General features: G+C 48.7%; 2 protein-coding genes and 3 pseudogenes across 2 annotated transcripts; 4 read left to right on the top strand and 1 right to left on the bottom strand.

Moving 5' to 3' along the window:
• The first annotated feature begins 30,334 nt into the window (after positions 1-30,334).
• Positions 30,335-32,112, top strand: LOC149356564 (uncharacterized; annotated as a pseudogene).
• A 4,553-nt stretch (positions 32,113-36,665) lies between these two features.
• On the top strand, positions 36,666-38,442 carry LOC149356563 (uncharacterized; annotated as a pseudogene).
• Positions 38,443-42,857: 4,415 nt separating this feature from the next.
• On the top strand, positions 42,858-44,761 carry LOC149356562 (uncharacterized; annotated as a pseudogene).
• Positions 44,762-45,485: 724 nt separating this feature from the next.
• On the top strand, positions 45,486-51,568 carry LOC149356561 (uncharacterized). Its single transcript, XM_089576375.1, has 3 exons — positions 45,486-45,668; positions 45,750-46,211; positions 51,512-51,568. Exons 1-3 carry the CDS (start codon positions 45,501-45,503, stop codon positions 51,566-51,568), a joined length of 687 nt encoding a protein of 228 aa, XP_089432501.1. The 5' UTR covers positions 45,486-45,500.
• Positions 51,569-51,780: 212 nt separating this feature from the next.
• LOC149356560 (DNA (cytosine-5)-methyltransferase 1-like) lies at positions 51,781-111,396 on the bottom strand. The gene is made up of 5 exons (XM_089576373.1): positions 111,199-111,396; positions 108,754-108,779; positions 57,685-58,316; positions 52,767-53,274; positions 51,781-51,880 (listed from the first exon to the last, which is right to left on the bottom strand). Exons 1-5 carry the CDS (start codon positions 111,394-111,396, stop codon positions 51,781-51,783), a joined length of 1,464 nt encoding a protein of 487 aa, XP_089432499.1.
• Positions 111,397-123,366: the final 11,970 nt, after the last annotated feature.

Here is a 123,366-nt window from a genome sequence, read left to right as displayed (position 1 = left end):
GACTGCTCTGTGCATCGGATTCCAGCCACAACAACAACTTCTGTGCCCACATTTCCCATTGTGCCAACCTGTCCACTGTGAAGTGCTCAGTGCAGTGCGGTGCTCCAGTGCCTGACATTAAACTTCTCAACTTGCGCGCTGCCCGTCGCAGAGCGCAACGCAGAGCTCGACGCACAGGCAAGCCTGAACACTGGACTCTCTACAATCGCTTAGACGCAGTGTGTCGCCGCCACTCCAAGCGCCTACGACGCCAAAGCTGGGCCAGACTCTGCCGCTCTCTTGACCAGCCTGGCTCTCCTGCTCGTGGCTGGCGTATTCTTTCTGCCATGCTCAACCCTAAAACTCCACATCTCCCAGTACTGGCTATTGCTGTTTCCCTTGGCATTTCGAATTTCGCGTTAGCCAACCTCCTGGCAGACAACTTCGCTCCATCTGTGCGACATACGACTCCTCCTGTCGTTTCTGTTCGCTTCACCACCATCTCAGCTCGTATAGCCGATGATGTTCTAGCCTTGTGCATGCAAGACTTCACCATACATGAGCTAGAGACGTCCCTTTCCTCTCGGAAACGTAGGAGTGCCCCAGGCCCAGACGGAATAACTTATCAGATGATAAGGAATTTAGATACTAAAGAACGCGGTCGTCTCCTTGCAGACTTCAACTTCTTTTTCGCTAACGGAAATTTGCCCAACGCCTGGCGCACTGCTACAGTTGTTCCCGTGCTCAAAAAGGGCAAACCAGCTAACAACTTTCATTCCTACCGCCCTGTCTCTCTAACCTCTGTGCCTGGCAAACTTATGGAATCCCTTGCACTCAACCGCCTCGAGTGGATTGCCGAAGCGACCCAAGCTCTCGCACCGGAACAGAGCGGCTTTCGTGCCTCTCGCTCTACTGCTGATTGCATCTCTGAAGTAGTTGCATTCCTCGAACAAGCTCGACACAATATGGAGGGCGCGTATCTTTTGCTTTTGGATGTCAAAAGCGCTTTTGACTCCCTCTCTCATGCCTCCATACTTGACGCTGTACGCGCTCTAGGCGTGACGGGAAGGCTCTTCCGCTGCATCCAATCCTTCCTGACTGACCGCTCCTTCCAAGTCAAGGCAGGTGACGCCCTCAGCACTCCTCGCTCCCTCACTTCTGGTGTCCCACAAGGCAGCGTTCTCAGTCCATTTCTTTTCAATCTTGTGTTGGCTAGGCTTCCGCGATGCATTCCATCTCTCCCTCACCTCCGTTTCCGCGTCCGCGTCTGCATATACGCTGATGACATTGCCCTTTACTGCCGCGGCCCCACAGTACAGGGACGAGCCGTTCGTGCTCACCTTCAACTTGCTCTTTATGCCGTTCGAGATTTCCTCTCATCTGTCGGCCTAACCCTATCGCCCACCAAAACTGAAGCTCTCGTCTTCCACCCTCGACCTTATGCGCGGAGGCTAATTCCTCCCCTAACACTCGACGGCATCAACATACCTTGGAAGATTACTGCTCGCTACCTGGGCTTAACAATCGACACAAAACTCTCTTGGCTTCCAGCTGTGACTCGCCTAAGGAAGCAAGCGAAGCAAGTGGCTGCTGCAGCTAACAAACTATTAGCTAAAGGCGACGGTTGTTCACCCACCCTCGCACTCCGCTTCTACAACGGCATTTCAGTCGCCCGGTTTCTATACGCCCTCCCTTACTTGAATTTGAGACCTCGCCTCAGGCACTCCATCGATGCTGACCAGCGCAATGCAATCCGCAGCTTCTTGCGCCTACCGCACTTCTCACACGTGGCTGCCACATATGCAGAATCTGGTACCTACCCTGTCTCCCTCCGCGCCCAGCGCGTTGCTTTGCATGCGATTGCGCGCATGAGAAACACATCCAGCACGGATTTGCTTATCTCCCGCATCCACGCAGCGCCTCATTCAAAAATGGGACGCACACTTCGATTCTTCGACACCCACATCGCGGATCCACCTCCCCGGGCAGCTCTACCATGCCCCCCCCCCCCCCCCCCACCGCTTTGTGCCTCTAAATGTCCGCATCGACATTCCCGGCATTAGAGCTAAGCGGAACACGCCCCACTGCGCTCTCCGGCAAGAAGCCGCTGCCCTAATTGAAGAAGAGCTTCGTGAGAGCACGCATGTATATACAGATGGATCGGTTCTCGAAAACGGCTCCTCTGTCACCGCAGCTAGTGTCATTCCCAGTCTCCGCCTAACGAAGCAGCGCCGAATTCCGTTTCGCGCATTTTCCACAACAGCTGAACTCGCTGCACTCAACTTGGCTGCGGATTCTATCCTGGAAACCCCAAGCCTCCGACGCGTCGCTATTTTATGCGATTCGAAAGCAGCTCTCATGCTCCTAAAGCAACGTGTGCACCACCTACCTATCGTCCGGGCACTAGACCGCAAGCTACGCGCTGCTCAAGACCGCGGCGTCTCTATTTCCCTACACTGGCTCCCTTCACATGTTGGCATTAGCGGCAACGAGCGGGCTGACCAGCTAGCGAAGTCTGCACACGACGCAGACGTTCCTTTCTCGTCCGACGTCATCGCATTCGACGTCGCACGCTTGGCAATACACGAGTGTATCCTTAAAAAGCATCCCGACAGTCGCGTCGCCTCAGGAAGCCCCCCCCCCCCCCCCCCCCCCCCCCCAGCTGATTCACTTCAGTGACTTCGACATTCGTGAGCGCGCGACTCTCCTTAGAATGCGCATAGGTTGTGTTTGGACAGCTGAGCGCCTTTTCCGCCTCCGCGACACTGGCACTCCTTTCTGCCAGAATTGCGGATCCATTGAGACCCTTGTGCATATCCTCTGTGACTGCCAGTCTTTCGATGCCCCGCGACAGACTCTCCGCGATGGCTTTCGCGATCTCGGTTTTCCATGTACATGTCTGAATGACATTCTCTTTCCCAAAGGACCACGCGACGAAATTCGCCGTGCATTCAAGCTGGTCCTTGCATTTTTCGACCAGACGTGCTTACGAGCACGACTCTAAAACTATTTTCACAGCGCGCATTTCTGCCCGCTCTCGCTCGCCAGGCCACCGCCTCGGCGCGCCGCTTCCACGGCTCCTGCGCGCCGCTTCCACGGCTCCTGAGCGCGTCTCCGTTCGCATGGGATTCGTCCAATCTCTCCTCCAATGAGAGGCCGCGCCTCCCCGGATGCCCCGCGCCCTCTTCTGGCATTTCTCTCTCGGTGCGCGATGCGGCCGGTTCGGCCGCTCGCTCGCCTCGTCGACCACGCACCCCGCTTTCACCGCGGCGCCTACAGGCCCTGGCCGTACTCGTTCCGGGCAGCGTCTGATTCGCTCTCCCTACTTGAGACCCGCGTTCCCCTGGTCTCGCGTCTTGTTCTGCCCTTGGCCATGCATCACCTGCCTTTCACCCGGACCCTTTACATCACTATCCTGTATATCCCTTCTCCCCAACGAGGCGCAACGGCGGTGATTTCCTCACTTAGAGGAGACAGTTGAACGCGCCTCGACCCCTCTTCCTACATCATCATCAAGAACCTCGCCTCGCCTCGGATACAGCTCAAGTCTGCAGTGAAGCTCCGCCCACATTCAGCCTCCGCGCACAGAATTCCTCTACGACGAAAAAGCAGTCCGCTGCTTAAACGTTTCTTGTTACCTAGACAAGAAGCTTATCACAAGAAAAAAAATTATGAACTCTAGAATTTTGATACGTGGATTGTTTCTTTCATATGGCCAAACATTAAAAAGCTGATTTCGGTTACTGTTGCGATTGGACAGCGGAGTAATGTAAGACGCCGCGGACAGCGGTCCAACGTTAGCAACTGCTGTTTTTTTTTAAGTTAATTGTATCCTACTATAGCACAGCCTGACTTGTTTTTCGACTAGGTAAAGTTAAAAAAAAACGCGGTGTTGTATAAAACAATTCTGACAACCAAATGCAATATCTGTACGAAACTTGAACTCGAACAATCCACCGGTGAAACTGAGCGAAGCATACTACTGCACGCGTTTATTTCCTCAACTGTCTTTATATGATACTTGCACAAGTAGACGCCGCTTCAAACGCTGCTGCGCATTCTGGTTTCGTTTGTCTACCCTGCTCTGACACTAAAGCGTTCCGTTTCCTTCCATTTGTAAGGCACGCAAAAGGCGCAATGCAAGTATTTTTTCACATCGAGCACCGCATTGCACCTCAGCGGATATATTTGTGTTTTAACAATTACTGGATTTTTTAGCGGATTAAGAAAACAGCTCCAGCGGAACGCTTGGCGCCGAGGCGGGAGTGCCGCCTCGCAGCTCTGTAAAATTGGATGTTATGCCGACGCCAGGATTCTCAAACACACTACACCTTCAGACGCCACTGGACGGGGGGGGGGGGGGGGGGGGGGGGGCGATTGACAGGAAAACACGAAAACCCTTCTGCAATCCGTAAGCAAATGCACATCATCGCTTCGTAAAGAAGGCGGCCCCGCCGGGGTGGCGAGGAATTCCTGTTTTTGCAGCTGGTCAAGCTCCCCCCAACTGATTAGGCTAAACGAAGTAATATTGGGGGGGACCCGACTCCTCGTTCTAGTTTTCTCGCTTCATACGTGCCGCTCGAAGTTCCATTGCCCGGGGTTCCATATACTAAGCAGATTAGAATGAATGGGCCCCCGCTGTCGTAGGTGAGGCCCTGGGCTGCAGCCGCCTTAGACCCCCCCTTAATCCACCGCTGGCCTACGCCGCAAAAGTTGGGCCCGCGACCGGCGTGGCTCCCCTGCTCGCGGCGGGCGCATTCTTGCTGCCCTCCTCGAACGCCACACCAGCCAGTTCTGGCTATCGCTGTATCCCGTGGGATTTCCAACTTTGTGTTCCCCAATCTCCTGGCAGACAACTTCGCCGCAGCCCTGAGTCACTCCACATCTGCTGTTGCTTCCATTCGGTTTGGTTTATAGGGGTTTAACGTCCCGAAGCAACTCAGGCTATGAGGGACGCCGTAGTGAAGGGACCCGGAAATTTCGACCACCCGGGGTTCTTGAACGTGCACTGTCATCGCACAGAACACGGGCCTCTAGAATTTCGCCTCCATCAAAATTCGACCGCCACGGCCGGAATCGAACCCCCGTCTTTCGGGCCAGCAGCCGAGCGCCGTAACCACTGAACCACCGCGGCGCGGCTGTCGCTTCCATTCGTTTTGCCATTGTCTCAGCAGATATAGCTGATGACATCTTGGCTTTGGGTATGCAGGACTTCACCATCCATGAGTTAGAAAGGTTCCTTGCCTCTCGTAAGCGTAGGAGCGCCCCACGCCCGGACGCAATCACTTATCAAATGATAAGGAATTTAGATTCCGAAGAACGTGGTCGTCTCCTCTCAGCTTTCAATCTCGTTTTCGCCAGCGGAGATATACCCGTCGCCTGGCGCACTGCCACAGTCGTTCCTGTACAAAAAAAGGGCAAACCACTTGACAACATTAACTCTTACCGGCCAGTCTCCCTAACTTCTGTGCCTGGAAAGCTTGGAATCCCTCGCACTCTATCGCCTCGAGTGGATTGCTGAGGCGACCCAATCTCTCGCACCAGAGCAGGACGGCTTCCGTGCCTCTCGCTCTACTGCTGATTCAATCTCCGAAGTTATTTCACTCCTGGAACAAGCTGGACACAAAAAGGAGGGCGCTTATCTTCTACTTTTGGATGTCAAGAATTCCTTCGACTCCCTCTCTCATGCCTCTATATACTCGATGCTGTCCGCTCTCTTGGTGTGGCGGGAAAACTTTTCCGCTGCATACAAGCCTTCCCAACCGACAGCTCCTTCCAAGTCAAGGCAGGTCACGCCCTCAGCACCCCTCGCTCCCTCACTTCTGGTGCTCCACAAGGAAGCGTTCTCAGCCCATTTCTCTTTAACCTTGTCCTCGCTAAACTTCAGGAACACACCGAGCATAGACGTCTTGATCATCTCCCGCCTCTTCGCAGCACCGCATTCAAAAATGGGACGCACCCTTAGACTCTTCGCATATCGCGGATCCGCCTCCCAGGGCGGCTCTGCAATGCCCCCCGCACCACTCTGAAAATACGTGTTGACATTCCGGGCATCAGAGCTAAGCGAAACACACCCCTCCGTGCTCTCCGACAAGAGGCCGCTGCTCTAATTGATGAACTCCGTGAGAGCGTCTACACAGACGGGCCAGTCCTTAACAGCGGCTTATCTGTCACCGCAGCTATAGTGCGTTATCCCTGGTCTCCGCCTAACGAAGCAGTGCCGAATCCCGCTTCGTGCCTCTTCCACCACAGCTGAACTTGCCGCACTTAACTTGGCCGCAGATTCTATTCTGAAATCCCCAAGCCTTGGTTGCGTCGCTATTTTATGCGATCCTAAGGCAGCTCTTATGCTCCTACAACAACGGGTACATCATCTACCTGTTGTCCGGGCACTTCTGCGCTCTGCCCAAGACCGGGGGGTCTCTATTTCGCGCCACTGGCTTCCATCACGCGTTGGCATTAGCGGCAGTGAGTGGGCACACCAGCTGGTTGAGTCTGCACACGATTAAGACGTTCCTATCTCGTCCGACGTCATTGAATTCGACGTCGCACGTTTAGCTATACATGTGCGTATTCTCTCTGAGCATCCCGACAGCCGCGTCTCTTCAGGCAGCCCCCCTCAGCTTTGGGGAATTTGGCACTTACGAACGCGCAACCCTCCTTAGGATGCGCATAGGCTGCGTTTGGACAGCCGAGCGCCTCTCACGCCTCCGTAGCATTGGCACTCCTTTCTGCCAGGATTGCGGTTCCGTAGAAACACTTTCACATCTTTGTGATTGTCAGTCCCTTGACGCTCCTTCAGACTCTCCGCGATGGCTTTCGCTGACTCGCTCTCCCTTGTGCTTGTCTCAATGATACGCTCTTTCCTGGAGACCCACGCGACCAAATACGTCGCGCATTTAACCTTGTTCTCTCATTTCTTGAGCAGTCGTGCTTACGAACGCGCTTCAGAACAAATTGTCCCCAGCGCGCATTCGAGCCCGCTCTCACTCGCCAGGCTTCCGGCTCGGCGCCGCCGTTTTCCCGCGGATGCGTACGACTCTGCTGGCTCGGGATTCGCCCAACTTCTTGTCCAATGAGGGGCCGCGCCTTCCCGGAGGCATCCCCCTCTCCCCGCAGTTGTCATCCGGCGCGCGCTGAGGCTAGAGTGTACTAGAACTTTTGAGTGGCGCGACCGAAGCCGGCGCGCCTTGCATACCAGCGTCCCCTTTCTTGAAGAAAGTAGCGGTGGCGCTGGCGTCGTACACTCTTGAAGCAAGTTGGCGTTTTCCGACCTGTATGCGTGTGTGTGCGTGCGCGCATGCGAGCTCTATCGCAGATTTGTGACTCAAATGGAAAGAAAACAGCGTTTAAATCACTGTTATGCGCCCGGGTGCAAGACTGGGCACGCTCGCACGGTCCAAGGCCGCAAGGTATCGCTTTTTATAGCCCCAAGAGATGAAGAACGACGACTTGTCTGGGAGAGAAATCTGTGTAGGCTGGATAAGCCCCTCGACGCCGATTGCGCTGTGTGCGAGCTTCACTTTGAGCCTCATTTAATCGTGAGATTATGTGCACATAATTAACGGAACAGAAGTTCGAGTACCAAGAGGCAAACCAACTCTTCGGCCTGACGCTGTGCCGACGATTTTGCCGCATGTGCCTTCATACCTAACGAAGAAAACACCGGCACCGCGGCCACTGACAAAACGGCGTCAGTTCGCGTCTGATAACGACGGCGAAAGAAAACGACGTCGCATTGACCGAGGTAAAGTGGCCTCATCAGACGAACGTGCAACAGCCGCTACTGAGAATAACGAAGCCGAAGAAGCGGATCACGCAGTCGTCGACTTTGCTTCTGAGCCAGCTGCCTCCCTTGACGACCTTGGCAAGCTTGCCGTGCCATCGAGATCGTGGGCACTACATGAATTCCCCGACTTCAATGGTGTGTCATACGTTGAGTGCAAGTTGAACTGTCGTACACGCGTACTCGCCATCGAGAGATCAGTGTTTTTCAAGTACACAGGGGAAGGCAGCGTGGATTGTGAAGTATTTTGCGGACATGATGACATGAAGCACATAAGTGCTCCATTGAGGCAAATGCTGGACTAATTAGAATGAAATTTGTTTCATTAAAGAGAGTATGTTAAATTAAAGCAAATGTGTGCTGCAGAATTTCGATTTCAGGCCCTGCCCTCTCTACAGATACCCACGAAATTGAGCCCGTTAAAGAAAAAATGGAACAAAGCTTATAAACCTGTAAATCTGCTTGTAAACTGCGTCTGCTGGAGCCTCTCAAGTGGACAAATGAGAAATATAAGTATACAGCTTGGAAGAAATATTTACAATGTTTACAAAGATTTTGCAAAATTCTCTCTCTGAAATTACGGGTATATTTGAGAGTAGTGTATCATACATCAATTTGGTGCACTGTGGATGTCCAGTCGATTATTGCAGTATAAGAATTTATGTCATTTTTGTCTATAGTACTGAGTTAAATTTGATGCTTGCCTTTTTATAGTTTCTCGATATTTGTACGAAGAAGACTGACGATGTTAATATAAACTCTGCTTCCTACAGTTTGATAATTTGAACGTTTTCTTCCAAAATGCAACAAACCCCATCAAGAACGGTGCACTGGATGCTGAGCAAATTGGTCTTTTTTTTTCGCCTGCATTTAGGTATGCATCTTACAGTTCGAATAAAGATTGTGATAAAATACCCTATTTACATGTAGTGCATTAAATATCGCGAGAACGCAGCGCCACATGCATGAGTCGACTCGCTCCCGTAACTCAACCCTCATCTGGCGCATTAATGCGATGCGCCTTCCTAGCGCATTAACGCTGTTTACATGAATGCGATGCGCTAGAAATTCTATGCGCCCCTGTAGGATCCATATAAACGCAGCAACTAACAATATCCACCAATTGCCTTCGGCAGAATTGCAGCTGCAAAAATTATTATGCAGTCACAGCCATACTGCTCACACGCTCCACTAAGAATGCGTTTTGTACAGAAAACTTGATCATAAACAGGCAATAAAATGAATGAAGGGCACTGATCGCTCAAATAGTGACGTTTGATCCTGCTTACAAGCAGCAGGTTAATAATATGGTTTTCTAGAATAACCTTTTGTCGTGCTTCACCACAGCCAGTCATGTTACAATCATTTTGCGCATCATAACAAAATCTCTACAAGCCTACCAGGTGCTAGCCCAGCGCAGGTTAGTTCTAGCCGAGACGGCAATGTAGTTCAGTTGTGATGAAACATCCATTTTTTACGTTCCTTTTGTGAAAACTCGCTGTTTCTGCAAGCGCACCGGCGAGCAGCCGCCCGCGAGGCCGGAGTGGCCGGGCGACGCTTTCAAGAGTAGGCGACTACAGCGCCGCCGCTACTTTTCTGCACGAAAAGGCCCACTCCACGGCAGCCGGTCGCGCCACTCAAAAATTCTAGTACACTCTACTGAGGCCAGTTGCATCGCACGCTCTGCTCGTCGTCCATGCAGCCCCCTTCCCATCGCGGCGTCTACCGGGTCTGGCCGACTTCGTACACGGACGGCGAAGACTCGCTTTCCTTACTTCAGGCCCGGTTTCACCTGGTCTTGCTCTTGCCCATGGCCCTGCCTCATTTGAGTACCTTCACCAGGACCCTTTCCATCACTGTGCTTTTCATTCCCATTCTCCCCCACAGCGTGGCGCAACAGCGGTGATTCCCTCAACAAGGGCAGGCAGTTGAATGCGCCTCGTCCCCCCCCCCCCCCCCCTTCCTTCGTCATCACCAATAACCTTTCCTCCTCCATCCTGATTAGACGAGAGAGCTCCACCTTTCGTAGTGCTGCAAACATCTTGAGACGGAGTCCACATAATGTGGAGATCAGCGCGCGCCAGTGTCGCGTAGTGAGGCGATGGTTCGCGTGTGTTGTGGAACCCTGTGATGATGTACTCGATAAAGGCGGCGTAAACGACGCGGAGGGGAGTGCCTGTAGGACCGTTAGTGGCTGCTCTCTGGCTGTCTGCGATGGTGACCAGCACCGGACAGTATGTTCATGGACGAGGACGCGTCGCCTTCTCAGGCGATGCCGCGACGGCGGGGTCGCAGCGAATAGTGGATCGCAGCGACATTTCATGTGAGTAGGTGTACGGTCTGCCGGCCGTTTTCTTGTACCGCGTCGTTCTGTGCATGCCACAGGATGTTGTTGGCGCTCAGGCGCTTTTTTCTCATTTTCTGTCGCAGAAAAGAAACGAAGCTACACGTTTATTTTCCGGCCTCGTTACATGAAAGCGCTGCTTGAAACTGCGTTTGCACGGAGGGCGCAGAAAATGTGGCCTTTCGTTGATTTCTGACGACACTGTCCCGCTCCGAGCGGCTGTAGAGGAATGGGCCCGGGCTCATCGCACAACGACTTTTAGATGAGCCTGGTCGTTCCCCGAACCCACTGGCTGCTCTTGGGAGCCGGAGTTTTAGGCGCGCACAGTTTTGTGCCTCGGGGCTCGAAGGCCAGCTCAGCTTGCGCAGTTGCTCGAGAGGTGCGAACCGCTTCTCTCGACAACAGTCGGCCATGCCTTTTTTTTCTTCATCCGCGCTTGGCGCATGGTCGGACTGCTGTAAGGTCGTCGGGCGCACCCACTTGTACGCGTTTCTTTTGCTTGTGTTTTTTATACAGTTGCACCCCCAGTCGCTTCGCCGGGCGTCCCGGGCGGGAGACTTTTGTTTGTCTTTTGTATGCTGTTTGCAGTTGTGTTTCGTACAGCGGCACCCCCGAGCCGCGCACCTTCGGGGGCGGAATTTTTAAGGCGAAGGCCTTTAATGCCTCATACTGTCGTTAGCAGCCGTGTCGGCAGATGTTTCCGCGTCACTACTTAAAAAAAGTGTCGACGCCGGGAATCGAACCAGGGCCTTTGGCATTTGAAGTGGAGACGCTACCACTTCACCACGAAGGCTCAGGGTTTGAACATTGAATAAAGCCGCATCTAGTGAATGCGTGGGTTTCATAAATACAATAAAAGAAAAAAAACAATAAGAAAGAAACAAATAAAAAAGAAAAAGAAAAAAACAAATAAGAAAGGACCCATAAAATAAAATAAAATATGAGAATTCAACAAATAAAAACAAACAGGCAGTGCGCCAGGAAACGCTTTCGCCGTGCTGTACTTTAGAGAGCCAAAGTGCCCCTGAATTTTTTGTTTGTCTTTTGTTTGTCGTAAGGAGCGGGGCCCAGACTCTTTAGGTGAGACGGCCCGCGCGTTCATCACCCGCATTTGGATGTGTTTGTTTCCGCCCGTGAACTCGCACTTCGCGTGGAGTGAGCATGAGTGTACTACTTCTTTTGTGGGGCCTTGTTCTGGCATTGTCATGTGAAGTGCCGTGTGTCTCCGTAGACGGCTCCGCTTCGCGCTTCATTTACGTACGGGGCTCCGGACGCCTTCGACAAACCACACCCCCCGCATCTGTTTGGTGCCTGGGTTTTGCGTTGCTTTTCTTTACCGGTCGTCGGAGCCACTTGTCGTAAATTTGCGCTTCTCCGCGGGAAGTTGTTTCCTAACATTGCGGACCGGGGCCCAGGCGCGCCGGCGTCCCAGCCCCGTCTGCTGTACATGCATTCCCCGAAACCGGAGGAAAGTGTCCTTGGGAACGTGGGAGCACTGAACGAATAATTGTTTCTGTGGAAGAAACCCAGCGACGGCCGCGAGCTCTGTGCGGGCGGCAGTTGTGGTCGGAGCTGGGTAGGAGACGGACTTCCTCCCATATGCTCGCTTAGGACGACGGATTGCCCTAAGTCCAGGGGTGGCCCAGCTCAGTTGTTCTGTTCTATGCTGCAGTTATCATTTTAAGTGTACTGTACCTTTTGTTGTAATCAAGTGTTAATTAAATGAGTGTTCTCAGTTAATCCGGCCAATTCGAAAGGTTCATTGCTCGAAGCAGGGAAATGGGACCTACTAAGAAGAAACAATTAGCAACAACAAGTGAAGAAGAGAGAAGGAAAGAACGAAGAACAACAGAGTAACAAATTTTTACACCATAGCCAAACGGGCGAGTTGGTGGTAAATATTGAAGGCAAACGTCGCAACAACGCAGAAAAGAATAAGGTTATGCGTCAGTAAGCCATCTATTTCATTATATGACAGTGAGGTTGCATACCTCGATGCAACGTAGAAACAGGGGTTTTGTCTGTGTGCTAGCTGGTAAGTAGGCCACTTTTCTATAAAATATCCTGCTGTCCTTGAATAAATTTCAGTTGTGATTCAGCGCTTGTCCTGTGTTTTCTTCGACGCTGTCTGCGCCGTTGCGCTGTTTGGCTTCAATAAATTTTTACTACTGCGTTCTGTCTTTGTGTCAGTTTTTTTCTCGTTGCCTCGTCCGCGTGGCTGGTGGTGTCCGGCGATGGATCCGTGCTGGTCGTGGTTCCTACGGGCAAGTTCTTGATCCTGTGCGCGGGCAGCATGTATTCGTGGAATCGCGCGAATCCGTGGTCTTTGGGAAGGCTGGCACTTTGTGTCTTTGGTTGGGAAGCTTTTGCACGGTGGTCTTTGGGCCTTCGTATGCTTCGCGTAACTGGCGTAGCTAACTTTGCAGCCGGCTTCCCCTCGAGCGACACCATGTCGCCTGCTCATGACTTGACGCTGTTCTTCGTGGTTTGTTGAATTTTTCTTTTTTTTTGTTTTTTTAGTGCGCCAGCGATTGCCTTCGGTCATTTTTTGTTTGGTCTAGGCGCAGCTCGGAGGGTGTGATGCGCGCGAATATTGTAGCCCGTGCCGAGAACACTGATTTCTCCGTCGCAGATTTCGTCGGTGTAAGAACGGTGCATATTTCGTGCTTCGCTTTGTCGTACCGTTATGCACTGCCTTCACTTGTCGACGTAATACTTTAATATTTTCTCCGTCCAGGCTGTCGTTCATGACATGCTTCTGACTCGGTTTACATGCTACCTACTGTCATGTTTTGTTTTGTTAGCACTGCAGCTTCCGTTGCGTGTGTTTCCTGAACCTCTCTTCAAAAAGCAACCTTTTGGCTCGTAGCCCACTTTACCGCAGTTCTTGCGTCGGTGCTTACGCTGGTGCTTTGGGCATGCTGCCGAAAACTGCCCGTGTGAAGAGCATTTAAAACAAATTCAGTAGGCTCGCCTCTCACCTTGTACTTTTCTCCTTGGTGCCCTCGTCGATCCTTCGTCTCTGGTGAGGCGCACACGGTGAGTAACCGGTGGCTGATGGTCGTCGTGATAGGGGATCTTGGCTTCCGATTTTGTTTAAGGCATCCATTCGTTCATAGAGTTGCTTCATGTATCGAAGCAGCTCGTCTGGGCTACCATAGTTTGACTCTCAGGGGCCGCACCGGATCTGAGAGTCCAGTGGTCAGGTATCGGATGCATGCCTTGTCGCCGATGTTGCAGCTTCTTGCTTTGGTGAGTTTGTCGTAAAAGTACGCATCTATACTTTCGTGGCGCTCCTAGCGTGGTTCTGTGTCCCGGAAGATGTTCTGCAAGCTTGGTGCTGACGGAAACGCCTTTCCATTCAGCTTTCCACTCGGCCGTATTCTCTGGACATTTGAGAACGTCGTACCACGTCTTCGCGACGCTGTGGAGTTTCTTGAGGCCGCAGCAGATCGTCTCCTGGTCGCTGCACCCGTTGTCTGCAGCCAAGTTGTCTACTTTTGATGTGCTAGCCCTCTATGTCCCTCTACGAGAAATCCTATTGTTCTCGGCGTCGTACAAAAAACAAATGGCTGAGGCTTCACTTGGTTAAGCCTGGAGAATGCGAAGCATCATCGTGTCGCGTAATTTGGAGGCGCACAACCACAACGACGGCGCGAGGTGGGCCCCCGTTTCTCCACTGTCGTGACGTCATCGTGTCACGTGGTGTGACGTCATGTATCACGTTATTTGGAGGCGCACAACCACAGCGACGGCGCGAGGTGGGCTCCCGTTTCCCCACTGCCGTGACGTCATCGTGTCACGTGGTGTGACATCGTGTCACGTGATTTGGAGGCGCACAGCGACGGCGCGAGGTGAGCCCCCGTTTCTCCACTGTCGTGACGTCATCGTGTCACGTGGTGTGACGTCATGTATCACGTGATTTGGAGGCGCATAACCACGGTGAAGGGCTGAAGTGGTAGCTAAAGTAGTATGCTTCGCATAAAATGGGGCAAGCGTGGAGATATGGCGAGAAGTGGACAAGTAAGCTACCGCAGCAGCTTCAGAGAGAGGAAACAGCCGGAGAAGGCGACGTAGTAGAGAGGGCGTGAGAGCAGTAGGGAGAAATAGGAGAGCTGATGGCGCCGGAAGAGAAAGACAGCGGACAGCGTACGCCTGGTGGAAAGAAAATGTAGTGTTTTAACGCAGTATCACCGAGGAGGCTTGCGAAAGCATATGTTTAGCATATTTTGTTTATAGTTTTTCTGTGATGGGACGTCGGTACGTCTGGCGAGATATCACTGAGGTTAAGCTGATTTGATCTGTTCGCGCCGCAGATAGAAGAAGATGACGAGATGAGTGCACAGCGCGAGAGTGTGTTGCGGTTTAACATGAGGCAGCAACCTTTGCCTCTGGATTCTTGGCCGATCCCCCAGTGTGGGTATGTGCCATCTTTTTCAAAGGCTAATAAGAATAACATGAGGCGTTTTCGGCTGCGGAGATTGCCTACTAACCTTATCAATGCTAGTAGGCTACTTGTTTAACAGAAGACTTCTGTTCAGTGTTAGGCGCTCGGATCGGTCGTTCCAAGAGCTACAGTCTATGGTTTGTTATGTGGGGAGCGACGCCTGCCGCCTTGTGCTTGTGTACAATGAGCACGTACGCCACCAAAGTACCTAGGCGTTCCTTTGAGTGCCTATAAGCACACTGCAAATTACTTTAAGACCGCAAACAAACTCTTGCGCTATGCTAAGACTTTTGTGCCCCGTGGTCTCCCGATTTTTGCCAGGGCGACGGCATGCAATCTGCTTCTCGTCGGTAAAATTTATTATCTACTGAAAATTATTCTTTGCGCAAGACTTTATATCCTGTTGTACCCGGAGAGCGATCTCAACCTGACTTATGGCCCTAAGTGCTTCGTCCAAGGCTGCAATAAACAGCTCTCGCGCTGCGGATCCCCTCCAGCCTGCGTTTCGTGGCTTAACGGCTTCTGCGCGATCCCGACCGTGACGAGAGACTGAGCAGTGAGCGACGGTCGCACAAGAACTGTTTACAACGTGCATTCCGGCTGATCTGGTCCATTTTCGCGCCACGACTAAGGCGTGACTCCGGGGCCATCTTCCCAGTGGTCCAATGAACGCGACCGACTCCGCGGTCTGCTCCCAGAAGCTCGGATTTAACCTCGGACGAGCCGCGGAGCTAGCGCGGCTCATAAGCAAACCCGCGTCAAGCTGCCCTTCGACCCCATGGGCGGTCCTTCAATCCCTCACCCACGACTACGTAACGTGACGGGAAAACATAGGGACAATGTGTGGGGACCTGGGGAACGTTTACTCTACTTATAGAGAGCACCACCGAAGCGTAAGTCGCGACGGAACGGTGGCTTCGCCGCCTCGAAGAAGTTGACCAGCAGGTGTAGATGGGTAGCATGAATGAAGTCGATCTATTTAAAATAGGTCTAAAACATCATTTAAACTGAACACACTGATACACAAGAGTAAATTATAACGTGGGCAGTCATACCAAGGGGGCGCGCAACATCTTCCGAGCAGTGGTCCCGAGCAGCAGGACCGCAGCCGTTCATCTCTCTTCTTCGCGCCAGAACTCGCTCTTAAATACGTTTGCCCAGGATTCTGGGGACACTTAGTAGCCAATCGGAAATGCTGTTGTCGGAGCCAATGAGAAGGAGTTCTTTAAAACAGAAGCAGCCAATAGCACGCCGGTTGTTTACTCGAGAGCACCGCGTAAATTCAACGAAGACGTGCGCATTTCCACTCGGCACACAGATACAAACACACAAAACGACACCCGAAACACAGGGAACGCAAACCTCGCAGTCGGTGCACCACGCGACCCGCCGTCCGCGCCTTCAGCCCTCGCGGCGCGTCTCCGGCGTATCTGGTCCGCCGGGCAGTGTGTCGCATGAATCAATCACTTCGCGCGACTCTCCTGCAAACCACAGGGGGTCCGCGCGCCCGCTCTGGTGGCCCGGACGCGGCCTTGGGAGACCTCGTTCCCTCGCAGTTTACTGCGTTTTACTCTAACTAAACATTCAAACAAGGGCGGGGGGGGGGGGGGGGGGGCGGGCGCACAATGCCTGCTCACAAAGAGCCCCAGAGAAAACGGCTCTGCCAAATGTCGGAGTGTGAGCCCCTCTAATGGCTTCCTGCACAGCAGCGAGTACACGGACAGCAACAGTCGCACCGCGGGGAGAACACATTCAGCTTGTTAGAGAAATTTACGCGCGAAACCTGCGCAGCTCGCTACGCGACAATATATCAGCTCTCGCGTCGATAACGCGCAATATATAACCTTTTGTATAAAGCTCTTCGTCTTCCCGCATCTTCGCATCTCTATTGACTCGGGCTCGACACCACGCCGGAAGCGTCGATGTAGCTGACCAAGTCCCAACAACAGTGGATGGCAGCTCGGTGGGATCAGCCGGCGTCAGCTATCCTGGTGTGGTGAGTGCCGCGTGTTTGCTTCTCGATTCGTCAGATATCTCTAGCGCAGATATCTCTAGCGTTAATGTGGTTTGGTGCATTTAGATCATTGCTGAAAATTTTCCACAGACCAAGAATTGGGTTGTCTGTGTACAAAATTGAGCTGAGGGCAAACGGCACAGAGTGTGAAGTCAGAATAGACAAGCTTAAAGTCCAAGACCTTCTTCAAATCTGCCAGGAGCTGGGTATATCAGTTGGCTCAGCAAAACGCAAAAAGCTAATTTTGGAGCTAATGCAGGCAGAGAAGGTGACCGAGGAAGAAGCCGATGAGGCTTGGAAGACAGTTCTAGACAGGAAAGAACGCGAAGAGAAAAAGGAGCGGCTTGTAGAGCTTGAGCGGAAAGCTCAGCGAGAGGAGCTCGACAGAAAAAAGGAAGCCGAACAAAGAGAGCATGAACTGCAGATAAAGAAACTCGAGATAGAAGCTCTTCGAATTCCTACGCGGCGCACTGTTTCTTCAGGTAGACAGTCCAAAATGAAGGACCTTCTGCAGCCGTTTAAAGTGGGCGAGGACATAGCACTTTTTCTCGTGAACTTTGAACGCACATGCGAAAAGGCCGGCTTAGAAAAGGACGAAAGGCCACAGAAATTGCTGACCGTACTTTCATGCGAGGCTTCCGAGGTAGTCGCACGCCTTAGCAATAACCATGCACAAGACTACGACAAGGTGAAAGCGGCGCTGTTGCGGAAATACGGTCTGTCGACTGAAGCATTTCGCCAGCGGTGTAGACATGCGAGGAAGGGTGCAGAGTCCCACCAAGAATTTGCTTATCAGACTAAAGCTAACGTGAAAGAATGGCTGAAGAGCGCAGGTGCATATGAAGATCACGACAAAGTGGTCGAGTGCATTTGCCTGGAGCAATTCTATCGAGGAATTTCGGAGGACACTAGACTCTGGATGCAGGACAGAATAACTGAACTAAATCTGGACAAAGCATCCGAACTGGCTGAAGATTACTACATTCGCAGGAATTTACGCTCGAAATCGGCAAAACAGGATAAAAGCGACAGAGCAGACTGGTTCCCGCAAGCCCGAAGGAAAAAGATTTCCTCCTCCTAAAAACTTCGAAAGGGAGCCCCCGCAGGTACACGTGAGAGGTTAATGGACGTCCAAGATGAGTCGTCCAAGTCAGCAGAATTGTCTGGGTCACGTGGTGAGAGCGCACGCGCGTGTGAGGCGCGAAAGGCAGTGATTTGTTTTAACTGCAAGGAACGAGGCCATTTGGCTAGAAACTGCAAAAAGAAAGTCGTTTTCGCGAGTATTCAGGACTCTGACGAACCTGCGGCTTTTGCAGCCGGACATGCAGCAGCTGTTATTAAACTGCAAGAAATGCAGAGTTCTCAGAGATTCTGCGGCCACCAGATGTGGCTCATCCGCTTTGCGTTTCTCCTGAGCACTTTACTGGGGAATGCGCGTGGATCCGTCAGGTGGCAGAACAGCAAAGTGTCTGCCTTTCACTTGCGAAGGTAGTCATCGAAGGCCCCTTCAGAAAATTATGCACTGAGGCGGCAGTTTCCGCTAGCCTACCTGACCATTTTCCTTATTTCTTTTCTAACAAATCCGAGCAGGTGCTGAAGGAAGGGGGCAGTCGTTCTCCACTAACATAGCGTGCATGGCGTTAACCCGTTCGAGGGCATGAGAACTCTCCGGAAAACTGGACTGCGCAAAGGCAGTAGCATCAACAGTAGATGCAACAGATGCGGAACTAAGGAGCATTTCGACAGGCGTTCAGCCTCACGCTTCAGATGCCGAGGGTCAGGCGAGAGAGAGAACTGAGAGCACAGAAGCTGCTATACTAGCTGAAGAAAACCCGGACGTAGCCTCCGTGTTAACTCCTGCGTCCGACAGTTGGAAGCAGCTCGCTAAGCGAGACAAGGCGACGCTTCTTGTCGAGCAGAGAAGTGACGTTTCACTGAGCACCCTGCTAGAAAGTGTCCAACAAGGCTGCTCCAGAAAGAACATTTCGTTCTATGAAAAAGAGGGTCTAATTTACCGCCGATACTGTGACACTAAAGGACGAGTGTACGACCAATTGTTGGTACCGCAGAATTATCGTAAACAGCTTCTCGACATTGCACACAGCAACGCTTGGGCAGGCCACTTAGGCATGCGAAAAACGAAAACGAGGCTAGTACAGGAGTACTATGGCCCGGTTGCTGGAAGGAAATGGAGGAATTCGTTCGCTCGTGCGACACGTGCCAAATGATTGGAAAGTCCACTGACAAGTGAAGGCGCCCATGAAATTGGTCCCCATAATTACTGACCCATTCCGTCGGCTCGTTATTGACATCGTAGGGCCGCTGCCAGTATCGGAGTCGGGTTGCCGCTACGTTTTGACCGCGCTATGCGTCGCCACAAAATTCCCGGAAGCAATCCCCCTGAAAGAGCTAAGTTCAACCTGCGTTGTTGATGCCTTATTGGCGATATTCTCGCGCGTCGGATTCCTGTCAGAAATCCAAAGTGACAACGGAAGCGTGTTCACTAGCTGTCTTACGACGACATTCCTAGAACGATGCGGAATTAAGGTCGACCACAGCTCTGTTCACCACCCGCAGTCGAACCCGGTTGAGCGAATGAACTCCGCCTTGAAGCGCATTTTAAGGGCTGTTTGTTTCGAAAATAAGCATGACTGGGAAGGTTGCATTCCCGCGAAATTGTTTGCCCTGAGGTCGGCTCCTCACGAGAGCACAGGAGTCCGGCCGAGCTCGTCTACGGACGTAACTTGAGGGGTCCGATCCGATTGTTGCGAGAATCGTGGGAGCGCCAAGGAGAGGATGCTAACGTCGTTTCCTACGTGTTACAACTGCTGGAGCGCATGGGGAAAACTCGTGAAATGTTTGAAAGCAATATGAAAGCGGCGCAGACGTTTGCTAAGGCACGCTATGACAGAACAGCTCGAAAGCGAACTTTCAAAGAGGGTGACGAAGTCATGCTGCTGTGCCCTTCGAAAACGACGAAGCTAGATGTCCAATGGGAAGGGCCAGCCAAAAGTAGTGTCGAAGCTTTCAGACACAAATTATGAGGTGAAACTTGGAAGAAAGCATTCTAAAGTGTACCATAGTAACCTCATGAAGCCTTATGTTCAGCGAGAGGCGGTGGTAAATTTAGCACTTAACCTGCCAGAAGAGGAAATCGCTGAGATTCCTTGTATGACAACTGGAGATACTGCGAGCAGCGTCCTGCTGGCCAAGATTGAGGCAGAACCAAATTTAAATGAAACCGAAAAGCGCTACTTAGGACACGTAGTCCGAGATTTTTCTTTCGTCTTTTCAGACAAACCAGGCAAAACAAACCTGATAGAGCATGACATCAAACTGACGGAGGATAAATCAATCGGTTCGAAGCCATACCGTGTATCTCCGAGGCAAAGGGAAATCATGGAGGCTGAAATTTACCGGATGTGCGACCTGGGTGTGATAATCCCAGCTGAGAGTGACTTCACTTCGCCACTGATTTTAGTTGAAGTGCCAGGCAAAGATCCGAGGCCCTGCATAGATTACCGGCGTTTAAACTCGGTAACAGTCGATCAGACGTACCCTATACCCAATATTGAAGACAGGGTGGAGACAGTATCCAAGGCCACGTACATTTCAACCTTGGACCTTGTTCGCGGATACTGGCAAGTTCCGCTTACTGAGCGTGCGAGTCGCTATGCAGCTTTTATTTCACCGCTAGGGACTTTCCGGCCAGTGATGCTCAGCTTTGGGCTGAAGAATGCTCCTTACGGATTTTGCCGTCTTATGGACCGCGTTCTACACGGACTAGAGAAGTTCGCTTTTCCGTATCTCGATGATGTAGCGATCTTTTCCAATACCTGGTAAGATCATCTGGATCACCTGCGGATCGTGTTGGAAAGGTTGATGGAAGCAGGACTCACTGTGAGAGCAGAGAAATGTCACTTGGGCTGCGCGGAAGTCACTTACCTGGGGCATATTGTTGGGCGGGGAAACGCCGACCGTCTGAACTCAAAATAGCTGCGGTGGTCGACTATCACCGCCCGACAACTAAGACTGAAATGAGGGCATTTCTTGGCCTGACTGGTTATTACCAGCATTACACCCAGCAGTATTCCGAGACTGCAAGTCCCTTGACAGACTCTCTTCGAAAAACTGAGCCCATAACAATTAAATGGGACACTAAGAAAGAGGCCGCATTCCAGAGTTTAAAGCGAGCGTTGAGTCAAAGGCCGGTTCTCATGGCTCCAGATTTTTCATAGCCTTTCATAATTCAATGCGACGCTAGCGACCGAGGTTTGGGAGCTGTTCTTTGTAAGACAGACTCGAATGGGCAAGAGCGACCCATTCTGTACATAAGTCGCAAGTTGAGCGTCAGAGAAGAGGCATACACCACATCGGAAAAGGAAAGCGCATGCCTCGTTTGGGCCGTGCAAAAGCTTGCATGCTACGTTGCCGGGTCAAAGTTCACGGTGGGGACGGACCACTGCCCCTTAACGTGTCTACAGGGCATTTCATCTAAGAATCGCCGCTTACTGAGGTGGAGCATAGCATAGGTGGAGCACAACTTTGAAGTGCGCTATAAGATAGGGAAGCTAAACACCAATGCTGACGGCCTCAGTCGAGCCTTCTAAAATGAATTGAGCCGTTTAGTTACTATGTGTGTAACTGTATAACCGAAACCATTGTATCGGATTAACTTTTCAGATTTCATAACACTGCATATTCCATGTAGTCGAAGAAGCGTCCTAATGCATGCCGCCAGTTTTACTGTGCTCCAAAGAATGTATACACAAATGTCCGAAGGCTTGCGAAACTTCAAAGGGATCGTAACGAAGCTAGCTTTAAATATGAAACAGCTAGACTCAGAATGGGAATCACGCAGCGCTCCTAGTAAAATGAGCTGACCCCTTCGCTTGCCTGATGTGTATCCTGATTTATTTTGTACTTTTATTTAGCCGCATTGCATAAATCTGTCTCATTGGGACGACACTCTAGTGAAAGTAGTTATTTGCGCTTGTTAAACTTGATTAGCACTCCGGTTTGTTTTGTAGCTAGCGCATTAATTGGAAACATATCGTTTCCTTGAAGATCTGGCGAATCGAGTGGTTTTCGCGGGGTGCTCTCTGCTTTGGGTGTGCTTGGTAATGGCGGTCTTGCTGGGTGCGCCAAGTTTACATAAATCCCTGACAGGAAGTGTCGCTGAGTCCGGCGAAGAAGACATCAACAGAAAGCACGAGAGCTTCGACTGAAAGCTGAACCGACCACTCGCTGGATGCTTCGAGTCAACGCATCGAGTCAGCCGAGCAGCGCAGAACAGCTCGACCTCCTGATGCAGCGTCTGGCGGTGGGGGCGCTGTTGTACCCGGAGAGCGATCTCGACCTGACTTATGGCCCTAAGTGCTTCGTCCAAGGCTGCAATAAACAGCTCTCGCGCAGCGGAGCCCCTCCAGCCTGCATTTCGTGGCTTAACGGCTTCTGCGCGATCCCGACCGAGACGAGAGACTATTAGGATCGGGTGAGCGTGGTCGGGGGGAGAAGGGACGAGGACGGCGGGAGACGGGGCTTGGAAGATAAAACAAGAAAAAGAATTTTATACAGGAATGTTTACATTATTTACAACAAAGGGCAACTGAGAATGAATCTCAGTGGATGAGGATTCTTCGCCAACGGGAGTGCCCTGGAGTCCTCAAAACAACACCCGTTAAATAGCGCACGGATTCCCCAGATCCCTGTCTGGGGAATATAGTTCGAAGAATGACGTCCAATCAGACGGACAGTTGTGGACACTGATGCCACCCACGGCAGGGGCGATGCTGGCTAGCCCGCTTCTCGCAGCTTGGTCGATGGGAAAGGGTAGAGCAGTCTATCAGCAGGTGAACGACCTTCCTCCTGCACATGTTTGACGCTTCCCTGCCGGATGTACAAAACACGAGATGCCGAGGACACAGCCGTCTTTCAATTAGCACATCCTTCGACCCGAGGGTCGACTCGGCCACCTGACGCCGCCACGTCGCCGCTTTTCCTACCGCTGCTGCCGCCTTTGCCAGCCCCCGCCGCATCTTCGGCCTTCGCCGGTCAGGGTCCGCTGCCTTAATCCACTTAGGCAGGAGGGGAGCGCGAGCTGCCTTAATCCACCCAGGCAGGAGGGGGGAAGGCATTCCAAACACAACAGCACCCCCGCCACAAGACAAATCGTCCGGAAGATGAGCCGCTCCTACGCAGCTCGGCTCACAGGACGTGCGAGAAGGGGCTCTCGTTCCGCACTTCTCCAGGCCTCTCTTCATCGGCTGTCGATGTCCAGCTCTCGGAATTTCTCTGGAACGCGAGCCAAACGGAACCACAAACGCCAAGCCACACACCGCAAAAGCAAGTGCCGTCTGTAGCCCACTCGCCCCGCCAGGCCAAAACCAAAGAAAACTGATTACTCAGACTTCCCTCTATGTAAAATCTTAATGAAACAAAATTTTCCTGAACGAACACGAAGTGCGTAGCGGATGCACGGTTCAGGTTTTGGGACCTCTTCAAAGTTTTTTCATAATGCATGACACATCAAGATACAGAAGGAAGATCACAATTGGTCTGCGAATCGGTCGGACAAATTGAAACGATTCTCGATGTCATCCGGGCAGGGAAGGATCAGCGAAGAGATCAGACAGAGGCTTTCAATTTTGCCCCAAGCTATTGTCAATTAGCAGTTAGCACAACTGACACCATAGTCTTCCTTTCCGTCATGCATGTTTGCAGACTCTACATAAATGTGCGAAACTTGCACAGCAAACTTGCAGAAGTGGCATACTGCACCACTTCATACGGCCACACAAAGTAGCGCCTCTAGGAGCTCACACGAGCTACGTATGCTCGGGAACGGAGCTCCGAGACCGCCGCACTCAGCGCGTGAACCTCATTGCCGACTGCGCGTACTTGTTCTCGAGCAGGCACTGCACCTTCGGTGGATTCGGCAACTCGCTGCTCTTCAGCCGGCTCTGCTGCAGCCGTTGGCAGTTGACCACCGCGATCGGCGTAACGACGTTCACCAGCCTCCGAAGGGACAAGAGCGAGACCCGCCGCTGGCCTGACGTCTCAGCCGGTGCCGTCGGAAGTACACAGACGCGCGTCGGAGGAAGTGCGCGACGCGAAGAGGCTGATAAAGCACGATTGGCGGGTAGTACGTTTTGTAGTACCACTGGGGTTTCGGCGCGACCAAGGGCGCAGTCCCGCTAGCGCGATCTACGCGCGGACGCGGTGCCGGTCCATTGCCAGCCTCTGTTGACCCTGACGCTCGCGGTTGCAACGGCCGAGCCGAAACAGCCCTGCGGCCGACGGCCGTTGGCTCCTCCGAGTCTGTAGAGCTGCTGTCGTCTTCCGAAGGACTGTAGTTGCTGTAATTCCCATAATCTAGGAAGCGATTCATCTTCCAAGAGACGGGCACTTTTTCTGATGCGGTGAAGCCGGATCCGCAACCGTGTTCAGTTTCAGTTGGCCCACAGGTGGAGCTGCTGGACCTGGTGTCGACATCAAGGCTCCAGCCCCGTCCACAGGCCTCAAGATTTCTAGGGAAGATCATGTGATCTTCGCCGGAGGCCTTTCTTTGCCGCCATCGGCAATCGCCTCCTCGCTGATGGGCGGCCAGAACACCAACACCCAGCTAGATCTGCCCTCCCAACCTTACAAATGAGCCAAAGACTGCTCCAATAGAGTCTGCTTCTAGAGCGGAGCCTGATGCAGCTGCTGCAGCAGAAAAGTATCGCGCGAAGGCCACGAGCCATCGCAACGCCGAATTAATGGCCAGCTCCTCTGTGGAAGATATGGAGGTCTCGGCAACCGTACCAGCATCTTTGCCGCCGAAGGACCGCCGCTCTTCTGGCGGACATTGTTGTGGCGGCAAAGGAAAACCCCGTATCACAACTCCTGGTAAGAACGTTGCATAGTCCGTAAGGCATTGTTTATACGTACGAATTGTGTTCCTCTTCATATTTATCCTGGAACCACACTCTGTCATGCATAAATATGGCCGTTTCATTGATGCAGTGGACCTGTCGTGGCAGGAGACATCACTGTGATGATATGTCCACATTATAAGAGGAGCACCGATGGCGTTTAGTTTGTGTTCAATAAACACTGTTAAACAACACAGTGAAATATCTTTAGATCATGTTGGCACTGGCGGGGGGTGGTGTTGGCATTGTTGCGAACTCCTGTGTAATTGTCAAGGAGTTAAGCCTGAACACTCTTTAGCAGCTGTCGCAGTAAGGGTTCTGTTCAAATGTCTGAATACTGTGGTTTATCCTTATCTTCTACCAAATAGTTGTTCTTCGGTAAAGGACCTCCTAGGCTTAGTCAGACCAACACCTTTTCTGATCCATGGAGACATGGAGGAAGGAACACTAAGGAGAGGCCCTTCGTATTCCCAATGCATTGGCGACAATATGGTGGAAGTGAGGTCAAAATTTAGGCTTAAAAAGTCGGTCCACTAGCAACGTTGTCGTTGTTGCTAAGAAAACTCGGGCCACTAGCAACGGCGCGCGGTGTCGTTCCTAGGGGCCCGAGTGTTTCTCGGTGGCGGTGGATGTGATGGGCTTTTGGCACGGTGTGTTCGGCCTTGCGTGTTATAAAGTCTACATGCCTCGCGTCGTGACGTTACGCACGCATCTGGGATTGTTTTTAAATGCGGCGAATAACCGCTAATTTGATATTTTGTTCGTCAAACTTGGTGTCGTTACCAGGAGCGATCGTTGCATTCAAATGAATCTCGCGAAAAAGTGGCACTCCGGAACCGCGCTTCGACACACGAAGAAGCGTTGATTGTTTTGATCAGCGAACCTTTGCACCTCACCAAACAGCACCGAAACGTGAAGCCGCTCTCGGCGTTGCTGAGCTGCGTTTCGAAGGCCACACGGCCTGTGTACGGTAGCCGGAGGCGGACGATGCGCTGCGCTATAAACGGCCCGCAATGTCGTCTTTCTCGGCCTGTCGTCGGAAAAGGTTCACCGCATCTGTGCGCCGGTCTGTGTTTAGGTGCATGTTTGCGGGGAGGGAGGTGTAGGAGTGTTGCGGTGAGCGGCGCGGTTTTTTAGATACCTTTCTTTTACGAAGCGCTTGAACAACGTAGCGTCGGCGGGGTCTCTGTTCGTCTTACGCTCCTGGTGCTGGCATCGGATCACAACGGCGCATTTCATCCTAGCTGATCTTTTGCGACCGATCTGTGCGTCGACATTTTACACTACTCACGTGTGTCACATCTGATTGAGTAAAAAGTAATTAATTGCGTCTTTTGCTATGCCGGTATGGTATTGGTGCGGAAGTTTTGGTTGACAAGGATAAATTTGCTCCCGAGTGCAGGTACGAAAACAATTAGTAAGCAACTCATGCACGTGCTAAACATATACACCTTTAAAGTGTGCACTAGTAGTACAGCTACAGTGAGCATAATTTATTTTTATATGTGTGTCTTCTGCAGCACATCTAGAACACCGTAATAAAAATCTCACTCAAGGACTTTCCAGCTCATGAAGTGAATTTCTTTGCATAAAATCTCTTGTAAACATTGTAAGCAGTTGGTGCCATAAAACTGCATGCTTATACATTACATCTGTGCTTGTCAGCGTCCAGGCATTTTCAAAACTAATTTGCCATCATGTTTTTCTAAGCTTTACAAATTTCTTTTACTCTTTTTCGCTTGCAGCTCTTCAGCCGAAGTGTGTCGATTGGCCTGAAGGTCTACAGACAAATGATGGTACCTGGCTTCGCCGACAGTTTTGGAACGGAACAGTTCACGATGCTACTAAATGACCTCTTTGACATTCTGAACTCCAAGGTTCCTGCAGCTGGAATACGAAAGGGATCTCCCCCGTGCTGGTCTGAACACCCCGTGCTGGTCTCCGGTGTGTTCAACCGCCTCGATGCATCTTTATGGCACCCCGACGGCTTCTGCCGTGACTTTGGCCACATGCAGACTGACCTGATTGACTGCCGCACAGGCCGGATTCTTCGAGACCAGCCGATGCGGGTATTTTGGGAAGGCTTTGAAAGCTTGCACAAATACATGAAGGACAGAGATGGAGAGTACATGATACTCAAGTTGAAGGACTGGCCACCCAGCGATGACTTCAGTGATGTGCTCCCAAGCAGGTTTGCTGATCTCATGAAAGCTCTGCATGTTCAGCAGTGGATGCAGGTGCACATAATGCTCAGAGATTTTATGCAAACAAATGCACTTCATGAGCTGAAAAGTCCTTGAGTGAGATTTTTATCACGGTGTTCTAGATGTGCTGCAGAAGACACACATATAAAGAGAAATTCTGTTCACTGTAGCTGTACTACTAGTGCACACTTTAAAGGTGTATATATTTAGCACGTGCATGAGTTGCTTACTAATTGTTTTCGTACCTGCACTCGGGAGCAAATTTATCCTTGTCAACCAAAACTTCTGCACCAATACCATACCGGCATAGCAAAAGACGCAATTAATTACTTTTTACTCAATCAGATGTGACACACGTCGGTAGTGTAAAATGTCGACGCACAGATCAGTCGCAAAAGATCAGCTAGGATGAAATGCGCCGTTGTGATCCGATGCCAGCAGCAGGAGCGTACGACGAACAGAGACCCCGCCGACGCTACGTTGTTCAAGCGCTTAGTAAAAGAAAGGTATCTAAAAAAACCGCGCAGCTCACCGCTACACTCCTACACCTCCCTCCCCGCGAACACGCACCTAGACACAGAGCGGCGCACAGGTGCGGTGAACCTTTTCCGACGCCAGAACGAGAAAGACGACATTGCGCGCCGTTTATAACGCAGCGCACCGTCCGCCTCCGGCTACCGTACACAGGCCGTGTGGCCTTCGAAACGCAGCTCAGCAACGCCGAGAGCGGCTTCACGTTTCGGTGCTGTTTGGTGAGGTGCAAAAGTTCGCTGATCAAAACATTGAACGCTTCTTCGCGTGTCGAAGCGCGGTTCCGGAGTGCCACCTTTTCGCGAGATTCATTTCAATGCATTGATCGCTCCGCGTAGCGACACCAAGTTTGACGAACAAAATATCAAATGAGCGGTTATTCGCCGCATTTAAAAACAATCCTAGATGCGTGCGTAACGTCACGACGCGAGGCATGTAGACTTTAACACGCAAGGCCGAACACACCGTGCCGAAAGCCCGTCCACCGCCACCGAGAAACACTCGGGGCCCTAGCAACAACGACGCCATTCGCCGTTGCTAGTGGCCCGAGTTTTTTTAGCAACAACGACAACGTTGCTAGGGGCCTGACTTTTTAAGCCTAAATTTTGACGTCACTTCCGCCACATTCTCGCCAATGCATTGGGAATACGAAGGGCCTCTCCTGAGTTTTCCTTCCTCCATGTCTCCATGGATCAGAAAAGGTGTTGATCACTAACTGACTACGTCTAGGAGGTCCTTTACCGAATACCACAGTATTCAGACATTTGAACTGAACCCTTACTGCGACAGCTGCTAAAGAGTGTTCAGGCTTAACTCCTTGACAATTACACAGGAGTTCGCAACAATGCCAACACCACCCCCCGCCGGTGCCAATATTATCTAAAGATTTTTCAGTGTGTTGTTTAACAGTGTTCTTTGAACACAAACTAAGTGTCATCGGTGCTCCTCTTATAATATGGACATATCATCATAGTGATGTCTCATGCCACGACAGGTCCACTGCATCAATGAAACGGCCACATTTATGCATGACAGTGTGGTTGCAGGATAAATATGAAGAGGAACACAATTCGTACTTATAAACAAACTATGCCTTACGGACTATGCAACGTTCTTACCAGGAGTTGTGATACGGGGTTTTCCTTTGCCGCCACCACAACGGCCTCCAGAAAGGCGGCGGTCCTTCGGCGGCAAAAATGCTGGTACGGTTACCGAGACCTCTATATCCTCGACAGAGGAGCTGGCCGTTAATTCGGCGTTGCGATGGCTCGTGGCCTTCGCGCGATACTTTTCTGGTGCAGCAGCTGCATCAGGCTCCGCTCTAGAAGCAGAATCTATTGGAGCAGTCTTTGGCTCCTTTGTAAGGTTGGGAGGGCAGGTCTAGCTGGGTGTTGGTGTTCTGGTCGCCCATCAGCGATGAGGCGATTGCCGATGGTGGCAAAGAAAGGCCTCCGGCGAAGATCACATGATCTTTCCTAGCAAGGACTGTCGACGGGGTTGGGGCATTGATGTCGCACCAGGTCCGGCAGCTCCACCTGTGGGCCAACTGAAAGTGAATACGGTTGCTGTTCCGGCTTCACCGCTTCAGAAAAAGTGCCCGTCTCTTCGAAGATGAATCGCTTCCTAGATTATGGAATTAATCATTTATTTTACTGTCTTCCAAATACGGCACGACCTGGAGTGCGCGCCATGTGCGCCAGTGCAGGTGGTGTCTTTTCAGAGCCATCTACCGAGGAGCAGAAGATTGGCGCCCGCCTCGTTTCCGAAGTGGAGAAACCGCACAGAACCCTCAACAGTGTCGACGTATACGGTGGCTGCGGGGGTCCGTCCTTCGGTCTAGCCAAAGCTTGCTTAGCAAGCCCCGTGCTCGCAGTAAGCGACAACGAGCACCATTTGACCACTTTAAGCAAGAACTTCCCCGATGTGCCGACGTCTCACGCCTGGTCGTCAAAAGTGCTCAAGCAGCTCCACGCTGGCGGGATGACCGACATTCTCGGAGACATCGAGAAAGAAGATGGGAGCCCGTCCTTCGAATCTCACAAGAGCTGCCGATTTTTGCAGGGTTGTGACAAACAGGGGCTCAGGAATTCTCAACTAGCGACTTTTCTCGGATTCTGTGCCTTCTTTGACCCTTCGTACGTCGTCCTCGTTGCCGAGAGGTGCTCCGTCCGGCACCATAACGGCGAGGGCCTTGCCTTGGCTCTCAAGTGCCTTCTGGACCTCGGTTATCAAACTTCTTGCAGCATGCTGCAGGATGGCTGCTACGGTATGCCGCAGAGACACCGGCGCCTCGTCATCTTTGGGGCCAAGCGCGGCCGAGCAAAACTGCCAGCTTTTCCTTTGCCGACTCACACTTTCGAAGTGCCCGAATGTCACCTATCATTTGCCGTGGACGGTCGCGCCTACACCAGTCCTCTGAACTTGACCTCTGCGGCGCCGTACCAGAGGACCACCTTAAGGGATGCGATTGCCGACCTCAGTGATCCTGAGGAAAAGTTTGACAGAGGTCCGTCAGACTTCATTCGTTGTCACCAGCGGATATGCCCGATCGACTACGACTGCTACAAAAAGATGACGCCGTTGTCCCAGGCTAGTATCGCCGCCATCCCCAAGGTCGCTGGGTCGGATTGGCGCGACCTTCCCAACCGGGAGGTTGAGCTGAGCGACGGCACCCCCGCGTATCGCCTCATCTACACGCACCGCTGCTCACCGTTTATAGAGCTTTTTTAGTTTCGAAACTTCTCCTCCCGAAGCGGCCGCGTTTTGCGCCCGGCCACTGAGATGGCGCTGCAGTCGAAGTTTGCGCCACGCTCGACGCTAGCTAGCCACGCCGCGGTGCAGCAACGTTTCTGAGGCTCCGTTTGTCGTGCTCATTTGCGTCGCGTTCTTTTGTTATGAAGTGATCATTTCGTTATGAGCTGAGTGTTTTTTCACTACGCTTCAGCAGCTTTCGGTGTGTGGTCGGGTGAGGACGCTCATGGTGTGGACCCAACCTGCAAGTAGCGTGGGCTGCCGAATGTTCTCGAGCGCCAAGTTTTCGATTTTTTCGCTGTCAGAGGGTAGGTGGTGGGCGTCATTTATGGTCTTTAGAGTGTGCTAGGACTGTCAACCAAATGCCAACGTGTTTCGTGCCGGGATGTACCTGCGGGTACCGGCGCAACACGGAGAAAAGGCACTTCTTTTCTCCGCCAACCAATCCAAATCTCCTTGCAAAATGGTCGAGAGCGATACCCCGTGCAGACAAGGTGTTGGGGAAAACATGCAAAGTGTGCGACGCCCACTTCCAAGAAGGGGATATTCTGAAGTCATATACGCATGTAATCAACGCAGAAGTGATTGAAATCGAGCGCGGTGTATGGTCTCTAAGGAGTGATGCAATTCCTACCAAATTTCCTAATCTCCCGCTGTACGTCTCGAATCGTAAACGGCGAAAATCTCCGAAAAAGAGAGCAACCGTCACAAGAGACGCAGTGGCAACGCAGAGCGACGCTGCAGAAGATATCGATATCGAGCGAGAGCAACCAGAGCCCGTGCAAGACAGCTGCTTGCATGTTAATGAGCTGGTGGAGAAGAGTGCTTCTTTGAGGTTACCTCGTCAATGGAGATCGGCAGCTCTTGAAGTTGAAAATGGGCGCCGATTACAGATTGTTTTTTACACGGCAGGATTGGAGGCAGATGTATATACAGTACTCAAGAGTGTCGTAGTTCGCGAAGACATGAGTTATGTTGTATCTGCCCGCGGAAAACTGGTGCCGACGCTGCCCATGGATTTGGCAATCACTTCGTTAGCAGACGTAGAGGCAATTGTGCAGGTTGTCCAAACTATGCAAGCCTGTCATGGTTGCTCCTCTAGCAGGGGAGGAACTGTATACCACAAGCAGTGCAGAGTTCTTACTGAGGCAGAAAAAGGAGTCTGTATAAAGTGTGCGAAAATGACGAAGGACCTCAAAAGAAGAAGTGGGCTGTAACCCAATAAAATGGTGTGCCTTGCAGCACCTGTTTTGAGGAAGAGGCTCATTCGTGCCGCTGCAGCTCGGGAGAAAATGAAGAAAGAAATTAGCGAACTCAGTGAAAAACTGAAGAAAGCGTTTTCAACAAGTCTAGGTGAAGTGACACAGGTCCTGCCAGAAGCACAAAAGTTGGTCATACAGACAGCCGTCATGCAACAAGCGGCCAAGTCGCCACGTGGGCACCGGTACAGTACAGACTGGCTTATGTTCTGTCTGCTTCTGAGGCTGACAAGCCCAAAGTGTTACAGAACTCTATCTGACATGAAGATTTTGCCCCTGCAAAGTGCCAACCGCCTTGTACAGCTATGAAAGGTCTTCCTTGTGGCTACGGCTTAAACAAATTTGCCCTTGGTAGCATAAAACTGCATATGGCTGGCAAGCCAGAACATTACACATATGGTTGTCTAATCATCGATGAAGTGAAACTCAGGGAAGGAACCGAGTTTAACAGGTCGTCCTACAAATTTGATGGCTTTGTAGATTACGGGGATATTACTAAAGTTGGCACAGACCAGCTGGCAGACCATGCACTGGTTGTTATGTTCAACCCAATGTTTGCGTCATGGGTCCAACCCATAGCAACTTTTGCAGCTAAGGGTGCAGCGCCAGGATGGGTCTTGGCAAAGGTGGTAATGAGCTCAGTGCTACAATTGCATGAACATGGTGCTCGCGTACTGGCAGTGATAAGCGATGGTGCCGGAAATAACAAATCGATGTGGACACACCTCGGCATCAGTGGAAAGGTGGAGCACCCACAGTGCAAGATTGAACATCCCTGCCTTCCAGAGGGAACATTCCTCCACTTCATTTGTGACGTGCCACATATCGTGAAATGCATCCGGAATCATATGATGAAGCACAAATATGGTCAGGGAAGTTAAATAATTCCTTGGATATGCATGTCTCTTGAGTGATGACGCTGTGTAACAGAGACTTGTTCACCTATGTTTAATTACTGCACATAACGAAATGGTGTACAATAATTTGTTGCAGGTAGGTGAATACCAAGCAAATTTCCAGCACTATGAACGTCTTTTTGAGGCGGAAAAAAGGCCGCTATAAAAGTGGTTCCTAAGTTGACTGAGCACCATGTCAAGCCACAGAAGCTCCAGACCATGAACGTTCGTCTGGCGACTCAGGTAAAGTTGGCCATTCAGTCATTGTAAACATTGTAAGCAGTTGGTGCCATAAAACTGCATGCTTATACATTACATCTGTGCTTGTCAGCGTCCAGGCATTTTCAAAACTAATTTGCCATCATGTTTTTCCAAGCTTTACAAATTTCTTTTACTCTTTTTCGCTTGCAGCTCTTCAGCCGAAGTGTGTCGATTGGCCTGAAGGTCTACAGACAAATGATGTTACCTGGCTTCGCCGACAGTTTTGGAACGGAACAGTTCACGATGCTACTAAATGACCTCTTTGACATTCTGAACTCCAAGGTTCCTGCAGCTGGAATACGAAAGGGATCTCCCCCGTGCTGGTCTGAACACCCCGTGCTGGTCTCCGGTGTGTTCAACCGCCTCGATGCATCTTTATGGCACCCCGACGGCTTCTGCCGTGACTTTGGCCACATGCAGACTGACCTGATTGACTGCCGCACGGCCGGATTCTTCGAGACCAGCCGATGCGGGTAGTTTGGGAAGGCTTTGAAAGCTTGCACAAACGCATGAAGGACAGAGATGGAGAGTACATGATACTCAAGTTGAAGGACTGGCCACCCAGCGATGACTTCAGTGATGTGCTCCCAAGCAGGTTTGCTGATCTCATGAAAGCTCTGCATGTTCAGCAGTGGTTGCAGGTGCACATAATGCTCAGAGATTTTATGCAAAGAAATGCACTTCATGAGCTGAAAAGTCCTTGAGTGAGATTTTTATCACGGTGTTCTAGATGTGCTGCAGAAGACACACATATAAAGAGAAATTCTGTTCACTGTAGCTGTACTACTAGTGCACACTTTAAAGGTGTATATATTTAGCACGTGCATGAGTTGCTTACTAATTGTTTTCGTACCTGCACTCGGGAGCAAATTTATCCTTGTCAACCAAAACTTCCGCACCAATACCATACCGGCATAGCAAAAGACGCAATTAATTACTTTTTACTCAATCAGATGTGACACACGTCAGTAGTGTAAAATGTCGACGCACAGATCAGTCGCAAAAGATCAGCTAGGATGAAATGCGCCGTTGTGATCCGATGCCAGCACCAGGAGCGTACGACGAACAGAGACCCCGCCGACGCTACGTTGTTCAAGCGCTTAGTAAAAGAAAGGTATCTAAAAAAACCGCGCAGCTCACCGCTACACTCCTACACCTCCCTCCCCGCAAACACGCACCTAGACACAGAGCGGCGCACAGGTGCGGTGAACCTTTTCCGACGCCAGGCCGAGAAAGACGACATTGCGCGCCGTTTATAATGCAGCGCACCGTCCGCCTCCGGCTACCGTACACAGGCCGTGTGGCCTTCGAAACGCAGCTCAGCAACGCCGAGAGCGGCTTCACGTTTCGGTGCTGTTTGGTGAGGTGCAAAAGTTCGCTGATCAAAACATTCAACGCTTCTTCGCGTGTCGAAGCGCGGTTCCGGAGTGCCACCTTTTCGCGAGATTCATTTCAATGCATCGATCGCTCCGCGTAACGACACCAAGTTTGACGAACAAAATATCAAATGAGCGGTTATTCGCCGCATTTAAAAACAATCCTAGATGCGTGCGTAACGTCACGACGCGAGGCATGTAGACTTTAACACGCAAGGCCGAACACACCGTGCCGAAAACCCGTCCACCGCCACCGAGAAACACTCGGGCCCCTAGCAACAACGACGCCATACGCCGTTGCTAGTGGCCCGAGTTTTTTTAGCAACAACGACAACGTTGCTAGGGGCCCGACTTTTTAAGCCTAAATTTTGACGTCACTTCCGCCACATTCTCGCCAATGCATTGGGAATACGAAGGGCCTCTCCTGAGTTTTCCTTCCTCCATGTCTCCATGAATCAGAAAAGGTGTTGGTCACTAACTGACTAGGTCTAGGAGGTCCTTTACCGAATACCACAGTATTCAGACATTTGAACTGAACCCTTACTGCGACAGCTGCTAAAGAGTGTTCAGGCTTAACTCCTTGACAATTACACACGAGTTCGCAACAATGCCAACACCACCCCCGCCGGTGCCAACATTATCTAAAGATTTTTCACTGTCTTGTTTAACAGTGTTCCTTGAACACAAACTAAGTGTCATCGGTGCTCCTCTTATAATATGGACATATCATCATAGTGATGTCTCATGCCACGACAGGTCCACTGCATCAATGAAACGGCCACATTTATGCATGACAGTGTGGTTGCAGGATAAATATGAAGAGGAACACAATTCGTACTTATAAACAAACTATGCCTTACGGACTATGCAACGTTCTTACCAGGAGTTGTGATACGGGGTTTTCCTTTGCCGCCACCACAACGGCCGCCAGAAAGGCGGCGGTCCTTCGGCGGCAAAGATGCTGGTACGGTTACCGAGACCTCTATATCCTCCACAGAGGAGCTGGCCGTTAATTCGGCGTTGCGATGGCTCGTGGCCTTCGCGCGATACTTTTCTGGTGCAGCAGCTGCATCAGGCTCCGCTCTAGAAGCAGAATCTATTGGAGCAGTCTTTGGCTCCTTTGTAAGGTTGGAAGGGCAGGTCTAGCTGGGTGTTGGTGTTCTGGTCGCCCATCAGCGACGAGGCGATTGCCGATGGTGGCAAAGAAAGGCCTCCGGCGAAAATCACATGATCTTCCCTAGAAAGGACTGTCGACGGGGTTGGGGCATTGATGTCGCACCAGATCCAGCAGCTCCACCTGTGGGCCAACTGAAAGTGAATACAGTTGCGGTTCCGGCTTCACCGCTTCAGAAAAAGTGCCCGTCTCTTCGAAGATGAATCGCTTCCTAGATTATGGGTAGGATATGTTCTCTTTTGTCTTCAAGCTAATAATTTATTTTACTGTCTTCCAAATACGGCACGACCTGGAGTGCGCGCCATGTGCGCCAGTGCAGGTGGTGTCTTTTCAGAGGCATCTACCGAGGAGCAGAAGATTGGCGCCCGCCTCGTTTCCGAAGTGGAGAAACCGCACAGAACCCTCAACAGTGTCGACGTAGATGGTGGCTGCGGTGGTCCGTCCTTCGGTCTAGCCAAAGCTTGCTTAGGAAGCCCCGTGCTCGCAGTCAGCGACAACGAGCACCATTTGACCACTTTAAGCAAGAACTTCCCCGATGTGCCGACGTCTCACGCCTGTCCGTCAAAAGTGCTCAAGCAGCTCCACGCTGGCGGGATGACCGACATTCTCGGAGACATCGAGAAAGAAGATGGGAGCCCGTCCTTCGAATCTCACAAGAGCTGCCGATTTTTGCAGGGTTGTGACAAACAGGGGCTCAGGAATTCTCAACTAGTGACTTTTCTCGGATTCTGTGCCTTCTTTGACCCTTCGTACGTCGTCCTCGTTGCCGAGAGGTGCTCCGTCCGGCACCATAAAGGCGACGGCCTTGCCTTGGCTCTCAAGTGCCTTCTGGACCTTGGTTATCAAACTTCTTGCAGCATGCTGCAGGATGGCTGCTACGGTATGCCGCAGAGACACGGGCGCCTCGTTATCTTTGGGGCCAAGCGCGGCCGAGCAAAACTGCCAGCTTTTCCTTTGCCGACTCACACTATCGAAGTGCCCGAGTGCCACCTATCATTTGCCGTGGACGGTCGCGCCTACAGCAGTTCTCTGAACTTGACCTCTGCGGCGCCGTACCAGAGGACCACCTTAAGGTATGCGATTGCCGACCTCAGTGATCCTGAGGCAAAGTTTGACAGATGTCCGTCAGTCTTCATTCGTTGTCACCAGCGGATATGCCCGATCGACTACGACTGCTACAAAAAGATGACGCCGTTGTCCCAGGCTAGTATCGCCGCCATCCCCAAGGTCGCTGGGTCGGAATGGCGCGACCTTCCCAACCGGGAGGTTGAGCTGAGCGACGGCACCCCCGCGTATCGCCTCGTCTACACGCACCGCTGCTCACCGTTTATAAAGCTTTTTTAGTTTCGAAACTTCTCCTCCGGAAGCGGCCGCGTTTTGCGCCCGGCCACTGAGATGGCGCTGCAGTCGAAGTTTGCGCCACGCTCGACGCTAGCTAGCCACGCCGCGGTGCAGCAACGTTTCTGAGGCTCCGTTTGTCGTGCTCATTTGCGTCGCGTTCTTTTGTTATCAAGTGATCCTTTCGTTATGAGTTGAGTGTTTGTGCACTACGCTTCAGCAGCTTTCGGTGTGTGGTCGGGTGAGGACGCTCATGGTGTGGACCCAACCTGCAAGTAGCGTGGTCTGCCGAATGTTCTCGAGCGCCAAGTTTTGGATTTTTTCGCTGTCAGAGGGTAGGTGGTGCGCGTCATTTATGGTCTTTAGAGTGTGCTAGGGCTGTCAACCAAATGCCAACGTGTTTCGTGCCGGGATAACAGCGGGTACCGGCTCAACACGGAGAAAAGGCACTTCTTTTCTCCGCCAACCAATCCAAATCTCCTTGCAAAATGGTCGAGAGCGATACCCCGTGCAGACAAGGTGTTGGGGAAAACATGCAAAGTGTGCGACGCCCACTTCCAAGAAGGGGATATTCTGAAGTCATATAAGCATGTAATCAACGCAGAAGTGATTGAAATCGAGCGCGGTGTATGGTCTCTAAGGAGTGATGCAATTCCTACCAAATTTCCTAATCTCCCGCTGTACTTCTCGAATCGTAAACGGCGAAAATCTCCGAAAAAGAGAGCAACCGTCTCAAGAGACGCAGTGGCAACGCAGAGCGACGCTGCAGAAGATATTGATATCGAGCGAGAGCAACCAGAGCCCGTGCAAGACAGCTGCTTGCATGTTAATGAGCTGGTGGAGAAGAGTGCTTCTTTGAGGTTACCTCGTCAGTGGAGATCGGCAGCTCTTGAAGATGAAAATGGGCGCCGATCACAGATTGTTTTTTACACGGCAGGATTGGAGGCAGATGTATATACAGTACTCAAGAGTGTCGTAGTTCGCGAAGACATGAGTTATGTTGTATCTGCCCGCGGAAAACTGGTGCCGACGCTGCCCATGGATTTGGCAATCACTTCGTTAGCAGACGTAGAGGCAATTGTGCAGGTTGTCCAAACTATGCAAGCCTGCCATGGTTGCACCTCTGGGAGGGGAGGAACTGTATACCACAAGCAGTGCAGAGTTCTTACTGAGGCAGAAAAAGGAGTCTGTATAAAGTGTGCGAAAATGACGAAGGACCTCAAAAGAAGAAGTGGGCTGAAACCCAAGAAAAAGGTGTGCCTTGCAGCACCTGTTTTGAGGAAGAGGCTCATTCGTGCCGCTGCAGCTCGGGAGAAAATGAAGAAAGAAATTAGCGAACTCAGTGAAAAACTGAAGAAAGCGTTTTCAACAAGTCTAGGTGAAGTGACACAGGACCTGCCAGAAGCACAAAAGATGGTCATACAGACAGCCGTCATGCAACAAGCGGCCAAGTCGCCACGTGGGCACCAGTACAGTACAGACTGGCTTATGATCTGTCTGCTTCTGAGGCTGACAAGCCCAAAGTGTTACAGAACTCTATCTGACATGAAGATTTTGCCCCTGCCAAGTGCCAACCGCCTTGTACAGCTACTGAAAGGTCTTCCATGTGGCTACGGCTTATATAAATTTGCCCTTGGTAGCATAAAACTGCATATGGCTGGCAAGCCAGAACATTACACATATGGTTGTCTAATCATCGATGAAGTGAAACTCAGGGAAGGAACCGAGTTTAACAGGTCGTCCTACAAATTTGATGGCTTTGTAGATTACGGGGATATTACTAATGTTGGCACAGACCAGCTGGCAGACCATGCACTGGTTGTTATGTTCAACCCAATGTTTGCGTCATGGGTCCAACCCATAGCAACTTTTGCAGCTAAGGGTGCAGCGCCAGGATGGGTCTTGGCAAAGGTGGTAATGAGCTCAGTGCTACAATTGCATGAACATGGTGCTCGCGTACTGGCAGTGATAAGCGATGATGCCGGAAATAACAAATCGATGTGGACACACCTCGGCATCAGTGGAAAGGTGGAGCACCCACAGTGCAAGATTGAACATCCCTGCCTTCCAGAGGGAACATTCCTCCACTTCATTTGTGACGTGCCACATATCGTGAAATGCATCCGGAATCATATGATGAAGCACAAATATGGTCAGGGAAGTTAAATAATTCCTTGGATATGCATGTCTCTTGAGTGATGACGCTGTGTAACAGAGACTTGTTCACCTATGTTTAATTACTGCACATAACGAAATGTTGTACAATAATTTGTTGCAGGTAGGTGAATACCAAGCAAATTTCCAGCACTATGAACGTCTTTTTGAGGCGGAAAAAAAGGCCGCTATAAAAGTGGTTCCTAAGTTGACTGAGCACCATGTCAAGCCACAGAAGCTCCAGACCATGAACGTTCGTCTGGCGACTCAGGTAAATTAGGCCATTCAGTCATTGTAAACATTGTAAGCAGTTGGTGCCATAAAACTGCATGCTTATACATTACATCTGTGCTTGTCAGCGTCCAGGCATTTTCAAAACTAATTTGCCATCATGTTTTTCCAAGCTTTACAAATTTCTTTTACTCTTTCTCGCTTGCAGCTCTTCAGCCGAAGTGTGTCGATTGGCCTGAAGGTCTACAGACAAATGATGGTACCTGGCTTCGCCGACAGTTTTGGAACGGAACAGTTCACGATGCTACTAAATGACCGCATTGACGTTTCTGAACTCCAAGGTTCCTGCAGCTGTAATACGAAAGGGATCTCCCCCGTGCTGGTCTGAACACCCCGTGCTGGTCTCCGGTGTGTTCAACCGCCTCGATGCATCTTTATGGCACCCCGACGGCTTCTGCCGTGACTTTGGCCACATGCAGACTGACCTGATTGACTGTCGCACAGGCCGGATTCTTCGAGACCAGCCGATGCGGGTAGTTTGGGAAGGCTTTGAAAGCTTGCACAAACGCATGAAGGACAGAGATGGAGAGTACATGATACTCAAGTTGAAGGACTGGCCACCCAGCGATGACTTCAGTGATGTGCTCCCAAGCAGGTTTGCTGATCTCATGAAAGCTCTGCATGTTCAGCAGTGGTTGCAGGTGCACATAATGCTCATAGATTTTATGCAAAGAAATGCACTTCATGAGCTGAAAAGTACTTGAGTGAGATTTTTATCACGGTGTTCTAGATGTGCTGCAGAAGACACACATATAAAGAGAAATTCTGTTCACTGTAGCTGTACTACTAGTGCACACTTTAAAGGTGTATATATTTAGCACGTGCATGAGTTGCTTACTAATTGTTTTCGTACCTGCACTCGGGAGCAAATTTATCCTTGTCAACCAAAACTTCCGCACCAATACCATACCGGCATAGCAAAAGACGCAATTAATTACTTTTTACTCAATCAGATGTGACACGTCAGTAGTGTAAAATGTCGACGCACAGATCAGTCGCAAAAGATCAGCTAGGATGAAATGCGCCGTTGTGATCCGATGCCAGCACCAGGAGCGTACGACGAACAGAGACCCCGCCGACGCTACGTTGTTCAAGCGCTTAGTAAAAGAAAGGTATCTAAAAAAACCGCGCAGCTCACCGCTACACTCCTACACCTCCCTCCCCGCAAACACGCACCTAGACACAGAGCGGCGCACAGGTGCGGTGAACCTTTTCCGACGCCAGGCCGAGAAAGACATTGCTGGCCGTTAATAACGCAGCGCACCGTCCGCCTCCGGCTACCGTACACATGCCGTGTGGCCTTCGAAACGCAGCTCAGCAACGCCGAGAGCGGCTTCACGTTTCGGTGGTGTTTGGTGTGGTGCAAAAGTTCGCTGATCAAAACATTCAACGCTTCTTCGCGTGTCGAAGCGTGGTTCCGGAGTGCCACCTTTTCGCGAGATTCATTTCAATGCATCGATCGCTCCTGGTAACGACACCAAGTTTGACGAACAAAATATCAAATGAGCGGTTATTCGCCGCATTTAAAAACAATCCTAGATGCGTGCGTAACGTCACGACGCGAGGCATGTAGACTTTAACACGCAAGGCCGAACACACCGTGCCGAAAGCCCGTCCACCGCCACCGAGAAACATTCGGGCCCCTAGCAACAACGACGCCATACGCCGTTGCTAGTGGCCCGAGTTTTTTTTAGCAACAACGACAACGTTGCTAGGGGCCTGACTTTTTAAGCCTAAATTTTGACGTCACTTCCGCCACATTCTCGCCAATGCATTGGGAATACGAAGGGCCTCTCCTGAGTTTTCCTTCCTCCATGTCTCCATGAATCAGAAAAGGTGTTGGTCACTAACTGACTAGGTCTAGGAGGTCCTTTACCGAATACCACAGTATTCAGACATTTGAACTGAACCCTTACTGCGACAGCTGCTAAAGAGTGTTCAGGCTTAACTCCTTGACAATTACACAGGAGTTAGCAACAATGCCAACACCACCCCCGCCGGTGCCAACATTATCTAAAGATTTTTCACTGTCTTGTTTAACAGTGTTCCTTGAACACAAACTAAGTGTCATCGGTGCTCCTCTTATAATATGGACATATCATCATAGTGATGTCTCATGCCGACAGGTCCACTGCATCAATGAAACGGCCACATTTATGCATGACAGTGTGGTTGCAGGATAAATATGAAGAGGAACACAATTCGTACTTATAAACTATGCCTTACGGACTATGCAACGTTCTTACCAGGAGTTGTGATACGGGGTTTTCCTTTGCCGCCACCACAACGGCCGCCAGAAAGGCGGCGGTCCTTCGGCGGCAAAAATGCTGGTACGGTTACCGAGACCTCTATATCCTCCACAGAGGAGCTGGCCGTTAATTCGGCGTTGCGATGGCTCGTGGCCTTCGCGCGATACTTTTCTGGTGCAGCAGCTGCATCAGGCTCCGCTCTAGAAGCAGAATCTATTGAGCAGTCTTTGGCTCCTTTGTAAGGTTGGAAGGGCAGGTCTAGCTGGGTGTTGGTGTTCTGGCCGCCCATCAGCGATGAGGCGATTGCCGATGGTGGCAAAGAAAGGCCTCCGGCGAAAATCACATGATCTTCCCTAGAAAGGACTGTCGACGGGGTTGGGGCATTGATGTCGCACCAGGTCCAGCAGCTCCACCTGTGGGCCAACTGAAAGTGAATACGGTTGCGGTTCCGGCTTCACCGCTTCAGAAAAAGTGCCCGTCTCTTCGAAGATGAATCGCTTCCTAGATTATGGTTAGGATATGTTCTCTTTTGTCTTCAAGCTAATAATTTATTTTACTGTCTTCCAAATACGGCACGACCTGGAGTGCGCGCCATGTGCGCCAGTGCAGGTGGTGTCTTTTCAGAGGCATCTACCGAGGAGCAGAAGATTGGCGCCCGCCTCGTTTCCGAAGTGGAGAAGCCGCACAGAACCCTCAACAGTGTCGACGTATACGGTGGCTGCGGGGGTCTGTCCTTCGGTCTAGCCAAAGCTTGCTTAGCAAGCCGCGTGCTCGCAGTCAGCGACAACGAGCACCATTTGACCACTTTAAGCAAGAACTTGCCCGATGTGCCGACGTCTCACGCCTGTCCGTCAAAAGTGCTCAAGCAGCTCCACGCTGGCGGGATGACCGACATTCTCGGAGACATCGAGAAAGAAGATGGGAGCCCGTCCTTCGAATCTCACAAGAGCTGCCGATTTTTGCAGGGTTGTGACAAACAGGGGCTGAGGAATTCTCAACTAGTGACTTTTCTCGGATTCTGTGCCTTCTTTGACCCTTCGTACTTTCGTCCTCGTTGCCGAGAGGTGCTCCGTCCGGCACCATAACGGCGACGGCCTTGCCTTGGCTCTCAAGTGCCTTCTGGACCTTGGTTATCAAACTTCTTGCAGCATGCTGCAGGATGGCTGCTACGGTATGCCGCAGAGACACCGGCGCCTCGTCATCTTTGGGGCCAAGCGCGGCCGAGCAAAACTGCCAGCTTTTCCTTTGCCGACTCACACTTTCGAAGTGCCCGAGTGTCACCTATCATTTGCCGTGGACGGTCGCGCCTACAGCAGTCCTCTGAACTTGACCTCTGCGGCGCCGTACCAGAGGACCACCTTAAGGGATGCGATTGCCGACCTCAGTGATCCTGAGGCAAAGTTTGACAGAGGTCCGTCAGACTTCATTCGTTGTCACCAGCGGATATGCCCGACCGACTACGACTGCTACAAAAAGATGACGCTCTTGTCCCAGGCTAGTATCGCCGCCATCCCCAAGGTCGCTGGGTCCAACTGGCGCGACCTTCCCAACCGGGAGGTTGAGCTGAGCGACGGCACCCCCGCGTATCGCCTCATCTACACGCACCGCTGCTCACCGTTTATAAAGCTTTTTTAGTTTCGAAACTTCTCCTCCCGAAGCGGCCGCGTTTTGCGCCCGGCCACTGAGATGGCGCTGCAGTCGAAGTTTGCGCCACGCTCGACGTTAGCTAGCCACGCCGCGGTGCAGCAACGTTTCTGAGGCTCCGTTTGTCGTGCTCATTTGCGTCGCGTTCTTTTGTTATCAAGTGATCCTTTCGTTATGAGTTGAGTGTTTGTGCACTATGCTTCAGCAGCTTTCGGTGTGTGGTCGGGTGAGGACGCTCATGGTGTGGACCCAACCTGCAAGTAGCGTGGGCTGCCGAATGTTCTCGAGCGCCAAGTTTTGGATTTTTTCGCTGTCAGAGGGTAGGTGGTGCGCGTCATTTATGGTCTTTAGAGTGTGCTAGGACTGTCAACCAAATGCCAACGTGTTTCGTGCCGGGATGTACCAGCGGGTACCGGCGCAACACGGAGAAAAGGCACTTCTTTTCTCCGCCAACCAATCCAAATCTCCTTGCAAAATGGTCGAGAGCGATACCCCGTGCAGACAAGGTGTTGGGGAAAACATGCAAAGTGTGCGACGCCCACTTCCAAGAAGGGGATATTCTGAAGTCATATAAGCATGTAATCAACGCAGAAGTGATTGAAATCGAGCGCGGTGTATGGTCTCTAAGGAGTGATGCAATTCCTACCATATTTCCTAATCTCCCGCTGTACTTCTCGAATCGTAAACGGCGAAAATCTCCGAAAAAGAGAGCAACCGTCTCAAGAGACGCAGTGGCAACGCAGAGCGACGCTGCAGAAGATATCGAGCGAGAGCAACCAGAGCCCGTGCAAGACAGCTGCTTGCATGTTAATGAGCTGGTGGAGAAGAGTGCTTCTTTGAGGTTACCTCGTCAGTGGAGATCGGCAGCTCTTGAAGATGAAAATGGGCGCCGATCACAGATTGTTTTTTACACGGCAGGATTGGAGGCAGATGTATATACAGTACTCAAGAGTGTCGTAGTTCGCGAAGACATGAGTTATGTTGTATCTGCCCGCGGAAAACTGGTGCCGACGCTGCCCATGGATTTGGCAATCACTTCGTTAGCAGACGTAGAGGCAATTGTGCAGGTTGTCCAAACTATGTAAGCCTGTCATGGTTGCACCTCTAGCAGGGGAGGAACTGTATACCACAAGCAGTGCAGAGTTCTTACTGAGGCAGAAAAAGGAGTCTGTATAAAGTGTGCGAAAATGACGAAGGACCTCAAAAGAAGAAGTGGGCTGAAACCCAAGAAAAAGGTGTGCCTTGCAGCACCTGTTTTGAGGAAGAGGCTCATTCGTGCCGCTGCAGCTCGGGAGAAAATGAAGAAAGAAATTAGCGAACTCAGTGAAAAACTGAAGAAAGCGTTTTGAACATGTCTAGGTGAAGTGACACAGGACCTGCCAGAAGCACAAAAGATGGTCATACAGACAGCCGTCATGCAACAAGCGGCTAAGTCGCCACGTGGGCACCGGTACAGTACAGACTGGCTTATGATCTGTCTGCTTCTGAGGCTGACAAGCCCAAAGTGTTACAGAACTGTATCTGACATGAAGATTTTGCCGCTGCCAAGTGCCAACCGCCTTGTACAGCTACTGAAAGCTCTTCCATGTGGCTACGGCTTAAACAAATTTGCCCTTGGTAGCATAAAACTGCATATGGCTGGCAAGCCAGAACATTACACATATGGTTGTCTAATCATCGATGAAGTGAAACTCAGGGAAGGAACCGAGTTTAACAGGTCGTCCTACAATTTTGATGGCTTTGTAGATTACGGGGATATTACTAAAGTTGGCACAGACCAGCTGGCAGACCATGCACTGGTTGTTATGTTCAACCCAATGTTTGCGTCATGGGTCCAACCCATAGCAACTTTTGCAGCTAAGGGTGCAGCGCCAGGATGGGTCTTGGCAAAGGTGGTAATGAGCTCAGTGCTACAATTGCATGAACATGGTGCTCGCGTACTGGCAGTGATAAGCGATGGTGCCGGAAATAACAAATCGATGTGGACACACCTCGGCATCAGCGGAAAGGTGGAGCACCCACACTGCAAGATTGAACATCCCTGCCTTCCAGAGGGAACATTCCTCCACTTCATTTGTGACGTGCCACATATCGTGAAATGCATCCGGAATCATATGATGAAGCACAAATATGGTCAGGCAAGTTAAATAATTCCTTGGATATGCATGTCTCTTGAGTGATGACGCTGTGTAACAGAGACTTGTTCTCCTATGTTTAATTACTGCACATAACGAAATGGTGTACAATAATTTGTTGCAGGTAGGTGAATACCAAGGAAATTTCCAGCACTATGAACGTCTTTTTGAGGCGGAAAAAAAGGCCGCTATAAAAGTGGTTCCTAAGTTGACTGAGCAACATGTCAAGCCACAGAAGCTCCAGACCATGAACGTTCGTCTGGCGACTCAGGTAAAGTTGGCCATTCAGTCATTGTAAACATTGTAAGCAGTTGGTGCCATAAAACTGCATGCTTATACATTACATCTGTGCTTGTCAGCGTCCAGGCATTTTCAAAACTAATTTGCCATCATGTTTTTCCAAGCTTTACAAATTTCTTTTACTCATTTTCGCTTGCAGCTCTTCAGCCGAAGTGTGTCGATTGGCCTGAAGGTCTACAGACAAATGATGGTACCTGGCTTCGCCGACAGTTTTGGTACGGAAAAGTTCACGATGCTACTAAATGACCTCTTTGACATTCTGAACTCCAAGGTTCCTGTAGCTGGAATACGAAAGGGATCTCCAAAAATTAAGGTGCCAGAATTGTTTTATATCGCCTTTTTACTGTGGGGAAAGAACCGAGACTTAAAACTTTGCACTCATACACCAATTTTCTCGAAACACTGTTTTCTGTTTCCATTTATATGTTTTCAGTTTTTGGACTTCTTCACAATGTTGAACGAGACGGAATCTATTCCTAATGTCAAGCTGTTCGCATCTAGGCAGACTATCGAGTCCCTACGTGTAACACTGATGTCTGTGCTGTCACTTGTGGAGGTCCTGTTCAACCAAGGCGTGAGCTACATTCTGACAGCAAGCCTGAACCAGGATCCACTCGAGGTAACCGTATCCCTTCCATCATGTATCCTCTTTCAGCTCCTCATAATCACAGTTGTTAAGCTCAAATTTCTTGCTTTGCAGCGATTCTTTGGGCTCATGAGGTTCTTCGGAGGAGACGAATACCATCCAACCGTCACCAAATTCAGCCAGCTTTTCAGACTACTGTCCCTTTACACACCTGTTAAGCTTGCCACAAAAGGGAACTGTGAAGCAGGGGATGAACGAGTTCTGCTGAGCACATTTGAGAGCCTTGGAGAGAAGCGGCGTGAAGCACTACTACAAAAGAGAAAAGTTAAAGATGAAGTCTTCCAGCGACTCACATCACTGCCTTCGAGGGGGCTGTCAGCCCCATTTGACGATGACGTGCACAGTGTTTCAAGTCCAGAAAAAGCGGCATTGTACTATTTAGCGGGATACGTGGCCCATAAAATGATGAAGGTGACCTCCTGCATGGAGTGCAAAAGCGATGCAATGGCTTCACAAGACTCTCTACCGCCTGAAGCTATGCTTGTGATTGAACGAGAGTTTGTGACTGGCAGCCTTGTTGGTCCTTCAAGGAAACTGTTTGCATGCGTGAAAAGCAAGAAGAGACCATTGAGCAAACATCAAAAAAAAGAAGCCTTTGGGGACCTTTTCTGGAATGTATTAGATGCCCTTGCGAAGAGAGGAACTAACTACGAGAGGAACTACGACAGTATGAACATTAAAGGCGTTCGCCTTAAAAAATTTTAAGGCGAAGGCCTTTAATGTTCATACTGTCGCTAGCAGCCATGTCGGCAGATGTGTCCGCCTTTCGGCGTCACTACTTAAAAAAGAAAGCAGTGTCGACGCCGGGAATCGAAGCAGGGCCTTTGGCATTTGAAGTGGAGACGCTGCCACTCCACCACGAAGGCTCAGGGTGCGAGCAATGAATAAAGGCGCATCTAGTGAACGCATGGGTGTAAGGAATCGGTAGTGCGTGCAGGGTCATTACTACCGCTAATTCTTTCTCAGTACCCCGCCGCTGCCGTCTTCAATGGACCCCCGCCCCCACCGGCGGGAGGGGACGGAGGGGTGCGCTCAACCTTTTGTGTCACCTTTCGTGGAACGATGCGAAGGCGCCGGGGTCGCTCGGGCGTCCATCGCCCTTTGGGGCCGATTCGCGACGGCTAGGGAAAAGAGCGGTGGCAGCTTGGGGCTGAACAGCGGCCACACGACGACACCCCCCCCCCCTTGTCTTAATCCCCTCGTCTCAACGGACACCAGCCGAGACACAAGCTCGCGACGAACGTCTGGTTCGAAAAGTCTGCAGAATTCCTGAGGATTAAGCACTGCCGGACGGAATGGCGTCAGGGCGCAGTTGACGAGGGGTGGCAATAGAGATGAGGAATAGCCAGCGACAGCGCGGCTAGCCGCGAGCAGCGAAGGTCCGAGTTGGGTGACGCTACTGACCGGGTACCGGAGAGGCGCCGACTAAACAGCCTTGGGAAGTCTAAGTCGCCTTGGAACGCAGGTCCAAGCTCGCAGTGGCAGTTACAGCGGTAACTGCCCGCTTAAGCCCGATAATTCCCAATTCCGAGACGACGCCAAGGTCGGGGGGTCATTGGGGAAACCGACGTCACGTGCTCGCTCGAGCGTGTTTTGTGTTTGTGTTTACTTTTATTTTGGAGGGAGAGAATGTTCTACCCCGCACTGGCTGGCACGGCTGTGCGTTTGTGTTTGTTTTTATTTTTATTTTGCAATGGAGAAGGTGTTTTGCCCTATGGAGGCTAGAGGGCTGGCCATGCTCTCGATGAGCCAATCGTATGAAGAGTAGCATGATTGGAAGCTAGCAAATGCGGGCCAGGCTTTACGGGCTTTAAAACCGGGCCCCGGAGCCGGAAAAAAGGGTTCTGGGCTAAGGTCAGGTGCTATGCATCTTCGGCTATGCCGAGCAGGGGCCTCCCCTAGTGTTAGCCAGTTCCACTTTTTGTTGTTTTCTCTTTTTGCTGCTTAATGTTTCTCCAGTGCCTAATTTTCTATGCGATGTAAATATCTGTACATAAACTTCAAGCATTTCCTTTATCCCTGCATCGTAACTCACCGCAAGACCGTCTCTGACGGGGCACCCCTGGTGCGAAGAAAACCTTCGGTCTTCCAGTTAAGCAAACCGTCTCTGGCGGGGCACCTCTGGTGCGAAGAAGGAAGATAAAGAACTTGTGAAATTTACTATGGGTTTGATAAATAAAATAAAAGATAAAATAAAGAAACAAAGCAAATTATAAGGAAAAAACCAAGAAAAGACAAATGAAAAATTAAATATAAGAAAAGAAACAAATAAAAAGAAATAAAGTGAAATAACAGTAAGGAAAGGAAAACAACAGAAATAAGAAAAGAACAAAAAGATAAAATCTGAAAATTTCACAAATAAAAGCAAACAGTGAGCCAGGAAACGCTTTCGCCGTGCAGCACTTTAGAGAGCCAAAGTGCCCCTGTATTTTTTTTTTGTCGTAAGGAGCGGGGCCCAGACTCTTTCGGCGAGACGGCCCGCGCGTTCATCACCCGCATTTTGTTGTGTTTGTTTCCGCCCGTGAACTCGCACTTCGCGTGGAGTGAGCATGAGTGTACTACTTCTTTTGTGGGGCCTTGTTCTGGCATTGGCATGTGAAGTGCCGTGTATCTCGGTAGACGGCGTCGCTTCGCGCATCATTTTGCATACGGGGCTCCGGACGCCTTCGACAAACCACACCCCGCGCATCTGTTTGGTGCCTGGGTTTGCGTTGCTTTTCTTTACCGCCTTGTTCTGGCATTGACGTGTGAAGTGCCGTCTGTCTCTGTAGACGGCGCCGCTTCGCGCATCATTTAGCGTACGGGGCTCCGGCCGCCTTCGACAAAACACACCCCGCGGATCTGTTTGGTGCCTGGGTTTGCGTTGCTTTTCTTTACCGGACGTCGGAGCCACTTGTCTTAAATTTGCGCTTCTCCGCTGGAATTTGTTTCCTAACATTGCGGACCGGGGCCTAGACGCGCCGTCGTCCCAGCCCCGTCGGCGGTACATGCATTCCCCGAAACCGGGGAAACTGTCCTTGGGAACATGGGAGCACTGAACGAATAATTGTTTCTGTGGAGGAAACCCAGCGACGGCCGCGAGCTCTGTGCGGGCGGCAGTTGTGGTTGGAGCTGGGTAGGAGACAGACTTCTTCCCATATGCTTGCTTAGGATGACGGATTGCCCTAAGTCCAGGGGTGGCCCAGCTCAGTTGTTCTGTTCTATGCTGCAGTTATGATTATAAGTGTACTGTACCTTTTTGTTGTAATCAAGTGTTAATTAAATGAGTGTTCTCTCAGTTAATCCGGCCGATTCGAGAGGTTCATTGGGCGAATAAGGGAAACGGGACCTACTAAGAAGAAAGAAGAAACAACTAGCAACAACGAGTGAAGAAGAAAGAAGGAAAGAACGAACAACATAGTAACATAAAATTTTACACTATAGCCAAACGGGCGAGTTGGTGGTACATATTGAAGGAAAACAGCGCAACGACGCAGAAAAAAATAAGGTTGTGCGTCAGAAAGCCATCTATTTCATTATATGACAGTGAGGTTGCATACCTCGGTGCCACGTAGAAACGGGTTTTGTCAGTGTGCTATAGCTGATAAGTTGGCCACTTTTCTATAAAATGCACTGCTTTCCTTAATAAATTTCAGTTGTGAGTCAGCGCTTGTGCTGTGTTTTCTTCGACGCTGTCTGCGTCGTTGCGCTGTTTGGCTTCAATAAATTTTTACTACTGCGTTCTGTCTTTGTGTCAGTTTTTTTCTCGTTGCCTCGTCCGCGTGGCTGGTCGTGTCCGGCGATGGATCCGTGCTTGTCGTGGTTCCTACGGGCAAGTTCTTGATCCTGTGCGCGGGTAGCATGTATTCGTGGAATCGCGCGAATCCGTGGTCCTCGGGGAAGGCTGGCACTTTGTCTTTCGTTGGGAAGCTTTTGCGCGGTGGTCTTTGGGCCTTCGTATGCTTCGCGTAACTGGCGTTGCTAACTTTGCAGCCGGCTTCCCTTCGAGCGACACCATGTCGCCTGCTGATGGCTTGACGCTGTTCTTCGTGGCTTGTTGAAACTTTCTTTTTTTTTGTTTTTTTTAGTGCGCCGCCGATTGCCTTCGGTCATTTTTTGTTTGGTCGGGGCGCAGCTCGGAGGGTGTGATGCGCGCGAATATTGTAGCCCGTGCCGAGAACACCGATTTCTCCGTCGCAGATTTGGTCGGTGTAAGAACGGTGCATATTTTTTTGCTTCGCTTTGTCGTACCGTTATGCACTGCGTTCCCTTGTCGACGTAATACTTTAATATTTTCTCCGACCAGGCTGGCGTTCATGACATGCTTCTGACTCGGTTTACATGCTACCTACTGTCATGTTTTGTTTTGTTAGCACTGCAGCTTCCGTTGCGTGTGTTTCCTGAACCTCTCTTCAAAAAGCAACCTTTTGGCTTGTAGGCCACTTTACCGCAATTCTTGCGTCGGTGCTTACGCTGGTGCTTTGGGCATGCTGCCGAAAACTGCCTGTGTGAAGAGCATTTAAAACAAATTAAGTAGGCTCGCCTCTCGCCTTGTACTTTTCTCCTTGGTGCCCTCGTCGATCGTTCGTCTCTGGTGAGGCGCACACGGTGAGTAACCGGTGGCTGATGGTCGTCGTGATAGGGGATCTTGGCTTCCGATTTTGTTTAAGGCATCCATTCGTTCATAGAGTTGCTTCATGCATCGAAGCAGCTCGTGTGGGCTACCATAGTTTGACTCTCAGGGGCCGCACCTTATCTGAGAGTCCAGTGGTCAGGTATCGGATGCATGCCTTGTCGCCGATGTTGCAGCTTCTTGCTTTGGTGAGTTTGTCGTAAAAGTACGCATATATACTTTCGTGGCGCTCCTAGCGTGGTTCTGTGCCCCGGAAGATGTTCTGCAAGCTTGGTGCTGACGGAAACGCCTTTCCGTTACGCTTTTCACTCGGCCGTATTGTCTGGACATTTGTGAGAACGTCGTACCACGTCTTCGCGACGCTGTGGAGTTTCTTGAGGCCGCAGCAGATCGTCTCCTAGGCGCTGCACCCGTTGTCTGCAGCCAAGTTGTCTACTTTTAATGTGCTAGCCCTCTATGTCCCTGTACGACAAATCCTATTGTTCTCGGCGTCGTACAAGAAAAAAATGGGACAAACGTGGAGATATGGCGAGAAGTGGACAAGTAAGCTACCGCAGCAGCTTGAGAGAGAGGAAACATAGCCGGAGAAGGCGACGTAGTAGAGAGGGCGCGAGAGCAGTAGAGAGAAATAGGAGAGCTGATGGCGCCGGAAGAGAAAGACAGCGGACAGCGTACGCCTAGTGGAAAGAAAATGTAGTGTTTTAACGCAGTATCACCGAGGAGGCTTGCGAAAGCATATGTTTAGCATATTTTGTTTATAGTTTTTCTTTGGTGGGACGTCGGTACGTCTGGCGAGATATCACTGAGGTTAAGGTGATTTGATCTGTTCGCGCCGCAGATAGAAGAACATGACGAGATGAGCGCACGGCGCGAGAGTGTGTTGCGGTTTAACATGAGGCAGCAACCTTTGCCTCTGGATTCTTGGTCGATCCCCCAGTGTAGGTATGTGCCATCTTTTCAAAGTCTAATAATAATAACATGAGGCAAAAGTATAATAATAATAATAATAACATGAGGCAAAAGTATATGACTTTTCTATACGCGTATTCTTTGTTTCGCATTGCTTTCCAGTTACCGCATTTGGAAACCCTGGTCTGTGTTTTTATGCATGGAAGGTTAGACTACGACTGTTCCTTAACGCTACCCATGTTACGAATAAACTTCTACCTAAACTTTTTCATATATTTGGGTTTTACTGGTTCAGATCCTGGCGGAAACCGATGAAATCCGCTATCATCTCTTCCCCAGCCTTGAGAAATAGCTGCCGCTGTGGCTGAATGGTTATGGTGCTCGGATGCTGTTCCGAAAGACCCAGGGTGGATCGCGGCCACAGAGGCCACATATTGATTTCACAGTTTGAGGCGAAATGGCAGATGCGGTGCACTGTGCGATGTCAGTGCATGTTGAAAAACCCTAAGAGGCCGAAATTATCCGGAGTCTCCACTACGGCGTCCCTATGGCCTTAGCATGCTTTTACTGGCAAATGCATCCCCGCTTGGGGATGTTGGTGAGTAGTGCTCCATCACGTACTACCCCAGCACCCATGTTTAGGCTGTGCGTGGCTTTGTCATTTCTGGGGAAAAGGGAATCCTGGTGGCTGAGCAGACCCCCAGTGTTTGAACCTTAAAGGCCCCGATTTGCACAGAAAGTACCCCCGGATTGACCCACGCGGGGGAAAATCAGCCAGCTGCCATTTCCTGTCTCACTGTCCGCCCTTTTCTTTCCTTATCTTCCCTCTCCCGCCTATCCTGTCATCTCACTTGTTCCTTATTTTCTGGGCAGCGAGGGTTAACCCTGTGCCTACTGGTCTAATTTGGCCCTTATGCATGGAGTTATAGTGGCCGCGTATGCTCAGTGCGTGTAGCGCATTCCCATGATGGGCTCCTTGCTGGGCGACCAGCCCGGTTACCGAATACATATACCATATTATGGCTAACAAAACATCCTTCTGATCGGTCCCTGAAAAGGGGGGGGGGGGGGACCGACGTTAAACGTGTGCCGCAAATGTCAACGGAAATCTTTCTAAAGATTTTGTTGTGCATTGTCAGCTTTTGCAATTGCAAATAATATTTAGGAACCATGTTGGAAAATAATTCAAAGCGAAGAAGCAACCGTCAGGAGACCTAAAGCCTAAAGCATCAGACTGCTAACTTAAAAAGCTTGGCAAACTGGATTTGCAGGTCACACCTCACCGCAGCCTTAACTATTTTAACGGAGTCATTTCGGAACACGGAACTTTTACAGAGTACTGATCGAGAGATTGAAGAATAACTATGTATTCTATATTTTAACGGCATACGACCTACGCAACCAAGAGCGCGCTGCGGTATACAAATAAAGAAGGGGCGCGGGGCGAGCGCGAGGGGAGAGCGCGCGGCGCTAGCGCGAGAGGTGGAGAACAAAAGAGAACCGCCGCGGCCGGTTGTGTGTGGGTCTCCTGGCGGTACATGCGGTCGCACAAGGCCTTGTCATTTTCGGCGCATGCGCAGACCCCGCGCCGGTGCATGTAGGGGCTCGTCGAGCAGCGGTGCGTGTAGATGAGGCGATACGCGGGGGTGCCGTCGCTCAGCTCAACCTCCCGGTTGGGAAGGTCGCGCCAGTCCGACCCAGCGACCTTGGGGATGGCGGCGATACTAGCCTGGGACAACGGCGTCATCTTTTTGTAGCAGTCGTAGTCGATCGGGCATATCCGCTGGTGACAACGAATGAAGTCTGACGGACCTCTGTCAGACTTTGCCTCAGGATCACTGAGGTCGGCAATCGCATCCCTTAAGGTGGTCCTCTGGTACGGCGCCGCAGAGGTCAAGTTCAGAGGACTGCTGTAGGCGCGACCGTCCAAGGCAAATGATAGGTGGCACTCGGGCACTTCGAAAGTGTGAGTCGGCAAAGGAAAAGCTGGCAGTTTTGCTCGGCCGCGCTTGGCCCCAAAGATGACGAGGCGCCGGTGTCTCTGCGGCATACCGTACACTCTAAACACGGTAACCTTTACGTAACCTTTGTAAAGGTGCACATTTTCACATTGAAGTATACCTATAATTTAAAGGTTACAGAATGTAACCTTTCCACTTATAACCTTTGTAAAATTTACAAATGGTAAAGGTTACTTCTTTTTACGCATAGGTTACGCGACTTTTTTAGCGCTGTAACCTTTACAAAGGTATATATACATCTTTGAGTTAGCCATAGGTTACGTGCTCCAAAATGTGTAACCTTTGTAAGCAGCAATGGCTGGCCTAAAAATGGCAAAAATGTCGTTCCAACTTGCTGAAGGCGATGCAATACAGAGCTCTGCTGGATTTCAATTTGAATGGAACAAAAATTGGCCAAATAAGAGAATGGTTTAGAAAGGAGAGAAATGACAAATATCGGCATATGATAGGCAAATTTTTAATTGACTCCAACATCTTCAAGACTAGAGGAAATACAAAACAACAAAACTTCCCAAATATTGTCTACATTGAAGAAAAACTAAGGAATGTAACAGATGCAGGTATGTTCGAAGCACTATTTTTGCAAACGTTTTGCAAAAAAATCACAATAAATGGGCAAGCAAGGCACTAAAATACGGGCCCATATTACAGTATTACTATTGGCATGCGAAACAGAACCACGTTGAACAAGCAACTCAATAAATCATGCTCTGATGCAGTCTCGCTTCGAATAGAGAGCTTGGCTACAGCATATCACTCTTATTGCAATGTAAATAAAAACATAGGCATTGTAATTGTAGTACCAAAAAGAACAAAATAACAGCTTATATTATTTAAGACCAAGTGCCAAGTCAACTTGACATTGTGTGAGGGATACAACAGACAAAATATGAATGGCAAAAATATCGGAGAAGGAAATATTTTAATCACAAATTTTACCACACCTCTTAAAAGAAAGATTAAAATGACTATACAATAAGAGATCAGGAAGGGTGGTCCAAGCAGTGCAGATAACATAAGTTCTTTTAAAACTTGCGGCCACCTATACAAACGCAAACAACAATCAATCGATTTAAACATCTTGCCTAAAACAGTAACCAGAGATATACATGTACCTAACAGCTTTAAGAGGTACATAGCATCAGCAAATTCAGCACAACTTGCCTAGATCATATAAACAAAAGCCCCTTGTGAGTCCTCCAGTCACTTCATTAACAAAGATGCACAATGACATGACCAATAACTTGCAACATTAACAGTGCTATAAACCTGACAACACTCGCATAAGTACATCAACTTGTGTACTGCAGTTAAAAAAAAATTTGCTCAATTTAGCTGTAGAAAATATACTTCAACATATTAGAAAGTGAACAATTGAAACACATTTATTTCCAGAAAATTACAACAAATTATTTTCTTTCAAGAGCATGAACAAGCTCTTAAGTCGGTTCGTCAGTAGTCCACGTGGCACTAAAGTGTCTGGCAGGGTAATCTTCTGCAGCAGGATGAGTATGGCGGAAAATGCCGGTGGATAGTCGAGGTTTTTTATGTAATATTATTACGGGGGGCTAGCCCAGCGGCAGACGGTACAGGCCACAGTCAGATGGCACACCTAGCTAAATCACTCCAGCACAAACTGCCACGTCCTCGTCGTCGTTCACTGCCGAACGTCCCAAAACAACGTCGTCTTCTCCTAGCAACTATGCACCGTAACAATATGTCACCAGGCAAAAGAAGAGGGCACGCGCTAGGTTGCCGTTGCTGATCGAGATCACTTCTTTACTACTTCCAGCGTAAACACTCAGAACAGGTGTATACATGAGGTGCAGTCACTTGCAACTCTTCAGGCAGTGGGATCTGTGGAATGTTAAATTAGAGCCAGGGAGCAACCATTCATACTTAAAGCATGGTTGATGTTCAAACCAGAGTGAAACATGGTATACAAAGAACACCGCAGTGCCTACCGCACCGCAGCGCCGCTGCTGCCATTACTGCGCAGTTGCTTCCGCAATTGACCTAGGATGGCCATTGGTCAAACCACAGCCAATATTTTTAATGAGGCCAGTTGTATTGCTAAAATCGTATGGCGCACCGATCAATTGATAATCAATGAAACGACGTGCAAAGTTCCAAAATTCAGATTCAAAACAAAGGTACCACTTCATAGTGAAAAAAACACGGGAAAACGAGACGAGCAAAGAAAGACACAACACACCATCTCGTTTTCCCGCGCTGTTTTCAATATATGAATCAATAACGGGAGGGGGGGCGAGTAAGAACACTGGACGCTCACACAAATTTGTGATTCACAATTTTCACAAATTTGTGAAAAAACGGCTATATTGCAGTTGCAACTTAATTCTTGTTAGCGCACTTCATAGGGCTCGCACTGTCTTACGCACGTCCGTTCAGATCGCTCGCGCACCACACACCCTGCGCTGCGCTTCCCGTCGCCAACGCGGATGAGTCGACGCGCCGCACTCGCGAAAAACAACCATCACAAACACAAACGTCATCCAGACGGCGCCGGGAAGAGATGAAAGAGGATAGGCAGGCAATGCGGTAGCCACTGGGACCTACCGGCGCACCGAACCAGATTCACGTGATCGCCACTCGAGTCGAGGAGGCGACTGCCGCCGTTTGAGCGGGAGTATAGCGCCGATGTGGAATTGCGTCATAAAATGGCTTACAATACCAACTCGCCCAAATCACATCCTTCATTAAAAAAGTACCATCGTGCGTTTTACGCATCCTCTTTTGTACGTATGCAAAAAAAAAACGGGCGCACACGCACGCAAGCGATCAAGAATTAGCGCTGGATTACCCCCGTATTATCGCACCTAATGACCCCAAATGACATACGGCAACAATAGTCTAAAGCCAATATTCTGGATAACCAAACTTTTGGCACGAAACCCCGCGCAATAGGTGAATGAGGCACTCAAACTACTGAACCACATTTCGCTTCGAAGTGCACTCAACGAGGCTTAGGAATGAAGCTGCTCTGGCAAACAAAGAAAATACGCACTTTGACAAGCATGAAATAAATGATTTCGCAGGTCGCTATTGTGCATATGGTAAAAAAAAGGCCACTCACCCAAGTCTGTCATTCTTCCATGAACCCCAGGAACGTGACTGCAGTAGTCGCAACGAATAGCACCGGGCGCGGAGCTGTCCGCCGAGCACACAACGACGTAGCGTATACAGTCACATTGAGGTTCGTTGAAGCTGCTGCGCAGAGTACCCCACAGGTCCCTGCTGCTTAGCGGCATTACCCCAAACAAACCACTTCAGGAACGCCACCAAAAGACGGCGTGGTTCACGAACGGTTCCAACTCTCGGTTCTAACGGTTCCGAGAACAAAGCAGCCTCCGCAAAGCTGCAACGTCCGAGCCTTTCCGCCGTCCAGACTTGCCGGCGTGCAACGATGCCAAGCGTTTGAAATAGAATCGCCGCTTTTCATTGGGTGAAGCGCCAGCGATCTGCGCATGCGCGTCTCACGCATACTGGAGCGGCCGTCATGCCATATTTTGAGCAGTTTTTTGCAAATTACTCGTTTCTTATAGGCGCCGCCGTTCGTACCGTGGGCGCATTACATTTTGATTTGTGATATATATTTTCCACCAGAACTGATACATTGGAATTGTATGAAAAGGGCCACATGAAGGAAAATCGAATCGCGCACTCGGCGGCCCGCAAATGCGGTTACGTCCGCTGTCGCCTTTCCAGGCGCTCCCCTTTCATATGTCTGCTTTTTACTATTAATTGCGACCGTTGGTATCGCGTATCGTTTCGAGGAAGATGAGAAATAGGCTCTATCCGAGTCATCGAGAAATTACATGGAATTTGAAATACTTGTTTATTAACGTTTATTCGCGCAATAAAATCGATACAGAACATGCTTAGAGAAGTAGCACGTTAGGTTTCTTTGCAAAACTCATGGATAGGAATCGAACATTCAAGATGTGTTCTCATATACAGCCACAAAATTCTGCATTTGCATTGCATTCGCAGCCTCCTGTGGTAAATGTGAAGGCGATATCTGATAACGCGCGATTCAATGTGGATGCGACCAAAAACAGCAGTATCGGGCTCATGCGATAGCTTACGTTGATTTCTCCCCCTTGCGGTCGAAACCACAGCCCCATTGCATCCGAAAATCACATTCCCGCACATAAAGCAGCATACGTCCTCTATATGTGCATATCTCCTGGCTTGACGGCGCATATAGGTGACCGTGCTGCGCAAAGGTTACAGCGCAAAGGTTACTTGGCAATTTTTCATCGTAACCTTTGAAACGGTTGACTTTTGACCGTTGTAACCTTTGGGCTCCACGAAAACAAAGAAAACATAATGGAAACATCAAAAAACATTAATTGTAACCTTTGTGACAAAAGTTACTCACGTCCAAAAGTTACGTTATAGGTTACTGTGTTTAGAGTGTAGCAGCCATCCTGCAGCATGCTGCAAGAAGTTTGATAACCAAGGTCCAGAAGGCACTTGAGAGCCAAGGGAAGGCCGTCGCCGTTATGGTGCCGGACGGAGCACCTCTCGGCAACGAGGACGACGTACGAAGGGTCAAAGAAGGCACAGAATCCGAGAAAAGTCACTAGTTGAGAATTCCTGAGCCCCTGTTTGTCACAACCCTGCAAAAATCGGCAGCTCTTGTGAGATTCGAAGGACGGGCTCCCATCTTCTTTCTCGATGTCTCCGAGAATGTCGGTCATCCCGCCAGCGTGGAGCTGCTTGAGCACTTTTGACGGACAGGCGTGAGACGTCGGCACATCGGGGAAGTTCTTGCTTAAAGTGGTCAAATGGTGCTCGTTGTCGCTGACTGCGAGCACGGGGCTTGCTACGCAAGCTTTGGCTAGACCGAAGGACAGACCCCCGCAGCCACCGTATACGTCGACACTGTTGAGGGTTCTGTGCGTCTTCTCCACTTCGGAAACGAGGCGGGCGCCAATCTTCTGCTCCTCGGTAGATGGCTCTGAAAAGACACCCGTTGCCCCGTCATAGCACTGCGAGAAGAAGAATGGCGGCCGCACCATGTCGAAGCAGTTTCCTACGCAGCCACCTTTGCTGCAAACCACTTCTCATACATTTTCCTCGTGATTCTGGCACATCAGCGCATTCCAATCAAATTCTTTAATTAATTTATCCACAGTAACGGTATTTATGTGCTTTAGAAGTTGCACGTCGATTTCGTTGGGTAAGTCCTTCCCTTTTAAATAGGCTAGAGCAACAAAATAGTGGTCAGCTACTTTTTGTCGAATCACCCCAGCAATTGATCGTCTGCTCGTTGATGCGACAATGTGGTCTATGCTTGTCTGTGTCAAGCTGGTCTCCTTCCATTCCTCTCTAGTGAAGCCCTCAATAATATTTTTTAATCCATATCCTGCAAGTAAATCTAGGTAGTCCAAAACGTTCTTGTTACCTTGCTTTGCCACATCAATATTGATGTCACCTCTTATTAACGGACTATTACTGTGAATTTTCTTCAGCCACACATGCAATTCTTTTAAAAAGTCATTTATTTATATTGTTTCCAGGAGGCCTGTAAATAGCACTTATTACGTAGTTCTCTGTTTTAGTATTGACGGATACCATGAAAGCTTCGGCTGAAACTAAGCTATCAATAATTTCCGATCTATGGTCATATTTGACGAACACCATTATGCCACCCCCTTTGCGTTCCTTCGTGCAATAACTGTACTGGTTGTAGCCGTTCAAGTTGTATAGGGAGCATTCAGCATGTTGTAATTTGGTTTCACATAAAACAATATCAGGAGACTCAGATGCCTGCGATAAATATGAGCGGAGTAGGTTCCGGTGTTTCTTTACGCTTCTTGCGTTGATGTGAAGAACAGTAAGGTCCACTTCATGTTTAGGGTTTGCTTCGATTGTTTCTTGGACATATGCCTGCCATTCCGGAAAAGACAAAAAGTCTGAGACATCTTAACGAATCTTGTCAAGGTCACTCTCGTGCTCCACTTGAATCACTGTAGCGCCAGGTGCTTTCCTGGCCAGGATTTTGCCATTTGTGGTCCACACGAACTGAAAGCTGTTCGCTTTTGAAGCTGATTTGGTTTTCCAAACAAGGTTTTGATTCTTGTTGTCAGGTTTTCGTTGATATAAATATTATCCAATCTCAATGCCATCCCTTTCTCAATCCATTGATCCCTTCTCTTCTTGCTAGTAAACCGAACCATGAACGCCGGTGTCTTTTCTTCTTTTGCTCGCAATCTATGTACGGATTCAATTTCCACTTCTTCAGGGACGGGAAGCTGTAGCTTTTCCGCTAAATCTTGGAACAGCTGACACTAGATTTTCAGTATCCTGTTTTGGAATGCCGTGTATTTCAACGTTGTTTCGTCTGGAATACTGCTCTGTTCGATCGACTGCCAGCTGTAGTTCCTTAATCACGGTCTCTCGCACCGATATCATGGTTTCCAAGCCTCCAATCTTGTCTTGCATTCCTTCGATTGTCACATCGTCCACACTATAATTTCGACACCGCAGTATGGCTGCTTTCTGTCTCTTCTTCAAAGTGCTCATGTTGTATTCTACCCTGAACTCAGCTTAGGACAAATCTGGCATTCTCTCTGGATTTTCCTCGTACCTTTGAATCAGAGTCTTGTGCCATATGTCCGGTCGTAGAGAGGATGCAGTTGACCATCTTCATGATGGGAAGTGTGTACTGAGGCCAGAGTAACAAAGGGCGTAGAGGCATTCTCCACCTCTTCATGTGGTGCTTGATTTAGCCTCAAGAGAAGGTGAGCGTGAGGGCTTTCTCAATGCTGAAACTTTATTCTCTTAAAACTTTCCACGACATGGTAAGGGCGAAATAGGCTGATCTTTCGGTTGCGCAAAATTTTCATAATTACTCGAACCATGTTTCAAAGTAGATTGCACACATCGCCGGTTCGTTGTTCACCAACGTTGCGGCATATTGATTAGTCAGCGTGTCTTCGTCAATTTCAAGTTCTCCTTTTTTGACCTGAAACTTCTGTAGGGATCGAAAATGTCTCTGTTGAAAGAAACAAACGGATATTGTTCATGGAAGCCGTGTAAACTTCGCAGTCTCTGTAAAAGGGTTGAACGGTGATCATTCCACGTTTTCAGAGCTGGCTTTTAACTTGCCGCCCATGGTTAATGACGGCACGGCATATTCGACAGTGAGAAGGTGGGACCTCTATCTTCGGAGGGCGCAAAGCTTTCCTGTACCTTTCCGTGAACTCGTCACTGGATGCCTCTCCGGCAGACGGAGTTTCAGTGACTTCCGAAGCTGAAAGTTTTAGAAACGCTGTAGGCTTTCCCAACTGCCTAATCATTGCAAAGTAATAATTGAACCATTTTCTTGAGAGCAACCAGTAATTGCTGTGCGATATCTTGGGACACTTGAAGAATTTGTGGTGATTCATACCGCTTGAGAGGACCGTCCAAACGCCTCCCTGTTCATGCCAGATGGCGCTCGTCTACACCGGACCCGTGCACTATTTGATTTCTTGAACGCAGATTTCAGTTAGCGTGTGAGGGCCTCGGATTACAACAAGCATACAGGAAGTGGCATGGCATAGCCTCTTTATTCGCCTTACTTGACGCCCTGCGACTTTTTTCTTTGGGTGTACCTGAAAGATTTGGCTTACCACCAAACTCCACAAAGAATTGCGGTGCTGAATCAGCACACCTGTACAGCATGAGACAATTCCAAGTGTCATGTTACAATGGATATCTGGGAACTTTTGCCTGAGACTGCGCCGCGTCGTCGCAGCATCTGGTGGTTACACTGAAAATGTCATTCTTTAGTTTTTTGCAACGGGAGTAGGAAAATTTTCACACTGGTGTTTTATTTTTTTACAGCTCTCAGCGCCACCTGTTGGTGGAAATGTAAACTAAATTTGAATTTTGAAGGGATAAAATTCTGGATTTTTTAAGCGTAGGGCCGCAAATAATACAATTCTATCTCATTACGTCTTTTTTTGTTGATTTTCAAAGTCCATCAGTCATTTTTGGGACACACGGTATATAATTATTGTTACTTAAGGTTTCATACACAATAACGTATAACAGCAGGAGTTCCAGGGGCAGAGTTTTATCTTTTTGTAAAGAAGAAGACGAACATTCTGTGCAGCGGCGGCAGTGCCATCGCTGCGCGTGCTTTGGGCTCGCTTTGGCTGACCGCAGACTGTTGCCGCCCTGCTCCTTTAATAAGGTCCCAGTGCCTTTAATAAACCCCCGTCTTACATTTGGTGGAGTCGCCGGGTAACGATATCGGCTCTGGAGCTCCGTAACCGCACTCTTCCAACAACTGCTATGCCTGTGGACACCCAAAATCAAGCCGTGCAAGCAGGCCCACGGACTGTCATCTGTGCCGGCTCCGTTCACCAGCGGGACCCGGCTGTCTTCAGCGGAACAGATGAGCAGGACGTGGAAGATTGGATCGCGTCTTACGAACGTGTGAGTCTCTATAACAAAAGGGACGACGAGACTAAGCTAAACAATGCCATTTTTTATCTTACCGGTGTCGCCAATTTATGGTACCGCAACCATGAAGGGGACGTTGGAACTTGGTCGGCCTTCAAGACGAAGTTCCCCGAAGTGTTTGGTCGCCCAGCCGTCAGACAACTCCGCGCCGAACAGCGCTTGCGTGAACGGTCGCAGCAGGTCGGCGAAAGCTTCACTAGCTACATAGAAGATGTAATCGCCCTCTGCAACCGAGTGAACGTCAGCATGCCGGAAGCTGACAAGATAAAGCAGATCCTGAAAGGTATTGATGATGACGCCTTTCAAATGCTGCTAGCGCGGGACTTGCGCACCGTTTCAGAAGTCATCACGCTGTGCCAGAGCTTCGAGGAGCTGCGGAAGCAGCGGGTCCTGACTCGTCAGCATTCAGCTCATGTAGAGTCACTTGCTGGACTGACACCCGCAGCTGATAACTCCTCTCTGCTGCAGCAAGTCAAAGACTTTGTGCGTGAGGAGGTGGCCCGTCAGCTCTCTCTTTTGCCTAGCCCTCAGGGGTCGCCACCATATTTGGCCCCGGCTCTCCAACATGCTATTCGCGAGCAGGTTGCTGAGGCGCTTCCGTCCGCCCATTCACCATCACATGTCGCTGCTCCAGTGGCGTACGCTGACGCCGCTCCCAGACCTGTCGCCACGCCTCTGAGTTATGCCAACGTCGTCCCAAGACCTGCCCGCCCGTCCACTGACTTGCGCCGAGGTCGTTGCTCAAACTCAGCCGCCTACGTATCCTACAGTGTCAGTGCCCGTACCAACGCCGACACCTTATATGCGACCCTCTCCACGAGGCCGAGATCCCTGGCGCACGACGGATAACCGGCCTATTTGCTACACCTGCGGATTGCCTGGGCACGTAGCCCGCTATTGTCGTCGCCGTCTCCCAGTCTCGACACCGCCGGCCGGGTACTGGCCTCCAGCGCGTCAGTACTCTGCGTCTGCTGAGCCCCGTCCGTCGACTCGTCCGTTCTCCCCCGAACGCTCACCACTTGCCGATCGCCGTTCCCCTTCGCCGCGACGCCGCTCCATCTCTCCGATGCGTCGTCGACCTAATAGTTCTCAAGAGGAAAACTAGATGCCGCAGTTCCTGAGGCAAGAACTGCGTCCCCGTCGAACTACCAAAGACCTCAGCTGTCACCTGCGAACCTGATTGACGTTTCGGTCGAGGGAATTTCTGTCATGGCCCTTGTCGACACTGGCGCCGCAATTTCAGTAATAGACGTACAACTTTGTCGCCGCTTGAAGAAAGTTAAGACGCCAATTGCCGGTCTCTCGCTGCGCACGGCCAGCGCTCAGTACATCAAGCCGTCAGCAGCTTGCACAGCACGAGTTTTGATTCAGGACGTCCTATATACAATCGAGTTCGTCGTCCTGCCGTTTTGTTCCCACGATGTTATTTTGGGCTGGGATTTCCTGTCTCGTCATGCTGCGGTCATAGATTGCGCTCGCGCTGAAGTCGGATTCTCTGCCTTGCCCCAATCGCTGCCGGACGCTGCTCTCTCGTCGCCATGTATTAAAGCCCTCGTCGCCGAAGACATCGACCTGCCTCCGTGCTCTTCCGTCCTTGTGCGCCTCTGTTGTGACCCTCTCCGTGATGACACTGTACTTTTCACGCCCGCTCATACTTTTCTCCGCCGGAAGTGTCTTCCGCTGCCTTACGCCGTTCTGACTATTTCTGCTGGCCTATCCGTACTGTGGGTCTGTAACCCGTTCTCCTGCCCTAGTGCTTTGCGCCGTGGCGAATGTGTCGGCAGTGTCCAACCCATCGCGTCTATTATAACCCGTGAGGAGACTGACGAAACATCGCACATCAATCTCACTGCACTCAGCCCACCATCTTCTACGCCCACTCCTTCCTCTACAAAACTGTTTCTCCGCTCCATCGACGCAGATCTTCCTCCGCCGCAGCGCAAGCAGCTTCTCCACTTGCTCCACCAGTTCAGCGCCTCCTTCGACTGCCATCACAGCTCCCTTGGCCAAACCTCGACTGTCACACATCGCATCGACACAGGTGCCCACGCTCCTCTACGGCAGCGCCCCTATCGTGTGTCGACAACCGAGCGCCAAGTCATTGAAGATCAAGTCGACCAAATGCTCAAGAGCGGCGTCATTCAGCCCTCACGCAGTCCTTTGGCTTCGCCAGTTGTGCTTGTCAAAAAGAAAGACGGCTCCATCCGTTTCTGTGTAGACTACCGCCGCCTTAACAAGATCACGCGCAAGGACGTATATCCTCTGCCACGCATCGATGATGCGCTAGACTGCTTGCAAGGTGCCGAAATATTTTCTTCTTTGGATTTACGCTCCGGGTACTGGCAGGTACCCATGGAAGAGGCCGATCGCCCCAAAACAGCCTTTGTAACCCCTGACGGCCTATATGAATTTACTGTGATGCCTTTCGGCCTTTGTAATGCTCCTGCCACCTTTGAGCGGATGATGGATACCATTCTGCGTGGGCTGAAGTGGAAGACCTGCCTCTGTTACCTCGACGACATCGTCGTGTTTTCGCCTGACTTTGACACTCACCTCTCCCGACTGAAACACGTTCTCACCTGCCTCTCTGACGCCGGCCTTCAGCTCAACTTAAAGAAGTGTCATTTTGCCGCCCGCCAACTTACCATTTTAGGCCATGTTGTCTCTAAGGACGGTGTCCGTCCGGACCCGGCTAAACTTCGTGCTGTGGCTGCGTTTCCTCGACCTACTTCTATCAAAGATCTGCGCAGCTTCCTGGGTCTGTGCTCCTACTTCCGTAGGTTTATACGGAACTTTGCCTCAATTGCTGCACCTTTGACACAACTTCTGTCCGGCAGTTCCGATCTTTCTCAGTGGTCCCAAGTTTGTGACGACGCCTTCGATTCTTTGCGCCGTATCCTCACCGCACCGCCGATACTGCGCCATTTCGACCCAAACGCACCTACCGAGGTCCATACTGACGCCAGTGGGGTAGGCATCGGCGCCGTACTCGCACAGCGCAAATCTGGCTTCATCGAATACGTCGTTGCCTATGCCAGCCGCACGATAACAAAGGCTGAATCTAACTACTCGTCACTGAAAAAGAGTGTCTGGCGATAGTTTGGGCCCTTACCAAGTTCCGCCCTTACCTCTACGGACGCCCGTTTGAAGTCGTGACCGACCACCATGCGCTATGCTGGCTTTCCTCTCTGAAAGATCCATCCGGTCGCCTCGCGAGGTGGGCCCTTCGCCTCCAGGAGTACGATATCCGCGTCGTGTATCGTACTGGTCGCAAACATCAAGACGCCGATGCTCTATCCCGCTGCCCACTTCCAGCCAATATTTCCAGCCTTTCCGCCTTCGACGCCTCCTCACCGCTGCTTCACATCAGCGCCATGCCTTCCTCGCAGCGTGCCGACCCATGGATCTCTTCTCTTATTGACTTCCTCACCAACCCTACGGCTGGTTCGCCTTCGCGCGCTCTTCGCCGCCATGCTTCCCATTTCTCAATACGTGATAACCTCCTTTATCGCCGCAACTACACCTCAGACGGCCGCAAGTGGTTGCTAGTTATTCCCCGTCACCTTCGCTCGGAAGTCTGCGCCCATTTTCATGCTGACCCGGAGTGCGGTCATGTCAGAGTGTTCAAGACCTACGATCGCATCCGACTACGATATTATTGGCGTGGCATGTACACATTCATCCGCAAATACGTGCGGTCATGCCTTACCTGTCAACGTCGCAAGCCACCTCCTCATCGTTCTGCTGGAGAATTGCAGCCGCTACCTTGCCCGCCACGCCCATTTGACCGCGTCGGCATTGACCTATACGGTCCCCTCCCGTACACTTCGGCCGGCAACCGTTGGGCTATCGTCGCGGTTGACCATTTGACAAGGTATGCCGAAACCGCAGCCCTTCCAGCCGCTACAGCCTCAGAGGTGGCCTCGTTTATTTTAAACCGATTCATCCTTCGTCACGGCGCCCCTCGCGAACTGCTGAGCGACAGAGGCCGCGTCTTCTTGTCGGATGTTGTGAAATCACTGCTCACCAAGTGCAATATAATTCATCGAACCACCTCCGCATATCATCCGCAAACCAACGGTCTCACCGAGCGCTTTAATCGTACCCTCGGTGATATGTTGTCTATGTATGTCTCCTCAGATCAGTCAAACTGGGATCTTGTCCTGCCGTACGTAACCTACGCGTACAATACCGCAACGCAGTCCACTACCGGATTTTCTCCTTTCTTTCTCCTTTACGGCCGTCACCCTTCTGCTACCATCGACACCATTCTCCCGTACCAACCCGATGCTTCCGAGTATACGCCTCTAAATGAAGCCGCATAGCACGCCGAAGACTGTCGCCGCATCGCCCGTGTCCTCACGACTGACACTCAGTGCAGAGAGAAATCCCGCCACGACCTCAGCCAAACAACACCACACTTCGCCAACGGCTCCCTTGTGTGGCTCTGGATTTCGACGAATACTCCGGGTTTGTCATCAAAATTTCTTGCCAAGTACCATGGCCCATACCGCGTACTGGAGCGCACATCTCCAGTTCATTACACTGTAGAACCTCTCAACCCATCTTCTGATCGCCGCCGCCGTGGACGCGAGACTGTTCACGTCCAGCGCCTCAAGCCATTCTACGACCCAGCCGTACTGCCTGCGCCCTGAGTCGCCAGGTTGGCTCCTTTTCTCCCCGGGGGCAACTGTAAAGAAGACGAACATTCTGTGCAGCGGCGGCAGTGCCATCGCTGCGCGTGCTTTGGGCTCGCTTTGGCTGACCGCAGACTGTTGCCGCCCTCCTCCTTTAATAAGGTCCCAGTGCCTTTAATAAACCCCCGTCTTACATTTTGAATGAATGCCTTAAATAACACAAAGTGACGACATACACGAAGATACTGAACAGTGCAACAAGCCATACAAAGACTGACAAGAGCCTTTACTGAGATCAGACACCACGGTCCAAACTATTAGCTGCAATACAAACAGCAGCATCTGAACAATCACTGCCATGGGGTAGCCATCAAATAAAACCTTACAGTTTCACTGTCAACATTCTATAACCAATGCAATACTTGTTGAAATAAACACTGAAACTGTCAGCATTCTATAACCAATGCAATTCTTGTTGAAATAAACACATCTCCTTCCTTTTGCAACAGATTGAAAACCCAGAAACCTGATTATTTAGCTACTTGGGAAGAATATGTGAGCATCCATGCAGTGCAAGCTTGATATGTGGTTGGGAGGCAAGCGTATTGATGTGTATGCTGTGTAAAATGCATCAGGTGCCAAGCCATCTGCTGCCAGCATCATTTGCATAAAACATCAGGTCAAGCATGTTAACTTTTTGAGTAGATTTACACCTAAGAGGGTGTACTTCCTGGCTGGACGAAAGTGGAACTTCGATGAGACCAGCTGAGTCCTGGTAAAAATTTCATCAAAATAAATGATGTAATCTGGCATCGCCATTCAAAAAGCAAGAAGTTTATCATGCTTATAAATACAATTGTGAATAATCATTGTTGCGTAATATAGCAAAAAGTGCTTGGGTCGTTTTCCTTTCTGCATTGCGTACATTACAAAAAAACAGCAAGCACATATAAACCTCATACAATGACAACTTCAAACAGGGTCATGCATAACACAAGCCTCTAGATGCATTTACAGAATCTCCGTTGTGGTTTCCAGTCTGAGTTAGAATCATAAAGCAATGAATGCTCTCGCTGTTTGAAACAATGCTATTTATTAAAAGAAAAGTCTCTAGTTCCAAGGCCATGACTACCAGGTGTTATCTAATCTAGTCTGCTCTTAATAATAATGGTTTATTTCGTCCAACTGCTTACAAAGCGTACATTCCTGCACCGCTTAAACACTGTTGTGCTTGTCTGCGGTTCCAGCACCCTGCGAAATACACATGTTTTCTTGGTATCTTCCATAGAACTAAGTCACTGGCTTGACAATCTTATCAAAGCACAACGTAAAAACAAGCGCACATGTTACCGTCGTCGCTATCTGGACAGCGGAAATTTCTTAAGTAAAGCAAAAGATCACTCACAGTTTTCGTACACAGACGCGACATGTCACCATCGTTAATCGGTGGACAGATTGAATTTTGTTACTAATTAAAGAATTGGGCAAGCATACACAGATACACTGCATCTTCTCTACAAAACAGGGAAATTCCATAAACAAACAAAGTAAAAAGGCACCATGTTGTCTGGTTCTTGTTTGCACCGTTCCCATATGTGGTCCTTCTCCTTGCAGAGTTCTAATATTTCGCGGTCAATCCATGTGTTCTTCGGATTTCTTTGCTTTAAAACCTTTTGTTTAGTTGCTTTGAAACAGATAACCGAAATCTCTTTAGCGAGCTTCTCATACATTTCCTCGTGATTCTGGCACATCAGCGCATTCCAGTCAAATTCTTTAATTAATTTATCCACAGTAACGGCATTTATGTGCTTTAGAAGTTGCACGTCGATTTCGTTGGATAAGTCCTGCCCTTTTAAATAGGCTAGAGCAACAAAAATAGTGGTCAGCTACTTTTTGTCGAATCACCCCAGCAATTGATCGTCTGCTCGTTGATGCGACAATGTGGTCTATGCTTGTCTGTGTGAAGCTGGTCTCCTTCCATTCCTCTCTAGTGAAGCCCTCAATAATATTTTTTAATCCATATCCTGCAAGTAAATCTAGGTAGTCCAAAACGTTCTTGTTACCTTGCTTTGCCACATCAATATTGATGTCACCTATTATTAACGGATTATTACTGTGAACTTGCTTCAGCCACACACGCAATTCTTTTAAAAAGTCATTTATATTGTTTCCAGGAGGCCTGTGAATAGCACTTATTACGTAGTTCTCCGTTTTAGTATTGACGGATACCATGACAGCTTCGGCTGAAACTAAGCTGTACTCAATAATTTCCTATCTATGTTCAGATTTGACGAACACCATTAGGCCACCCCCTTTGCGTTACTTCGTGCAATAATTGTACTGGTTGTAGCCGTTCAAGTTGTATAGGGAGCATTCAGCATATTGTAATTTGGTTTCACATAAAACAATAATATCAGGAGACTCAGATGCCTGCGATAAATATGAGCGGAGTAGGTCCCGGTGTTTCTTTACGCTTCCGTTGATCTGAAGAACAGTAAGGTCCACTTCATGTTTAGGGTTTGCTTCTATTGTTTCTTGGACATATGCCTGCCATTCCGGAAAAGACAAAAAAGTCTGAGACATCTTAACGAATCTTGTCAAGGTCGCTCTCGTGCTCCACTTGAATCACTGTAGCGCCAGGTGCATTCCTGGCCTGGATTTTGCCATTTCTGGTCCACACGAACTGAAAGCTGTTCGCTTTTGCAGCTGATTTGGTTTTCCAAACAAGGTTTTTGATTCTTGGTGTCAGGTTTTCGTTGATATAAATATTATCCAATCTCAATGCCATCCTTTTCTCAATCAATTGATCCCTTGTCTTCCTGCTAGTAAACCGAACCATGATCGCCGGTGTCTTTTCTTCTTTTGCTCGCAATCTATGTACGGATTCAATCTCCACTTCAGGGACGGGCAGCTGTAGCTTTTCCGCTAAATCTTGAACAACTGACACTAGATTTTCAGTATCCTGTTTTGGAATGCCGTGTATTTCAACGTTGTTTCGTCTGGAATACTGTTCTTTTCGATCGACTGCTAGCTGTAGTTCCTTAATCACGGTCTCTCGCACCGATATCATGGTTTCCAAGCCTCCAATCTTGTCTTGAATTCCTTCGATTGTCACATCGTCCACGCTGTAATTTCAACACCGCAGTATGGCTGCTTTCTGTCTCTTCTTCAAAGTGCTCATGTTGTATTCTACCCTGAACTCAGCTGAGGACAAGTCTGGCATTCTCTCTGGCCTTTCCTCGTACCTTTGAATGGGAGTCTTGTGCTATATATCCTGGTCTAAGAGAGGATGCAGTTGACCATCTTCATGATGGGAAGTGTGTACTGAGGCCAGAGTAACAAAAGGCGTAGAGGCATTCTCCACCTCTTCATGTGGTGCTTGATTAGCCACAAAAGAAAGTGAGCGTGAGGGCTTTCTCTATGCTGAAACTATTCTCTTAAAACTTTCCACGACATGGTAAGGGCGAAATAGGCTGATCTTTGGGTTGCGCAAAATTTTCATAATTACTCGAACCATGTTTCAAAGTAGATTGCACACATCGCCTGTTCGTTGTTCACCAAGTTGCGGCATATTGATTAGTCAGCGTGTCTTCGTCAATTTCAAGTTCTGCTTTGACCTGAAACTTCGGTAGGGATCGAAAATGTCTCTGTTGAAAGAAACAAACGGATATTGTTCACGGAGCCGTGTAAACTTCGCAGTCTCTGTAGAAGGGCTGAACGGCGATCATTCCACGTTTGTAGACCTGGCTTTTAACTGGCCGGCCATGGTTAATGACGGCACAGCATATTCGACAGGGAGAAGGTGGGACCTGTACCTTCGGAGGGCGCAAAGATTTCCTCTACCTTTCCGAGAGGTCGTCACTGGATGCCTCTCCGGCAGACTGAGTTTCAGTGTGACTTCTGAAGCAGAAAGTTTTAGAAACGCTGTAGGCTTTCCCAACTGCCTAACATTGCAAAGTAATAATTGAACCATTTTCTTGAGAGCAACCGGTAAATGCTGTGCGATATCTTGGGACACTAGAAGAAGTTGTGGCGATTCATACCGCTTGAGAGGACCGTCCAAACGCCTCCTGGTTCATGGCAGATGGCGCTCGTCCACACCGGACGCGTGCACTATTTGATTTCTTGAACGAACATTTCAGTTAGCGTGTGAGGGCCTTGGATTACAACAAGCATACAGGAAGTGGCATGGCATCGCCTCCTTACTCGCCTGACTTGACGCCCTGCGACTTTTTTCTTTGGGGGCACCTGAAAGATTTGGTTTACCACCAAACTCCACAAAATATTGCGGAGCTGAAGCAGCACATCTGTACAGCATGAGACAATTCCAAGTGACATATTACAATGGATATCTGGGAACTTTTGCCTGAGACTGCGCCGCGTCGTCGCAGCATCTGGTGGTTACATTGAAAATGTTATTCTTTAGTTTTTTGCAACAGTCGTAGGAAAATTTTTACACAGGTGTTTTATTTTTTATAGCTCTTAGCGCCACCTGTTGGTGGAAACGAGAACTAAATTTGAATTTTGAAGGGATAAAATTCTTAGATTTTTTAAGCTTAAGGCCTCAAACAATACAATTCTATCTCATTGCGTCTTTCTTTATTGATTTTCAAAATCCATCAGTAATTTTTGGGACACGCGGTATATAATTTAGTTACTTAAGGTTTCATACACAATAACGTATAACAGGAGCAGTTCCAGGGGCAGACTTTTATCTTTTGAATGAATGCCTTAAATAACACAAAGTCACGACATGCACGAAGATACTGAACTGTGCAAGAATCCATACAAAGACTGACAAGGGCCTTTAGTGAGATCAGACACCACGGTCCAAACTATTAGCTGGAATACAAACAGCAGGAACTGAACAATCACTGCCATGGGGTAGCCATCAAATAAAACCTTACTGTTTCACTGTCAACATTCTATAACCAATGCAAATACTTGTTGAAATAAACACATCTCCTGCCTTTTGCAACAGATTTAAAACCCAGAAACCTGGTTATTTACCTACTTGGGAAGAATGTGTGAGCATCCATGGAGTGCAAGCTTGATATTTGGTAGGGAGGCTAGTGTATTGATGTGTATGCTGTGTAAACTCCATCAGGTGCCAAGCCATGTGCTGCCAGCATCGTTTGCACAAAATATCAGGTCAAGCATGTTAACTTTTTGAGTAGATTTACACCTAAGAGGGCGTACTTCCTGGCTGGCCAAATTGGAAATTCGATGCGACCAGCTAAGTTGTAAAAATTTCATCAAAATAAATGATGTATCGCCATTCCAAAAGCAAGAAGTTGTGCTTATCATTGTATTATAATACAATTGTGAATAATCATTGGTGCGTAATATAACAAAAACTGCTTGGGACTTTTTCCTTTCTGCATTGCGTTCATTACAAAAAGCAGCAAGCACATGTAAAAACATCATACAATGACAACTTCAAACAGGGTCATGCATAACACAAGCCTCTAGATGCATTTACAGAATCTCCGTTGTGGTTTCCAGTCTGAGTTAGAATCATAAAGCAATGAATGCTCTCGCTGCTTGAAACAATGCTATTTATTAAAAGAAAAGTCTCTAGTTCCAAGGCCATGACTACCAGGTGTTATCTAATCTAGTCTGCTCTTAATAATAATGGTTTATTTCGTCCAACTGCTTACAAAGCGTACATTCCTGCACCGCTTAAACACTGTTGTGCTTGTCTGCGGTTCCAGCACCCTGCGAAATACACATGTTTTCTTGGTATCTTCCATAGAACTAAGTCACTGGCTTGACAATCTTATCAAAGCACAACGTAAAAACAAGCGCACATGTTACCGTCGTCGCTATCTGGACAGCGGAAATTTCTTAAGTAAAGCACAAGATCACTCACAGTTTTCGTACACAGACGCGACATGTCACCATCGTTAATCGGTGGACAGATTGAATTTTGTTACTAATTAAAGAATTGGGCAAGCATACACAGATACACTGCATCTTCTCTACAAAACAGGGAAATTCCATAAACAAACAAAGTAAAAAGGCACCATGTTGTCTGGTTCTTGTTGCACCGTTCCCATATGTGGTCCTTCTCCTTGCAGAGTTCTAATATTTCGCGGTCAATCCATGTGTTCTTCGGATTTCTTTGCTTTAAAACCTTTTGTTTAGTTGCTTTGAAACAGATAACCGACATCTCTTTAGCGAGCTTCTCATAAATTTCCTCGTGATTCTGGCACATCAGCGCATTCCAGTCAAATTCTTTAATTAATTTATCCACAGTAACGGCATTTATGTGCTTTAGAAGTTGCACGTCGATTTCGTTGGATAAGTCCTGCCCTTTTAAATAGGCTAGAGCAACAAAAATAGTGGTCAGCTACTTTTTGTCGAATCACCCCAGCAATTGATCGTCTGCTCGTTGATGCGACAATGTGGTCTATGCTTGTCTGTGTGAAGCTGGTCTCCTTCCATTCCTCTCTAGTGAAGCCCTCAATAATATTTTTTAATCCATATCCTGCAAGTAAATCTAGGTAGTCCAAAACGTTCTTGTTACCTTGCTTTGCCACATCAATATTGATGTCACCTATTATTAACGGATTATTACTGTGAACTTGCTTCAGCGACACACGCAATTCTTTTAAAAAGTCATTTATATTGTTTCCAGGAGGCCTGTGAATAGCACTTATTACGTAGTTCTCCGTTTTAGTATTGACGGATACCATGACAGCTTCGGCTGAAACTAAGCTGTACTCAATAATTTCCTATCTATGTTCAGATTTGACGAACACCATTATGCCACCCCCTTTGCGTTACTTCGTGCAATAATTGTACTGGTTGTAGCCGTTCAAGTTGTATAGGGAGCATTCAGCATATTGTAATTTGGTTTCACATAAAACAATAATATCAGGAGACTCAGATGCCTGCGATAAATATGAGCGGAGTAGGTCCCGGTGTTTCTTTACGCTTCCGTTGATCTGAAGAACAGTAAGGTCCACTTCATGTTTAGGGTTTGCTTCTATTGTTTCTTGGACATATGCCTGCCATTCCGGAAAAGACAAAAAAGTCTGAGACATCTTAACGAATCTTGTCAAGGTCGCTCTCGTGCTCCACTTGAATCACTGTAGCGCCAGGTGCATTCCTGGCCTGGATTTTGCCATTTCTGGTCCACACGAACTGAAAGCTGTTCGCTTTTGCAGCTGATTTGGTTTTCCAAACAAGGTTTTTGATTCTTGGTGTCAGGTTTTCGTTGATATAAATATTATCCAATCTCAATGCCATCCTTTTCTCAATCAATTGATCCCTTGTCTTCCTGCTAGTAAACCGAACCATGATCGCCGGTGTCTTTTCTTCTTTTGCTCGCAATCTATGTACGGATTCAATCTCCACTTCAGGGACGGGCAGCTGTAGCTTTTCCGCTAAATCTTGAACAACTGACACTAGATTTTCAGTATCCTGTTTTGGAATGCCGTGTATTTCAACGTTGTTTCGTCTGGAATACTGTTCTTTTCGATCGACTGCTAGCTGTAGTTCCTTAATCACGGTCTCTCGCACCGATATCATGGTTTCCAAGCCTCCAATCTTGTCTTGAATTCCTTCGATTGTCACATCGTCCACGCTGTAATTTCAACACCGCAGTATGGCTGCTTTCTGTCTCTTCTTCAAAGTGCTCATGTTGTATTCTACCCTGAACTCAGCTGAGGACAAGTCTGGCATTCTCTCTGGCCTTTCCTCGTACCTTTGAATGGGAGTCTTGTGCTATATATCCTGGTCTAAGAGAGGATGCAGTTGACCATCTTCATGATGGGAAGTGTGTACTGAGGCCAGAGTAACAAAAGGCGTAGAGGCATTCTCCACCTCTTCATGTGGTGCTTGATTAGCCACAAAAGAAAGTGAGCGTGAGGGCTTTCTCTATGCTGAAACTATTCTCTTAAAACTTTCCACGACATGGTAAGGGCGAAATAGGCTGATCTTTGGGTTGCGCAAAATTTTCATAATTACTCGAACCATGTTTCAAAGTAGATTGCACACATCGCCTGTTCGTTGTTCACCAAGTTGCGGCATATTGATTAGTCAGCGTGTCTTCGTCAATTTCAAGTTCTCCTGCTTTGACCTGAAACTTCGGTAGGGATCGAAAATGTCTCTGTTGAAAGAAACAAACGGATATTGCTCACGGAGCCGTGTAAACTTCGCAGTCTCTGTAGAAGGGCTGAACGGCGATCATTCCACGTTTGTAGACCTGGCTTTTAACTGGCCGGCCATGGTTAATGACGGCACAGCATATTCGACAGGGAGAAGGTGGGACCTGTACCTTCGGAGGGCGCAAAGATTTCCTCTACCTTTCCGAGAGGTCGTCACTGGATGCCTCTCCGGCAGACTGAGTTTCAGTGTGACTTCTGAAGCAGAAAGTTTTAGAAACGCTGTAGGCTTTCCCAACTGCCTAACATTGCAAAGTAATAATTGAACCATTTTCTTGAGAGCAACCGGTAAATGCTGTGCGATATCTTGGGACACTAGAAGAAGTTGTGGCGATTCATACCGCTTGAGAGGACCGTCCAAACGCCTCCTGGTTCATGGCAGATGGCGCTCGTCCACACCGGACGCGTGCACTATTTGATTTCTTGAACGAACATTTCAGTTAGCGTGTGAGGGCCTTGGATTACAACAAGCATACAGGAAGTGGCATGGCATCGCCTCCTTACTCGCCTGACTTGACGCCCTGCGACTTTTTTCTTTGGGGGCACCTGAAAGATTTGGTTTACCACCAAACTCCACAAAATATTGCGGAGCTGAAGCAGCACATCTGTACAGCATGAGACAATTCCAAGTGACATATTACAATGGATATCTGGGAACTTTTGCCTGAGACTGCGCCGCGTCGTCGCAGCATCTGGTGGTTACATTGAAAATGTTATTCTTTAGTTTTTTGCAACAGTCGTAGGAAAATTTTTACACAGGTGTTTTATTTTTTATAGCTCTTAGCGCCACCTGTTGGTGGAAACGAGAACTAAATTTGAATTTTGAAGGGATAAAATTCTTAGATTTTTTAAGCTTAAGGCCTCAAACAATACAATTCTATCTCATTGCGTCTTTCTTTATTGATTTTCAAAATCCATCAGTAATTTTTGGGACACGCGGTATATAATTTAGTTACTTAAGGTTTCATACACAATAACGTATAACAGGAGCAGTTCCAGGGGCAGACTTTTATCTTTTGAATGAATGCCTTAAATAACACAAAGTCACGACATGCACGAAGATACTGAACTGTGCAAGAAGCCATACAAAGACTGACAAGGGCCTTTAGTGAGATCAGACACCACGGTCCAAACTATTAGCTGGAATACAAACAGCAGGAACTGAACAATCACTGCCATGGGGTAGCCATCAAATAAAACCTTACTGTTTCACTGTCAACATTCTATAACCAATGCAAATACTTGTTGAAATAAACACATCTCCTGCCTTTTGCAACAGATTTAAAACCCAGAAACCTGGTTATTTACCTACTTGGGAAGAATGTGTGAGCATCCATGGAGTGCAAGCTTGATATGTGGTAGGGAGGCAAGTGTATTGATGTGTATGCTGTGTAAACTCCATCAGGTGCCAAGCCATGTGCTGCCAGCATCGTTTGCACAAAATATCAGGTCAAGCATGTTAACTTTTTGAGTAGATTTACACCTAAGAGGGCGTACTTCCTGGCTGGCCAAATTGGAAATTCGATGCGACCAGCTAAGTTGTAAAAATTTCATCAAAATAAATGATGTATCGCCATTCCAAAAGCAAGAAGTTGTGTTTATCATTGTATTATAATACAATTGTGAATAATCATTGGTGCGTAATATAACAAAAACTGCTTGGGACTTTTTCCTTTCTGCATTGCGTTCATTACAAAAAGCAGCAAGCACATGTAAAAACATCATACAATGACAACTTCAAACAGGGTCATGCATAACACAATCCTCTAGATGCATTTACAGTATCTCCGTTTTGGCTTCCAGTCTGAGTTAGAATCATGAACTAATGAATGCTGTCGCTGTTTGAAACAATGGTATTTATTAAAACAAAACAGTCTCTAGTTCCAGGGCCATGACTACCAGGTGTTATCTAATTTAGTCTGCTCTTAAGCTGACTATGCCCTGCCCCCGCCAGGCCAATCATGTCTTGCCTGAGCATCAAAAATTCTTCGCAATCATCCAGATAAGTATAGCACGCGGAATCAGCACATTGAATCTAGATTACTAGAACACTCAAGAAACAGCTGCATAAGCAACTATTTCAGGCATTTCATAAAAAAAGTTCAAACTATCATTAACAAAATTAACCTCTTGTACAGGCACTATGGGGAATAAAAGAAAGCAAACCTGCACTGGTGTTTTACCCCACAGCCTGGCAGACAGCCACACAGTCTCGGCTCTATTATGAGCAACAGAACTCATCATCTAAATAAAACCAGAGTGATCATGACGACAGCGCTTAACAAGTACCCTGACAAAGATGAAACAGGTATATCAACAGCAGCATATCAATAGTGGACTTCTGAGCCATGAAACGATAAAATGATGCAGTCAAACTTCCTATAATTCTTTCCGCAATTCTGAGTCCCATGATGTTAACTGTTAACCGTTCCTCACTAGTAACCTTGTTACACATTCTGTCATTGAGGGACTTCTCTGAACAAAAACGTATGTATACGCTTGTTGAACAGAAAGCACGCACAAGTTTATGGGAACTGCCGGCAAACTTGCAGGACTTGTTAACAATGAATCGTCACACAGTCTTTGACACAATATGTTGCAGCATGGCTAGAAGGCAGGCAACAATGTCTTGGTAACTGTCGCACAACTGACTTGCATGTCATCAGAAATGTCAGAAGGGGCTTTTCACCTGAAAAACAAACAGAATAATAAGAAAAAAATGCATCAACTCTAGGCAGAGATCCTCAAAATCTCTTGTCGAAATAGTTTATCTTGATGCTTTTGCAACACACACAAGAGAGTGTGAGAAGCCCTGCTTGGTACAATTAGAGAATACAGCTGCAAGAAAAGGAGTGTTCGCTGAATAATTTACTTTCGCTCTTTTTCTCACTTACACTTGTTATTCAGGAAAGGCACTCGAATCACAGGCAAGAATAACAAATCTTAACCTTTGGGTCTTCCCACTGCAAATTAATATCCATATATGTATCACAAAGAGAAGCAGCTTTCATAGTGCCTATCATTAACCATGATTAAGACTGCACATTGCGTATGGAAATCAGCCTTTCTATTTACTCTGCTCTGTATACTATGAAGAGTTACAAAAGTATCGAAGAACGAGAAATCACTGGTTTCCCAAATCCAACGTCATCTGCGATGGAGGTAATCAAAAATGGGTACGTCATCTTGCTGTTGTTATCACCCAGCTGTAATGACAAGTCTTAACTTCTGCTCTCATTGCTTTGAGCACAAATCAGTGGTTCCATCAAAAAGTTTACCTGTCTTCGTGTTCAAATATTAACGTAAGAGAGTTTTGACATTTACTGCAGAAGTGCTACCTGGAAAGTGTCCCAACAGTTTCCAGACAGCTTTGTTTCAACCTGGTTCAATAAAGTGGGACATTCGAGGCGATTCACAGTACGAGTACACTGAGCCGCTTCTCCCCAGCGCAGCAATGCACTGCACATGAGTAGTAAGCATATGAGTATTGTGCTGTGAAGAGCTGAGTGCAACCTCATCTTTAAACACATCAATAAAACAGCTACTTCAAACCGTGATTTAGCTGTTCACCACGAAGTGCTGAAGCTGCAAGAATTTGGTTGAAGCTTCTGGAAAAGGTCTGGAAGAGCTGACGGCAACCTCATCTTTAAACACATCAATAAAACAGCTACTCCAAACTGTCATTTAAATTAAAAATAACTGTAGATGCACAAAATTACAGAATGCAAATAAGACAGCACAGAACCAAATGAGCTGCTCACCACAGAGTGCTGAGGCTGCAAGAATTTGGTGGAAGCTTCTGCAATAGGGCTGCAAAATCAATGTCACTGAGAAGCTCGTAAGGGAAGAAATTGTGCGATGAATTGCGAATAACTCCCTTTATGGCCATAAATAGTGTTTCAGAAAAACTATAGCTTCACTGCAATTAGTCAGAGCAGCGAACATAACAACAGACATTGAAGTTATCTTTCGCTGTATTGCAAGGCGCCCCGCCGCGGTGGCTGAGTGGTTACGGCGCTCGGCTGCTTACCCGAAAGACGCAGGTCAAAAATGTACCATCCCAGCATACACACACATGCTGCTGGGTTTTATCCTAATGGGACTAGTAAAGATTTTGCATTGAAACACTTCTGCACATTGCATTTCAGAGCTCTCAACTACCTTTCATAGGGTATTCGGCTAGAATGTCGTTAGCATGCATATAAAAAGGTAGCTAGGAAAACATTGACTAAGGGGATGTGTTCTACTGACTGCAGTGTTCTACTGACGACAGATTAGCAGTAGTTTAACACATCAAAAGTAACGCACCTTATGAACAGCTTACTGACAAATTACAAGACCCGACATGCACACCTTAACAAAGTGACCCATGAGAAGGACGTACCGGTGATCATTAGTTCTGTTCTTTTCAGTGGCAAGACCACTTTGCTATAGTATGAGAAACATCAAGAGTGTCATGGGTAAGCCCTTACAGTCCACACTCTTCGCCTTCTCCAGTTTCCCGCAATTGTTAGAGAACGTATCAAGAGCAGTGAAGAAAACTAACTGATTGATTACAAGCTGCCCTTGTAGGCTCCAAGGTGCAACAGCCAAAGTAGGATTTCAAACAATTCTTGGCGAAGAAAATCGCAGTTTGGAGCAGGTCACGGAAAAACAATCTCCACATTGGAGCACAGAATTCCAAATGTCTAGCAGTTTAACACGTAAAAAAGCTTATTTCAGCTTTGAATATTTATAGGACCATGCAAACGAACATAAAACATAAGAAAGCTTTCTTATTTTTACTTTGAAGCTGCACTTACACGTGAGTGCCCTCTGACTAGACTGGACCATGACTAGCCCTAACTTATTTGTACCGCATAGAAATTCATGTTCGCTTGATGTGTTCTAAACGTGCGGCATTGAGACTAGACGTAAGCATGAAATGCACTGCAGGAAAGGTGTGTCGTATTCTAGGATGTCTGAGAGACACTGAGAGCCGCACACGAGTATTGGGGAGCATCCCTTTTCAGCCATTTTTCTTTCCTTATCTTTTGTTAACAAAGAACAGCGCGCCTGGCTTTTTTGCCGTTTTTTATGATTCACGCACACGCTACCAGCGGTCATATTAAGCCTCCTTTCTTCGTCCAACGTTCAGCACGCTCTCCTCGAGACCGGCCATGCTTCCTGACGGCTGCCGGCTGTGTGCAGCGACCATGATCTGTCACCTTCATGACATCGCGGGTTGGCGGACTGGCGTTGCTGCGCCCTTCTCCATCGCATTGTTTCTACTTCGCAATCCCGAACTATGTTCGGGGGCACACATGAAAGATTCATCCTAGTTTGGTAGGTGTCGTGGCTTTGGTGGTCTTCCAGGGGGGCCCTGGAAACTTTACACCTTTCACATTTCCAATGCTAACAACACCCGGTACTCAAACAACATTAGAAGAGCAGGCCAACATATTGGGTGAGCATTTTTCCACAGTTTCAATCTCATCCAACTACACACACATTCCAAAAGCACAAAACAATAGTAGAAAAGCACTTCCCTTCACAACATGCATACATGAAGACTACAATCAGCTTATTACAATGCAGGAACTAAACACAGTACTAACATCTGGTAAAAAGACAGCACCAGGCCCAGACAATATGCATTGTGCCATGCTTGCCCACCTCTCTGAGAATGCCGTAGAGGCTCTCCTAAAATATTTCAATAAAATATGGATGAGTGGAGAAATCCCCCAAGCATGGAAAGAAGCAGTTATAGTACCTTTCCTAAAACCTGGCAAACCACCTACTAGTGCCACCAATTACAGGCCAATAGCACTCACTAGCTGTATAGCAAAATCCTTCGAAAGCATTCTAAACATCAGATTAACCTTCACACTTCAGTCCCGGCAACTTTTCGATACACACCAATGCGGGTTTAAAAAGACATGTTTCACAACCGATCACCTTGTTCGCTTTGAGAATACAGTCCGGGAAGCGTTCATCCACAAGCAACACTGTATCGGGGTCTTCTTCGACCTGGAGAAGGCTTACGATACCACGTGGAGGTTCGGTATCCTCCGTGACTTAGCGGACCTAGGTATCCGCGGCAGGATGCTGGGCTGTTTGAGCGACTTCCTAAGCAACTGTATGTTCAGAGTCCGCCTAGGTGCAACCTTCTCCAACACTTTTATTCAAGAAACTGGCGTACCCCAGGGGTGCATCCTCAGCACGACCTTATTCATCATCAAAATGAACTCCATAGGAAAAGTAATTCCAAGCTCCATAATGTACTCAGTTTAAGTAGACGACCTGCAAATAGCATGCACGTCTTCCAGCATACCTACCTGTGAGCGACAGATACAAATAACAATAAATAAACTGGCTACCTGGGCAGATAGAAACGTATTTAGATTTTCCCCTCAGAAAACAGTAGCGGTTCTGTTCTCTTTGAGACGAGGCCTGCAGGCCGACCCCACACTATATTTAAGCCAAACCCTGTCAAACAACAGCATAAATTTCTAGGGATAACTTTCGATAAAAAACTCACTTTCTTGCCACATATAAGTAGCTTAAAGCAAAAAACTTCCCAGGCCATCAATGTGCTGAAACTACTGTCAAGAAAACACGGGGGGTCTGATAGGGCATGCCTGTTACATACATATATATCGTTCTCTGGTTCGCTCTAAGTGAGACTATGGGTCCATAGTATATGGCTCAGCAAGACCGTCCTACATAAAACGACTGGATCCTGTCCACAGAACTTCCCCAATAGCAAGTCTGTATGTGGAAACTAATGAACCTTCCTTAGAAGATCGAAGAACTGTACTAACTTGTACATACATCCTCAAAATAATTTCTCAGCCCAAACATCTCTGTTACCCAATTGTCACGAAATGCCCATCCCGAATACCTTCATCAACAAGCCTTACGCGATTAAGCCGTTGCTCTTGCGCTTCGAAGAAAAATGCCAAGCTCTGAACATACCAAATGAAATTTAAAATATTGCTCCATATATATCGTCACAAAAACACACCTCAGGAAAAGCTGTACGCCACACGACCATATAATACAAGAATATCTAGCACTACAAGAAAAGTACAGAAATTACACTGTATTTTATACTGATGGGTCAAAAACTCATGCTCATGTAGGAAGCGCAGTAATACAAGGAAAAAATAAAACCGCAGTACGACTGCCCTCATGTGCTACATGTTTCACCGCTGAGTGTTATGCCATTTGTGTTGCGGTACAGAAAATAACAAATGAAAACATCAAAACAGCATAATTTATGCAGATTCACTGAGCGTCCTTACAGCTAACTAACAACCCCAAGAAGCACAACTTGCATGTAGTCGAGTGGGAAGTCGCGCACTATGTCATTTGCGAGCTCAGTGAGGACAGATGTGCCCCTATGGTGATCGAAGTCCTCTTGTACACGAAAACTGGTGTCGGTTCATGCTGCACAATTCCCATCCAATAGGACTACCTTCCGTGCCCTGTATGAACCCTCACAGGTACATTTTGGACAGCAACTGTACCTACTGTGCCCTTTGGAGTACAAAATAAATGAACGGGCTGGCACATCACTAATGATAGCCTTCAGACAAACAAAAACACTGCGGCCTTTGATACAGAGACCACCTTCAAGAAGCCCCTTCAGCTTTGTAAGAAATGGCTCCATAAATTGATTTGCAGATTCTGGCTTTCTGGGGCCAGAAAAAGTCTTCACAACAGATGGTAGATGCTTGCCACCGTTTGCAATCATGCACTGTAGTACCCAAAGCTGGAGATTGGAATTTCTTGTTAATGACAATCCATCAATGTTCAATGACAACCAACACATCTGGCAACTCACGAAGGCAACCGACTGCATGTAACAGATTCCTCTCAAGACCGAAGTGGCAGAACTGACCAGGCGAAAGATCTGTTGTAACTGATATTTCCGAACACGGTTCTACAGATCGAGTTTTGAGAAGCATGCACGCATCGGCTGGGAGGGAAGAATAGCAAGCATGTTGCCTCAAAATCTTCGGCAGATTGCCCAATGCCTCCCTATGAATCCTGTGGGTCACTGCCCAGGTTCGCAGCTGTTGTGATAATTCCTCTTTCGACCTCGCTATCGGCTCAGCAGAACAGATGCCGTCAGAAGCCGATTTAGTCACTGGCGAACTGCCGCGCACGTCCTTCGCCAGGTTCGGCAGTGTTCGCAAGAAGTCAATCAAACTCTCGCCGGGTATAAAACTTGCATCAGCACGCACTTCCGTCACCACGGGAAACTCGTCTTCACATGTGAATTTGCACTGCTGTTTGTGAGAGGAGCTGTCAACGACGTCTAAATTGGTGCCACATTTTGGACGCTAGCCACCAAGCTGCCTTCTTGTTCTACAAGGAGGTTCATAATCTCTTTCGTTTGTCTCGTTGCCGTTTCCAAAATATGGAAACGTTTTCGATCGCTGGCCATGCTGGATAAATTCAACCAGCCTATCTAATTATTGTTTCCTCTCTGTACTGGCGCAAGAACCATACAAACTGCGCACAAAAGCCTAGCGAAAAATCAGCGGCTGCAAATTACAAGACAACCCTCACAGTATCAGAGAATAACTAAAAAAACACACGCCGTGTTGCTGGATGCTTTGGATTGAGAAGGCAGCCAAAGAATTCAGTCCCTTCAGTCAGCAAAGCAAGTGCGACAAAGGGCGGTCGAGACTCGAGTTAACCGCCAGGCCGGGCGTGAGACATAAGCTACGGCTATGGCTAGATTGTGGCTAAATGTATGGCCGTTTGTTGCCGTCATTATCTCTTTTAAATACTTGACAACCTGTTTCTTGTCTAAATATTTTATTTTTATGCTGTTCATTGCTTGTCTTGCTTTATTGTTATCCAAGACAAGATTCAAGCCAAGCAAGGCTGGCTGATAAATGTAAACAAATATAGCAGAGCCGGTCGCATTTCTGCAATGTTATTTTAGATGGCGCTACAAGTCTCAGTGCGAGGTGTGCTGTTTTGTAGTTGCTTCCACAGATGGCGCTGTGACCTGAGGCCCTAGGGTTTAAAGATAACAATGATCATGTAAATAAATCTGCAGTGGAAGTTAGCAAAAAGGGATTGGAGGATTGGTGGCTGAAAAGCAGAGATGTGGCATAAGGTTACAATTTTAGGAAACCGTAGGTAAAGATGATGGCGAATCTTAATGAGAATTGCCAACGCAGTAAACAAAAAATTAATAAAGAAAGAAAAGCTGAGCATGGTGGCATTGCCACCACCCCGTTTCAAAGGGGGCGCTCCCATCCATCCATCCATCCATCCATCCATCCATCCATCCATCCATCCATCCATCCATCCGTCCGTCCGTCCGTCCGTCCGTCCGTCCGTCCGTCCGTCCGTCCGTCCATCGGGTAGCAGACCCCACGAAATCTCGAAACGTGATGAGTAGATCTTAGGGAGCCCTGATACCACTCCTAGCCTTGAAATGGCAGGTGCTGCCACCAGTATTGAGATCCAGGTTGCTGTTCCTGAGCAACCTGTCGCAGCTAATCATTAACACGAGAGAAGCGGGTTCTATCCTGGTCGGGGCGGTCACATTTCGATGAAGATGAAATGCTGGAGGCCCATTTACTGTGCAATGTCAGTGCACTTTAACTATTTCGCTACCGCGGAAAAATGGCCGATTTGGAGTGCACTGACAGAATTTTTTTACAAGAGATAACAAACCTAGCGCGCATTGCAATGCATGAAAATGCAGCTTATTAGTTGCACTTCTAAATGAAATCCACAAAAGAGCCGTGTGTGCAAAGGTACTCGAATATTTATTAGTCAAATACGGCAAAAACACGAAAAAAGTATATACGAAAAACACAAATTACCTGCTGAACTTAGCCGGAACTTGAGTACAGGAAAACTGAAATATACAAATTGTTTCACATGCCTATATCTTTATTTCCTCCGAGTTTCAGCTCTCAGAAAAAAGTTTCGCTCTTTGAAATGTAGTAGCGTGCGGCAGCCAGGCGGCCGCAGCAGAGAACAAGCCAAGACCGATGCAGGACCAGGAATCAGCGTTCATTGGTCTGACGCTTCTTTTACAAGCAGCGGTCGCTTATCCGCTGCTGCTATCAGTGCGCGTCAGGGCAGAGTGACGCGTCATGCACTTGACGCTATCACACTCTTCCTACGGCCGGTCAAGTCAGGGGTCATGACTGCGGTGCCACTGTGCGAAGCAATCACGTGATGACGTAAAGCAGAGGTTTACTTTACAGGTGCTGCACACAACGTTCATTTTTTCTCGTTTTCTGCTGATAGCAGAGCTTGCAGTTCCTTCGCTTTTTCGTTTTTTTCCGGTTGATGACGGATTGATTGTATGGGAGCATAGGGGGCGTGGCCTTCTTTTACTTCATCATACTCGAAGAGTTGTTGCATGACCTGCTCTCTGAAAGGCAGCTGATCGAATTTGGCGTGTTGGGCGAGCTCTGGAACATCCGGATGGTCTCTTCAGTGTGCTTGGTACAGAATAAAACTGTTGACGCAAGCGATGTCAACACAGTCGAAAAATAGCTTTCCACCAACACACGCATTTTCTCAAGACGTTGTATGTGCCAATTATCTGATCGGACTTGTCAACGCCCAACATTCCGGTATTATATTCACGGATCAGGAGAGGCTCCTTGATGCTTGTCACAGTCCACGTGTGTCTTTCTTTCTGCCTTCGTTTTGCGGGAACATGCTGGTTGGCTATGTGAATGGCGCTCATAAGGTTCACAGCACGCCGGTCCTTCCATTGCATGTACAGAATGTTGCCATCCCGAAGCAACCGGACGTCTCCTGGCTGGGCTCTCCTCTCCCACGTGATGCCCTCCAACTCGGATGGGAAGTAGCGGCGATATTTTCTGGTTGTGCCACATGCATGAATTTTCAGCTCAAGAAGGTGCTCGAAGAGTTTGGTTGACGTGTAGAAATTGTCCATGTAAGCACGATAGCCCTGGTCAAGGTACTCTGCGCACAGTTTGCTGACTACATCAAAAGGTAGGCTATGCGGTCCTGCTAGCTCACGTTTGCCAGTGTAGACAGAAAACTGAAGGGTGTACTGTAATGATCGGAGGCCCAGCCAGCGGAGAACGGCGAGCCAGTAAGGCGCCGTCAGGTATGCGGCGAAAAGCGCTGCTGTTTCTAGGCGTTGGCGTGGACAAAAGCTCAAATCCCCTTCGCCGGCGGTGCTGAATGCGGCTCTGGTGCCGGACTGCGCTCCTGGGGACTGGCAGCGGAAACAGGCGAGCCAGCCGGGCGCCATCAGGCCACTTCGGCCGAAGCGCTGCTGCTCGGGGAAGACAAAAGAGACACTGCGTTGGGCAGCTACTGGCGACGGCGTCGGCGTACACAAAGGCGTCTAATCCCCTTCGCCGGGAAGGCTGAGTGCGGCGCTTCTCCTGGACTGCCCGTGGACCGACGGACGAGACCCAGTGGCGACGACGGCGGTGGCGACGGCGCCGCCAGCTCAATGCCCGCGTGCGCCCTGGGCAGCAGACAAAGCCGAGGAGCGACACGGCTGATTTGTCCCTTCCACCGAACTGAAGAGGTCACCGGTGTGAGCGGTCAGCGCTCGCGTCCCCATCGATCAGGATCGTCACTCAGCAGCGAAGGACCTTTGGGCCTGGTCAAACAGTTCGCGACTCAGAGACGCCAAGTTCCTCCTTGCCCGTGTATGTGTGTGTCTGTGCGGTGTGCGCCGTCACGTGGGGAGGGCGGAGCCTAAGAAGAAGAAGAGCCTAGCTGGGTGCCTGGGGAATGTGAACTGCATTTAAGCAGCAATCTGTGGGGTGGCAGATCATCCTCCCTGATTTTCTGACTTTGGTCTACTTGCTGTAAATATGTAAAATAAACCTTCAAGCTTGCTATTCCTCCCGAAGGCTTCCCTCCGTGGTCTGGCTGCTTCGCCCTAATGCGGTGAAGACCCTGGTCCCGACCACCCCGATCACATCAACTGGATGGCAGCTGTGGGATGGTCTGCGCCCGGTCCTGACTCTGGTATGGTAAGTGCACGGTCCTTCTCTTGGATTATTGCCAGGTTTTACAACTTTGGGAATTTCTTAGCCTAGGCAGTCGAAGGTTGATAGAAGAGGCAGCCGGGGCTCCTCTAACCACGTGTTGTAAAGACTTGCCATTGCTGAAATAGTCATGGACTGGAAGAAGCTGCGCAGACCGGACCTGGTTTTGATATGCGGGAAATTGGGCATCGAGTGCGGGTCGATCCTTAGGAAACTGCTCTTAATTGAGGCAATTGAGGCAGGCGGTGCAGACGCGGAGGAGATAGTCGGATGTTGGGAGGACATTCGGGAGGAATTAGCGAAGGCACAGGAGATCGAGAAAAAAACGGCTCGATGAAAAGAAACGAGTGGGATGAAGTAGCTCGAGAAGAGCGGGAAAGGGAGCTGCGGGAAATCACACGTCAACTTAACCTCGTAAGAATGAAAACAATTCGATCTAGGTTAAGTGTTTTCAAGACAGGCGATAATATCAGGACATTTCTTCAAAATTTTGAAGGCATTTGTACGGAGGAGCAGTTAGACCGGGGTTATTGGTCAGTTTATGCTGCTAGCTTTCCTCCCGTGTGAAGTCGCTAATGTACTTGCGCGCCTGTCGGACGAGGACGCCGAAAATTATGGAAAAGCTAAAAGTGAGCTTTTCATGTATTTTGGAATTCCCGCAGAGGTCGATTTCAAAAGCCAAAGTGAATGTGGTCAGGTACACCACGACATTGTCAACGACCGACTTAGGAGCACCGCTCAGTCGCCGAAAGACACGAGGGCTGCTAAGAAGTGCCGGGATAGGGCAGATTTGGCTCTAGAAAGAAAGGCTACTTCAGCAGCAGGGACCGATGATTTCGGTCAAAAATCTAGAGAAGAGTGCAGATCCGCAAGCCGCGAGGGCTCGGGGGATAGTGTAGGCACTGAGGCTAGAAATGACGAAAAGTGCCGACCCGCAAGCCGCGAGGGCTCGGGGGATATTGTAAGCACTAAGGCTGGCGAAAAGTGCATATCCGCAAGCCGTGAGGGCTCAGAGGATAATGCCCCAGTAGCACAAACGGGGCTCGGAATTGCGGGCCCTCGCGGGCCCCACACGGGGAGCCCATGGGGGCCCGATGTGGGATATGTGCGGGATTTGCAACTCGGCATCGCGCGGGACCCACAGGGGCAGCCCAGTGGGCTTCCTACAGTGGACCAGCAGTGGACGCGTATGGTCTGCATGCATAAAAACGATACAGGGGGCTTTCCTCGGTCCTTTGTGGGACCCATAGGGGCAGTAATGGGCTTCTTAGAGGGGACCTCCAGGGGGCATAGGCGGCAGTGCAGCGGGGCCCCACACGGGCTAGCCCAAGTCCGGCCCACATGGGCAAGCCCAAGTCCGGCCCACATGGGCTAGCCCAAGTCCGGCCCACGTGGGCTAGCCCAAGTTCGGCCCACAGGCAAACACACATAGACCAAGGAAGAGACAGGACACACACCAGCGCTGAATTCAGCGCTGGTGTGTGTGTCCTCTCTCTTTCATGGACTTGGTGTGTTCGCGCTGTTGAACCATCATTATGAATATACACTAATTAGCCCAATCTGGACTTCATCCACAGGCAAAACAGTGCACTTTTGCTTCTCAACCGGTTTTCCTTGGGCGATGGCCCAATTGCTTCTCCTTGTTAGAGACACCTCGGTGCGCGCTATCTTTTTCCCATTGAACAAGAAACGCGAGCTGTGATGCATTACGGGAAAGGTCTAGTATTGGACAGTCGCAGGTATTAAGCGACAGCGTAAGGAGCTCGTTCAGGTGAAATCCCGGCTCCGGCCGTCGGAAAAAACCAAAATTCCTGTAAATAGAAAAAGAAAATAGCCCCACTGCGCCAGGTGGGCAAGTAACGCGTATGCCACGAAGGTTTTTGTTTGTTCTTTATTCCCGTAGGCCACGAAGGGTAATTGCTTCAGGCGTGTTTGAGCGACACCCATTGAACGCGTGGTCGGGTGTATGGCTTAGTAACCTGTGTTTGGGATGTGTTCTGGTCTGACAGTAATGAAAAAAAAAAACAAATATTTGGTGTGGTGAATGGGGGCTTAACGTCCCAAAGCGACTCAGGCTATGAGGGACGATGTAGTGAAGAGCTTCAAAATTTCGACTATCTGGGGTTCTAAAACGTGCAAAGACATCGCACAGTACACGGGCCTCTAGAATTTCGCCTTCATCGAAATTCGGCCGCCGCGGCCGGGATCAAACCCGCGTCTTTCGGATCAGCAGCCGAGAGCCGTAAACATTGAGCCACCGCGGAGCCAGACAAATATTAATATGCAAATTACGCGTCAGAAATTGGACGGAATGAAAAGGGGTGTTATGGTGCTTCAGTGTACTGGAACAAATGGTGTGTATGTGTACAAGTGGCGTAGTATGCCGTGCTCTGTAAGCTAGATAATGATTGATCATAGGTAATCAATAATTGGGATTGTAATCGACGATCGTTATCGGCAAAGTGATTGTGGATTGGTAATCGCTAAGAAATAAGATTAAGGAAAAAGACGAAAAGAAGCTACCCAGAATCTCACGCAGCAGAAGGTGTACGTCACATTACTTAAAAAGAGATAATGCCTGCAAAAGAAGACAGGACGAAAGAGAAGGCACGGACAAGCCAGGCGTCTCATGACGCCTTTCCCCGAGGATTGGCAATGCTCAGTACCGTGAATGCACCTCACGCCTTTCGTATTTGAATCAATATTGTGTTTCAAATGTGTGTCGTAACATTGTTGGTGTGTAAACAGGTTGCTCGGACGATTCCAATGCTTGCTTGGTCATCCTCCTTTATTTACGGCACATTCCGCAGCATCGATGCGATGCGAGATGTTTGTTCAGGGCCTTAAGCCGCTCCCCCTCAGGACGCTCGTCGCTGATTGCGCTCGCACGTATGCACCATATGCCTGTGAAAGAAAAAATACACACCACAAAACTAATTTTAGTCTTGTTATCATGAAGGACAAGAAATTTCGGTATGTAACAGAGAAAATTTTTCGTTATTTTGTCTCTCTACGCTGTGCAATCTACAACTGGCTGGTTCAAAAAAGACTGAACAACTAGAAAGTTTCTGTTGACGCTGAGCATACAACTGAGACGGCGGCAGTACTCAGACAACAGAGTGATTTCAAATGCGTACTTACGTCCTAGCAGCACGAAGTCGCCGTCATAAAATCCGCCTTCTCCGCCGTGGCCTCCACCGCTAAAATGTCAGTAAATGTCACTGTTCACCACTCACGTCTTTCGGACCGCAGTTATTCAACACTGAGACAAGGACGACAGGGTTCCACCATACTTGCACTGGACGTACACATGGAAGGCGATGTCATCTTCGATCGTGGATTGATCAAGCAGCACGAGGAAAGGAACACAAAAATGTATAACACAAATTCAACGACGACTAGCGAGTGCCAGCGTGTTTTTGCAGCTACCTTCATCCCTTGACACTCAACCCAACCGCAGGAAAGAAAAACCTGTTCCAAACAAACGCAGGAAAGGCCCGACACAGTGAACAAGTAGAATCGGAGCCCCCTCTCCACTTCATGGAGCGTCGCGGGGAATGTTCGGTAGTGGGCTGTAGAGTGAGTGCCTCCGCGCCATTTCGGGGAAGGGGGCTGGGAGGGACAGGACAAAGAGGGGCCCTCGGGGAAGGAACAAAGGCAGACAGAAAAGCCAGGGTTGAGCAGGTTTTTTTTTTAGAGTGGACCCAGGAAAAGCAGGGAAGGCGGTGGTGAGAGGGGAAAAAACTTGAAAAAAAAAAAGTGCGCAAAGACAGGTTACTCGTGTGACGTGTCTACAGGAGTTTGTTTTTATTTTGTTCTCTCTAGCACTGTACCTTTTCGCTGCTAACCTTTTCTTGTTCGTCGATAGAAATGTAGGCGATCTGTGATTAGTATCTCTTCCTGATAGGGTGAAGGGTGGGGCAGCTCGCGATGGCGCTTGGCCAAGTTGCGTTATCAATGTGCGATCACTAGACGAAGAAGACGCGCAAAGAATGCCTCCACAAAAACCAAGAATTTTGTGTCTTGATCGATGCATCGCTACAGACTGCTGCTAGCGGACATTAAGAAAGCTGGTGCAATTAACGCGACAGTAACAAACTTTTTGCAGCCTCTGGAGCAGTCGCCGGAGGCTCGCTATGTTCATCAACCAGTCATGAATTCCATGCGCCACATGTTGCATGGGGACGACGAAAGCGCTTGAAGTGCTGGCGTAATTGAAGTGCGTTGAAACAGTCAAGAAACCTTATCCTGGCAGCTTTCTCCGCGGCGACCGTAGCACACCAGAAAAAAATACAATGCGATAAACGCAAAAGAAGCACCAACAAATCTCAGAAGCTGGTTCTTTTGTTATTACGACGTTCAAAGAGCAGCTCTTCGTCAGAGTGAAACGTGCAAGGTCTTGCTATTTGGTCACGCTTAACCCTTTTACCTCTGATGTAGGATATGCAGATATGCAGGCAGACTAAATGCGAGAATGACAACTCTTCCCGTGTACAACTAGTGTACGTGTGACTGTCGATAGGTTTTGCCCTGCAACTCGCTAATGGCGCATGATGTTTCTGCACTGTGAAGCCCAGAGTAATCTGCGCAGGATTTACGAAGGCTGCTGGCGGATATATACTAGCCGTTTCCCGCACACACTGCATGTTTTGCTACTGCGTAGCTCACGCTTAGGCCTTTTCTACCAGATATGTACGATACAGGCGGGGAAAATGTTGGAATCGCAATTGTGCCCATGCCTAGCCCATATATTTTCCATGCAGGACCAATTTAGGCTACAGGCGGGAATACTGGTGTTAGCCCACACGCAGCCCAATTGGTTCCGTTAGGGCGCTGCACGGGCAGCCCCTGTTGGGTGTGCCCGCACTTCACCGTCATGTAGCCCCATCTTTTATGCACACGAACTGCACGCAGCCCATGCTTACCCCTTTCATACCCGGTGAAGACATCGGCAAATGTGCTCATGCCCAGCCCACGCGGGACCTACCCGGTGTTGCTAAGGCAGCCCAAACTGCATTCCTGAAACGCTTCGCCACTGTGAAGCCCATAGTTTAGCCCCTGTATTTCCTACGCCGGACCCATGTCGGCTGAAGGCGGGAATACTAGCTCTTTGCCCACACAAAAACACTGCGGCTCCCTCATGGTGGTGTACGGGCAGCCCCTTTTGGGGTTGCCCGCGCTTCACCATAATAGAGCCCGCATCCTAGCCCGCGTGTATCTGCGGTGGGACCTAGGTGGGCTGCCCAGTCTGTTTAAGCCCATGCCTAGCCGACGAGGGACCCATTCGGGCACAAAGTGGGCAGCCCCAGCGTTGTGTGCCAGCACTGCACCCACGGGGGACCCCTGTGGGTTTATTCCGGGGAGCCACCAGCCCTCATTGCCCATGTAGGACCCGCATGGGCCCGCCACCTTGTGCTACTGGGGTGTGGGCACTAATGCTAGCAGTAAGGAAAGGTGCAGCTCGGCGGTTTGGAGCCCAGAGGAGCGTGCACTTTCCGGGAAGAAGGCGGCCGTCTCTAACCCTGAGGCCGATGCTATGTTGAAAAGTGAGGTTGATTGCTGCGATCGACGGGGTAGCACACGGGACAAAAACGCTACGTTAGCCGAGCAGCGTGGTTCAGGTCAAGTTGCAGGCCAAAGCGTTAGTGTCGTAGGCTCGAACAGCAAACCTCGGGAGAGCAAGCTATGCTCAGGAAAGAGTAAAGTGCCGATGAGAGAGTCAGATACTGCGACATGCAGTGACTCGCCGAAAGCACAAGCCCATTGCTCAAAATCAAGTGGGAAATGCGGCTCGGTGCTGCTCAGAGAGAAGATGCGGAGGATGAGGACACCGCGAGAAAGGGAGGCGCGCAGGGCCGATCAGCTAAGGCAGTTTTCAGAAGGCGGCCGCGAGCAGGGAGAACCAAGCGTGCTCTCCTGAGAAGAGACACAGTACAGGCCGAAAACACTGGAAAACTAAAGAGGCCAGCCAACAGTGCAATCGGCCGAGACGGTCACCGCGACACGCCAGATGCGACAGGCACCGCACGAGGGCCAGAATGACTCGGCGAGTTCAGACACAGCGAAAGCCACCTGACCCATTGTGGCGACGCTGCGGTAGTTCTTGCGGGACGACCGAAGCTTGTAGCAGGCCACAGAGAAGCAAGCATAGCTACCACCCGAAAGAGCGCAGCAGAACGCGTTTCAGTCTAAGGCCATTCTTGAATCGAGGGGGGAATGCTCGTAGGCATTGCTTTCTTAGATCGTCCCCCTCCGGCATTCTTTTCAAATCCTGCTCAGGTGTAGGAGACGCGCGGCAGGGGTGCGGAACAAATCAATGTCGCGTGGCGTCTGGAGCCCGAAGAGGTGAACACGCACTTAAGCCCTTCGGCTTTGTTGGGTCTCGGCGGCCGAAGCTACTGTCAGTCTGCGACCGCGCCGAGCGCGGCTGAAGAATAGGACCCTTCGTGTCGCGACGGGGGTAGTTAGCAGATTCCGAGAATGAGTCTGCTGTTTGTTCTTTTTTTCTTTTTGCTGCTGCCGAAAAAGTTTTGAGTACGTGTAGTTTTTGTATGGTCATTGTTAACTTTTGCAGCAGTGGTCTTGCATTTCTTTTAATGCTAATGTTTTGGCAGTGCACAGGTAGTGCTTATGTATAGCAGCTTCCGCTATCACGCGGAAATGCTGGAAAGACGGGCCATTGTAGGACACTGGCATAAGCACCTGGAGTCTCTTTGTCTAAGGATTAGACAGATTAATGAGAGTTGGACTCCGATATTGAAGGAAGCTTTGCCAGGTTGAGCAAAGGTGACGGCACTATGCGGTCATGCGAATGAGAAGAAGTAAGCACATTCGTAATTCTAGTGGTAATTACGAGTTGAATTCCATTACAAAGAGGGCGAGAAAACTGAAACGCGAGGGCCTCAGCACGTGTTTTCTCCGTGGCCCTATTGGAAGTGCTTAAAGTTCCCGAGCAAAACAGTTTGGATTGTTTTCTCCGCATTTGCATCTCTGAAGCGTCACCGTTTTGTTCTCTTTGTCGTCTAGTTGGAGCGGTTTTCTTTGATCAAAATTCGGAAGCGAGGGGCTTCCATTACAAAAGAAAACAAAATTGGCTCAACTAGGTCCGGTAGGCCAGCTCTCCTGGCATGCGCTTTCGAGGCGAAGGCTGTGTTGGGTATCGAAATTTACTGCCTTTGTTTAACCTTATCCGAAAACCTGGCTGTTCTCTGAGGTTGGCCGTGTGCTGCCCTGCTGGAGGTATGGGCTTAGCGTAGGTCTGATCACTAATGCTCCGTTTCGAGGACCACTGCAAGTTGTGCAGGGCTTCCTGGCCGACCTGTCGAGCAGAAGGACTCGGACGCACCGATCAGCTGCAACCACTTCGTGACGTCTTCTTGGCGGCGGACGGACTGTAATGATCGGAGGCCCAGCCAGCGGAGAACGGCGAGCCAGTAAGGCGCCGTCAGGTATGCGGCCAAAAGCGCTGCTGTTTCTCGGCGTTGGTGTGGACAAAAGCTCTAATCCCCTTCGCCGGCGATGCTGAATGCGGATCTGGTGCCGGACTACGCTCCTGGGGACTGGCAGCGGAAACACGCGAGCCAGCCGGGCGCCATCAGGCCACTTCGGCCGAAGCGCTGCTGCTCGGGGAAGACAAAAGAGACACTGCGCGGGGCAGCTACTGGCGACGGCGTCGGCGTACACAAAGGCGTCTAATCCCCTTCGCCGGGAAGGCTGAGTGCGGCGCTTCTCCTGGACTGCCCGTGGACCGACGGACGAGACCCAGTGGCGACGACGGCGGGGGCGACGGCGCCGCCAGCTCAGTGCCCGCGTGCGCCCTGGGGCCGCAGACAAAGCCGAGGGGCGACACGGCTGATTTGTCCCTTCCACCGAACTGAAGAGGTCACCGGTGTGAGCGGTCAGCGCTCGCGTCCCCATCGATCAGGATCGTCACTCAGCAGCGAAGGACCTTTGGGCCTGGTCAAACAGTTCGCGACTCAGAGACGCCAAGTTCCTCCTTGCCCGTGTATGTGTGTGTCTGTGCGGTGTGCGCCGTCACGTGGGGAGGGCGGAGCCTAAGAAGAAGAAGAGCCTAGCTGGGTGCCTGGGGAATGTGAACTGCATTTAAGCAGCAATCTGTGGGGTGGCACATCATCCTCCCTGATTTTCTGACTTTGGTCTACTTGCTGTAAATATGTAAAATAAACCTTCAAGCTTGCTATTCCTCCCGAAGGCTTCCCTCCGTGGTCTGGCTGCTTCGCCCTAATGCGGTGAAGACCCGGTCCCGACCACCCCGATCACATCAGTACCCTCTTTCGGAGTCAGCCAATACCCACAATTTATAACCCCACTTCGTCATCTCTCATATACTGTCGAATTCCGTACCTTCCTTTAGATTTCGCCACTCGTTCATCAATGGAGAGGTCACGTTTTGGTTGAAAAAAAAATGCTGACGTTTCATCGATGTGCTTCAAAATCCAGGACACTTTCCATGTCTTGCCAAAAGATGCAGCCGCTCCTGAATCCTCCGGGTCTGCTGCATGAAAAAAAGCAAGCAAAGCGAAAAACCGATTTCGGGACATTATTTTTGATGGCAGAAGGCCAGAATAGACCGGCGGCAGTGGTTGTTTTGTCTTCTGCTTTTCTAATCAATTAGCTTTAAGCGATAACATATTCAGTAGTATTCTAAACTGATCAACACCACAAAATAAATAAATAAATTAAAAATCCCCTGTGCCCCTTGGTTTCTGTGGCTGTTGGCTTCTTTCATATTTATAACGAGCCCCTCATTCCCCTTCCCTTGTTTGCTTAATTGCTTAGCGAGGGCCTCGGTTCTGGCAGCCATGACGCCATAGGAAGCATAAGAGGGTTCTCACGCAGCTTCCACCCTCTTCGTTCGATGACGTTCTACGTCACACCTGCGGTAACTCAGGACGTTCTACGTCCGCCGCTTATGAACGTGGGTGGCGCTGATGAACACGCTCAAGGTTAGGTTACTTGTAAACATAAATACCCCCGAAAGCAGAAGATTTCACAGCCGTCGCCGTAGCTCAGAGGTAGAGCACCGGACGCGTAATTCGGAGGTCGTGGGTTCGGATCCCACCGGCGGCAGTGGTTGTTTTTTCTTCTGCTTTTCTAATCAATTAGCTTTAAGCGATAACATATTCAGTAATATTCTAAACTGATCAACACCACAAAATAAATAAATAAATTAAAAATCCCCTGTGCCCCTTGGTTTCTGTGGCTGTTGGCTTCTTTCATTTCTGTATTCCAATAGAGATTTAGTCGCGGCACGTCCAGAATTCCAATGTATATGATGATTCCACATCTCCAATGGAGTCGCCTCTTCCCATGAGCCGTCTCGTCGAGAGTATGTTGGCTTGTCCAAAATATTCATCTATGCGTACTTGTTAGTGCTTTCACAGAGGGTCTTCATCGTTTCCGCTCTGAAGAACATCAAGAAGTCGAGAGGTCGAGCGAAGCGCCGAGCGCCGCTCCGCAGCGATGCGCTGATATGGGCTCCTGGTTGTCGCCTTGGTTGAAACGCGACTCGACCTTGGGCATTCGCCAGACTGTCTTGGCGATATGTTGTGAAGACCCCGAAGCACAAAAATAAACCGCTGTCATCAGTTACAAACCCCATGCATCGCAGAAAACAAAGAGCGAACGAAAACGAAGCTTACGTGCGAGTACGCGCTGTTGTTCTAGGCCTCTGCAGCGAAGTCTCGCTGTCGGAACTGAAATCCGACGTTTGTACATCGTTGTCCGACTCCTCACTACTGCTTTCGTCACGAAAAACGGCAACAGAAGCGGAAAACTATGCAGGAAAACTATGCAGACAGCATAACAGCATACCAGCAAAGCTTAAAAAAAGGAAAGAAAAATCGTAGCAGTAATACAAAAGAAATAAAGGAAGCACGAACAAAACCTATTTTTTGACACATCTGTAACACTTTGTAACGCGTAAAAATCAAACGTAAAGGCAAAATTACATAAAAATTACAAATTGCAATATTGTAATCACATCAATTTAAACACAATTACAGGAATTACAATTCAAAAGTTACAAAATCACAACCACAAAAAATTATACAAAATTACATAAATTACAATTCAAAAGTTACACCCGGTTATGTATACTTGAAAGAAAGTTTTGCAACTCTTTTATTTTTCGAGTGCTGAACAGTGATGTGGCTATGGCAGAGGTTGATAGTGCGGTAGACTATACCTAAGCATCTGTTTGCCATAACCTGTTCTGCCATATTTCGTTCCTTCTTGTTTTGTACGATGCGTTTTTTTTGCATAATGAATGAAGTGTGGCAATGAAAGGAGTATTGTTTTTTATTTTCGATTTTGTATTTAGAGAGTAAGCAGTGTGCATATAAATCATTAATTGGCATTATGTCCCCTTTCTCAAAAAGTGGTTTGCTGGGTGGTCATATGCTACATTATATACTATTCTAAGAATTCTTTTTGTTGGGTAAGTAATTTTTGGAGGTTTGTGAAAGATGTATTTCCCCATACCAAGTGACAGAAAAATGACTTAAACAGAAGCATTTTCACATTTACAGGGAGAATGTTTTTGTGAGCGCAAACTTTTCCTATGACACGGGATAGTTTAGATGCTATGTAATTTGTGTGCTCGTCCCAAGTCATTTTCTCATTGAAAAATACACCTAGTATTTTGAAAGCGCTAGCAATATCTATTTTAAAATTATCAAGAAATATACCATCATTATTTCGGATGTTCTTGTTCTTGGGGCGGAAAATAATAGCTTTAGTTTTTGAGGTATTAATCTTGAGGGCTTTAAATCTTGTCCACTTTTCAAGTTGAGTAAGGCCGCCGTGGTGGCTCAGTGGTTATGGTGCTCGGCTGCTGACCCAAAAGACGCGGGTTCGATCCCGGCCGCGGCGGCTGGAATTTCTTTAGAGGAGAAATTCTAGAGGCCCGTGTACTGTGCGATGTCAGTGCACGTTAAAGAACCCAGGTGGTCGAAATTTCCGGAGCCCTCCACTACGGCGTCTCTCATAGCCTTAGTCGCTTTGGGACGTTAAACCTATAAACCAACCAACCATCAAGTTGAGTAAGCGTTGTGTTTGCTTTTGCAATCATAGATGAGGCGCATGAATCGGAAAAAATCAAGGTGGTGTCGTCTGCATATATTACAATTTTTGTTTCTTTGTCTATTTGTGTTATGTCATTCACATATATATTAAAAAGGAATGGGCCCAAGATGCAGCCTTGGGGCACACCAGATAAGATAGCTTTGACATCTGATCGGTGACCGTTTAATTCTACATACTGCTGTCGGTGTTTAAGATAACTGCTCAAAAGTAACAAGGATTGTCCACGGAAACCATATACTTTTAAGCTTTTTAAGCAGTAACATGTAGTTAAGATGATCAAAGGCCTTGGAAGAATCTACATATATTCCTAAAGCTAAGCATTTGTCATCAAAGAGTTTAAAATGAATTCTTTTTGCTCTAACAAAGCAAGTTCCGTAGACAGATTTTTCCGAAATCCAAATTGTGAAGGTGTTATTACATTACGTTTGTTACAGAAGTTATTCATCCGGGACAAAATTATTTTTTCAAACCCTTTGGAGAAAACAGGCAATATTGACAATGGCCTATAGTTTGCACAGTCATTTTCATCTCCCTTTTTGTATACAACTGTTACCTTTGCAGTCTGCATATTCTGTCGAAACGCGCCATTGTCTAGACAAAGGTTAAATATGTGTCATATAGGGTGCAATTATGTCGACGACATGCTTCATAGGTTTAATCTTAATACCGTCAGCATCGCTACTTCCGCTGTTATTTAATGCCAGAAATACTGACACTACTTCAGCCTCTGTAACAGAACTTAAAAAACAGGTGTGATCCGCGGTGCACTTTATGTAATTCAAAGCCTGTCAAAGCCTGATGACTGTCAGAAGGTTCACATGACCTTGGCGGCCCACCTGCCACCTAGGTTGCTTCTGTGGAGATTTTTCGCTCGCGGCCAATGACGCCGATGACGGCGTCAGCTTTTCTGCATGTGTGTTCTGTGCTTCACCACTGCAGGGGTAGGATGTCACAGAACACGGGGTGATAATTATTCAGTAAGAAGACTCCCTTTAAGACCAGCCGAGTTCCAAAACTCTTCTGAAGTTTTTTATTTCCTTTTAACACCATAATGGTAAGCCAAACACATTAAGCACAGACTATTTCTCTTTTGCCAAGTTAGGACAGGAACATACTCCAGCTGAAAGCAATGTTCTTAGAAAGTCTGAGCCATTGGTACAAACAGTGTAAACAAAACTGGAGGAGAATGCAGGGTGCCTCTCTTCTTTTGGATATAGCGAATAGATGAAGCGAAATCAGTTAACTTTGAAAATATGTCATTTCATGAGCACTTCTCTGAATGGTGAAATCTTTACAGGATGTGTTTGCAAGTAGTACTGTTTTTTTAACAGCCCTTATAGCTTCTCTATGGTTTTTTGCTTACTCGTACCATTGACTTATTTGTTCCGGTGTGTGTATGTGGGCGCATGCATATTTGGAAATTAGCAGGAAGATATTTCTGCCGGCAGCACTGTTCGCGGCAGTGACGGTATGGGTGAGTAGCCTCACCCCTCATCACCGGAGAACATATGATGCAAAGAGTCTGCAGGCTGCTTCTATGGCTTATACCTAACCTCGTGCCTAGCAATGGAGAAGCCATTTGATTGGGCGCAGTTTTAGAAAAGAAATGGCAGTCGATGTGCTCCTGCTTGGTCCGTCTTCGGCAGAATCTGTTAACGGACTGCCAACCCACATGACACTCATTGATGTACTAAGTATGTTTGTTGGTTTCAATGCCAGAATCACTGCCATTGTGCTTAAGCGTTGTCCAGATGAAGTGATTGACAAACTCGCTCGTAAATCATGGTGCTATAGCCCGCGAGTAAAGCGGCATTCTTTGAAGAAGGCGATACTTTGTTTTTGCCTCTTTTTCTTGAGCCGTCACCTCATTTTCTCTGGCACCACCACCTTTTACTATTACAGGAAATGAAATAGGATAGCTCTCACCGCCATGGGTGCTTGAAATCTGAAAAATAAAAGGAAGCCTCTTCTTGGTGCATGGAGCCTCCTATGGGGATGGACACTGCTAGCTCATCCTCATGTTTACCACCATCTAATAAACGTCATCAATATATGAGTAGTAGATTGCAAATTGCATTATTATACCTCTGTCAAGGGGGCAAGTTAGGTGCATTTACGGAGAGTGTCACTCGCTATAAGTGCACTTTGTCAAACCTAAACGTCGGCAGTGGAGTGTCACTCACAGAAGAGTACACTCCAGCAGTAGCGCTTTCAGGGAACAACTTTAGAGGGCTGAGTACATGACCTTCCCCACTTCCGTGAGCCGAAAGGCGGCCTGCAAGTTTAAAATGCACCACACGAGGTGTAGTCCGGGTAGCCTTGCTCTAGCTTCGAGCATTTGGATGGTCTATGATGGACAAACAGATGAATTGTACTGTGGTATCGCATGGAAAGGCGTGTTATGAAAGCAAAGTGGCTCAGAGGGAACTGAAGGCAGTTCTTCGAATCACCTCCTATAGCGCTCGAGGTCACTCGCTTTAGCGCTTGAGCAGACAGCAAGCGTCACATCGGGAACCTCACCAGTTTGTTTTGATGCCTCCGCGCACTGCATACGCTTATATTCCACAGAGCGCAGCAAAGCACCAAAGTGGATTCTCAGCCGATAAAAGCTGCTCCCTGCAAAACATTTTTCGGAATTGCCGCTAATAAATCGGCAGAAGTGCGGTGATTTAGTTTTACCAAACCGATGTAAATGCCTATAGTTTTACAGTTCCACACATCGTGGCACATGAGGGACAGTATCGTCTTCGTGTCTACTACATTTCTGGAAAGTCCTGGCCGCTCTTTAGCCATAACCGAGAAACTGATACATTTTTTATTGTGTACGTAAATTACATTTGGCACAAAGAAGTAAGTAATGACTCATTTCCTTAATGAGTTGCTGCAATCGAGGACCGTGTGCCCAGATGCTTATGTCGGGCGAGCGGCGCGGGGGATATCCAGACAACCACACAATAGATGAAGTTATTGCTTCCACACAGACTTGCTCCGTGCTTGTATTTCAACACGGTCTTCCAGGTAAGCGGTCTTTATAGCCTCGCTACAGTATGTAAAAAAGATCGCATTTATTCATTTGCAGATACTGCTGTTTGTGGCGCCGAGCGCTTTCTCCCATACTAAACAACCAAATGTAGCGGGAAAATGTGACAAAAAACGAACACAGAAACAAATGTGTGACCACCATATTGGCACGTAGTAGTGACTGCAGTTTGGAGAGCAGGAAGACAGTGAAAATGGCTCCTAAAAATGTCTTTATTTGGGCTGACTTGCATCCGCAAAGAACTCATGAGTTGGCAGGGGCGTAACAACAAGCTTGATCGCCAGTTGTCAGATTGAATGCCTGCCGCTCTCGGCCATGCTCAGTTTAAAGCTCATAGTGAACCTCGAGATAAAACATGCAAAGTTACTAGAAAATTCTGGAACAATATAGAGTCGGCTCCGCCTGGATGCGATCAGTCGACATAAATCTGGTCGCGTCTTCCATCACAAATAGCGATAAAGGAGCATTTGTCAGCCGCTTTGTAAAATGAACACTAAAAGATTCTAGGCAATAGGGAAGCATTGCAGGGGGTGGCAGAAAGTTAGGTGGGAGGATGCGATTTAAAATTTTACGAAAATGCCTTCTTTTCACATATAGCTTTAGTGTCGACAGCATCATCTCACAATAAAATAATAGTATGGTCAATCTCCTCGACGCCTTCGGCAGCGGGGCTAGCGGGCGCCAGGCGAGCCGGACCCCAACGTCGGGCCAGCGGCAGCTGCGAGGCGGTTGTGGCAAGAAATTTGCAAATATCACAGTTGTTACCTCTACCAGCTGCTCAGTATTGGTCAGCGATACTCAAAAATGACACTTTTTTCACATTTCTTGTCCCATGGTTTATTATTTGCGTCAAGAACACTCTTTAGCTCGTTTTTATGACGTCGGCAGACGGTATCCAGGCTGGCCGGCAGGCTCGGCGCGCACTTCACGTCCGCATAAGAAAATACAAAACAGCCATACTACCAGAAAGGTTGCTTGCTAGATTAGAGCTACGACAGCATGACTGTGAGAAAAGTGGTTCTTTCGGCAACGACACTGCCTGCGGCAACGCCGGGCGACGACCTGCGCTCTGGTCGCTGACTGCCCTAGTCGTCGCTAGGCCTAGCTGGTTTCGCATCGACTCCGGAGCTGACGGCGCTTCGGGACTGGCCAGCGCTCAGAAACGTGCTCCGCTCGGCACCCCTTTACTGTGAACTCGTCCCATAATAAAAGATATGTTCCATATCCACGACGTCTTCAGCAACGGAGCTAGCAGACGGCAGGCGAACCGCGTCAGGTAACAGCAGCACAAAAGCGGCAGTGGGTTGAAATTTGCTTGCATCGCAGTCATCACTTCTACCAGGAACTCAGTATTTGCCAACGATCGTCAGAAACGATGCATTTTTGATATTCATATATCCCAGGTCTTGCTATGCACGTGAACAAACAATACTATCGCGTTCTTCGGATGCCGGCGGTCGGCACGAAGACTGGCGCGGGCCGCCAGGCTCCAAGCAGTGCGCCCTATGTCATCATGACGTTGCCGCTCTCCGCGCTGCCGCTTCCCGTCGTTGCGTTTGCCGCGAGCGGCCCTCCGTTGACATCTAGCAGGCCGGACGCAGGCGACGAGGTGTGATCGGTCGTTGCGACGCTGTTCGCAACGGCGCGCCGCAGATCGCGCTCACTTTTCGCACATGTGTCCCCGCCTTTAAGCATAGTTCGGCAATACGTTGACAAAAACTAACCAAGCGAGTGGCGGTTAGCAGGAAATGCGGCTCGCTGGTGCATCGACTGCGCTCACGCGGTTGTGGCTGTGGCCCGCTCATCGTACGGCAGTGTATTTTGGTATGACATCACTAAAACTGTAATTTTTCTACCAACCTTGTGATGTCAGAGTTGATGGCGCTAGCGATGGGTCTAGATCTTGAGAGTGAGCATTTAGGTAATCTTTGGAACCTAATTAAAATATTTTTTAAACGTTTGTTGTGTCCAACACCTGGCTGTGAGTTCCCTTACATACATAGGAATCCCATAGCAGGCTTTTCATAGCTTCAAAATTTGGTGTCTCCACCCCTTTAAGCAGAACCGAAAACTGGGCGAGTTGGTGAACGTTCAAAATTATGTACAGCGCGAAAACGAAGACAGGGGAAGAAACACGCAAACAAACAAGCGCTTCTTTGTTTGCTTGTTTCTACCCCTGTCTTCGTTTCTCATGCTGTACATAATGTTGAACATTCAATACAATGAAGAAGAGTAGCTTGTTGGGCCGCTGGTGCATGGTAAGTGGAAAACTTTGCATTGTTATCTGCTCTAGAAAATCCTGTAAAAGTACAAGTCTGGCCTACATGCTGAGTGTCACAGTTCATTTGCACCTCCTGATTTCGTTTTGTTCTGCACATGTAGATGACTTTGTTTTTTTTAGTACTGTTTGTGCATGCTACAGGTATAATGCATTCAAGTGGGACGTCTGCATTAGTACCATTGGCAGCCAATTCTCGTACTGCAGACAGTGGCTAACACTATGGCACCTGCTCTTGTACCCTTCTCTTCGCCACATTTATTGGTAGTGTCATGAGCCTGCATTTGGTGGTATGGCATGTTCTGTGTCACCTGAAAAACTGTCCTGGCAGCTTTGAAGCACGAATGGGTGTTGTAATAAATGCACCATAATTCATGTCATGGCTTATGGATGTCCTACTTAATTCCACCCCATGAAGAAATACTGGATGCGTTACTGCTACAATACAGTGACGGCAATCCAGAAGTTGGGTGAAGTAGATAGGCCTATGTCAAAAGTAACAAAATTCATCCTATCCTAGAACCTAGAATGTTCACTATTGGCATATCATTTGTGTCCAGTGTAGTATTTTGAATCCAGCTGCTGCACCTTATGACACTGGTAGGGCACATTATTGCTACTGCAATCTAAGTCCTGCCCGTAGTGTTATTTTCATGTTCAAGGTACCTGAAAAGCTTCATGTGCTACACATGGTCCAGCCCTATCATTAAACTCTCATAAACAGTGGCTGCTGAGAGTTTGGGCTCCGATATTGCATTGTACTTACTTTACAAAACAGCTTCAGCACACTGGATGGATTGAGGAATTTCCTCAGTGATTATTAGCAGTTGCTGTAGTATTCATTAACTGATATTACATTCACTTTGATGTGCGATTTCACTTTAACAGCTCTTGCTAAATCTGGAAGTTGGACTAGTTGCTGTGTATTTAGATGCAGCACAGAATGAACACAGGCACATATGAATGAAGGCGGAATTGCTGTTTTTTCTCATGATATAAGGCCATTATAAAATACTCATGACTTGTCATTTTCAGGCACTATGCGGTACATTCAAGGAGATCAGTCAGCAGCACCACGCACACACACCAACATGCGTGAAGACATGCGGGCTGCCCATAGTGGTCACCAGCCTGTGCACGGGGTGAACCTCCAAGGCTTCAAGGATGAACCTCGAAGGATGAGCCTCGAAGGCTTCAACCTTGTGTGGACTCTGCCGCCCGACTATATGCACTGTGTGCTAGAGGGAGTTGCGCAGCAGCTGACAGAGATGTGGCTAACTGCTGTTGGCAAGCCTTTCTACATTGGTAGGCATATTCGTGAGCTTCAGAACAGAATTAAGCAACTTAAGCCTCCAATTTCGTTCTGCCGCTTGCCTAGGCCAATTGCTAAGAGTAAGAATTGGAAGGGGACTGAGTGGCTGTTCTGGCTGCTTTATTATGCTCTTCCTTGTTTAAAAGATTTGATTGCGGACAGGTACCTCCATCATTTTTCTTTATTGTGCCAAGACATTTTCCTGCTCATCCAGACGTGTGTCAGTGACGTAGATCTAATTGAGGCAGACCAGCTTCTTTCATCATTTGTAAAGAGAATTTCAGTCCTGTATGGAAAAAACAGTGCAACATTCAACATGCATCAGTTGCTACACCTTGCAAAAAGTGTAGAAATGTTAGGACCTTTATGGGGACCTCCACATTTCCATTTGAGAATGGAAATGGGCCGTTTTTGAGACATGTGACAGCTGCAAAAGGTGTGCCAATGCAGGTTGCAGAAAGTTGTATTATGAAGACATGGTTGAAAAGTGTGAATTGATTTGTGGAGCTTTCGGTACATCTTTTGCAACTGAAAAACCAAATGATCAAGATGCGTTCCATGAGAGGAACTGGTGCCCATGTGCTCGGAGCTCCACTGAGGTCAGTTTATCTAGAAGAGACTGTAGCTGAGATGTTTTTCACTGAATATGGGCAAGTACCTCCTATGATACATTATGCTCGAATAGAAATTAATGGTATCACAATTCACAGCACTCAGTACAGTAGAGCAGAGAAAACTTTCTCTGAGTGTGTGAAGACGCATAAGTATGCATTACATTCCAATGGACATATGTTCCTTCAGTATAAATGTTCAAAATGTTGCACTTGTGTGCCAAGAATTGGTGATCTGTGAGGCAACATTTCAAGTGCATACACCTTTGTAAGCGTCCCCCACCAAGTCGAAATCTCCTTCTGTTCTCACCTGATGATGTTGCTAACCAGTGTGTGTTCCTTCAGATAGACAATGTTTCGTATGTTTGTGACATTGAAAATAATTATAAGATAGACTGAGTGTCAGAAAAAGTGCAGTGTGATGGTACGGACAGCCTTAAATGGCAACTGCAGCACTTTTTTGAGAATTTCGCGATATTCAAGGATTAAAATCTATGTAGGCTGTAGGTAAAGCATGTCAAGTGCTTTTGCACTACTAGCATTTAAAATAGTGACGTTGACGATTGAATTTTGCGCATCTCCGCAATGCACCGGTGGGGTGCAGGGAAATTCAGCGTGACGTCACGGAAGGTATGATTTAAAATTACCGCTATCATCAGCCACACCCTTCCCTGACGCGTTAGATGCTGCCAAACAAATCTCGGCAGCGTTCGCCTTCGGTGGCACTGGTTTTTTTCCTTCAAAGCAGGGGTTTGTGCGTGGGAAATGTACCGATACCTTCGGTGACGTCATCATGCGTCACCCACTTTGCGTTGTGCGCTGCGGAGAAGCTTGAAGGGCGTCCGGATTTTATTCGGCGATTACTTCACTATTTCAAGTGCTAGCTCAAAAAGACTTCTCATGCTTTACCTCCAAGTTTCACACATTCGACCCTCTTAAGCTAGTTGATTTCTAAAACATATGCAGTTTCCCTTTAAAGGGGAACGAGGGGTTTCAAAATTTCTGCTAATGCAGTCATAGATATGAAATGTTGAGGTAAAATTAAGTTAGGTTTCTACTAGCCTGCTGCTTTAGCATTGCTTCTTAATGTGAAAAGAGACCGGGTGCCGGCATTTTCCTCACTGGGCAATCCGCAGGGTTTCCCTCGTTAGCCTCTCCTGTACCACACTGTTAATTCCAGCATTCCCGATTGTCCGATGCGGCGCGGCAAGAGCTCCAGCTATAGTAACTGGAAAAACTTTCCAGTTACTCTAATCCAGGCTTACGCCGATGACACTCTCTTAATCGTTTTGGCCAAATCACGTAGACACTTTTAGTCGGGTATCAGCGGATGTTCTTACCAGCAATGCGGCCTAGGCGGCTAATGATAGTGTCATAATTTCTACTTGAAAAACTTTTTTGCGTCTTTTTCTTAGGTGGTGCCATAAAAAAAACATTCCTACCATCCGTCTTGTGGGTGACAGCTTTCTAGTTCGTCAAAATCTTGCGATTTTTGTGTCATCTTCGAACGCAGCGTTTGCTTTGTGCCCACGCTAATTATCTGTGAAAGTCTACAGTCCCTCTTTCGTCTCGCATTCATTTTTGTATGCGCATTTATATTAATTGCATCTTAGTCATCTCCTTTACGTTCAGGTTGTCTGGCGCACTTTAACGTACGCGTCTCCTGCATAGCGGACGGACGGCGCGAACTGATTTAAGGGGTAAGATTTTGTTTACCCAGTTTGCCCCATCACTTACATTCTCGTGTCATAGCGCACTACGCCAATACCATCAATTCAAATTCTTTTACAAGCTTCTTAGCTTCCATTGCATCTTGACGTATTGTGCACACAGGATCTCTTTCTTCGCATACTTCGACCAACTTTCGGCGGCCACTCCTAGCTTCTTGTGCTTCTCCTTTACTCCTGTGACCCGTATCGAAACCACGCATCTCTGAAAAATTCGGTTGTGATGTATTGTCCTTTCCAATCACCATGTCCGCTCATTGCCACGGTTACATGGATTATGTTTATTTACGGACGGCGCTTATGCTCAAACTGCAGCTGGGGCGGGGTTTGTGGCCATTCCACCAAATGGGAGTCTCCGTCATGTCGCTCATTTGCGCTTAGAGATCGGTTCCATTGCTTACTGTGCTGATATACTGGCGTTCCATGAGGCCTGCATATATGCCTACAGCTATATCTCTACCATTCCAGTTTGAATTTAGTAATGCGAAAAGATTATATCGTTCATCGGTCAGAAAATCTGGCGTTGACCGTCCACGAGAAACCGACGGAAACCCCAACCTGACCATATGACGTCAGCGGGAGTGCCATAAGACATCATGAAAGAAAATTTCTTCCGAAGTGTGTTTAGAGTCCAGGCCGGTGCAATATGTTTAATGTTTTTATGTTTTTAGTCAGTGGCGTATGGTATAAATTTCCGTTGCTGGACTAAATTTTTTACAGTTGCTAGCCAGCGCTCGTGTCTCTTTTTGTCCTGTATGTTGCGCTAACGATTTTTGTGTCATGAACCAACTAGCCCATCTAATTCTTGTCTTGGTCACATCACTCCCACGGTCCTTTGGCTCACGAGGCTTCGTATTCAGTGGATTACAGGGGCCTGTCAGCTCCCCTGGCTGTTTGGCTCACCTTCAGAATTTCGTGATCCTAGCTCTGTTCAGGCTTTTGCAACAGCGTGCCCTTCACACTACGGGCACGATTGTGGGAGCCCTAAAACACACAGAAACTTCCTGTCCAAGAAGAGTCCCAGTGATTAGATGACATTCTCGTGCAAGGTCCCTCAGCAAATTTCCCTTGGTTGCCCACTGTTCTAGAACACTGAGCTGCATTTAACCTCCGTGCATATTAATTTCCGTTCTCACTGCCCTTCTCGCTTAAACCGCTGCATCGATCGAGCATCTTCAATCAGTGCTCATATTGGTGATGTCCCTCCTCACATTATTGCATCTCCCTACGCTGTTTCCGTTGTTGGCGACGCTGGCGATGGACTAGTGCGCATTACGTCGAAATTTTGCTGTGGTTACCTCTTGCACTCGCCCCGTGCACGCGCTCTTATTCGCACTGGTGTAAATCTTCAGGTCATTCTCCCTGAGCTTGTTTGTCGTCGTCCTGGCTCTTTTGAGCGTTAGTAGCTCTCTCGCGCCGCTTCTGATGTCTACAGGTCCTGGGCGCCCAGACGGCCTATACTGGCGAGGGCTTCCTCTGCGCCTGCGGCCTGGACATCGATTCGCGCGAGCGTTCACCGTCCCTACTACATGCACCTTTTCCTTCCGTCCCGACGTTCATTTCATGCTGTTTTGTCTGTCGTTTTTTTCCCTCATTCTGCGCTGATTGCACCACACTACCTTGACATCTTTCTTTTTCCACCACCCTTTCGGCGCTTGGCTTCCTTCATGGTTTCGCCGTTGAGTTCTACAAAAACTGTTCCGTACATACCTCCGTAGATACAGGCATGGGATCATGCATATTCTTGCGTTGCTTCCTTACCGGCCAAATATAACTTAAGTTCTTGTTTCTATATTTTATTGTGACCTTGTGTTTTTTGTTTCTCGTCGATATGTTTTTGCTTACGTCTTCAAGGGTTCAATTCGATTCATTTTCTGGAGCAATGACCATTTCAGTCCAATTTTACTCTGGATGTAAAAAAGCCTGGATAATTTTCAGTCGTTCCTGCTCCAACAACGTGTGAACAGGTGAATTTCTATCACAGATGGAGACCACAGCAGCAAGGCCACAGGTCAAACTTTCACTGACTGTGCAGCGAACTTTTCAGCAGGCAGTTTCTTCAATTATAGTAGAGACTATGCGAATCTACAAGAGGGGCAGTGTCAAAGAACTAGCGAATGATATCAATGCTGTAGACCCTACAGCTGCCTCTGCACCTTTCCAGGCTCCTGCAGAGTACAGAGGGCAAAACACATGCCTAGAACAACTAAACTGTTTTCCGGAGCTCCCAAAGCCGCTGCAACCAAGAAGGCAAAAAATGATGATGAAATTCGGTGAGTTTAACAGCACATGTTTACACCCAGACCATTTTTGACCATATCTTATCACTAGTTATCGCGCGATACGCCCGAAACACGCTCAGAGCGTGTTCTAGACATGCGTCTTGCCCTCTGTACAGATACACCTATGTATTACAATCCAGCTAGATGTGGATATAAGTGTAAGTAATGTGTTTTGCACAGAAAACATGAAACAGCAATCATTATCGTGGTTCTTTTGCTAGGCAACGTTTTATGTCAGCATCAGAAAAGTCCTTAAGCTAATGTGGTGATGACAAACAACAGAGTGGGGACCATGGTGAAGTTGGCAAAGCCAGAAGACATGGTGGAGGTCGCCCGCGAACAATGTCTCCCGAAGCGGCTACTGAGCGTGGGCCAGCAAACACAGTAGATCTCGTCCAACTTGAAGCAAAGCAGTGGCTTCGTTCCAGCAAACGTGAACTGATAAATGCTAGACCCAGAGGCATGCATCACATGACTGCATAAGGTGCATGTTCTTGCTAGGTTAGCCATTTTCTCAGAGGTCAGTATGGAGATAGCCACTCTTAAGAGCTAACATTGTTGCATCAAAGAGCCACTTGACCTCCCAAGCACAGATAGTGCTGCAAAAGAAAATAACTGCAAGAGAGTCCTTCAGCTAAGCCAGTGACGGCAACAAAGTGGGAAACCTGGTGGAACTCACTAAGCTAGAAGTCAATTTGGAGGTCACCCACAAATGCGGTCTGTCGAAGATACACAAAGCGTCTACCTGCCGCGGTGGCTCAGTGGCTTGCGTTCTCGGCTACTGAGCCGGAGGATCTGGGATCCACAGCGGACGCGTTTCGATGAAGGCGAAACACAAAACACTCCCGTGTGCTGTGCGACTGTGGTTCAAATTAAATTGGAGCCCTCCACTACGGTGCCCCTCATGGGCTTCAGGAAGTAAAACCTCCCAATTTACAATCTTTGCTTTAGGTTGGATGAGATCTACAAAGTAGTGGCTTCTTTACATAGTACTGCAGTGTTATGCGCGTTAGTGGCACGACACTGGTGGAGTGTACTAGGGGACTGCTGTAGTAGTACCACTCCACAACTGCACAGTAAGGTGCCAATGTGGTTTACTGCATAATAAGCCACGCAGTTAACACTGAGAACCAGTCCGCATTACTGCAGTTTTCACAGGATTGCAAGTTAACACTGAAAGTCAGCATTTATTATGCTAAAACTTTTTAAGATTAAATTCTGCTGCACTGTCATGCATGCTCAATTCAGTCGTACTTTCTTATTTTTATTTCTCAATTGTGACGGGAGCAGACTGTTACTGCCGTTTAGCCCAAATACGAAAGACATATCACCTTCCTCCTCGAACAACAATCCTCAGATTACCATGCTTTGCAGTTACTATCCGTGAATAAAAGTTTGTGCGGTCACCCAGTTACTTGTGATGGGATCTCAACAGTCCTTTCACTGCTTGATATAATTAACCGATATTGTTCACTACACACATTGAGAGCCGGCATTTTGCCCCTACCATCCAGTGTTCTCACCTAAGGTTTACAGTACGCGCCGAAAAATGAAGGCATGCATCAGATCATTCACAATGTATGTATAATGTTTTTGGCACCTGTTCAAGAAATCAGATATGTTTACACTCTGATTCAATTACAACCTCTGGATGCGGTGACAGGCCAGACTCAGATAGCTGAGGCAGCAGCGCCGTTGCGGTTGTCTCCGTTGGCTCATATGAAGCTGCTGGTGCCACAGACTCCTGCCCGGGCACCAAAGGAAGCTCATGGGGAGCCGGAGGATGCATCAAACGCCCCTCCCGAGCAAGATTTTGCTGCTTCACTTCATAGCGAGTGGTAGATTCTGCCACCTGTACATGCACAAGAAGCTCTGATGGCCAAGCTGTCTGCGGTGGTTCTGATTGAGCAGACACGGCAGGCCCTGTTTCTCGTGCAGAGATCGCCATAGGCACCGTCAGTTCTGTAACGGGATCCAACAACTTTGTCGTTTCGTGTGGCAGTTTGGACGAAGCTTAAGTCACCATGAGCTCCTCCGCAGCTTCCATTGCAAGGCGCTGCAACTACATCTTGGAGAGAGTAGCAGACTTCAGCTGTTTTGCAAGAGATGCCTGTATGCTAGTTCCCAACAGGAGTTTAGATTCACATGGTTCTGAAAGAAGTGGCAACTCCCGCAATCACCCTGGCTCCAGTGCAGGTGTTGCTGCAGGCTCCATGGGCTTTTCAACGCGCTCCAGCACTCCTGCTCTTTATTGTGGCACTTCTGAGAAAGCCAAAGGGACATGTCCCTGCAGAGCTTCCCTTACATGACCCTGCTGTTCCAGTGGAGGGGAAGTGGAAGACTCCACCTGCTTCGCCTGCGGCGCCTGCACAATTGCGTCCAACAGCCTTTTGGACTGGCGTGATTCTGAAGTAGGAGGCAGCTCTAGCACAGGCCTTATGTCTGGTGCAGACATGGACGCAAGCACAATTGGCTCTTTGACGGGCTCCAGCACTCTTGCCATTTCGTGTGGCAGTTCGGACGAAACTGAAGTTGCCACAAGTTCCTTAACATCTTTCATTGGATGATCCTGCTGCTCATTCACAGATTCCCGTATGCGAACCTCTGAGAGTCGTATGGATTGAGCTGATTCTGACAGAACAGTCACTTCTGGCACTAGCCCTGGCTCTGGTCCAGAGATGGACGCAAATGCCATTAGCTATCTGAGGTGTTCCAGCACCTCTGCCACATGTCCTGTGGCAGTTCGAGCCAAAGGGACCACAGGTTCCTCCACAGTAGCAGGCTGTCGAGATACCTGCCTGTCGAGATACCAGGCCTGCCGAGATACCTTCACACAAGCCTCGAATAGTCGTGTGGGTTGGGATGGATATGAAGGAGGAGTCAACTGTGGCACTGGCTCTGATGGAGAGGTCTCTGGCTTTGGTGTGAAGGGCGCTGACTCTGGCGACCAGGCCAACCCGTGGGGGTTCTGAGGACAGCTCTGGCAAGGTCACCTCAGATATGCCAACCTTGCTTTCCTCCCCACCACGTGGAGGAGGTTTTTATTGTCTCTCATCAAGTGGGGAAGTTATTCAACTCAGATGCTAACCTGCGCTATGCCACAAGCTATAATACTGGGCGTGGGTGCATCAAGATCAGGTGAGCAATAACAGGCGCTAGTTGGTAGTTTATTGTACACAAAACCGCACCAGACTGATCACTGAAACATGAAGCCATATTTGTGCGTCCTAGTTGTTTAATTATCACTCCGGCGTGATTTTCTGCGCAAAGGTTTCAGGAGCTTGGGGAACAAATGCTGAGATAATTCTAGCTCGTCGCTCGTGTTGAGCATTTAGAGCCTAGATATGTTTTATTAGAACTATGCCTCCCGAGATAGCAAACTAATTTGCACACGACATATCCGCAACGAATTTGAAAACTGATCAATAAGTACATGCACTTATTTGGACAACCTTATGCTGAAAAAATTGCCACTCACAGGCACTCCAAGGTATTCTCAAGAGGATAAGCAATTATTTACACTTGCTCGCACTGTGCATTGTTCTGAATAGTGTGACATAGGATCTAGTGCACATGCTACTGAAAGTGCCTGAAGGCTTTGTAGTTTCACCGGTTTCATTCCTCGTGTTGTGAAGACCAGTGGCAGTGGCGCCATTAGGTTTTACAGTGGAGCACTGTAGAACAGACTGTGGAACACAACTGTGTGGCATGGGGAAAGGGAGACTGGGAGGAAGAAGTGGATGTGCATGGTGCTTGTTGTGAGTAGAGAGCACTGTCGTGTTGGAGATATTGAGTGTGGTATGTCTGTGATCTCCGCGCGAACTGGGGCGACCGAAGGACACCGTCATGGAGAAGTATGCGACTCTATGACCTCGAGGCCTATCAATGTCAATAAATGATTGAGCAGTAGGCTTTGCGTCCCCCATCACGCCATATGATGATGACTGTGTTGAATACTGTCCGATCATATTCCTTGACGATGTGTCTATCTTGCAGTCTACCCTGAAGAAATTCCCTCTCTGGTGCAGTCTATGGCAGATGACTTTCAGTACTGAAAAGTTTTATGATGTGCAGTTTACAAAAAAAGATGAAAAAGTCCCCCCTTCCCTCCCCAGCTCAGGTAAAATAAATAATGTAGTTCGAACTATAGAACCTGTTCAATACATTGAGGTTACATTTGCTGAAATACTGCAGGAGCCTAATCATACTGGCTTAATTACAACAAAAGCTTATTGTCTCCTCCAAGTAGACCCCTTGGGCTGTATACTAATGACAGACTGCACGTACCAGGTGTTTCAGGAAAGCTCCCACTAATGAAAAACGCACAAATGTCGAGCTATAACATTCTGGTAATGGCCCAGGCCATATTTGGTGGTCGCTATCGTGTCGGGAACGCTCAATTATAGCTGGACATTGATTTTGGTCCAAATCGGGCAAGGTGAAATTTCGGGGGTGGTTCCAATTTTGGTTGGGGAATCCTCCCTTACGGCGCGGTTTCAGGTGTCCACCGAAGTATGTGAGACAGATATTGCGCCATTTCTTTTCCTCAAAAACTAACTTAAAAATTTCGTGCACCGACATCGCACAGCACACGGGCGCCTTTGTACGTTTCGCCTCCACCGAAATGCGGCCGAGGCGGTAGGGTTCCAACCCGTGTACTCCGGCTCAGTAGATGAGCGCCTTAACAACTGAGCCATCGGAACGGGCGAGTATAGTTCAGATGCCCCTCCGTATACTGACATTTTCCAGGTTATGAGGACAATAGTGCAAGGCTTTTGCACTAAAAATAAAAGAAAAAAACCTATCTCACTGGCAAGTTTCATGTAAATGTTCTCCACTTCTGGAACATGTGTGTGTGGCAGTGGCACAATTCAAAGAAAGGTGATAGCATCCTGGACTCTCCTTTATTGCACCAGTTGGTGCAAATGCTGTCCCATTCTATCAAATATGTGATCACACATCTGAGGATATTTTTGGGCAGCGTCCTAGATGCATGCTACTTAAATTGAACCCGCCACATATCTTCGGGCTGTCACCTCCCAGCTACATGCGTAGTCCGAGAGGCGTTTCGAAGTGTTTCACTACTATGTGTGCCACCCAAAGGTGGCAAAGTCAGCTCTAAGCGAGAGACCCTGTGCATGCAAGGCGTGGTCGTGCACCCTCCCCAGCACATACCTCACCAGAAGAGGGCGAAGGCAACACAAGGCACAAGCAGATCTCACGAGATCACGGAACAGGGCCAAGCGTGGATCGTTGTGGGATGCGTCTATCATAGCTATGATGTAAAAGCCATTGCTCAAGAAATGCATTCGTGCCTACCATGACTTTAGAAGCGCCGTTTGCGATACAGCTTGCACAGCGACAGAAAACATTAATCCAACATGTTGGTTTGGTTTGGTTTATTGGGGTTTAACGTCCCAAAGCAACTGAGGCTATGAGAGACGCCGTAGTGAAGGGCTCCGGAAATTTCGACCACCTGGGGTTCTTTAACGTGCACTGACATCGCACAGTACACGGGCATCTAGAATTTCGCCTTCATCGAAATTCAGCCGCCGCGGCCGGGATCGAACCCGCGTCTTTCGGGACAGCAGCCGAGCGCCGTAAATCCAACATATTGGTTTTCTTTGTAAGTTGTGAAGGCACTGCAGGCAGCAATCAGGTTGTCTTCAGGACTGAATGAGAAATCCACAGTGAACAGAGATAAAAGCTTTGTCAGACAAGCTTATAGCATTCTGCATATGGGAAATGCCAATGTTGCAAAATGGAATATGGAGAAAATATGCTTGGCCATTGCAAATGTAACATTTTTTTGCATGGTTATTTTTCATGCGGTGTTTTAAATGTCGATGTGGCTTTCCCAGTTGCATCTTATCAGCTCTTTTACTGTTACGGTCCCTGAGTATCATAATGCTTCATTGAGTTTCACGGTACTAACTTGGTCACCCAGCTATTTGCTACTGCCTTCCCTTGCCTAACTTATGCACAAACACGCACAGTGTCCAAGAGGCGTACGGCAGTGTCTTATGACGTGTGCCTCCTGCCCAGCGCATCACAGCGATCCCAGCGCATCACAGCTCAGCGCTTCACAGCAATCCACCCCCAGCTACTCGCAAATTACATCTGCACATTGTTCTCGCAATCACTCTCCGAAGGTACCATTCCAGACGACTGGGAAGTGGGGAAGGTCGTTCCCGTCCACAAATCAGGTAGTACTGATTCACCTCTTCATTATCGCCCCATTTCATTAACAAGTGTACCGTGCAAAATCATGGAACATGTCATTTACTTTCAAATCATGCAATTTTTGGATTCAAATAATTTCTTCCATCCATCACAGCATGGATGGAAGCCATTTTTCTACATGATATTCACGCCAACCTTGATACTAACCTACAAACTGACTCAATTTTCCTTGATTTCGCTAACGCATTCGACAAAGTACCTCATCAACGCTTGCTTCTTAAACTCTCCCAGTTGAACCTATAACCGAATGTAATTGCATGGATTAAAGCTTTCCTCACGCATCGCTCTCAGTCCGTCGTCATTAATAACCAACTTTCCAACCCGCTTCCAGTAACCTCTGGCGTCCCACGGGGTTCTGTTCTCGGTGCTTTGTTATTCCTCATATACATTAATGATTTACCCCAGCATGTCTCTTGTCACATCCGCTTGTTCGCCGATGATTGCGTCATTTATCGCTCAGTGACTAACCATTCTGACCAAGAATCCCTTCAGGCAGACCTGCGCCATGTGCAAGACTGGTGCTCCGAGTGGATGATGATGCTCAACTCTAACAAATGCAAGTGCATGACCTTTCACTGCCGTCGAAATCCTCTTGTTTTCAAATACACAGTCTGCAATTCCCCAGTTGACCTCGTCCAGTCATATAAGTACTTAGGAGTCACCATTTCTAATGATTTATCTTGGCGTTTGCACGTGACTGACCTGATATCATCTGCTAATAAAACACTTGGTTTCTGAAAACGTCACCCACGGGAAGCCCCACAAAACGTAAGACTACAAGCGTACATCTCATTCGTTAGAACTAAACTTGAATACGCATCACCCATCTGGAGCCCTCATCACGAATATTTAACACACGCTATCGAAGCTGTTCAAAACAGGCCTATCAGATTCATTCACTCCTCATACTCGTACGACGTGAGCATATCATCCCTCAAATCGCAGTCAGGTCTAGCTAATCTTTCTAGTCGCCGACGCATAGCCAGTCTTGTCCTGTTTCACAAGTTCTTTTATTCACCACTAAAACAAGAACCATACATTTGCGCACTTCCACAACACAGGTCCCACCGCATCGGTCATTCTCTTCAAGTTTTGCGTCCACGTGGCCGTACCACTGTTTTTGCCAACACAGTTTTTTCTCGTGCAGCAGCCGACTGGAACGACCTTCCTCATAATATTGCTGCCGTAACATGTTCATCATCATTATCAAGCACTGCTGATTCCTGCATTTTGTAAACCCCACCCCTTATGTAATACCCTGGAAAAGGGTCTTTAAGGAAAATAAAGTGATGTGATCTGATGTTAAATCGTCGCTCGCAGTCTTCCGACTCTGAGCTGGTGCTGTGCTCTGGTAATATAGTTCATTATAGCTCTGGTGCATACTCATCCCACAAGAAGTCGTGCAGCATGTCCGGGGTCAACGAACTGCCGTTGTTTTGCACTTCCATGACATAGAAGAGCAGCTCTTCTTCCAGTTTGCGAAATTTGAATGGCTTGCATCGAAAAGCGTACTTTTTGCAGCTTCTGTTCCTCTATGTATCCTTTTGGTTGCACCATCGTCTGACGCACCTCATGGCCACGTCGAATTTCCAGCTCACCACACCCTTGCCGTGTAGCTATTAAGGACTACCCGCCCAATGCGCTAAACTTGCAGTGCTTGGTGGCGGCACACGAAAGCCACAACTACGGGGAACTTACACGCTACCACAACTCCCATGCCTTTAACAGCTGCAACATGGAGTTAGGAAGAGTTCTTACTAGCTGGTGATACTGATATTGATAGCGGGACCTCGCGGCGGAGTAAAAAGTTGACGATGATGACGACCAGCAGCCTCAGGCTCCGTCTGTGAGTGGCACCTGGAAGCTCCAGTGCGCATGTGTGGGCTCCGCGGTCAAGCGCATCGTTGCTCGCTGCTGGAACTGAACACAGAGGCCACGGTGCGTGAATTTCAAAGGCTGTTCCCGCGTTGGTAGTGGAAAGTTTGGGTGCAGCCCTTACACGCATCTTTTTTCAAAATATTTCCTGAGAAAAAAAAAGGCGCAGCCCATACATGGGTGAGGCCTTTACACGCGTTTATGCGGTATATTTGGAGTCAGCCTTTTTTTTTTGGCAAGCAAGGGCAACCAGTTGGGGGGTCGACGTTTACGCGGCAACATATGGTAACTGCAAAAGTTCGCCTAATAAAGATAGCGCATTACGCAGTAAAATTTTTTTCCCTATGTCCGATTTGCTTTCTGCTGTGCTGGGCTAACTTGAAAACCTGATTAACTCAAATATTTTTTTCATGGTACCAATGACTTCAACTTAACAAGGTCTTACTGTAAATTATATGCAGTCAACACAGGTGTGCTGGCTTTTCCTCAGTCCATAGCTTTGCATTTTGTGCACTGCAGTAGATACAAGTGCAGAAGAAATTTTACTACAGCAAAGCAGCAACACCTGCAGGCGAGCATGACGGGGCCCTACAATTCAAAATTAAACATACCTGTTGCCACTGAGCACAGCCTCATGTTTATGAATGCACTTTTCCCCTTCTTCCCATGCAAGCTGAACAGCTGTTGCACAGTGGCACCCATTATTGCAGTCATGACACCACCGCCAGCATCCTTCAGGGTCGTTCCACCGAGGAGGTGAAGGCGGTTTCGCTGCAAACAACCAAGAAATGTACAACATTTATTCAATTCTTATTATACTCAAAACAAGATATTTTAGATAGGGCTGTCTGGTTGGGAAAGAAATTTAAATAAGAAGATAAGAACGCCAGCAAAAAAATGAGATAGCACGATGTTTCGGAACCTACTCAGTTCCTTCAACATGCGTGATTGCGGGTGAGTGGTAGCTTGGCTTTTTAAGCCCTCGTACAGTCAACCACAGCAAACACCGACCACAGCCAACACTGACCAAGGCCGAAACTGTGGCATGACGCCAACTTCAGACTCACACTTATCCTAACCTATAACACAAGCACTTGTTCTTTCCCACCCTCCTGCCTGACAAAGCCCGAGCTGCCAAGAACACCGACCTACACTATATCATTCCGTTTGGGCCTTGTTGTACCCGGAGAGCGATCTCAACCTGACTTATGGCCCAAAGTGCTTCGTCCAAGGCGGCAATAAACAGCTCTCGCGCAGCGGATCCCCTCCAGCCTACGTTTCGTGGCTTAATGGCTTCTGCGCGATCCCGACCGGGACGAGAGAGTGAGCAGTGAGCGACGGTCGCACAAGAACTTTGTTTACAACGTGCATTCCGGCTGATCTGCTCCATTTTGTTCGCGCCACGGCCGAGGCGTGACTCCGGGCCATCTTCCCAGCGGCGGAGAGAACGCGGCCGACTCCTCGGTCTGTTCCCAGAAGCTCGGATTCAACCTCCGACGAGCCGCGCCGCTTGCGCAGCTCATGAACAAACCCGCGTCAAGCTGCCCTTCGACCCCATGGGCGGTCCTCCGAACCCTCACCCACGACTACGTAACGTGACGTGAAAACATAGGGACAATGTATGGGGACCTGGGGAACTTTTACTCTACTTATAGAGAGCACCACCATGTATCAGCTCTCTTGTCGACTACCCGCAATATGTAACCTTTTGTATAAAGCTCTTCGTCTTCCCGCAACTTCGCACCTCCGTTGACTCGGGCCCGACACCACGCCGGAGGTGTCGATGTCGCTGACCAAGTTTCAACAACAGTCGATGACAGCTCGGTGCGATCAGCCGGCGTCAGCTATCCTGGTGTGGTGAGTGCCGCGTGTTTGCTTCTCGATTCGCCAGATTTCTCTAGCGCAGAGAGTCGTTAGTTGAGTTTGGTGCATTTAGATCATTGCTGAAAATTTTCCACAGGCCACGAATTGGGTGGTCTGTGTTCAAAATTTAGCTGAGGGCAAACGGCACAGAGTGCGAAGTCAGAATGGACAAGCTTAAAGTCCAAGACCTTCTTCAAATCTACCAGGAGCTGGGTATTTCAGTTGGCTCAGCAAAACGCAAAAAGCAAATTTTGGAGCTAATGCAGGCGGAGAAGGTGACTGAGGAAGAAGGCGATGAGGCTTGGAAGACAGTTCTAGACAGGAAAGTACGCGAAGAGAAAAAGGAGCGGCTTGTAGAGCTTGAGCGGAAAGCTCAGCGAGAGTTCGACAGAAAAAAGGAAGCCGAACAAAGAGAGCATGAACTGCAGCTGAAGAAACTCGAGATAGAAGCTCTTGGAATTTCTACGGGGCGCACTGTTTCTTCACGTAGACAGTCCAAAATGAAGGAGCTTCTGCAGCTGTTTAAAGTGGGCGAGGACATAGCACTTTTTCTCGTCAACTTTGAACACACATGCGAAAAAGTAGGCTTCGAAAAGGACGAATGGCCACAGAAATTGCTGACCCTAATATCATGCGAGGCTTCCGAAGTAGTCGCACGCCTTAGCAATGACGATGCACAAGACTACGACAAGGTGAAAGCGGCGCTGTTGCGGAAATACCGTCTGTCGACTGCAGCATTTTGCCAGCGGTTTAGACATGCGAGGAAGGGTACAGAGGCCCACCAAGAATTTGCTTATCAGATCAAAGCTAACCTGAAAGAATGGCTGAAGAGCGCAGGTGCATATGAAGATCACGACAAAGTTATCGAGTGCGTTTGCCTAGAGCAATTCTATTGAGGAATTTCGGAGGACACTAGGCTCTGGGTGCAGGACAGAATATCTGAACTAAATCTGGACAAAGCAGCCGAACTGGCTGAAGATTACTGCACTGGCTGGAATTTACGCTCGCAATCGGCGAAATAGGATAAAAGCGACAGAGCAGACTTTGGTTCCCACAAGCCCGAAGGAAGGAGATTTCCTCCTCAAAACTTCGAAAGGGAGCCCCCGAAGGTACGGGAGAGATTAATGGATGTCCAAGATGAGTCGTCCAAGTCAGCAGAATTGTCTGGGTTACGTGGTGACAGCGCACGCGCGTTTGAGGCGGGAAAGGCAGTGATTTGTTTCAACTGCAAAGAACGAGGCCATTTGGCTAGAAACTGCAAAAAGAAGGTCGTTTTCGCGAGTATTCAGGACTCTGACGAACCTGCGGCTTTTGCAGCCGTACATGCAGCAGCTGTTATTAAACTGGAAGAAATGCAGAGTTCTCAGAGATTCTGCGGCCACCATGGATGTGGCTCATCCGCTTTGCGTTTCTCCTGAGAACTTTACTGGAGAATGCGCGTGGATCCGTCAGGTGGCAGAACAGCAAAGTGTCTGCCTTCCACTTGCGAACGTAGTCATCGAAGGCCCCTTCAGAAAATTATGCACTGAGGCGGCAGTTTCCGCTAGCCTACCTGACCATTTTTCTTATCTGTTTTCTAACAAATCCGAGCAGATGCTGAAGGAAAGGGGGCAGTCGTTCTCCACTAACATAGCGTGCATGGCGTTAACCCGTTCGAGGGCACGTGAACTCTCAGGAAAACTAGACTGCGCAAAGCCAGTAGCACCATCAGTAGATACAAGAGATGCGGAACCAAGGAGTGTTTCGACAGGCGTTCAGCCTCACGCTTCAGATGCCGAGGGTCAGGCGAGAGAGAGAGCTGAGAGCACAGAAGAAGCTGCTGTACTAGCTGAAGGAAACCCGGACGTAGGTTCCGTGTTGACTCCTGCGTCCGACAGTTGGAAGCAGCTCGCTAAGCTAGACAAGGCGACGCATGTTGCCGAGCAGAAAACTGACGTTTCACTGAGCACTATGCTAGACAGTGTCAAACAAGGCTGCTCCAGAAAGAACATTTCGTTCTATGAAAAAGAGGGTCTAATGTACCGCCGATATTGTGTCACTAAAAGACGAGTGTACGACCAATTGTTGGTCCCGCAGAAGTATCCCAAACAGCTTCTCGACATTGCACACAGCAACGCTTGGGCAGGCCACTTAGGCATGCGAAAAACGAAAGCGAGGTTAGTACAGGAGTACTACTGGCCCGGTTGCTGGAAGGAAATCGAGGAATTCGTTCGCTCGTGCGACACGTGCCAAAGGATTGGAAAGTCCACTGACAAGTGGAAGGCGCCCATGAAATTGTTCCCCATAATTACTGAGCCATTCCGTCGGCTCGTTATTGACATCGTAGGGCCGCTGCCTGTATCGGAGTCGGGTTGCTGCTACGTTTTGACCGCGCTATGCGTCGCCACAAAATTCCCGGAAGCAATCCCCCTGAAAGAGCTAAGTTCAACCTGCGTTGTTGATGCCTTATTGGCGATATTCTCGCGCGTCGGATACCCGTCAGAAATCCAAAGTGACAACGGAAGCGCGTTCACTAGCTGTCTTACGACGACATTCCTAGAACGATGCGGAATTAAGGTAATCCACAGCTCTGTTCACCACCCGCAGTCGAACCCGGTTGAGCGAATGCACTCCGTTTTGAAGCGCATTTTAAGGGCCGGTTGTTTCGAAAATAAGCATGACTGGGAAGGTTCCATTCCCGAGAAATTGTTTGCCCTGGGGTCGGCTCCTCACGAGAGCACAGGTTTCAGTCCGGCCGAGCTCGTCTACGGACGTAACTTGAGGGGTCCGCTCCGATTGTTGCGAGAATCGTGGGAGGGCCAATGAGAGGATCCTAACGTCGTTTCCTACGTGTTAAACTGCTGGAGCTCATGGGGAAAACTCGTGATATGGTTGAAAGCAATATGAAAGCGTCGCAGACGTTTGCTAAGGCGCGATGGCAGAACAGCTCGAAGGCGAACTTTCAAAGAAGGTGACGAAGTCATGCTGCTGTGCCCTTCGAAAAAGACGAAGCTAGATGTCCAATGGGAAGGGCCAGCCAAAGTAGTGCCGAAGCTTTCAGACACAAATTATGAGGCGAAACTTGGAAGAAAGCATTCTAAAGTGTACCATAGTAACCTCATGAAGCCTTATATTCAGCGAGAGGCGGTGGTAAATTTAGCACTTAACCTGCCAGAAGAGGAAATCGCTGAGATTCCTTGTATGACAACTGGAGACACTGCGAGCAGCGTCCTGATAGCCAAGATTGAGGCAGAAGCAAATTTAAATGAAACCCAAAAGCGGGACTTAGGACACGTAGTCCGAGATTTTTCTTTCGTCTTTTCAGACAAACCAGGCAAAACAAACTTGATAGAGCATGACATCGAACTGCCGGAGGATAAACCAATCCGTTCGAAGCCGTACCGTGTATCTCCGAGGCAAAGGGAAATAAATCATGGAGGCTGAAATTCAGCGGATGTGCGACCTGGGTGTGATAATCCCAGCTGAGAGTGACTTCACTTCGCCACTGATTTTGAAGTGCCAGGCAAAGATCCGAGGCCTTGCATAGATTACCGGCGTTTAAACTTAACAGTCGATCAGACGTACCCTATACCCGATATTGAAGCCAGGGTGGAGACAGTATCCAAGGCCGCGTACATTTCAACCTTGGACCTTGTTCGCGGATACTGGCAAGTTCCGCTTACTGAGCGTGCCAGTCGCTATGCAGCTTTTCTTTCACCGCTAGGGACTTTCCGGCCAGTGATGCTCAGCATTGGGCTGAAGAATGCTCCTCACGGATTTTCCCGTCTTATGGACCGCGTTCTACACGGACTTAGAAGTTCGCTTTTCCGTATCTCGATGATGTAGCGATCTTTTCCAATACATGGGAAGACCATCTGGATCACCTGCGGATCGTGTTGGAAAGGTTGATGGAAGCAGGACTCACAGTGAGAGCAGGGAAATGTCACTTGGGCTGCGCGGAAGTCACTTACCTGGGGCATATTGTTGGGCGGGGTAAACGCCCACCGTCTGAACTCAAAATAGCTGCCGTGGTCGACTATCGCCGCCCGAAAACTAAGACTGAAATGAGGGCATTTCTTGGCCTGACTGGTTATTACCAGCATTACATCCAGCAGTATTCCGAGACTGGAAGTCCCTTGACAGACTCTCTTCGAAAAACGGAGCCCGTAACAATTAAATGGGACACTAAGAAAGAGGCCGCATTCCAGAGTTTAAAGCGAGCGTTGAGTCAAAGGCCAGTTGTCATGACTCCAGATTTTTCATAGGCTTTCATAATTCAATGCGACGCTAGCGACCGAGGTTTGGGAGCTGGGCTTTGTCAGACAGACTCGAATGGGCAAGAGCGACCCATTCTGTACATAAGTCGCAAGTTGAGCGTCAGAGAAGAGGCGTACAGCACATCGGAAAAGGAATGCGCATGCCTCGTTTGGGCCGTGCAAAAGCTTGCATGCTACGTTGCCGGGTCAAAGTTCACGGTGGAGACGGACCAGTGCCCCTTAACGTGGCTGCAGGG

Source organism: Amblyomma mixtum, chromosome 3, assembly GCF_055824585.1.
Source record: "Amblyomma mixtum isolate Tamu chromosome 3, ASM5582458v1, whole genome shotgun sequence".
Taxonomy (NCBI): Eukaryota; Metazoa; Arthropoda; class Arachnida; order Ixodida; family Ixodidae; genus Amblyomma; species Amblyomma mixtum.
Note: the sequence above shows the minus strand (reverse complement) of the source record. Positions and strands in the feature narration are given on the sequence as shown.

Bases quoted from the DNA above. Each gene is read 5' to 3' on its own strand.
- LOC149356561 (XM_089576375.1), top strand. From the start codon at position 45,501: ATGTTGAACGAGACGGAATCTATTCCTAATGTCAAGCTGTTCGCATCT. The intron at 45,669-45,749 runs GTAACCGTATCC...CTTGCTTTGCAG, and splicing joins TGAACCAGGATCCACTCGAG to CGATTCTTTGGGCTCATGAG. The intron at 46,212-51,511 runs GTTGGTCCTTCA...TTACTGGTTCAG, and splicing joins AGTTTGTGACTGGCAGCCTT to ATCCTGGCGGAAACCGATGA.
- LOC149356560 (XM_089576373.1), bottom strand. From the start codon at position 111,396: ATGGCAAGAGTGCTGGAGCCCGTCAAAGAGCCAATTGTGCTTGCGTCC. The intron at 58,317-108,753 runs GTAGGGTCTACA...AGTGGTTTGCAG, and splicing joins GGAAAGGTGCAGAGGCAGCT to CAAAGGTGGCTGCGTAGGAA. The intron at 51,881-52,766 runs GTGCGACCGCAT...CCTTTTCCCCAG, and splicing joins GCCGAAAATGACAAGGCCTT to AAATGACAAAGCCACGCACA.